The following is a 144179-nucleotide window of genomic DNA, read 5'->3' as shown; positions in this document are numbered from 1 at the left end:
CTTAACCAGTATCCTACTGATGAAATTTCAAGTTGCTTCCAATCTTCCCCTACTCCACACAATACGCACACTGCAAATTTCTTTGTACACCTATACAAGGAGGCGTGTATCTATCTGATAAGTTGCTTGAGATGAGATTGTTGTGTCAAAGATTACGTACATTTTGCTTTTTGATGGATGTTGCCAAAGCATAACTTCAAAGAGGATGTACCACTTGACACTTCCACCAAAAATGCGTGTGATTGCCAGTTGTCTTTCATCTAACCTAATGCTGTTTATTTATTTATTTATTTTTGCGGTACGCGGGCCTCTCACTGCTGTGGCCTCTCCCGCTGCGGAGCACAGGCTCCGGACGCACAGGCTCTGCGGCCATGGCTCAAGGGCCCAGCCGCTCCATGGCATGTGGGATCTTCCCAGACCGGGGCACGAACCCGCGTCCCCTGCATCGGCAGGCGGACTCCCAACCACTGCGCCACCAGGAAAGCCCCCTAATGCTGTTTATTATCAAATCATTTGATCTTTGATAACGCATATGTGTAAAGTGTGCTTTAATTTTATTATTTTTCTTATTGTGAGGAAGAAAATATTTCATATATTTAAAATGCAATTGCATTTCCTTTTCTATGAATTGTCCTTTGTTATTATTTTTGGCTCTGTCTCAAACTCACACATAATCCCAAGTTAGGACTCCCAGGAAGCAGTGCTTTTCTAGAAAGCAGGGTTTTTTTTGTTTGTTTGTTTTTCCACATTAAGTCTCAGGTATCTCCACAGCTTGAGACCCCAAATGTTTGGGGATCCTATTGTCCATTCTTAGCAAGCACTTGGCCTATCAATTGTTCTTTAATAAGCATTGCTTTCACTGATGAACTGGGTATATTCTAGGCCTTTCATCATCGGTTCTCTGCTTTACTAGAGTCCGGATGGTACCAGTGGATGTATTGGGAAGCCATAGATGTCATCCAAGACAGGTCTAGGTCTAAGTTGTCCATGAGGTGAGACAGCACCATCTGTGCTCTTCTGCAGACCCACACCCATGATATGAGGTTTCTCAGAGGACCAACTGGTCTGATTTTGTTCTCTGCCTCCAGGCCTGTCCCTAACGTTTGTGGAACCTAGGGCAAGAATACAAATGATGGACCGCATACAATGCATCTAATAATGAAAAATAATAAATCAAGCCAACATGCTGTACACAGCATATTTTAACCCGCTTCCTTTACAAATATACCTTCATAATGACCTGGAAGGCTGGCTTCAAGTTTGGCATTATCAGAGTTCTTCAGAGTTCCAACTGGAATGTGGAACACCAGCTTCTGGTCTATTCCCCATTCCCTTTGCACCCTTTGCTCAACCCAGGCCCCACTCCTGGGATTCTTGCACACACATGTGTGGACACCCCAGTCACCCATACCTCCACTGATCAACACCCGTTGGTCACCTTTTGGGCTTGGAAAGTGCACACTACCAGCTCAGTGACCCTCTGGAGGTCACATTTCGGGAAGAAGGCTGTGCAAGAAGCAGGTGCAAGGGCCTGTTCTAGTTCCCGGATGCTTGGAGCATGATCTACAAGAGGATGAGCTTGGCTCCTTGGATTTCTGGGCCTGTGGAGGAGATGGAGGCCAGAGGAGGACCACAGCTGGGCCCCCTAGATCCTGTAGCCCAGGAAAGGCCCCTTGACCAGGCCTAAGCCAGTGCCATCTACCTCCTTGTCTACCTAGTACATCATCACAGAGTGTATTACTGAAGAACTCTCTGTGACTTGGCTTTTTGTATACTTTTGGAAAAAATTTTGACAGTTTGTTGAGTTTTCCTGGTGGCAAGCTTCTACAAGGACTTTGTCATCTTCAGGTTATCGCAGCAAGATATGTAAAAGTACAAAGTACTTTATGCTTACTTTCATGTGTATGTGTTTCAATAGCACATGTATTCATAGAGATATTTATTGCTGTTGTTGTTGTTCTAACTAAATATACATATTTCCTTTTTCTTACATAAAAGTAATATATGCTTAGAATAAACAATCCAGACATTGCTTGAAGGTAATAAGAAAAATGCAAAAAAACCCACCTATAATCTCACCATTTAGGAAGAACCACAACTTACATTTTGGTATAAAGACTTCTAAACATTTTTCTGTGGATACACACATACATGCTTTTTTATGCAAAGATGAGATTATTTTATTCATGCAGTTTTGTGCTGTGCTTTTCCTTTTAATAATAGTTGACAGATAGCTTTCCATTTCAGTGAATTTAAATTTGCATCATCATTTGTAATGACTATAGAATATCTACTATAGTTATTTGTTTATTTATTCAATAAATAGTCATATATGTACCAGTCACTGAGCTAGGGTCTTGAGATACAATCAAGTTTTTAAAAACACAAATTTCCCATAATTCATTAAATTAACCCCCTATAGCTAGACAGTAAAGTTTTTCAATTTTGCTATTATAAAAAGAGTTATGATGAATATCCTGTACATAGATTTTTATGCCCTTGCCTGAATAATTCCTTAGAATAAATTCCTAGAAGTGTTAATTGCTTGATCAAAAGTAAATATATTTTAAATATTGATAGAAATGCAGATCGACTTTCAGAGAAGTTGTTCCAATTGAAATCTCATCAGTCGCATTTACTGCTCCATATTCTTGCCAACACCACGTGTTAGCAATTTTTTAAATCTTTGCCAATCTAGTGGGCAATAATTAAAATAAGCATTATCTCTTTTTCTCTTTCTCTTTTGTAAACTGACAGTTCATATCTTTTACCTTGGGATGTTTATCTTTTTCTTAGTGAAGGTAAAAGTAATTATGTACATTAAGGGAATTGTCACATATCTTACAAATACTTGCTAATTTTTTGTTTTGTCTTTGGACATGGTTGTGGTGTTTTAGACACATTGAAGTTATTTTTCCCCAAATAGAACTGCCCATAAATGTTTTTTAACATCTTTATTGGAATATAATTGTTTTTCAATGCTGTGTTAGTTTCTGCTGAATAACAAAGTGAATCAGCTATACGTACACATACATCCCCATATTTCCTCCCTCTTGCGTCTTCCTCCCACCCCCCATATCCCACCCCTCTAGGTGGACACAAAGCACCGAGCTGATTTCCTTGTGCAATGCAGCTGCTTCCCACTAGCTATCTATTTTACATTTGGTAGTGTATATATGTCCATGCCACTCTCTCACTTCATCCCAGCGTACCCTTCCCCCTCCCTGTGTCCTCAAGTCCATTCTCTATGTCTGCGTCTTTATTCCTGTCCTGCCCCTAGGTTCTTCAGCACTTTGGGTTTTTTTAGATTCCATATATATGTGTTAGCATACAGTATTTGTTTTTCTCTTTCTGACTTACTTACTTCACTCTGTATGACAGACTCTAGGTCCATCCACCTCACTACAAATAACTCAATTTCATTTCTTTTTATAGCTGAGTAATATTCCATTGTATATATGTGCCACATCTTCTTTATCCATTCACCTGTCGATGGACACTTAGGTTGCTTCCATATCCTGGCTATTGTAAATAGAGCTGCAATGAACACTGTGGTACATGACTCTTTTTGAATTATGGTTTTCTCAGGGTATATGCCCAGTAGTGGGATTGCTGGATCATATGGCAGTTCTATTTTTAGTTTTTAAGGAACCTCCATACTGTTCTCCATAGTGGCTGTATCAATTTACATTCCCACCAACAGTGCAAGAGGGTTCCCGTTTCTCCACACCCTCTCCCGCATTCATTGTTTGTAGATTTTTTGATGCTGGCCATTCATTTTTTGATGATGGATATCTCGTAGTTTTGATTTGCATTTCTCTAATGATTAGTGATGTTGAGCATCCTTTCATGTGGTTGTTGGCAATCTGTATATCTTCTTTGGAGACATGTCTATTTAGGTCTTCCGCCCATTTGGGTTGTTTGTTTATTTGATATTGAGCTACATGAGCTGCTTATATATTTTGGAGATTAATCCTTTATCAGTTGCTTCATTTGCAAATATTTTCTCCCATTCTGAGGATTGTCTTCGTCTTGTTTATGGTTTCCTTTGCTGTGCAAAAGCTTTTAAGTTTCATTAGGTCCCATTTGTTTATTTTTATTTCCGTTTCTCTAGGAAGTGGGTCAAAAAGGATCTTGTTGTGATTTATTTCATAGAGTGTTCTGCTTATGTTTTCCTCTAAGAGTTTGATAGTGTCTGGCCTTACATTTAGGTCTTTAATCCATTTTGAGTTTATTTTTGTGTATGGTGTTAGGAAGTGTTTTTCTTTCATTCTTTTACATGTAGTTGTCCAGTTTTCCCAGCATCACTTATTGAAGAGGCTGTCTTTTCTCCATTGTATATTCTTGCCTCCTTTATCAAAGATAAGGTGACCATATGTGAGTGGGTTTATCTCTGGAGAACTGCCCATAAATTTTAATAGTGATTGATGATTAATAAGCTTATTGAGTTGAAAGAGTTTGAAGTGATCAGGATCTTTGTATGTAGAGACACCAGTATGAGTGTTCAGATCTCCTGTTGAATTCTTGGCAGAGTGAATTGAAGCCCTTGGAAACATGCAAGAGGAACAGTAGAATTACCTGAAATTCTGTTCCTTTGCATGGGGCAACAGTAGTTTGTGTTGAGAGGAAAATGCAAGCTAAGTGATTTAAAGAAAGGGAGTGGGGAAGGAGGAAACAACCAGTTTGGCTGTAAGCCGTCTCAGGAGGAATATGGGGCAGAGAGAGAGAGAAAGAGATGTAGTACCTGTGGTGGAGAGTGGAAATCTGAGGAAAGAGCAAGAGGTTTACAGATAATTTTTAGGAAGTTTGTAGGTATGATAGACAGTTCTCACAAAACCTGTGGAACAGAAACCATATTACTCATCCTACTTTGAAGTTGGGCTTGGATATATTTTTGGATACAAGAGTGGGAGATGAACCCCAAGGCAGCTGCTGGTGAATGCATTGTCAGCCCAAGGCACCCAACTGTGTTTAAGGTCCCCAATGTGGCCACACTGAGGTTGACTCCCCATTCCTCCATCCATCGCCACATAATTAATCCAAGCTGCTCATGGTAACTGCTCCCTCACCAGGACTCTGTTCAGGAACTTGTGCCAATGAGATATCAGGGAATCCTTGCTGGGGCTTTCAGAAAACAGAAGTGAGTGTCTCTCCTGTTGAAAAATAACAGGGAAACATGTTGTCCCAGGTTGTGTGGCCTCAAGGGGAACTTGCCTTAGAGAGAAGCTGAACAGGTAATTAGCAGAGAGACAGACAGAAAGAACTTGGGTCCCTAGTGACATTGTTTTTGTTGTTGTTGTTTATTTTACTTTATTTTTGGCTGAGTCAGGTCTTAGCTGCAGGATCTTCATTGCAGCGCGCAGGCTCTTCCGTTGTGGTATGTGGCCTTCTCTGTAGTTGTGGTGCATGGGCTCCAGAGCACCTGGGCTCTGTAGTTTGCAGCACATGGGTTCTCTAGTTGAGGCGTGCGGGCTCAGTAGTTGTGGCATGCAGGCTCAGTTGCCCCTCAGCATGTGGGATCCTAGCTCCCTGACCAGGGATCAAACCCCCGCACTGGAAGGCAGACTCTTAACCACTGGACCCCCAGGGAAGTCCCCTAATGACATTGTTAAGCCACTGAATCCACCAACCCTGAAGTCTGCCCACCCTGTCATATGAGATAATAAATGTCCTTAATCTTTAAACCTGTGGGAGTCAGACTTTGTTACTTGCAGCTGAAAACATTCTAACGGACTGACACACAGAGTAAAGTGTGAACAAGCTGGAACCCTGGCAAAGTGCTGAATTCCTAAATGTAATAGTCTGGACTCAGTGCAGACCAAATGTTTAGATTGGACCTGAACTGCTTTCAGTTCCCAGAACATGCTGTGTTCTCTCCCACCTCAGGGTCCTTGCATACGCCATTTCCTCTTTCTCCTCAGTCTGCTCTTTGTGTCCCTGACTCTGGCTCAACTTCAGGCCTCTAGTAGGAAGCAAGGGGTCCAGAAAGATTTCCCTGGCCCGTCATGTCTGAGTGGGTGTTCCTTCCACATGCTCCCACAGAGCCGTGTGCTGTACTGAATTGCCTGTATCTCCCTGTGAAGGCAGGAATATATCTGTGTTGGTCACAGTTTGGATGAACCTTGAAGACATTAGCTAAGTAGAAGAAGGCAGACACAAAAGGCCACCTATATGATTTTATTTATATAAAATCTCCAGAACAAGCAAATCCATAGAGGCAGAAAGGAGATTTGTAGTTGCCAGGGGCTGGAGGGTAGGGAAATGGAGAGGGCCTGTTAATTGGTATGAGGTTTCTTTATGGGGTGATGAGAATGTTCTGGAATCAGATAGTGGTTATGGTTGCAGGTATCTGTGAATATACTAAAAACCATTGAATTGTATACTCTAAAAGGGTGGGGGGGGAGGCTATGCTATGTGAATTGCATCTCAATTTAAAAAAACAAAAAACCTCCACCGTTTTCCTGTTTTAGCTGATGAAACCAGCTAAAAGAAAATGAAAAATGTCAATATATACTCATTTATTTAGTGAAATACATAGAATTTCACAATAAAAAATGTCATCCTAATTGTAGCATATGTCAGGGCTTCATTCCTTTATGTGTCTGGCTAATATTCCATTGCCTGCATATATCACATTTTATTTGTCCATTCGTCAGTTGATGGATATTCGTGTTGTTTCCACTTCGGGGCTATGATGGATAATGATGCTATGAACTAGTATACAAGTTGTTACGTGAACATATGTTTTCAATTCTCACAGGTATATACCTAGGAGTGGAATTGTTGGGTCATATGGTAACTCCATGTTCAACTTCTTTGAGAAACTGCAGGACTGATTTCCAAAGCGGCTGCATTGTTTTACATTCCCACCAGCAATGTGTGAGGGTTCCAACTGCTCCACATCCTAGTAAAGGTCCATTTGAGTACATTTATTTTTGGCAAACAGAATGCTGACCTGGAGAAATAGGAATGATACACTTCATACTTACATAATTAATGTGCATGAATCAAACGATCAGTAATGACCTTGCCAATCTGCCTTTTGACATCCAAGAGCTCATAAGGAAAAGGCAAAAGAAAAGAAAACAACTAACTTGGGAATGAATGACTGATATTATCTGTTTAAAAAAAAAAAAGGCATACATATTGGCTAAAGAGCCTACAGTAAATTTAAACTTGAAAGTTATATAGCAATGGTCTCCTTAGCTTAAGCCTAAGCCATCCCCTGCTGGGGTTCAGATGTGTCTGGGCCTGTTTGGTGAAGTCAGATGTCAGAAACCAGTTTTTAAGAGGAAGAATAAACTTGGGAGAGAGAACTAATTTAAGGGAAGACAGACTTAAACAGAAAAGTTTATTAAGGCTTTTGGTGTGAGGCATAGTTCCGAAAACACAGGATTCCCCAAACCTTGGTCTTGCCTCCATGTATCCAGGACTGAGTCCTAGAAGAGAAAGGCCTGTGTGTAAAATTTGAAAGCATGATTTCTATGGTTTGAATGTTTTTGTCCTCCTAAAATTCAGATGTTGGAATCCTAACCCCACAATGTGATGGTACTAGAAGGTGGGGCTTTTGAGAGGTGATTATTAGGTCATGAGCTTGGAGCCCTCATGCATGGGATTAGCACCCTTATAAAGAGACCCCGCAGATTTCCCTAGCTCCCTGTGCCATGTGAGGATACAGCAAGAAGTCAGCAGTCTGCAGCACAGAAGAGGGTCCTCCCCAGAACCCAACCACGATGGCACTCTGATCTTGGACTTCCAGCCTCCAGAAGTGTGACAAATAAATTTCTGATATTTATAAGCCCCTTAGTCTGTGGTATTTCTGGTATAGCATCCCGAATGGGCTAAGATAATTATTCTCATTAAAAACTCTAAGAGGGGGCTTCCCTGGTGGCAAAGTGGTTGAGAGTCCACCTGCCAATGCAGGGGACACGGGTTCGTGCCCCAGTCCAGGAAGATCCCACATTCTGCGGAGTGCCTAGGCCCGTGAGCCATGGCCACTGAGCTTGCGCGTCCGGAGCCTGTGCACCGCAACGGGAGAGGCCACAACAGTGAGAGGCCCGCGTGCCACAAAAAAAAAACCTCTAAGAGGGACTTCTCTGGTGGTGCAGTGGTTAAGAATCCGCCTGCCAATGGAGGGGACACGGGTTCGAGCCCTGGCCTGGGAAGATCCCACATGCCTCGGAGCAACTAAGCCCGTGTACCACAGCTACTGAGCCTGCGCTCTAGAGCCCACGAGTCACAACTACTGAGCCCACATGCCACAACTACTGAAGTCCTCGTGCCACAACTACTGAAGCCTGCACACCTAGAGCCCGTGCTCCGCAACGAGAAGCCATTGTAATGAGAAAACAGCGCGCCGCAACGAAGAGTATCCCCCACTCGCTGCAACTATAAAAAGCCCGCACGCAGCAACGAAGACCCAACGCAGCCAAAAATAAATAAATAAATAAACAAACAAATTTATAAAAAAACAAACCAAAAAACACTTCTAAGACACTGGATAAAAGATAGTAGTGCCTCAGTATTCCATTCATATAGATATATTACCCAAAAGGGAGAGGACTTTCTCCCATTTTGTCCCCAAACTTCATGACCTCCAGAATATTCCTCTCCACATTGGTACACTGAAGGCCCCTGTGTATTGGGGGTGGTGGCAGTGGCAATGTGCCTGGATGAGTTGTTGGCTGGGGACATTGGAGGCAGCCTTGAGGCACCATCGTACAGCTGCCTGGGGAGTGCAGGCTGGGCAGTTGACATCACTGGAGAGGGACAGGGCAGAGGAAGACAGTGGTGGCAGCCCACGATGGTCCTGTGCTTTTTGGTGAGTCCAGGTGAGACGCTCTCTGGGGACTCCCAGAAGGGGCATTGGTGGGGACTAGAGGTGAGGATAAAAACAGGAGAGACTCAGATCATCACTATTTGTATATTCAGAGTGCAAAGCATTCTGGCTGGTGTGGCCTAGAGAAATACAGTCTAACCACTATTGAAAAAAAAAGGAAAACTAAGTAGGTAGCTGAGGAATGAGCCAACTTTGAAATGAAGGGCTAAAAACACATTGTTCTTCTGGGATGACTGGTAATCTTATAAAATAATCATTTTTCCACCCCAAGAATCTTTGCTATTTGTGATAGCTGATGTAATAAAGCTGTTTAGTGGCCTTTCCCACCATAGGTTGCTGTGTTGTTCTCACATCTGGGAACTTTCCACTGCTTCAGAGATGAACTTTCTCACAGTTTTCTATCCCATGGCATCTGAGGTTATAGATGAAAATGTAACTAGTGGTCAATGGCAGGAAAATTAAGTGGCTGATAGAGTGTGTAATAATCAAAAAATGAAGCAAGTTCAATTCGATCCAAGATGTTGCGTTAACACAAAGCCAATGCAACAGAGCCAGTGAGGACAGCCGCAGCCTGGGTTCTCCCATCTCACGGGGGAGGTGAGGGAACCATCTGTAAATGCTGCCTTCTTGACCTCAAGGAAATGAAACCACGTGATCACACTTCTATTTTTCTAGGAGAATAAAATACATGAAGTTCAGGCCAATGCTCTTTTTTGAAAATATCACAAGTTATCATTAGACTCATTTTCCATCAAAGGACACTTTCCAACTTTTAAGAAAGAAATACAACAAACCTCACCCGATAAAGTTCTTGGCATGTGTTGAAGCATAAAAGCAGTTTGGGGGAGGAGTGGGGGAATGTTGTTTGGGGAGCAGCTGAGGAGTCAGGATCAGAGAAGATCCATATTCCCTCTGTGTGTGGGGAAGACAGACCAGAGCAATGGCTTTCAAACCCTGGGTTCCATGGGGCCGAACAATACCCCGAAATTACCCTGGGGTGACTGGGGGAGGGGCCACGTGGGTCCACAGCCTCCACAAAAAATCAGACAGACTGAATCTTGATCTCTTTTGTGTACTGGTTTTCATTTAAAATGTATATTTGAACATAGGGATTTGCTGCCAAAGAAAGGGAAAAGAGAGAGAGGGCCTGCGAGAGAAGGAGACTGAGATTGAAAACCACTGGGGTTTGCTTGAATCCACTTCTGCAAATGTTATGGTTTCTCAGGAGGGGCCTTCTACCGGAGGAATCCTGAATGTTAATCACAGTCACAGCAAACTCGGGTGCTGTTTTCCTTACTCACACCGGGAATTCATCTACTCCTGGCTCCCAGCACATGGTCTTGGCAATACTCGTCGTGGCTGCTTTGTTTCTGAGCCACATGGTGGAAACTGAGCAGAGCCCTTGGCTGGATCCGTCACACCAACCCCTGGCTGACCTTCTGAACTGTACATCTCCGCATACAGAGGAAGAAAACTCAGGAGCCCCAGAGAGGAGAGGGCTGACCAGCTGGTCCTGTCCAGAATTGGGGAAGCTCTGCTCAGGACAGCTGAGATTAAAAGACAGTCAGGAAAGAGAAATCAGCGATTCCTTTAGGGGCCAGAAAACTTATGGAAATGCCAAAAGATGGCAAATCCAGAGGGCTTGGAAACTTGGTCACTTAGCACTCAGCTCTCTGACCTTTGGAAATGACACATCACAGTATTGAGTCCAAAACCAGCTTTGATAGATTTTTTGTTCATCTTTGTACTCAGGCATTTTAAGACACTGTAGAGAGGTCTTCTGATGTTTTCCACACATCATAATGGCATAAAACCAGGAGAGGAGCAGCGACAGCCAGAAAGAATTACAAATAGAGAATAGAAGACAAAAAAATGTGTGTCGGGGGGGTGGCTAGGGGTACATCTGTGGGCTTAATCAGTAACTTAATCTGGCAATGCAAACTTAACCAGTTAAGAGTAAACAGAATCCAGTTAGGCCCCTGCCTCCTAATGAGCACTTACCCCTACCTTGGGCTTTTGGGGTCCTCAGCCAACAACATGCAGACATGTCAGTTCCTGCTGGCGTCAATCCTGTCTGGCCTCTGGAACAACGGCCAAGCACTTGATCATTCTGCATTTCTCAGTCCTGAGCCTCCGAAGGCTACACGTGGCATTATTGGGAGTTCTTTGCTTATTAGTGGGCTTGGAATTTGCCTGCTGCACCCACATCTGGCCCCCAGATGGTGGGATTGACCCAGGTGTGCACTAAGCTGTAGGTTCCCCGTGTTTATGGTCAGTGTGCCCGCCTGGTCCCTGCTTTTTCCCTGGGACTGGAACGTGGTCCAGAGCTGGCTGGGGCTGCCGTGCCTCCCCTGGCTTCTGCCAGTCTGCTCAGGCCATCTTTTCCCTCTCACTGCCACTCTTCCACCCTACAGCAAAGTTGAGAAAACAGTACAATGAATAGCCATATATCCCTCACTTAGATTTACTAATCATTAACACTTTACCACATTTGTTTTTCTTTCTTTCTCTTCCTTTGCACACAGACACACACACAATTGTCTTGATAATGTCTTTTTTTAATATAAATTTATTTTATTTATTTTATTTTTGCTGCACGCGGGCTTTCTCTAGTTACGGTGAGCAGGGGCTACTCTTCGTTTTGCTGCGAGGGCTTCTCATTGTGGTGGCTTCTCTTGTTGCAGAGCATGGGCTCTAGGCGTGCAGGCTTCAGTAGTTGTGGCCCGCGGGCTCTAGAGCGCAGGCTCAGTAGTTGTGGCGCACGGGCTTAATTGCTCCATGGCACGTGGGATCTTCCTGGACCAGGGCACGAACCTGTGTCCCCTGCATTGGCAGGCAGATTCTTAACCACTGCGCCACCAGGGAAGCCCTTGATAATGTCTTTTATGGCTGTATTGTTTTTCAGTTCAGGATCCAATCAAGGATCATGCACTGCATTTAGCTGTCACGTCTCTAGTTTTCTTTAGTCTAGAATAGCTCCCTTTTTTTTTTAAATCTTTTTAAAAAAATTTTTTATTGGAGGATAGTTGATTTACAATGTTGCGTTAGTTTCTGCTGCACAGCAAGGCAAATCAGCTATACATACACGTATATCCACTCTGTTTTAGATTCCTTTCCCATATAGGTCATTACAGGGTATTGAGAAGGTTTCCTGTGCTATACAGTAGGTCCTTATTAGTTGTCTATTTTTATATAGTGGGGTGTCTTGACTTGGATATTTCTGAAGAGTTCAGGACAATTGTTTTGTAGAACGTCCACGGTTTGGATGTCTGCTTATTTCCTCTCAGTTGGACTCCGTGGGACCACGAGGATTTTTTTTCCATTCCCTGCGCTGCTGCACATGCAGCGTTTTTGGCGGGAATACCTTGCAGGTACGACTGCCTCTTAGGCATAGGCTGTGCCCAACGCCCACTGGCTTTCCTCTGTACCTCACTGTAACCACCTCCTCGCTGTCCCGGCCAGAAGGCGACACAGCAAGGGTGGCCGAGGAGCTTGCGCTAGGCAGACCTGGGCTCCCAGGGGCCCGGCAGGGTTGCTGCCACCAGACACCACTCTGACGATTCAGCCCAACTGGATTGGTTCAGAAGGGAAATAGCTTAAATGTTCTCCTTTGGCTCCCACTTTCATTTGTCACAGCTGAGCTCTCAGATATCCTGGGCCCTTAGAACCCTGTCATAGTCCAGTGGTGGTTAGGCTGAGGAAACAAACAGGGCAGAGATCCCACAGAGGCAACATCTTAGAGGCTCCATAGGATATAACCTTCGGTATGTGGACAAAACTGCTGAACTCAAGTGGAAACTCCAGGCAAAGGGCTGCTGTGCTGGGCTTCAGAAACAAGAAAAACCAGGAGAAGTTGGGACCAGATGTCTGGTCGAGTTCAGGGATTTGGCAAGTATCCATGTTCTGCATTAACAAGAAAACCAAGTTCCTCCTTGGAAAGGAAGCTATAAGTTCAAAAAGTCAATGTCAAAACCCAAATCCAGAGCCCTCATGGGTTGGAGGAGACCTGGAACCAGGAGCTCCTCCAGGGCAGGAAGCCTTTCCTATTATCCTGTGCATCCCCATGACTGAGCACCATGCTTGGTGGGTGAGAGACACCCAACCCTTGCTGTTGAATGAATGAATGGGTGAATAAATAAATAAATATGATTTCTAAAGAAGAAGAGTCAAGTTTAGTATCCAAGAGTCCAATTTAATTAGGAGGATTTAAGAGTCAGTATCTGAGGGTATAGATGGGGAGAGACGGCAGAACGTAGAATTTCGAGATACATACATCAAGGGTAACTGAGTTGAAAAATGGGGTTGAGCCACAGTAAGCTGTTGAAATGTGTTATAATTCATCCTCAATCGACCTAACTCCAGATTTTTCTTTTATGATGAGCTCATTGGTGTCCCGGTTTTCTTCAGGCAGAGAGAGAGCTTTTGTTCAGCCACTGTGCAGCCAGGAACGTGCCTGTCCCATCAGGCACACAATCTGCCTCTGAGAAGCTGGGAATGGGGCCACAAGGATGATTTTCCCCCCTTTCCTGCCCTGCTACAGGTGGCAGAAACAGAAGGTGAGATGTGGGCACCCTCATATAATATCCAGGCTTTTCAAACCTCATACAGCGACACGCAAGCTCACTCTCTAATATCATAAAAGCTGGGAGGAAAGTCCAGGAGTGGGAATGGAGAAATTCCATGGAAAGAAAGCTCAGGAAGCTCCTAATAAAACCTAGCTTAAACATAAAAATTTGGCACTTTATCAAGACAAGGAAAATAGTGAGGGTTCGGTGACTGAGCTACGGGCTGCATTTAGCATCTGGAGTGTTGGAAGCTTCCAGCAAGGCCTGCTAGACTGATAAAGGGGCTCTGGAAGATCTCTTAATGGATATAAGTGCTGTGCAGGGGGGAGAAGACTTGTCAGGTGATTCAGAATAAAAGTATTTTTAAGTTGAGAAGAGTGCAATTGTATTACCATCCCCACATTTAGAGATGAATAAAAAAGGCACAGAGAAAGGAAGTGGGCTGTTACTGGGCCTCCCATAACTACAGTCCAGCTCAGCTTCCTTATATAGGTTTCTTTTCACACACATGCTGTTAGGTTAGGTTTCTAAAACTCATGGTTTTTATTTATAGGTTAAGCACACCCCAATTTTTCTAAATACTGAAGACGATGCTGGCCAGAACTTAATTTGGGTTATCACCATGCCTAGCACTCCCTCCCTCCTGCCTTCCTGTCTGAGTCCCTTGAGGAACCTGGGTGGCCTCTTCATTTCTATAAACTTTCCCAACTTTCTTCTCCTTTTCCTCCCTCCCTCCCTTCCTCCCTTCCTTCCCTCCTTCCTTCCTTCCTTCTTTCCTTCCTTCCTTCCTTCCTTCCTTCCTTCCTCACTCCCTTCTTCCCTATTTTTTTGCCAACGTGTCAGTACAGCTGAGCCCCCTGATCCCTGTTGGCTGCACAGACCCAGCTCCAGTTCTGTCCTTTTACTGGGGAACTGATGTCAGCATGGCTGGATTACAGCCCAGCAACCGTTCTGTTACTAATGAATTGGCAGGGAGAACAAAACACTCTCCTGGAACAGTTTTGTCATCTATAGTTGGAGCACAGAAAACCTTGGGATTTGGAAAAGAACAAATGTCATTCGAGTTTGTTTATTTGCCTTCAGATGTCAGGACCCCCGGTTCACCACGCCCTGAATGTTTGTCTGATTACAGAACTCCTGCAAATAACAAAAGGTTAAAGGAAAACTCCACCCTTGCAGCATTTCCCTACTCATTTTCCGCCCTCCAGGACTGGCTGGCAGGCTTGGGTCGGGAAAATTTTTATATTTATAGTCCCATAAATAGGGGGACCAGACTTGGCAGCTTCAAAAGGGCTGAGACAATCTTGGAAAGCTGGGATTGAAAGAGCCCTTAAGGAGCATTAAGGCCAACATTCTTCTCTAAATATGAGAAGCTGAATCCAGAGAGGTTGCCGGTGTTATGGGTTGAATTGAGTTTCCCCAAAATTCATTTATTAAAGTTCTAACACCCAAGACCTCAGAAAGTAATCTTATTTGCGGATAGGGTCTTTACAGACATATAAGTTAAAGTGAGATAAGCGGGGTTGGGTATAAACCAATGTGCATAGTGTACTTATAAGAAGGAGAAATTTGGACAGAGGCACGTATACAGAGAGAATACTATGTGAACATGAAGCCAACCATCTGCAAGCCAAGGAGAGGGGCAGGGAACAGATCTTTCCCTCCCAGCCTTCAGAAGGAAACAGCCTTGCCAACACTTTGATTTTGGATTTCTAGCCTCCAGAACTGTGAGACAATAAATTTTTGTTGTTTAAGCTCAGTTTGTGCTACTCTGTTACAGCAGCCTTAGCAAACTCTTACATGTGGAATCTCAGTTCAAGAGTGGCCTCGCCAGTTAAATCTTCTGAATGCCTTGCCCAATGCTTCTTTTGTCACATTGCCACCTACACTGGATACATACTATGAGATTACTATTTACAGAAAACAAGAGTACTTTTCCAAAGGGACAATTTGTCTAAGAATTTGAAGAGCAATGCCTCTGATCTTCCATGCTGGAATCTCTATGTGTAAATAGAGGCAGGAAGCTGCTCCCCACCTACCCCCATCTTATTCAGTTTAAAAAGCTGCTCCCATTTAATTCACTTCCTCAGAACCCAGGAAATAGGCATTCTCTTTTTATACGATTGACCTCATTTTTAGTACTTGTCTCAATCTCTTTAAAAAATTACCTGGCCTTAAAAGAGCACAACTAGAAATATGAAAATTATGAAAGAAAAAAATCTCATTGGTAAAGGTAAATATACAGTAAATGTTGTAGATCAACAACATATAAAGCTTGTAGGAAGGTTAAAAGACAAAAGTAGTGTAATCATCCACATTCACAATAGGTGGCTATGGAATACACAGAATAAAAACATGCAAAATATGATGTCAAAACATTAAACGGTGGGGGGGGAGTAAAAATTCAGAGTTCTTAAAAATTTCAGGGTTGTTAAAATGGGTGGTGCAGTGGTTGAGAATCTGCCTGCCAATGCAGGGGACACGGTCTGGAAAGCCTGGTCTGGGAAGATCCCACATGCCGCGGAGCAACTAGGCCCGTGAGCCACAACTACTGAGCCTGCGCGTCTGGAGCCTGTGTTCTGCAACAAGAGAGGCCGCGATAGTGAGAGGCCCGCGCACAGTGATGAAGAGTGGACCCCGCTTGCCACAACTAGAGAAAGCCCTCGCACAGAAATGAAGACCCAACACAGCCATAAATAAATAAATAAGTAAATAAACAAACAAATAAATAAATAAAAAGCCAAGCATTTGAAGCCCTTAAAAAAAAAAATGTACGGCCTTTTTCTATGTCTTATGGAATTCAGTTTGCCGATATTTTTTTGGGAGGATTTTGCCATCTATGTTCACAAGTGAGAGGGCCTATGAATTGCATTTCTCACACCAAAAAAAAATTACCTAGCCTTTCTCTTTTTGTGAGAATATTCTCAGTTTAGCTACTATCATCTATTTTGCCCAAAGTTGTGTTCGTTATTTGTTATTAACGGTACCTTTGGTTTCTATCAATTTATAATTTTGAATGGGCTTGAATTTTATTTGTGTGCAGATAAACCATGGCACTTTATTACTGGAGGAACATATTTGAGGAATGGAGTGATAAGAATAATTGCAATAAATTTTCACAATAGATTGAAATTCTGTCCTCAAAACAGTTAAAAACAACATCATCAAGAACAAAAATAGCCTTTGCTATGATGGCAGGCTCTTTTCCAAAGTGAAGACCCCCAACAGGGGTATTAGAGGATCGGGGAATTGACTGAAAGCAAGAGAAGTCTCTCTTCTCTGCACGTCTCAGTGCTGAGAGAGGCGCAGGGACAGTGAAGCATTTGGACTAAGCTTAGGAACATCTCAGAGAAATCCAGCCACTACACTGACTTTACTACGTGGCTAGTTTGTGTAAACCCCTGTGTTAGAAAGGGTGTACCCATGTGGGCTTGTGATCAGTGGCTCCCAGAGTTTAGGATTTCATGACACTGTCCCCGCACCCCCTGCCCAATAAAAGAGGGACACTGGCAAATGGTTGGCAGCTTTTACTTCTGGAAGATAAGAGTATTATTTAAAACATAGTATCTCCTACCAATATAATTTCATAAAAACGTGAACATTTAAACAATTATTTAAATTAAAAAAACAAAACCTAAGAACAGTTACAATCTCTCCATTGTAGCCAAAGAATGTCGCCCACCATATCAGTAAACAAAGGATGTTTTGGCCGTCAAGCCATCAGCCATTGCAGCTGGTATGATAACTTGGTATGATATTTTCATAAGTTATAAAATAAAGGTAATTGAGATAAGAGTTTTCAGGTGAACTCTTTAGGAATAATTATGGTTTGGTATATCTATCTAAAATAGTTTCTCCAGGTTTTTGGTAACTTGAAACTTAATTGCTAAATTAACCTAAATGAAGAGAATTCATTTAATAGCCAGGTCATTATGAATAAGATAAAATACTGGAACATTAATTGCTTAACAGGTCTGCTTTTGTCTTCTTATGAGAGGAAAACTAAAGATGTTTGGGGTTTATTAGACACATTTCTTGCACAACACTGAGAAAAGAAATTATGCTATCAGAAGAAGTATGTTTCTAGAGGTTATGAAATATTCCTAAATTTGCCAACCAGGAAATGCTGGTATGACCAACAGTTCACAATTACGTGCAGCTTGTCAGTTTTCACTAGAGATTAAAGATTTTAAGGGTTAAAATTGTAATATGTACATAAAGCTACTAGAAATAATAAGGGAAACATGTCAGTACGCAAGGAAAGTAGGATGTGTGTTTTCAACAAGAGAAGGTATGAAAAATGGAAATACATTTTCTTAAGGGGCAAGGGTGATTTTGTCCTACAGCTTGTTATCTCTAAATGGAACAGGAGAATAAGAGATAAACTAATACAGACACAGAAAGTTGTGGAAGGTCTGTAGAAAGGGAACCCTGAGAGAAGAGTTTTGTACATGGTAGGCTGGGATTGGGTTAAATATAATAGGTAAATAAATTTTGTTATTGAGGGTGGGCCTGTGCAGGATTGGAATTTGGTTCTCTCTCTCTGTTAAGAGAACGAAGTTTTCTTGGAATGTTGAGTTACTTTTAATAACAAACTGTGAATTTATTTGCCTTCTAAATGATCTGTATTTGCCTTAAAAATCTTTTATTGTCACTTTGGTTGAATAAATAAGTATTGTTTCACAGCAACCTATGATCCTATTTAACCAAGTGTTTTAAAACCTTTTGATATCTTTCACAAACTTCCCCTAGTCAGATTCTAAATAAAGTTCATTTGACCTCCAGCTAACTTTGGGATGCTTCAAAGGGCCCCTGAAACATCCCAAAGGGAGATATTAAATTAAGGTTTATTTATGTTCAGTTACATGAGAAACATTGTCAAATAAGTGGTGATAAAACCTTCTTAGGCTGGGATGAATGAGACAGTAGCACTGACAGATATACACTACCATGTGTAAAATAGCTAGCTAGTGGGAAGCTGCTGTATAGGACAGGGAAATCAGCTCAGTGCTTTGTGACCACCTAGAGGGGTGGGATATAGAGAGGGTAGGAGGGAGGCTCAAGAGGGAGGGGATATATATATACATATAGCTGATTCACTTTGTTGTACAGCAGAAACTAACGCAACATTGTAAAGCAATTATAATCCAACAAAGATGTAAAAAAAAAAAAAACCTTCTTAGGTTAGATGACTTTAACATGTATATATTCCAAAATTTATATGGCATTCCTAAAAGTCTGATATGTCCTGGTATAAGGTTACCAGGCATAATTCTAATTATTATCTTAAAATGTTGTATGTCACAGAAATATCCAAGTTCCTTGTCAATTGCATTATAATCAAATATTTAACCATGCCATTTTAAGTCTTTTGCTGTTTATAAACAATCATTGTTTTACTCTGATGCTTTCATAAAATGAAGATCTTCAAGAAGGTTCATAAAAAGGACTTTTTAACAATTATAAGTTTCTGATAACTTTTAGATCATACCACTGAACTGGGTAAGAAATTAAAAACTCTAATGGAAAACCTGATGATTTCATCCAGATCAACAGGAATTAATTACACAGGACTGAATGAACTGATAAATATGGTTTATAATTTTATGACTTTTTAAAAATATACTGGCTTTTAATCTTTGTTTTCTAGAAAACCTTTCCTCTTACACTAATTATGACCTACAACAAACTGATAAAGTATACTTTTGTAAAGAAGATGAAATATTTATCTTTTTCTCTCAACCTGATCCTTCCAGAATTTGGCTTCTCCACCTGGCTCCCCTGTGGACCTGATGGCTTATTGTGACCAGATTACAAATAGTTTACTAATCATTGTTTTAATGTGCTCTCTCTTGTTGTTTTCAAATTATTTATGCCTTGTGGCTCTCTCTGTTGCACTATGACTTTATTAATGTTGCTAGTTGTATTACTTATATCCTGTCTGTTTTATAAGATTGTTGTCTCCTGCATTACGAATGTGTAACCTGGCCTTCAACAAAATTAATGACATCTCAGGATAGTTGATCATATATGTAGCTCTATATAGAATAACTGTCATAGTGCAATTCTAGGTATGAGAAAAAGCAACAAGGGAAAACATTTCCTGGATTATGCTAAACTCGTAAGTCAGGCGATCCAGAGAATTTTAGATTATCAGCACAGTGAGAGGCCCAGAATTTTTGCCTGGTCTAGGAAGGCTTCCTAGTGCCTTGGGACAAAATTGCTCATGAAATGCCTCCCAAATGTTGGCTGAATTTATGACCAAGACGAGGCCCTGTGGACAAAGAATGTTGCCTTGTCAGTAAACAAAGGATGTTGTAGCCATCAAGCCATCAGTCACTGCAACTGCTTCCAGCAGCGCACCCAAAAAAAGATACTGGCCCTAGATATTAAGATGCATATCAAAGGAATAATTTCATTAAGCCCAGACTCTTGCATCTTCTCATAAGTAGGAAAGCACTGAATTCATTAACTTGAGATGTCTGTTTTTTCTTTAAATGACAGTAATCTTTTGGTGTTTGACTACCTGGTTTTCTGTTTGTTTTTCAAAAACTCCTATATATCCTGGCTTCTCCCTTACTTCTTTAGAACAGTCCCTCAGAGCTATCTGAGAGCCCATCTCCTGGGCTTACATCCTCAGTATGCCTGCTGAATAAAACATAATTCTCAACTTTTAGGTTGTGCCTTTTTTCAGATAACACCATCAAACGACGTTTGGCAATGCTGAAGTGACATATTATTTTGAAATAAGGATATATTTATAATTTTTTCAAATGGAAAAATCACAACGTAATATTTTATTTATCACTGCCACCTCTGGTACAGTTACTGGTGCTTGAGCCTGGACCTCTCTGTGGTCACAGGCTCTTGTGGAGATTTTCTTAGCAAGCCCAGCACCCCCAATGTTTCAGCTAGATGGTGTCAGGTACGATAGGGGTTCCCTACCCTATCTTTTATAGTTCCCTTGGTTCTACAAAAACAGAAGAATCTTTGCATCTCTCTACCGAGTGAAGAATTACAATTCATTATTACTTATAGGTAGCTCCTTAAAATGCTTTGTTAGCTAGTATCAGTGCTCAAAAAGATATGTCATCCCCCACTATAAAGGTGATGTCCCCTCCTGTCTTAGTTTGGGTTCTCTCAGAGGCAGATTCTGAAAAAAGGATTGGAGTGCAAGTAGGTTATTTGGAAGGGGATCTCGGTAGAGGAATGGGGATGTGAGACAGGGAGGGAAAGGCAGTTCATAGAGAGGAAGCATTCACAAGCCCATTGCCACTGGGGCAGCTGGGAGACTCCTTGGAAACTGCAGAGTACCCCTTGGAGTGTTGTACCATAATTCCCACCTGTTACTGGTTGAATGCTGCTCCTGAGGGCATGGATTGCCCAGCACTTGCCACTTGCCCTGTGCGCAAGCCACGTGAGCTTCTGCAATCAGAGCAAAAGTCTTCAGGAAGAGTCACAGAAGCCAAGTGCTTTAATCGTAGCAGGGAGTGCTACAGAACGTGGGTAGGGCACCAAAGGAATCTGCTATCCCCACTTCGGCAACCTCTGAACTCCTGATATGAAATCATATCACAGACCCTGCCCTTTGATAGATAAAGCAGGAAGAATTATGACTCACCTCAGCCCTTAAAGGAAAAAGGAAGGGCCTTCTTCCCCGAAGAGCCACATCCTATTTTCCCACGGGTGGCCAGACAACCTCCAATAACCCTTGTCTCGAATCTGTGGGTGAGACCACGGCTGCACATCATGGTGATAAAATGCGTACACTCAAGACAAAAATCTTCCACGAATACCACGGGACTTTTACTAACAATGACCTAGACTAGAGATGGCAAACTGATTCCACCTGTGGGTCAACACTGATCAATTGGTGGTGGCTGCCAGAGCACTGTGTTGAAAAGAATTCTGAAGCATGGAGAGAAAGAGTGTGTTATGGATTAGGGCAGCTGGGTACATATACATAAGGGGTACCCAAAAAATCACTGAAAAACTTCAAACTCCTTTCAGGAATGTACTATGTGTGTACATATGCTACTGGAAGGAACATTTTCATAAGATCCTTGGAGGTTGTGTGTGGATGAGGCATGCAATGGAACCCTCAGAAGGCAGCATGCTCTAGCTACATCTCGAGTGGGGGCTGGGTGGAGGATAGACGGACAGTTCAGGTTTTACTGTTGACATGGTAGACAAAATTACATTTAAAAGTCTCTTAATGGCTTACCTGGTGGCACAGTGGTTGGGAGTCCGCCTGCCAATGCGGGGGATGCGGGTTCGTGCCCCGGTCCGGGAGGATCCCACGTGCCTCAGAGCAGCTGGGCCCGTGAACCCTGGCCGCTGAGCCTGCGCATCCGGAGCCTGTGCTCCACAACGGGAGAGGCCACAACAGTGAGAGGCCTGAGTACCGCAAAAAAAAAAAAAAAAAAAAAAAAAGTCTCTTAAAATGTCCTAAAGCTGCTAGTATCTGGGCCCTCAGAAGCTTAAAAGCCTGTACAGTTAAACCCCCAAATGCAAACATGATGCAACCGTTCTACATGGTCCCTAACTGGCCTTCTAAGGTATCCACAGGGGTCAGGTCTGGTAAGCTGAGGGCTTTTATTTTGTTGAGTGGATTGTGTAACCTGGTGGCTGCCTTTAGCTGCCTTCCTTTCTCTTCCCACACCTAGTGCTCTGCTCCTCCTCTCATACTCAATATTGACAAAATGAGGAAGTTAGGCCCCCATCTCACATAACACAGGAAATCACATTTCAGATAGATCAATGAGCTAATTGTAAAAGATCAAAATTATTTTAAAAACCTAAATTCGGGGAGTTCCCTGGTCGTCCGGTGGTTAGGATTCAGCGCTTTCACTGCCATGGCCCGGGTTCAATCCCTGGTCAGGGAACTGAGATCCTGCAAGCCTCGGGGCGTGACCAAAATAAGAAAAAAAAAAAAGAAAACAACTTAAAAGTTTGATGATATCCAGTGTTGGCAAGGATGTGCAGCCATGGGTACAATTAACTAAGAGGACTATTCCTATTAAAATTTTTACTTCGTTTCTGGTTATCTATCCTGTAAAAATACTAAGTAAATACTAAGACACCTGTACAAGGTTATTCACTGCAGCATTGTTTATAATAGTGGAAAATAATTGGAAATAACCAAAATATTCCTCAAAGAAATACGGCTAAATAAATTAAGATGCATCCTTATAGAATGTTACACAGCTTTTTAAAAAAAAAATAAGGTAAATATATACACAATGACAGGGAAATAGCTCTAAGACATGTCAAAACTTACTTGAATTCAATTTCTTCATCTGTAAGGTGGAGAGGTTGGACAAAAAAATCTCTTAGAGTCCTTCTAACTTCACTCTATGAAAACGGAAGTACATCATATGGCTCAAGAATTTTGTGCGCCTAAAAATAGAATTGTCCCCTTTTCAACTTTTTCCCCGGGAAAATCTAAAATTCACAAAACCCGTAACTCCCTCTCTACTTTTTCTCCTTTCTCAAGGTTAAATCTTTCTTTCTCAATTCAGATGATCAAAATATCTTGGAATCTAAAAGTAAATAATAAAACTCTGAGAGTAAATATGTTCAAACAGCTTTACTAAGCGAAAAACCCCTGAATACATGGGTTTCATAGACAATACACTCCAGGGCCAGCAATTAAACGGGTCACTCTACATCCTCTGGGTAATATTGGTGACATTGATCAGCAATGGCCTGCTTGGCCAGAAGAGGGCTGTATTTTTTTATTTTTATTATTTTTAAAAGGCTAGGTTTCTTTTCTTTTTAATATTTATTTACTTATTTATTTAGGCTGTGCCAGGTCTTAGTTGCAGCATGCATGTTGAGATCTAGTTCCCCAACCAGAGATCGAACCCAGGCCCCCTGCATTGGGAGCTTGGAGTCTTACCCACCGGACCACCAGGCAAGTCCTGAGGGCTATGTTTATATGAAGAAGAGAGGCCTCATAACCAATGACTGTGGTGTCCTGGAGAAAACTGGTTCCAATTAGAGGGGACTCCAAATTTACATGTGTCAACAACAATCTCCTAGGAACTGATAAAATAGAAAGGATCTAATTTTAAACAAACAGGAAAGATAACCTAAGGAAGCAGAAGTTTCATTCCATTTTGACTAGATTTCCATAACCACTTGAGAACCTAGAGTTCCTCTGATGCCCTGGTAGGGAATTTGCTTAACCTTTCTGGGCCCCAGCTTCCCCCTATGGAAAGCAGTTATGGGACTTCTGACTCATCTTTCAGGATCATTTTGAAGAAAGGTGAATATTAGAAAATCCATCTGAAAAAATAAGAGAACACATCAATCACTGAGGGAAAATCAGGACATAGGGCATAACAAACAATAAATTATCTACTGCCTAAGAAGGTCCTGGAACCAATATAGACAATTATTTTGGTTCTTATTTACAGCCAGAGAGGCCTCTGAAGCTCATTAGAGTCTGGAATTACTTCATACTCTGGGCTGGAAATTTCAAAGGAAAATTTCAAGAAATTCTGAAGGAAACTTCCAAATCCACTAGCTGGTTTGCTCTTCACTAGATGTTAACTGGATTATTTACTTTTATAAATCAGGCTGAATTTTGCACTGACTGAGCCAAATTTTGCATCTATCTCTGAGCAGCTCTTGCTGTTGTCAGTGTAGCTTCCACGTGTGGACAGGAGAAGAAAATACGGGCCATTGTCCTACCAGATGCAAATTATGGTCCCGATTCAACAAAAAACATCTGTTCTCCACACAGGAAAAATAAGAACAGACTCTGAAGCCAGACTGATCTTTTGTGACATGGCACCCTGCTCTTGTAGAAATTCACATTGTGGTTTGTGATTAGCAAGCAAAAAAAAAAAAAAAAAAGATTCTGAAATTCACATGATTTGTAATTTTTCTCAGTTTTGAGGCCTGTGTTAATGATAAAAACTATTAAATTTTAATTAGAATAAACTGATAGTTTTTTGAAAGAGAGAAAGAATTTTGAAAGAAGAAATTATTTGTCTGACATAGCTATACATAACAAAGTTGATGCTATATTCCATCATTCTCTCTGGACCTTTGAGAAACCAATACCCAATAAAAAGTAGTATCAATAATATAACTGGGGGCTTCCCTGGTGGTGCAGTGGTTGGGAGTCCGCCTGCCGATGTAGAGAGAGGCACAGGGAACAAAAAAAAAAAAAAAAAAAAAAAATTTATATATATCTATAACTGATTTTATAATTTTCTGTAGTCACTGATGATTCTTTCATTGAAGGTATGAATGACTGAGATTAAGTGTTGGTGGACTACATATAGATCACACCCCTCAAATATATTTGATCCCTACCTACTTGTAATAGAATAATACTATAATATTAATCTTACAGTTCTCAATTCTTTGTACTCCTACACCTCCCCCATCATTTCAGCAGCAGTGAGACCTTTTTTTTTTTTTAAGCCTAGAGCTTTAGACAGCTCTGGGATATTTATTTATTTAAAAAATGGTTTTTCTTGGCTGCATTGGGTCTTAGTTGAGGCACATGGGATCTTCGTTGAGGCATGCGGGATCTTCGGTTGCGGCGGGCGGACTCTTTGTTGTGGTGCGTGGGCTTCTCTCTAGTCGTGGCTCGCGGGTTTTCTCTTTTCTAGTTGTGGCGCGTGGGCTCCAGGGTGCATGGGCCCTGTAGTTTGCGGCTCACAGGCTCTCTCATTGAGGCGTGAGAGCTCAGTAGTTGTGGCGCGCGGGCTTAGTTGCTCTGAGGCATGTGGGATCTTAGTTCCCCGACCAGGGATTGAACCCTAGTCCCCTTCATTGGAAGGCGGATTCTTGACCACTGGACCACCAGGGAAGTCCCAGGGCTTTTGTTTTGTACTGCTCCTAAGGTAGTGTCTAAACAGCTAAAATGCAGAGAAAGAAACTGATTCAATGCCTGGCTCTGAGTTTTAAAATCTTGGCTTTGATGATCAAGAGCAAATATGAAGGAGTGTGCCCAACTAGAGTACCCTAGTCAGTAATGAGCACTGATTTTTTTTGTCTTTTTCTTAATAATATTTATTAGAAAATGGTTTTTATTATTTTATGACTGTTAGTCATTTGTACTTCCTCTTTTGTGAATTGTCTGTTTTTATGTTCTTCCCATTTTTGAACTGGAATCTTAGATTTCTCCCCCTTATTCACTTTCACATTGATATGCCATATATGTAGCTAATATTTTCTCAGTTTGATATTTCTTTTTAAATGTAGCTTATAATTTTTTTGATCTGTAGAGTTTAACAGGTTTTTTTTGGGTTTTTTTTGCGGTACGTGGGCCTCTCACTGCCATGGCCTCCCCCGTTGCAGAGCACAGGCTCTGGACGCACAGGCTCAGTGGCCATGGCTCACGGCCTAGCCACTCCACGGCATGTGGGATCCTCCCGGACCGGGGCACGAACCCGTGTCCCCTGCATCGGCAGGCGGACTCTCAACCACTGCGCCACCAGGGAAGCCCCGAGTTTAACAGTTTTATGTAATCAAATCTACACCTTTTTTTCCAGATGATTTCCTCCATGGCTTGTAAACTTAAGATAGTTTTTATCCATACACAGCCAAGAGAAGCATTCACTCATACTTTCTTCTATTTTGTTTGTAGTTTGATTTGTTACAACAAATTATTCTACCAGGTATCCTGTTCATTCCATCAACAAGTATTTCCTGAGCATCCATCTGCCGTGTGACAAAGTAACAGGTGTTAAGGATAAAGCAGTAACCAAAACACTTAGAGAGTAACAACTGGCAATTTCCAAACTGTTGTGTAGTGCTGGGGAAATAGGTTTGGCTGCTTTTGGTACAGTTTTGAGCCCAGTGAAGTCGGTCAGGGTTGAGAACTACTGGAACCTCTGCAAACCTTAGCTTCCCCCCCCACCCCCGCAGAGAATCCCCTTGAGCTAACTTGATAAACTAACACAATTCCTGCAGCAGTCTAAATCTGATTAACCATAGAGCATTAATATGCTCCAGGTACTAGACAAAAGGTCATCAGAAACAAAGGAACCAAGAGAACTACTTGAGAAGGACTTAGAGAAACAACAAAATACACCTTCACCAAGATTTCGAATCAGGATTCAGAGCAGCAGGGCTGTCGGAGATGATTTAGACTTGGCCTTTGCATAATACACAATTAAAGAAAACCTTAGGACAACCTGTAAATGTGAAAAAAAGGGAACAAAGTCAACTGTAATTAAAGACAGCCTCTGAGTGTTTCACCAGCATCAGGCTAAGTTTGTCATTCAAACTTAACCTGACGCTGCCTTTTGGGCTCAGTCTGTGACCTGGGAGGTGCTGGGCCCAATGGATAGGATTAGGACTGCTTTGTGAGGGCACTGCTTGCTGCTGGGCCTTGAGCAATGGCCTGACCAGAAGATCCCTTTCTGCCTCTCACTCCTGGCCCCAGGACTGGCTTGTCCCTGCCAGCTGTCCCAGTTGGGCCTCATCTCTCAGTGTTTCAGAGCTGCTGTCTGCTGGACCTGCTATCACATGACATGCTATTTCCTAACACGGCACACCCAGCATCGCCATTGGACATTCAGCCTTAAGAAATTCCTGGAAAACTGATAAGGAAGGGAGGGGGAAACTCTTTGCAACCTGCTGCTGTGATTTAAAAGTTGGTATGATGGTTAATTTTGTGTCATATTGGCTAGGCTGTGGTATCAGATTATTTGGTCAAACATGGCTGGATGTTGCTCTGAAGTTCCTTTTAAGATGAGATAAACACTGAAATCAATAGACTCTGAGTAAAGCAGATCACTCTCCATAATGTGGGTGGGCCTCATCCAATCAGTTGAAGGCCTTAAGAGAAAGACTGACATCCGCTGAGGAAGAGGGAATTCTGCCTGCAGACTGCCTGTAACGTCAGCTCTTTCCTGGGTCTCTAGCCTGCCAGCCTGCCCTGCAGATTTTGGACTTAGCAGCCTCTACAATCACGTAAATCAATTCTTTAAGATACCTTCCTAACCATCCATCTATCTATCTATCTATCAATCTATCTATCTATCTATCTATCATCTATCTACCTGTCTCCTATTGGTTCTATTTTTCTGAGAACCCTGACTACTACAGTGAGTAAAGGGCTCAAGTAACCCTACTTTGGGCTTAGACTGAGGAAAGAGCTGAGGAGTAGGATATCTCCTTTACTTTTTATTTGTATACATATAACCTAATCATGGTTTTGCCAGAAAAGTCAGGACTAACTAGGACTAAATAGTCCTGATTTGCATGATGTAATTAAATGCACCAATATTTTGTGTTTCCATGATTTCCAGATGTTTTATCACCCACACTCACTTGAAAACCATTCACCTGACTACAAGATTTCTTTTCCCAACCCACTGCCATGCTTCTCTTGTTAAGCTGTACAGCCCCTCAGTAGGAGTCTGGCCAATTCCATGAAGTGTTTTCAGGAATGTAATGATATAATCCCCAGACTGAGCATTTGTACAGTGTATCACAGCTTAATAAGGTGTTTTTACATAGTGTTATATATTCTTCTAAATAATTACATAAATTAGGTAAAAGAGGTATAATTATTCTAACTACCTCCATTGTGCCAAAGAAGAAACTGAAGGCCAAGAAGTGTGAACGTGTCATAAAGCTAGTCTATTCAGTGATTCTATGGCAAAGCCAGGATTAGAAATCAGTTCTCCCATGCCCTTACATAGCACTTTTTCTTACCACCCAAACCTGTATCTGACCAGGTAAGCAAACTCTTTGCCAGATTAGACTGCCAACTCAGCATCCTAAAAAGGAAATTTACTGTCAGTGATTTTTGACGAGATGAGAGGAAAGGGAAGCTGGGGCAGTGGGAATCAGGCTTAGCTAGGGCTGAGGGTAGCTGGAGAGCTGGAAGTTCAGGGAGTAGCTGGTGAGTCATTTCCATTTTTCTACAAAATGAATTTCTAAAGTGTAATAAGGGACTCAAGGCTTTTATTCCTCCTTTCTGCAACTTGTCAAAATAAGTTTAATTCAAATGGACCCTATTCTGGAAAGCAATTCCTGATTACCAAGTCAAAATTAATCACTAAGTCTTCTGTACGCTCATTCACATCTTTTATTATAGGACTAATCATATATTAGACAGGCATGTCTCCCTAACTAGACTACGAGTGCCTTAAGGGCAAGGACTGGGTCTTTCTCTGTGCACTCATTCAACTAAGATTGCAGGCACCTCTTCTATTGTAGACAATGTGCTAGAGGCAGTGGGTACAAAGGTGAACTTCCTCCTCTGGATGGTGAAATATACACAGCCGGTAATTACAATACAATGTGATAAATGCTACATTAAAAGCATGTGTGAAGTGGACAGCACAGAAAAGGGGGCACCTAAACTATTTGGGAGGTAGTTAAGGCTGATTTCCAAGCAACCTCCTGAAAGATAAACATTTGTCAAGTGTACAAAAGGAAAAGGGCACGTCAGGCTCAGGGCACAGCATGTACAAAAAGCAGATGGAATAAGAGAGAATTAGTAGTTTTGTATGAACTGGTGTGAGGTTCGAAAGGTATAAAGATTGTAATAAAAAGCCTTGTTTACCATGCTAAAGCACTTCTATTTTATTCTCTAGGTTGGTCCTTTCCAACCTGCAGACCACAGAATTGTTTCAAAGTTTATAATGTAGACTAAATAAATAGGTCTAAAAGGTGTGTGTGTGAGTGTGTGTGCAGGGGGTGGGGGGCGCTTGTTTAAATGTTTGTAGATACTTTAAGAATATATTCAAAGCTATGTATAAGTGGTATAGGAGTTATAGTAGCTTTTGGTCATTATTTTTATAAATCAATAAATACTAAAAACAGAAGTACTATTGTGTGAGGGTGCAAAGGATTTTGTTATATCATCAAAAGCGATCCTTATAGTTAAAGTCATGAGAAGTCAGTGAAAGATATTTTCTTTTTTAAGAAAAAAAAATTTTATTGCTTTTTTTCATAAAACATGACACATTTAAAAACTTTAGAAAATACAGATAAACAAATGAGAAAAGAAACACCCAATAGTCCTAATACCCAGAGATGCCCAATATTCATATTTGTTATATAAACTTCCAACATATACATATATATACACAAATATTTTAAATTCTATACATAATTGTACTCTCTTTACTTATATTTATGAACATCTTTTTCACACTTATTACATATAGGCACCTGCATCGTCATTTTAAATAGCTAAACAGTATTCTATTGATGGGTATTCTGTAATTTATCTCCTATTGTTGGACATTTAGGTTGTTTCTAATTTTTCCATTACAAATAGTTAAGAGATAAATATCTCTTTGTGTTTATATATCCACACCTTCCAATTAGGACATACATCTGGAAGTGAGTCAAAGTATATGAGCATTTTGAGGCTTTGATGCATATTGTCAAATTATCTTCAGAAAGTTTACACCCACTTTTACACCAACCACTTGTGTATGAGTGTTCATTCCCATACGTTTGTCAGTGTATAATAATAATAATAGTTACTATTCTTTTAGTATTCGACAAGTAGAAAGCATTTTACTTTTCTACTGAGGTTGAACTTTTTAAAAAACTGCTTCAAGGGATAATTTACACTTCATAAAATTCAATGTAAGTGTACAATTCAATGATTTTAGTAATTATATAGTTGTGCAACTATTACCACAATCCACTTTTAGAACATTTCTATCACCCTAGAAAATCTCCTCCACATGGCCATATACAGTGAGTCCCTGCTCCCACCCCCAGACACAGGCAACTACTATTTCGCTTTCTGTTCCTATAAATTTGCCCTTTCTAGACATTTCATATAAATGGAACTGTTAGTCTTTTGCATGTAGCTTCCTTCACTTTCATGTTTTTGAGGTTTATTCGTTAGCACAGATCAGTATTTCGACTCTGAACTTTTTAAATCTTCATGTTAACTTGCAGTTGCTCCTCTGAGAGCTGTTACAAAGGCCCTTGCCCATTTTTCTATTGGGGCACTGAAGGATTTTACAGAGGAGGGATATAATCAGGTTCATGTTACATTAAGAGAATTCTAGCAGCACTGGGAAGGATAACTCTATTTTTGCATTTCCAATTCTAGGACAATCATCAATACGTTTACCGCATTGAATTATGCTTTATCTACCTACAATAAAGAACTATAATATAAGCTACAAAGAACTATAAAATTATAAAAGGTATAATTATTTGAATAGTTTCCTCTCCTTAAGGAGTGTCATAAAGTTCTAATTTAGTCTCTAAAAAAGGAGACAATTATGCAGTTGATTTTATTTTACTGTAGTGAAAATAGGGCCCTTCTGGGACAAAGTGAAGTATGAATAAATAAATGTTACCTTATTCCAATGTTGCTCTTGGTGGCTTGTTTTCTGCAGCAAGAGCCCTTAAAATGTTCCTCATCTCTAAGGTTCATTGAATAGGTATTTGACAAACAGTATCTTTGAACTCTATTATTTCTGTAAAGTTAAAAGGAAACCCCCCTGCTGCAAAACCCATTCCCAAGTAAAACCTCTCTAAAAAAGAAAAATGTCCTATTGTGATCCCATATTAACCATTACTGAATTTGTATCCCATGCTATTTTGCTAAATCCAATTAGACTCTTTGAGAAGTAAAGGCTCAGATCTAGTAAAAGTTGCAGTTCTTAAAGGTAGCAGAGGCACTCAAAGCTTGACATATTCGAGTGCTGAAACTTTTCTTCATTACACCTCCTTCAGTCTTCTAAGTCCCGTCCCCAGAGCTGTGTGGATGATTTACCTTAAAGCTAAAAATCGTTAAAGCAAGGGATCCTCACTTGTATGGGGTTCTTCCTAATTTTGTATGTTTTTCCTTAAGAGGGAAGAACAAATTATATAACTTCAGGCCCCACTAAACTTGGACCTGCCCTGTAACCAATGACCTCTATCCCCCATCCCAAAGGTTCTTTGTAAGTTGGTCCTTTACTTCATGGCTTGAGCCTAGATAAATTTCTACAAGCCTTCTTTTAATACAGACATCCTTTTAGAAAGCTTGTCACGCAGATAATAAAGTAACAACATAAATGATTCACCTAGAGTCTCATCACTTCAACAGGTAACCCACATTTATTCTTCTGTGGCCCCTTCCAGTTTTTGTCCACATAACTTTGTGTGATTATAATTAAAGTTGTTTTATCTTGGAAAATGACCAGCTGCCCGAGTTCAGAGGGTGGGCAAGGATGCTGTCAGGGCCACATCCACCTTGTTCACCACTGGATGCTCTGTGCTTAGCACAGAGTCTGGCATCCGGTTAGTACTTAAATATTGGCCTAATTGGCCGAGAGACTAATTCTGAATCTGAATGGCCCAATTTTTTTTTTTTTGGGGGGTACTGAACTCCAAGTAGAAACGAAAAACTCTTAAAAAGTAGCAATTATTGTTTTCCATTAAAGTGGAATCCTGCCTCATTAATTGATTAAACAAGTGTATATTAAGTGTCTGTTAAAACCAAACACAGTTGGATTACTTGAGATATCAAGAGAGACCCAAAGGAGGAAAAATCTGCAGAGTGTGCTCTTTCTAATCCCTATCCCAGCCCTGTACTTTATGGCCTGAGATGAATAAGGAGAATGGAGGAATTTTTAATCTTTTAAAAAGACACAGCCTTATTTTATCTTTGCAGAAGAGTTGAGAAATATATTTTAAAAAATGGCATTGGGGAAAAAAAGGAATTTTACTTAAGGCAGGCAGAAGATTAGAGCTCTCTATTGCCTTAAATGGCTCTGTAAGATTATGATACTAAGCTCTTTGCCAGAAACTGGGCTACACTTATCTGAAGTGCCACATTCATTCTGAAATGCTCTTAGAGGGAGAAGTCACACAGTATTATTGTCCAAAAGGGATGATCATTTTAGGTTTTGGTTAACATACAAAGCATATACCTTTTTTTTTTTTTAGGATCTAGAACATGAGGGAGGGCATGTGAGACATGCATCGGTCACTTGAGTGACCTCATGTGACACATGCAGAGTCACTTGAGAAGTCTGACCCTGCAAAAGATTGTCTCCTTCTACCCTGGGGTCAGTGCTACTAGGCAATGGCATTTCCTGGCAAAGTTCAATTAAACAAAATCCCAGAGTCGTTTTTCTTCAAAATAATTTTGATTTAATTTCTTCTTTTATATAAAAAGACAACAAATTACATTTCAGAGAACAGTGTTTGGGTTATGAGGTTCCCGTCAGAGCTGTTTTGCAATACATGTTTACATAATCTGAAGTGAAGTCGGCAGTCGACTGTGAAACTGGGGCCAGCCAGGCTGCCTTGTGTGCGTTCCATTTTGGACGACAAACTAATATAACATTCTATTGTTTAGGTGTCAGCTAGATTTGGATTTTCTTTTGGACGTTCGAATTGGGATGAGAAAACAAACCACCACCACATCACCATGACCAGACTTTAAAAAGCAACAGGTCAGTGCTTTGTAAAGAAAACAAGCAGCATCAATATTTTCTGCTCTAATCAATGAGCCCAAACATTTGACGTTTTGAATACAGATAAATAAGTCAAATTTTTGGAGAGAAAAATCTTATAGAGTCTTTCTGTTTGTACTGCCCAATGTGTTACTGATTATTTCCCCTATTGACCAATTGTACTTTGCGGTCCAAGATTCACAGAAGTGAATCTTGCAGTGTTAAAATGCAAAGAGAACAATAAACAGTATACAGAAGCAGTTAAATACTTCTTATAAAACTTATCTTAAGAGAAAATTTGCCAAAGTAAAAGCAATTACACTTTAGAAGATCCTACTTGATGGCGAATGTATCAAACACCTAAAATTTTGGACAGTTATTAGGAGAAGGCTGAAAATGTGTCCTTGCAGCTTTACCACTCAGCTTCATTTACCTGCCCTCCCTGAGGAGCCCGACTGGAAGGGATCTGTTTCTCTTTGTCTGAAAGTGCCTTGCATTATAGTTACCTGTAGGCGTAGTTTACTAGACCACAAGTTCCTTTAGGATATGAGTGATGTCTTATACATATTCGTCTTCTCCAAAGTACCGAACATGGCAGTGCTGGGGCTCAGGACAGGCTGCCCCAAGATATGTCACAGTGGCATAGTGATTATTTCCAATTAAAGTTACTTGAGAAACAGCTGGTGGAAACAAAAGATATAAAAAACACTCTGACTTCCCCCTTCCCCATGAAAGCAAGAAATAAATCTCCCAGGTGAAGGTATCCTCCCTATACCAGGAGGCTACAAAGCGTCCTTATCACCCGAGTTAGGGAACTCAAGGCTTAAAAAGCTATACTATAAACAAATGTTGTTACTTCTTCATCAGTTTGCTCCCTAGCATAACTTAAATCTTCATAAATCTTTCTTTGTCTAAAAATGATATATGGACAACTTGCTTTGGTCACTTCGGGGGTCCCATTTCTCTGAGAATTCTACACGTGCAAATTAAATTGTTTTGTTTTACTTCTTTCTCCCGTTAATATGTCTTGGGTCAATTTAATTATTAGACCAGCCAAAAGAACTCAAGAGGGATGGGGGGAAATTTCCCCCTCCCTGATAGTAGTTATTCAATTATTTATGGAAATGAGTAAGTCAAAATACAGATAAAAAAATTCTCCTAATGAACTCCAAGTAGAAACCAAAAACTCTTCTGCTTCTACATTTAGTGGCTGTATTGTATTTGCAAAATATATTTAGCGTAAATGAAGTGAATATTTCCCTCTAATACAGTCCCTTTTTGTGGGTAAATTTATTCTTTATTCCAATACATTTTTTGGGTGTGATGATGAAACTGATTTTGGATGATCATCCATAGGTGTCAAATGTCAAAGCATATTTCTTTGTCCTTTCTGGCACGGTATTAGCATACCACATATTCATCCAGAGCCTTTCCAAGGAAGAGCTCTCTAAACAAGCTATTTTAAATTTTATAACGTCCTCAGTTATGTGTTAAATAAGCTAAATTCAAAGAAACTAAGATTAACCACATCAGAGCAAAAAGTGAAAGAAATTTAATTAGAAAATTCCAAGAGATGACAGCAGAGAAAGTCTAAAATTAATTGTAATATGATCAGAATGAGATCTCATCTCATCATTCTAATATGGGGGCGAGGACACACGTACACAAAGAGTTTTCCGATCAAGCTAATTAATAGGCCAAAGGAGCTGGTTTTGTGAAGAAAAACCTAAAGAGGCAAAGTCATTCAGCATAAGTCTAACATAGGATTTTGGAAATTCTAAATCAGCAAGTCTCTTAAAGAAAACAAAAAGCAAATATCGGGCTTCCCCGGTGGTGCAGTGGTTGGGAGTCCACCTGCCAATGCAGGGGGCACGGGTTCGTGCCCCGGTCCGGGAGGATCCCACATGCCGCAGAGCGGCTAGGCCCGTGAGCCATGGCCGCTGAGCCTGCGCTCCGCAACGGGAGAGGCCCCAACAGTGAGAGGCCCGCGTAACGCAAAAAAAAAAAAAAAAAAAAAAAAAAGCAAATATCACGTTGCTTTTCAGTTTAATCAATAATGCATTCATTTTCATATTCAGTTTGATTATTAAATGCACAAAAATATATCAAATCACTTTTCTATGTGTTAAAACATTCAAGTATATCATTGAAAAAAGGCAATGCAACTTTGTCTCTGAAGTTTTTAAAGACAAGGGAGGCAACTAGAGATAAACAAGGATTAAGCTTGGAAGATCTCTCAAGGTCTGGCTTTTGATTCCTATGTCTCTAACTGAACAAAACCCTCAAGTCATAAAGGCACAGAGACACATTTTCTCCACGCCTTATATTCCTGTTCTAAGAGAGGTTAACACCGGGATCCAGACACATAACACAGAATTTTCTAATTACCTAATTTCTACCAGCAGTTTCTGCTAACAACGACAACAAACAACTTCAGAGAGACTGTCTCCCTCAATAAACGTAACTAAGTTCAAGTGCATATTAAGGTTTGTAGAGATGAAATGACATAACTTGAAGATTGACTTTAAAATGTTTCAGTGGAAAAGAAAAAAAGGGGGATAGGTGAGCAATGTGGCAAAGTCTTATAATTACTAAATGTAGGGGATGGGTATGGGGGGATTTATCATATTATTTTTTTCTACTTTTGTGTATGCTTGAGAATTTTCATAATGAGACTTTTTGAAAAAGAGCTTTAGGCAATATAGTTCATCAGTATAGGTATGGGTCTATGGACTAGATAGAAAGCTCTGCTAAAAAGAAGAGTGGCTGGTCTTGAATCTGGGGCTCTTTACCAGGTTTAAAAAACCATTTCACCTGTCTTTCTCAAAGGAAGGAAAACCACACAAATCTATACATTATCTTGGGATGTGTATTAACACAATACACTGTTTAATGTTACCATAAAATTAGAAAAATCTAACTTTTCCAGCTGAACATGGAGGCTATATTACATGAAAGACATGGATTTAGATTTTGGTTTAGCTTTTAGTTTGAAAGAAAAAGAGGAGAGTGTTAATCAAAGAATTCAGATTCCCTAATCCTTTTCTCAGATCCAAGTAGTTTTTCTTTTGGGGATTTAACCTCTACCCTGACAGTTACAGAAGTATGTTGAGGGGGTCTCCTTCTGGAGGTCATACTTTGAACAGAAGTAATCCTTTCCTGTGTTGAAGAAATCACTTTCACCCTCAGCAGAGAATACACTTTTGAGGAGGCCTCACTCTTTCTGGCCCCTCTCTATTCCCTTAACGCCTCATATATCCCTCTCTTCCATGCTTCCTATATTCTTCCCCACTGGTCCTGTCATCACATCCTATGCAATCCTCAGAGGTCCAAAAAGCCAAAGAGCCCCCTGGGTCTATGAGGACAATACTTGTTTCTATGCAAAATGTGGCTTGGGGAACTGGAACTGGATTAGAAACAAAAGAGGAGTCAGATAGCAACAAATTCTCTCCTAGTTCCTTTATTTTACATAAGTTTCATGACCATGGGGCCTGTTCGGACATTGCTTTTTTTTTTTTTTCCTTCTTTCTTTTTTAAAACAGAGATTAAGGGCTCACGTAAGAATTCACTCTACTAACACTGATGTCATGGACACTTCTTTTTTAAAATGAGGTATTTGGTTTACTGTCTAAAACAGTAAAGGTTTGGGCAAACTGCAGAAATGATATAGCAAGTAATAAAATAAAAGTGAATAACTGAAACATAAAACAGAAACGGGATCTGGCAACATAGTTGCTCTGACACTCTGAGAATCATTATTGTAGCCAGAATAAACCCACCTACCCTACATCTCTAAAAGCAAAACCCAGCATGATTTTTCCTAGGGGCATACATTTCTACTCAGAAAAGACAGTGAGAATGAAGAGATGAGTGAACATGAAAATGGTAAAGAGATTAAGACCACTCTTACTGCCCTTTTCCCCATTCTAACACGAATTACTTATTAATGGACCACTATTTCCCTTGGTTTCAAATTACCTTAGGAAAACATTAATAATTACAGCAACAACAGCATTTACAAGTGAGTTTATGTGGAACTGTTGTCAGTTCAAAACACCATGAAAGATCTGGAGAAGACAGTTGACTATTTCACATAAAAAACTGAACAATCAGGTTAGCCAGGCCCAAAATAATGATGACAACGTGAGAGATTAACTTAGGCCATGTTAGACGCTCTTCTTGGTAGAGGGAAATTATATAGATGAGAGATGGATATATGAATACAAAGGCCAGGCCACATGCTGCTCCTGAATACCTGCAAAATAAAAGCTTTTGGGTTAATATTCATCCTGTGTTTTTCTGATTTACAATTATGGTAAATATAGTACAATTTAAATCCTCCTCAGTCTGATATTACAATAAAATTGTTTTTGATTCATTTGTTGACATAAAGCATTTGAGTTTAAAACTTATTTTACTTGCTAAGTTGATATAAAATATTATTTCCTGTTCATCTTTATAGCATCTGCTTGACAAAGAGTTTTTTATTCATCTCTCAAATCTCCCTAGTTCCTCTGTATCTCAGTGATTATGGCTACTTCCTCAGAAACATCTGGAGATAGGCTTCATACCTTTGATCTTTTATAAACTAATTATAAATTCTGAGTTGTTGAAGGACTGCTAGCATCTGCTTAAGACTGAGAGTGCCTCCTTGGCATTCAGCGTAATTATCAAAGATAGTAACAAAAACACCTAAACACATGACAGAGGAACCTATACTTTCTTCTCTCCTTCCCTATACTTAGTTTTCTTGAAAACAGGTTAATGGGAACTTGTAAATCCATTATATTCAATAAGCATCAGGCTAAAAGTCTCCCCTTTTGTTTCTTGCTACTTTCTTAGGTAAGGGTCTTCCAAAAAGTGACTCAGTCCTGCTTTCTACAGGTCAAGGAAATCAGATCATTCGAAATTTCAGTTTTCCGTGAGAATCTGAGGCCACAAATATATTCCCAATCTACTCAACCTATCACAATGTATTTGGAGAAAGGATATCAAGGAAAGAGCCATCTGGGATCTAAACTCTTACTTTATGACTACAATCGACAGTGAAATGTGATCTTGAGTAGAAATGGATTAAGAAAGTTAGGACATAGCCTTGACATATTAGGGACATTTGAGGTACCCCAAGAAGTTATATATTAAAAACAATTTTATTTTGGATAAAGAAAAAGGAATACAGTATAAAATTATGAGAAAAAGAAAAAAGAGAAGGGGAAAGGTACATAAGGCTAAGGGATAATGGGGCTTCTAGAGTCAGGAATAAGCAGAAATGGAAGATAATGAGCACCTTAACTGATACCAGGGAACTACATTTGAATGTTACCAGCTTTAAATACTCACAGGAATTTTATACAATTATATCAAAACAACAACTACAACAACAACAATAACAGGAAAAGCATAAAAATAAAGACCAATATATGAAGGGGCAAAGTTCCCTTACAGGCAGTACCTTATGATTCCTCCTATGTTTGGGTAGAAACAGGCCATGAGCACGCCAGCTCCCACAATAACTAGATTAAGAATCAACACGTGGAAAATGCTAAAAGTTGAGAAGAGAGTTTGGAGGAAGAAAAAATATAAAAACAGGCAAATTATAACAATTAATATGAGAATAAAATTCATTATTATCATCCTTAAAATGAGAATGTCTTAAACTTGACAATAAAATTACAGCATAAATAGAAGGCAACAACAGTACTCAATACCGGTGATGGGACAGTGATACTGGCCCTTTTTTTGCGATTATATAAATAGGTTAAATTTTGTAGGAGCAAACTGGTAGTGTGTATCAAGGTTCACATTCTTTGACACATAATTCCATTTGGGTGGAAAATCATAAGAAAATAATTGAAAAAGCTATTAACATAAAGATATTTGTGAAAAGACAGAAGCATCCTAGATATATGGCAGGGTAACAATTTACTTGATGGAATATATTAAAAAACATTAAAAGTAAGTAATCACTGTTACCTAGATGGTAAAAATCCATCTAGGCAACTTGAGGGAAAGTTAGTTAGATTTTTTTTTTTTTTTTTTTTTTTAGTTAGATTTTTACTACACAAGAAAATCTGAAAACACTTAAAAAAATATCAGAAGGAAATACACTGAAAAGGGTGTAGTGACTGTGTTATAATTTGGGATTTGGGGTAATCTTTGTTTCTATATTTAACAAATTTTGTATGTTTTACAATATTTCTTTGTAAAGTGTTTACTTTTATAATTAGAAAAATAAATTTTATTAAGGGGTAAGGCAAAATGGGCAGGTTTTTATTTTTCAGATTTAGTCATTTAAAGCTATTCAGTATTTACCATGAATAGAATATCTGCTAAATAACTTGAACTAGATGTTAACAATTCAAGGTTTGGGAATCAATTCTGGACACAAATAAACATAATGTAGATGGAATACGATGCTCAAGAAATAACACCATTTCCCCCAAAAATGATCCTTAAAAGCCAAATTTACACATCAAAGCAACATTTTGAGCCCAAGTTATCAGAGGTTAATTAATCCTAGGTAAAGATTACAGAAAGAATTAAAAATAAGGAAAAGTATTTACACAAATAAGTGGTTAGTCATCCATCTTGATGAATTACAAAGATATTCAGGCTTCCAGATCTTACTATTTATCCAGAAACTCCAACCTTAAAATTGCTTCAGAGCTTTGAGAGAGACATTGGTTGGGCCTTTGTTATTTCTATATTGTAAAAGGAATCAACTTTGTGTATTTTCCAAAGTAGTGGTTCTCAAAGTATAACCACGAACCCCAGGGAAGTTCCCAATTCCCTTTCAGGAAGCCCTGAGGTAAAAATTATTTTCCAATCAGACAAAACATTACTTGCTTTGCAAAAGCATTGGTAGGTAAACTGCTGCCCCCTTAGCATGGATAGAGGCAGCTTCACTTGTCTGTATTCTATACTGTATTCTTCACTGCCAAACACTCTCAAAAAAACTAAAAAAGTTTTATTAAAAATTGTCCTTGATAAAGGAGTAAAAATTATGTTTTATTAAATCTCATACTTTGAACATACATCTTTTTAATATTCTGTATGATCAAATAGCAAGTATATAATAAAGCACATCTGCTGCATACTGAAGTAAAAAGGTTGTCTTGAGGAAAAGTACTTGTGCAACTGAGCTGGGGGACAACCCTGCCGTTTTATCCAAAGACTGCTATTTTTATTTGAAAGGCAGATAAACTATGGTTCTTCAGACTTGGGTATTTGACAGACATGATCTTATCATTTCAAGGAAAGCAACTGGTAGTTTGTGTTGCCAATGATAGCATTTGAGCTTTCGAGCAAAAACTAGAATTTTGGAGAGCTTGTATTTGCCACCATGAGAGCTCGACAGTTTTCCAATAAATATCTAAAGACTTTTGATATTAATGAATGTGGGTTTTGAAATGTGCATAATGAAGTGTGTCAACAGTTGGAAGATCTACAGAACTCACTGAACCAGTATTTTCCAAAGGATTAACCCTGATGTTATAAAATCATGCATGGGTAAAAGATCCAAAGTGTAAGATAGACCAATGGATTTTAATGTAACTGAGTTTCAGATTCAACTAACTTTTAAAAAACTACCACTTGTCAAGGTTTGGCATAGTATCAAAAAAGAATATCCACAATGATCTGAAAAGGCTATTAAAAGTACTCCTTGTTCCAACTGGGAGGGTGTATTTTCTTCATATATTTAAACAAAAATTACACATTACAACAGAATGAATGCAGAAGAAGCTAGGAGAATCCAATGATCTACTAGCAAATCAGACATTAAATCAGTTTTTCTTTTTTGCGGTACGAGGGCCTCTCACCGTTGTGGCCTCTCCCGTTGTGGAGCACAGGCTCCAGATGCGCAGGCTCAGCGGCCATGGCTCACGGGCCCAGCCGCTCCGCGGCATGTGGGATCTTCCCGGACCAGGGCACGAACCTGTGTCCCCTGCATCGGCAGGAGGACTCTCAACCACTGCGCCACCAGGGAAGCCCCCATTAAATCAGTTTTAATGTCATTAATCAGTTTTGAAAAGTAAAAGGAAAGTTTTTTTTGGAAATCGTTATTTTTCAAAAATGTTATTTATGTTAACAAGTAATGATTTTATTATTGCTTTTTAAGTAAATTAATAAACATTTAAAAAATTCTGTTCTAATTTTTCATATGTTAAATATTGATGGATATAACCCACATAAGCTAAAGTTCCTGGGGGTCCTCAAATAAACCTTAAAAGTGTAAAGGGGTCCTGAAATCAAAAAGTATGCTCCAAAGTATGCAGTCTGTAGAGTACTTGTAACTGTAGGATAAATGATAATGTCTTCTTGGTGGCAGGGGAAGAAATGTAATGTGAACACAAGAGGGAATTCCAGACTTTTTACAAGAAGAAAAAACATTCTAACAGCCAACATTATGCAAAATAATGGCAGAAAACAGGAATAAGGCATTTACCTAGAATTTTTTTCATCTATTACTTCTCTGTATTTATTTTATTTTGGCGAATGTAAATCTAGCAGGGTGTATAAACACAATAGGAATAATATTTACTGAAATCCAATAGGAGAACTGTAGCTGCTGCTATTGTCAATGCTAGAAGCCTGGTAACTCTCGATTTCTGCTTTTAAAAGCTTTTTTGTTTTTAAACCTACACATTTATAACTAATTATTTATTAAATGAGGGGAAAGACTGCATTAGTTCACTTCAAATAAACTGGTTAAGACCACTTGTTTAGCTGGTTACCGTAAATGTAATTTTTTTCTAATTTTATCCAAAAGTTTTCTTCATTTAAGATCATTTATTCCCAATAAAATAGGTCAGGACTAGGTACTTTTTACTAGAATGAATCTATAATAAAACTTAATTAAGAGTAGGAGTTAACCAGGGGTCCACAAGGAAGTTTCAGGGAAACCTGAAGCAGTATATGGAAACTTCTCTTGGATGAGGGTGACTAGCTTTGAATGGATTTTCAAAAGGACTCACAACTCCTCCATTACCAATAAGAGATTAAAAATTACAGCAATAGTTACAGAAGCAAATAAGAATTTAAACTTGTTATGTATCTCACCTTCAATCCTAAACAATGATCATTTATGTAAAAATGCATGAATGTTAAATATACAAGTAAATATCAATAACCAATAATTAAAAGAGTTGCTTCTTATTAGCCATACAGGTCCCTACATACTATTAACTTCTTGGCAAAGAGTAGATTAATAGTGACTAAATCATAAGATAAATGTAACTGGTATCAGAGCTAACATAAATTCACTGGAAGGAATTAACTTTAAATCATTCTGGACAAGGGAGAGGCTTCTATTTTTAAAGCTCTTCTGGGACAAGAACACGAATGATCTATCCTTGGTGTTAGGCAAGTTTTTCACTGTTCATTAGGCAAATTTTTCTAGCAAAAGGATCAGTCACATTTTAAACTGACCTGTTTGCACAGTCATTTGTTGCTTGGCACATCTTGCTGGTCAAGAGAAGAGCCCTTACCTAGGATAAACGTCACCGAAGATATGGCCCAACAGCTGGACACGAGCCAAGTAGCCTAGGAGTGGATATACAGTCATCATCTGGAACAGCAGGAATATCCTTGCAATGAAGGACAGGATGTCACTGCTAGGGAAGTTGTCTAAAAAATTCTAATCCAAGAAAGATAATAATGTTACAAATCAAATTCAGTATATACAAATTTATAAAATGGAATTTTTTCGCTTCGTTTGAACATGGGTGTCACTCAAATTGTGGTTTGTGGATGGGCGTCCACCCACAAACTCTTTGTTAACTATGATTCTTCAATGACCTAAGTACAGAAATTGAAAGTAAGTGTTTGGAAACTTAAAGACATTTGACATTAGAATAAAAATGTGGCATTTTACGAAAGTATCAGTCTGCAAATGATTTGATATTAAAACAACAACAACAAAGAAGACCTTGTCCACCACTGACAGTCTGAGAAGTACTGCTCTATAAGGTTCAAGCATAAATTTGTTTGAATAAATTTAAACAGCTAATTCAATGCTACTTCATCCTTAATAGTTCTCTTGCTTTTCCTCCTCTGAAACACTGTTACACTTTCAAAGTAAGATTATAGATAAGGTGAGAGTGTATCTATCACCTACTATCATTATTATGTACAGTCTATCAATAAATAGAAACGAATTTATTTCTCCTTCCTTTCATGATTCTTTTCTCCATTTTCGTTAGGCATCTAAGAAAAAAAAAAGCTAATCACTCAGATTTTTTTTTCCTTGCAGATACAAATACCACAGATATTCTTATTCCCAAGGGAGTGGGCTTTATATGGGATTGTTCACATCAGGGGAATTTTCAGCAAACATTTGGCTGCCAAAGAACTTGTGGAATCAAGGAAATCAAGAGAACATTTCAAGCTATCATAACAGCAATAACCCAAACCTATTTATCTTATAAAGATGAGAACATTATTACCACTATTATGCTGAAATAACCTTTATAATTCATCTGTAATAAATCATACTATATACTCCACTACACTCTATTAGAGGAATTTCTTCTGCCTAGAAAGAAAATCACCTGTGCATGCTATTTCTTGTGAGAAATTCTTCAGTTACATAAAACTAGAGATTATACTATTCCCAGGTTTATGACAGGCCAAAGCAAAGAAAATATTATTTATGGCAACCTTTTAGTAAAAGAATGTTTCTTTTATTCTTTCTGTCTCTCCCTCTGTCTTTTTAACAGTCAAATAGTCTTTCTTTGCTTTGATACTTGACACATAGTACCAAAATGGGTGTCAGACCTATTATTACGGACTGATGAACTAAGACACCAGTTTATTCAAGACATTTCCAGATCTGGACTTTGGAAAATAAGGGAATTGAATATAGTCTCTGTGGAGGGTTTATAAATTCAAGACTACTACTAGTACAGTTCTCCACACACCCAAAGATACTATGCATATAATAGGAATCATTTATTTGAGTACTACAAGGTGCCAGCATGCAGCAGGACTTCTCAGAGAGTCCATCTAAAAATCTATGGAGTATCTATTATAATATTTAATGGAAGAGGAAACCGAAGCTCACAAGGGAGGGGTAAGGTGCTTAAATTCCCACATGCACGGTAAATAGTAGAGATTGTATTCAAACTCAGGCCTGTCTGGTATTATATTTTGCTACTGTATCACACTGCTTGCTCTGCAGATATGAAGGTGTAAACAATCACATAGAGAGGGTACACAGTGCCTTACCTGCTCTATACAATCTTTGGATAATGGTGGTGAAGGAAATGAAACAAAAACCAGGACTCCAATATAGAAATAAGTTAATGTCACCAGCATATAAGCAATGGACAAGTCCCTCACCTGTAAAGAAAGAATAAAATTTCCACAATGTTGAATAAATTTTTAGTAAGTAAGTATGCCTGAATAGGCTAAATAATAAGACTGACAAATAAATATAAGATTTATCTTTTTGCTCTGTGTGTCTGTGTACACCTCCTGGGTATCCAGTTTGCTCAGAGAAAGTAGTTAAAACAAGATTCACATACTTTACAATTAGTCTGACAACTTTTTAAAAACTATTCTGGAGTATGTAGACTAAGCTACCTGTTGGCAGACTTAGAAAGTTAACATAAATGGTGATTTAACATGATTGAAATTCTGACTTAATTTCAAAATGTAGTTCATTTACCAAAATATAAAATATTTAACCAGAATAATAAAGCTAAGGGACAACAAGAAATCAAGAATAGGCTACTTTCTGTATGACTTATGGAATTAAAAAAATTTTTTTCTTCTAGTGAATTAACTTGTTAATTCATCAAAGCATGCCTAGACCCAAAGAGACTGGTATATATTAAAATATATTTAATAAAGGAAAGCTAACGCAGACAATAAGCAGGTATTAAAGACAAGCTTGATAAACTTAAACAGTAAACAAAAGGAAATCAAAAGGCAGCTGTTCAAACAGCTGCACAATCTTATGACTGGAGCCAGTAAACAAATGGAGAACGTTAAATAAATTGGACTGCTTTCTTCCACTGCTGCTCCCACCCTCCCAACCATCCCCATGCAAAGTAAAAAGCTCCAAGATATTTAATGAAGCCAGCTGCCAGATCCAAACAGAACAGATCCCACAGCTTATAAATCTGGTCTCCATCACCACTAAAGTTATGGCCAAATAATTCAGCACAACTAAATTATGGCTATAAGCCTATTCAGTTTTCATTTTAAACACACATTACTTTGAAAGCTAAGAAAACAGGTAAGAAAAGAAATTATATATAATTTTGCTTTAGTTTGATTCCACAGTAAGAAAACTGGACATTTGGTATTAGAGAACATTTCTGATTTTTGGGAAAACGTTCCTCCTTAAATGGGCTAAAGCAATAGTACAGAGTTATAAACTTAAATGTTGATAAATTCACTTAAAAAGCAAGTAACAAAATATGAGAAATCCAAAGTTAGGTCTAAGTTGACAATCAGCTTGAAAACAAAACAGGGATTTCAAACCCTAAATTAGACAGTGGATAGGCTATGGAACTACAGGAACCTGGATTATGGAGATTGCTTCCAGCCTTTTCAGAGTTTCTAATTGTGTAGGGTTGAAGAAGGAGAGGCTGACCAAACCTCCAGGGAAGTTCCAAAGTCTTTCCTCTAGTTCTTGAAGCTCTAGGGCCCATCTCAGGCTAGACTTCAGTCACCCCTTGGGTTGCCTGATGGTCTTGTGTAGTTATTAACAGAAATGAACCAGGCAACTCTTATTTCATATCAATCTCCCATTATGACATTTGAAAGTCATTCTACCCTCAACCTACTCAATGTCACTCAAGAACAAAGAAGTTTTGCAAAATGCAAAACCTTGGAAGGCCAAGAAGGCTGCGTCAGAGACAGCTATATATAAAAAAGGACAGCTACCATTTCATGGAGTCTTTAGCCAGTATGATCAACACATTATTTTGGGCAGGTTTCCTGCAAAGATGTGTATCTTAGCGAACTTTGGGGAAAATCTGATGAAGATAAAAAGGCAAAGGTGCAAGGCCTTCCTGATAAGATAGTTTCCCCCTTCTGCTTCCCTGTTCTTATAGCACTGTACACATATCTGAAATATAGCATCTACTACCCTATATTGTAACTGTCATGAATTTTTATTATAAAAGAATCTATATATATGATATGAGGATATCAACTGGAAAGAAAATGTCCTTTGACACCTAAAAAGTGGTCAAGGTTAATAGTTCTTCTATCATGTTGGTATTTTAATTTTTCCATATCTAAGTTGGTCCATACTACTAGACTATGAGACCCCTGAGGACAAGGACTGTGTCTTCTTCATCTTTGTATCCCCAATCCCCAGGACAATACCTGGCACATAGTAGGAACTCAGTAAATGTAGGTAAAAATAATCATGCTGTCTACAATTATTAAGTGCTTCTAGGTACTAGGCTCTGTGCAAAGCACAGTACATATATTATCTCACTTAATGTAGGTACAATCCTTTTCTTCATTTTATAGATAAGTAAACTAGTGCAGCTAGGTTATTTTCTCTTTTTTTTTTTTTTTTTTGGTGGTGTTGGGTCTTCACTGCTGCACGCGGGCTTTCTCTAGTTGAGGTGAGCAGGGGCTACTCTTCACTGCGGTGCGTGGGCTTCTCACTGCGGTGGCTTCTCTTGTTGTGGAGCACGGGCTCCAGTAGTTGTGGCGCACACGTGGGATCCTCCCGGACCAGGGCTCGAACCCGTGTCCCCTGCACTGGCAGGCGGATTCTTAACCAGTGCACCACCAGGGAAGTCCCTACAACATTTTTCATGGTTACACAGTGAACAGTTGGTGAAGTCAATTTTCAAACCAAAGACTTTCTGGCTCCAAATTGCATGCCCTTAGCTACTACAATGGAGAGCTAACCAGTTTCTAATACATTTGTGTCATAGTTAATAAACAATAGTAAAGAAAACAGTGAAAGAGAGGTAACAAGTTTTGAGTAACAAACGATACAATAAAGCACACATATAGATGCAAGAGAAATAACTATAATCAGAAAAGTTCTATTTCACAGTAGCATAAATGTACATTCAGTAGAACTAGGTCAAGAGTTACATATCTGGGGACTTCCCTGGTGGCGCAGTGGTTAAGAATCCGCCTGCCAATGCAGGGGACACGGGTTCGAGCCCTGGTCTGGGAAGGTCCCACATGCCACAGAGCAACTAAGCCCGTGCGCCACAACTATTGAGCCTGCGCTCTAGAGCCAGTGCTCCGCAACGAGAGAAGCCACCACAATGAGAAGCCTGTGCACTGCAACGAAGAGTATCTCCTGCTCACCACAACTAGAGAAAGCCCACGCATAGCAACGAAGACCAACGCAGCCAAAAATAAACAAATAAATAAATTTATATATTAAAGAAGAGTTACATATCTGTTTTCATCTGAAAATACTCTAATGAACAGAAATGATATTTTAATATAAAAAGCAGCTGAGGTTTAGCACAATTCTGGGAAACATGCCACCTATGAAGAGCATGCACACATGTGGGCTTTGCTATTCTCTGGCTTGAACACAAGCCATCACTATTCTAGGCCTGGGGATACGGCCTCTTAAAAGCCTGTTTAATGGAAAATGGTAGAAAAAACCCATCTTTTAGAAAATGAGGCTCAAAGTAAAAAAATATTTAAAAAACAGGCACAAGTGACCATATGAACTGGTAATGTGTCAAGAATCCTACACATTAATAAGGTAACTTATTCTGCCTCGCAAATAAGCAGTGGCTAGCAGGGCTGGCACTAGAGAACTAATGACAGGAAGAATGACAACTGGGACACAAGTGGGTCTGGGAGCACATTCTGTTTCTCAAATATGTTTTATAATCTATCTGTTCCACGTACTGTTCATAGTGAAAATACTATCCAGTGGAGCATTTACTAAGCAAATGACAGACCTACCCCAAACATTTACATAAAAACTTCTGCTGATGTATATAGTTGAGTAAACTACACAGATTCATAAGAAGCAAGAAGTGAATAATAAATTAAGATATAAGGCATCTCAAATAGTTTTTAAAGAAGTAAGTAGGGCATAAAACTAAACAAAGATAGGCAAAACAAAACAAAAAAAGCACAACATAGGTTCTGATTCAAACATGATGAGGAAATTCAAACAAGATGAGGAAATACCATATCCAGGATGGTTATAAAGAATACATATTCTGATGATAAGAAATGAGTTGGATGATCTTCAACTCTACAACGTTTTTTTGGTAAGGTATGCCTTACTAAAAATAGAAATTATACCTAATTTAGTTATACATATAAAAAATTATGTTTGGTGAAAGAAAACCCATGAAATTAAGTCAAATTTGGAAAACCTGGAAGATCTGAGCACTACACCTGTGTAAGAGCCTCACTGTTCTCCTTCACAAATGTCTTTAGATCCATGTCCAACTATAGTTTATATAGAAGAGAATGAGGCCTTTTTTATTCTTATATCTTTTCTATTTTCAAGCTTTTTTTTTTTTTTTACTGATCTGTGAATGACTAACTCAACATCAACATTAAGAATTCAGAGTTCCTGACAAGCTTCATATTTTCTGACTTAAATCTCAAGAAAATATTGTATCATGATATTAACAAAACATCTGTGAGTCAAATTACTTACTGACACCTGATTAAAAGTACAATCATTAAATAAATCAAATGACAAAGTTTTTCTCAGAATATAGTAGCATTTAGCTTAATTTATGCAATATATAAGTACAGTCAAAAGGAGAGTATTCTATATTTACAAGTATTTAAACTGCTTAGAATTTTGCTGGCACACAGTGCTTCATAAATATTAGCTTTATCATTAGTAATTATTAATATTTTAAGAAGTTAACATGAAGCATAACTGATTTTTTGAACGCTGGGCCGCATTTCACATACTAGTTTCAATCAATTAAGACAGTAAGAAGACATCATCCATTTCAACTTTTATTTTTAAGCCTTTAAAAAAATATTTTCCACAAGGGACAAAAGTTGAGTTACACTTCATTAGCTGAACCTCACATACTAGTTCTACAAAATGCTAGTCCCAAAACTCAGTAGAAACAAGAACTCATTTTATGGTATTTACATATGGAATACGGATTTCAAGGCCCATTTGAGTGTTTTTGTATGAAAGGCAGGCAGGACTCTTCCTATGTCTTTCGGGGACTATGAACAGGAACATTCATCTCTCTACCCAGTCCGGAGCTTCTCACACTGAGGAATGCACACCTTCAGGTAAACTGGTGTAAATTTCCAGCAAAGCTCTTCCTCTTAAGAATTTTCAGGAGCAAAAAAGCTAAGTACAGACAGTCCTCTCTTTTCATGGTAGTATGAGACTGTGAAAGCGCCTGGACACCTTTCCGAGGAAGATACCTTTGCAGCTGCAGCACAGTTGGGGTCGGTCTGCTCCTGCCTCACCGCTGTTTGCTCTCACCCAGGAACAGGTCAGTCAGGAAGCTGCACTGCAGCAAAGGCTTGCAGATACTGGGAAGACCCCTTTAACACCTCACCAAGGGAGAATTACTCCATCCAGCCACAACATAACATCTCTGGAGAAGGGATGTGCTGACTCGATCAGAGGCACAAAGGAAAAATATCTAAAAATGAAAGGACCAGTTCAGATGCCAACCAAGACTCTGGGAGTCACTACAAGAAAAACTCTTTGAGATGAAGGTTCTAAGACTCTAAGATTTTTCAAAGTTGGTTCCAGATGAAGATCTGTAAGTGATTCATTGACTTGTACAGTCTTTCAGAGACTGTTAAGCAGATTACTTCCACCAGTATTGAGCAGTTGAAGTCACCAGTGCAGCTGCTTATATCAACTATTTTAATAGATTAATGGTTGTTAAAAAAAATGACCATGCAGTGCGATCATAATAATCAAAGGGAAAAATTATGATTGTTCCATGATGCTTCCTCTTTCTCACGGTATAATTGTAAGAGCAAACTTCCTTTCTATGCTTTGGTGAACTGTCATATTCCTTTCTTCTAAGTTTTTATCAGCTTCCAACATTTCATTTTTTGTGCTTTCAATGTTGTAAAGTATCACTAAGAATTCTTTCAATGTGAAGTTTTTTGACAGTGTCATTTCCTCTGCGACATCTTCATCCTTTTCATCACAACCACTTTCTTCATTCATGTTGGTAAGTTCACCTTGCCTAAGTTCCTCTGGCTGCATACCTAGAGTCTCTCGAATGGCAGCAATGTCAACATTTCCACAGTCAAATATGTTTGATTCAAATTTCATTTCCACCATTATGACTTTTTGTTTCATTTTTGCACTTTGATGTTTGTTTGCCAATTTCCTTTTGATTCTCCATTTTGTAAAATATAATGTGGGTTTACCACCTGGTGACAAGGAGGCAACTGAACTATCTGCTTTGTCATCTGGATGTAACGTGAATAATAGATGGGCAGTGACCAACCTCTGACAGATTTTGAAAGAAGTGGTGTGACTGGTAACTAATCATGTTGTGCATCTGTAATTTATGGAGTGAATTATGAACTGAAGGGGTAGTAGTTACTACTTTATGCAAGTACTCATAATTCAAATCCTGTGGCAACCTAAATTTGAACCATGTGGTTAGGGGGTACTGAAATAATTTAACTAAGCCATAGTAACTGAAATTCATGCATATGGGAGCTGTGCAAAGTGAAGTCTGCCTGTAATTTAACTCATTATTTTCAGACTGTTTTCTAGTAAGACAAACTAATTATGAGCACAATAAAAATATGCATGAGTGTTTAAGATAAAACATGAGAGTTCACTGAAATTGTGTTCTTCACCCCCAGATACCCAGCGTATACAAGGTGTTGTTCTCTGTCATTAAGGGGACTTTGGTGGTAAAGTTTGAGAAACACAGCCTTATGGATAGAATGACCCAATATACATGAGAATCCAACTTCACAAAATGTGTCTCTGTGGTACTTGGTCTAAGCTGGCATAGTTGATAAGGATAGATAGGTGACTTGGCTGACACCAAGGTATACACTGTTAATGAAATACACTATTTCCTGTAAAGATAAAATAGATTTTTCCCACATATCTCTAAACTTCCTAAACGTGTGGTAGGCAGCTTAGTTCAAGTCAGGAAATTTGTGAAGGAGAGGAATTTAAGAGTAAAGGCCATAAAGTATATCCTCAATTTTCCCTCTACACCCCAAAGTTCCAAATGATTATTTAGGATAAGTAACATTTTCTTCCTATTCCCTCAAAAGGTTTAAAACTGTTTATGATAAAAATACAATAAGACTAAACATTTCCAAAATAAAAACCCTATCTAAAGTGTGAGGGATACAGGGAAAGATAAGAACTCTAAAAATACATTTGCCTAAGAAAAGTTATAGAAACAGATAAAAGAACTTAATACTTTAAGTTTTCCAAAAGTCAAAGCAAAAATTGAAACAAGAATAGTTATATGACCCTTACTGTCAAACAATGAGTTTATTAAGAGAAACTTTTTCCTAGCCTTGAACACAGGAAATTTTCTCTCCACAGTCTTTGTACAAAGGATGTTGAGCAATTTAACAAAGACTATCCCAATGACAGTTCTTAATAAACAGTGAAGCAACATTCTGCATATGGCTTTCTTGTATTACCCTGAACCTTTGGTAAAAAGTCAGTTTTAACATTAAAATTTAGTGCAGTGATGAGAGAAGAGAGAAAGAAATAACTGATGTGGTTGAGTTATATATTTTTCTGAGACTCTAACTATATCATAGGAAGAAATCTTGGAGAAGACTTAATATGTTCTCATTGCAAAACAAATTTAAAGGCACTAGAAAAAATCTGCGGGATACTCTCCTGTTAACAGAAAGATCCACAGTTTGTAAACGTCAGGAAAGCAAGGGTAAGAGAGGTAGAAAAGCTAAAAACATCTAGCCCTTACTATACACCAGGTCATGTTAAACACTTTTCCTATTTTATAATATTTGATTATGATTAAAAACTTGAGAGGTAGGTATCAAATTAGGCTATTTTTATATACAAAGAAAATGAAATTTGAAGATCACCAAGCTAGGAAGTTGGGAAAAATCAAGGTTTACTCAATTCCAACACCACTCACAGGTAATATGCCAGTCGTATGTAACCAGGTAACAATAAAGATGAAAATGGAAGAGCTTGACTTATATTCTTGCCCTAATTTGAGACCTAACTTCCTTCTACTTAGAAAGGCCCTCATAATGACTCTGCCAAACATTACTTGAAGCCTTCTCAGAATCCCCAGGCACAGTGAACTCTTCTTTCCTTTGTATTTCAGTAACAATTGTATAGACTCCTATTAGAACTTCATCATCTTTGTTTACATGGTTAGAAGCTATCAAATCGAATTCAAATTGTACAAATAAGGCCACAGGTAACTGGTTAAATTTTGCTTCCTTTGGGTTTAGTTTGCTCTTCTTTTTTCCAGTGTCTTAACATAGAAGGTTAGGTTACTGATTTGAGATGTTCTTTTCTAACGTAGGTGCTTACAGCTATAAATTTCTCTCTAAACATTGTTTTAGCTGCATCCCATATATTTCATTATGTTGTGTCTTCATTTTCAGTAATCTCAAAATACTTTTCTAATTTTCCTTGTGATTTCTTTCTTGACTCATTAGTTATTTAGGAGTATGCTGTTTAATTTCCACATATTTGTCAATTTCCCAAATTTCTTTCTGTTATTGATTTCTAACTTCACTGTGGTCAAATAACATACTTGGTATGATTTCAGTCCTTTCAAGTTTATTGACTTGTTCAGTGACTCAGCATGTGGTCTATCTTGGTAAATGTTTCATGTGCATTTGAAAAGAATGTGCATTCTGTTCTTGTTTGAGAGAAGACTTTTATAAATGTCAATTAGATCAAGTAGGTTGATAGTGTTTTTCATGTTTTCTACATCCTTACTTATTTGCTCTATCAATTATTAAGGGAGGGGTGATGAAATCTCTAATTATAACTGTGGATTTGTTTACTTCTTTCAGTTTTTACAGTTGCTGTTTCATTTACTTGGAAACTCTGTCACTTGGTGCATATGTGTTTAGGATTATTATGTCTTCTTGATGAATTGATCCTTAAAGACCATAATATAATGTTCCTCGTTATCTTCGGCAGTACTCCTTGTTCTGAAGTCTACTTTGATATTAAGACAGCCTCTCTTGGGGCTTCCCTCATGGCGCAGTGGTTAAGAATCCGCCTGCCAATGAAGGGGACATGGGTTCGATCCCTGGTCAGGGAAGACCCCACATGCTGTGGAGCAATTCAGCTGGTGTGCCACAACTACTGAGCCTTTGCTCTAAAGCCCACGAGCCACAACTACTGAAGCCCGTGCGCCTAGAGCCTGTGCTCGGCAACAAGAGAAGCCGCTGCAATGAGAAGCCCAAGCACCGCAACAAAGAGTAGCCCCCGCTCGCCGCAACTAGAGAAAGCCAGGGCGCAGCAATGAAGACCCAACACAGCCAAAAATAAACAAATACAAAACAAACAAACAACCCCCCCCCAGCCTCTCCACCTTTCCTATGTTTAGTGTCTGCATGGTATATCTTTAAAGTAAATTTCTTGTAGACAGCACATAGTTACGTTTTGTTTTTTATCAGACTGACAATCTCTGTCTTTTAGTTGTAGTCTTTAGACCATTTTTAATGTAATTATCTATACTACTCGGTTTGAATCTATTATCTTTCTGTTTGTTATCTATTTGTCCCATACAGTCTCGTTTCCCTTTTCCTGTCTTCTTTTAGATTACTTGGGCATTTTTAAAGATCCTATCACCACTATTTGCTATTATCCGTACATCTTTTTTTTTTTTTAGTGACTGCTCTACAGTAAACTATGGCCCATGGGGGAAATCTAGACCACTGTCTGTTTTTGTAAATAAAAAGTGAAAACATGAAAACACTCCCATTTACCACTGCAACAAAAAGAATAAAATATCTAGGAATAAACCTACCTAAGGAGACAAAAGACCTGTAGGCAGAAAATTATAAGACATTGATGAAAGAAATTAAAGATGATAAAAATAGATGGAGAGATATACCATGTTCTTGGATTGGAAGAATCAACATTGTGAAAATGACTCTACTACCCAAAGCAATCTACAGATTCAATAATATCCCTATTAGCTCGGTGCTTTGTGACAGCCTGGAGGGGTGGGATGGGGAGAGTGGGAGCGAGGGAGACCCAAGAGGGAAGACATATGGGAACATATGTATATGTATAGCTGATTCACTTTGTTATAAAGCAGAAACGAACACACCATTGTAAAGCAATTATACCCCAATAAAGATGTTTAAAAAAAAAAAAAAAAGAGATATGGGAACATATGTATTTGTATAAATGATTCACTTTGTTATAAAGCAGAAACTAACACACCATTGTAAAGCAATTATACTCCAATAAAGATGTAAAAAAAAATAATAAAAAATTTAAAAAATAAAAATAAAGTATACAGGAGGATAAAAAAAACAAAAAAAACCCAAAAGTATATTCTTGACTAGGGCAAAACTACTGTCTACTATTATTCAGAAATTTTTTAAAAATCTGAGAGGTGTGTTCATTAATATTAAAACCAGATAACATGGTATCAACAATAAAGGAAAATCTCAATCAAAATTGTAAAAAAAAAAAAAAGAAAATTTTCTTGCAACACAGTCACCGCCCACTTGTTTACATATTATCGTTACTTTCATGCCACAATAGCAGAGCTGGGTCATTGTAACTACATGGCCCACAAGGCCTAAAATATTTACCACCTGAACCTTTACGGAAAAGTTTGCAGACCACTGTTTTGTGGTTTAAATTTAAAAATTAATATCTGGTAACAAAAGTCAAATCCTCAGGTAATTACTCACATTGTTTTCTTGGTTCTTGTTGTTCTTCAAGAGGGTGATAATACAATTATGAATAAAGAAAGCAAGGGTAAGCACCCCAGTCAGCTGTGGAAACTGAAATCTTATCTCTAGGAGAAAAAGGGGGGGAAAAACACATTAAAACTGACAGTTGGAAAATGAATATTAGTAGCTGAAAGTTGATTACTAAAAATCAGTTGTCTCTGTTTTGTCCAGGGAATAAGAATATTAAAATGTCTTTACAAAGTTCCTCAAGGCTAACATTATACTAACAAATACTTGAAAAGGGAAAGAAAAGGAATCAAGAAATGACTACTCTGTAAAGGTACTTTATATCAGTTATTTCTGTTTGAGGTCATACAACTAGTATGTGGCAGGGCAAGATCAAATACAGGGTCTGTCTGATTAGAAAATGGGCAGAACACCTATTGCAGCTCTATTTACAATAGCCAGGACATGGAAGCAACCTAAGTGTCCATCGACAGATGAATGAATAAAGAAGGAGTGGCACATATATACAATGGAATATTAGCCATAAAAAGAAACGAAATTGAGTTATTTGCAGGGAGGTGGATGGACCTAGAGTCTGTCATACAGAGTGAAGTAAGTAAGTCAGAAAGAGAAAAACAAATACCGTATGCTAACACATATATATGGAATCTAAAAAAAAGAAAAAAAAATGTGGCTCTGAAGAACCTAGAGGCAGGACCAGAATAAAGACGCAGATGTAGAGAATGGACCTGAGGACACGGGAGTGGGAAGGGTAAGCTGGGATGAAGTGAGAGAGTGGCATGGACATATATACACTACCAAATGTAAAACAGACAGCTAGTGGGAAGCAGCCAGATAGCACCGGGAGATCAGCTTGGTGCTTTGTGACCACCTAGAGGGGTGGGATTTGGAGGGTGGAAGGGAGACGCAAAAGGGAGGAGATATGGGGATATATGTATATGTATAGCTGACTCACTTTGTTATAAAGCAGAAACTAACAAACCATTGTAAAGCAATTATACTCTAATAAAGATGTTAAAAAAACTAAAAAAAAATGGGCAGAAGACCTGAATATACATTTTCCCAAAGATACACAGATGGCCAACAGGCACATGAAAAGATGATCCACATTGCTAATCATCAGAAAAGTTCAAATCAAAACCACAATGAGATACCACCTCACATCTCACACAAAATAGCTATCATCAAAAAATCTATAAATAACAAATGTTGGTGAGGATGTGGAGAAAAGAGAACCCTAGTACACTGTTGGTGGGAATGTAAATTTGTGCAGTCAATGGAAAACTAAAAATTAGAACTACCATATGATCCAGCAATTCCACTGCTGGGTATTTATCTGCAGAAAATGAAAACACTAATTTGAAAAGATAATGCACCCCAATGTTCATAGCAGCATTATTTACAATAGCTAAGATACAGAAACAATCTAAGTGTCCCTCAACAGATGAATGGATAAAGACGGTATGGTATATATACACGTATAATGGAACATTACTCAGCCATAAAAAACAATGAAATTCTGCCATTTGAAGCAACGTGGATGAACCTAGAGAGTATTATGCTTAGTGAAATAAGTCAGAGAAAGACAAATAGTATATGTTATCACTTATACATGGACTCTAAAAGATAAAACGAATGAATAGAACAAAACAGAAACAGACTCACAGATATAAAAAACAAACTAGTGGTGAATCAGTGGGTAGAAGAAAGGCAGGAAGGGCTATATTGGGGTATGGGATTGAGAGATACAAAGTGCTATGTATAAAATAAATAAGCAATGAGGATACATTGTACAGCACAGGGAAATATAATCATTATTTTGTAATGGAGTACAAATATATTGAATCACTACACTGTACACCTGAAACTAATATTGTAAATCAACTCTACCTCAATAAAAAAAAAATTCAGGTGTCTGACTGAATTTGTCTGACTCTGAAGTCCTTCCTCTTCTATTACTTGAATTTGCCAGAAAAATACTTAGAAAAGTCATCAGGGAAGGGAGAATTTGTCATTTAACATTCTTCAATGGCTAATCTAAAATGCATTGCTTAAAAATACTGGAAATAATTTAAATGTCTACATAGAGGGGAATGGCTAAACTATGATGCAGTTGCTCAGTGGTACATATTATGCAAGAATTATGTTCCAGAGAAAGATTTTATGCTACAGCAAATGTTCATAAGTCAAATAGCATGTATAATACAATTTTACTTTTATTTTTAAAAGTGTGTGTATGTGAAAAAAAAAAAAAAGACTGCAGAGATAGCCACAAAGTCTAAATAGTGGTTATCTCTGGTTAATGGAATTTATTGTAAATTAATCACTTACCTATATTCTCTAAATTTTCTACAATAAACACAGTAAACATAGTTACTTTCAAATAAGAATAATAAAATAACATTTTAAAAGCACTGCCAATTTTTGTCTTTAAGGTTTGCTAATATAAAAATGAAAAAATTTCTTTTCTGTAGAAAAAGATCATGATTTACTCAAAAACAGTGCTGCATCTAGGCAAAGGAGGTGGCAAAGTGGAGGACAACTCATCACAAGTGATTCCTAGTGTAAAAAGTAGAAATGAAAAAAAAAGCCCCCTGGCTTTTTACCATAATATTTTAGGAAAGGAAGTGAGAACAACTAAGAATCAAGCAGTAGCTCTAAAAGAAATCAGGAAGTAAGATAAAAAAAAATTACATACTTTTGTTTTATATCAAGTTTTTTGTCTGCTAGCTTTCATCTGAATTTTCATCTGTGGAAGCAATTCAAATGTATTTTTCTTAGGAAAAGTCTCTCCTTCTTCTGTCTATAATCTTTTAAAATTTTACATGTCAGCAACAAAGTAAAATGTGGGGGCAATTTCCACTTGTTTTTTAAAAAACTCTTAAATTGGGAATAGAAGCATACTTTTTTTTTTTTTGACATTCTACACAAAGTGTAAAGGGTCTTTTTTTTTATCATGTGTTACACAGGCAAAATTATTTAAATCAATAAATTTTTAAGAAATTTCACATGTTCTGATTCTTTCCACGGCCAATCACATTAGTTCCTCCAAAGTCATAATCTTCAAGATAAGATAGCCCTTTCACTTCCCTGGTGGTGCAGTGGTTGAGAGTCTGCCTGCTGATGCAGGGGACGCGGGTTCGTGCCCCAGTCCGGGAGGATCCCACATGCCGTGGAGCGGCTGGGCCCGTGAGCCATGGCCGCTGAGCCTGCGTGTCCGGAGCCTGTGCTCCGCAACGGGAGAGGCCACAACAGTGAGAGGCCTGCGTACCGAAGAGTTTGACTGTTAGGTTTTTCAATTTATTTAGCAGCTCTGTCTTGTATTTCTTTCCCACTGATCTAATACATAGTTCTATGAGTAAAGGAAACCACATAGTTACTCTATGAAGTGCTTCCAATGATATAGGTTTATAGAAAAAACCCCATCGGGATAGACCTCAACAGAAGGATACTTTCTCAACAAGAAAAAGAATGATCACTTTAGATCAACAGTTAGCATTATATTTATATAATTATATAGAGCCCCAAATTTGGGGGAAGATGATAAAATTATTATTTATACATGACAGGCCTAACTCAAGAAATAAGAAAAATCTCAAATAAATGGTCTAATTTTACACTTAAAGAAACAAGAAAAAGAAGAACAAATGAATCCCAAAGTTAATAGAAGGAAGAGAAATAAAGATCAGAGTGGAAATAAATGAAATAGAGACTAAAAAGACAATAGAAAAGATCAATGAAACTAAGAGCTGGCTTTTTTTGAAAGATAAAACAGACAAACCTTTAGTTAGATTAACCAAGAAAAAAAGAGAGGACTAAAATAAATAAAACTATAAATGAAAGAGGAGATACCACAACTGATACAATAGAAATATTACAAAGGATCGTGAGGCTACTGTGAACAATTATATGCCAACAAATTGGACAATCTAGAAGAGCTGGATAAATTCCTAGACACATACAACCTACCAAGACTGAATCATGAAAAAACAGAAAATCTAACAGACCAGAGATTGAATCAGTAATCAAAAACCTCCCAACAAACAAAAGTCCAGGACCAGATGGCTTCACTGTGAATTCCACCAAACATTCAAGAATTAATACCAATCCTTCTCAAACTCTTCCAAAAAGTGAAAGAGGAATGAACACTTCCAAACTCATTTTACAAAGCCAGAATTACTCTGATACCAAACCCAGACAAAGACACACAAGAAAAGAAAATTATAGGCCAATGTCCCTGATGACCACAGATACAAAAATTCTCAACAAAGTATCAGCAACCCAAATTAAACAATACATTAGGACTCTCCTGGTGGCACAGTGGTTAGGAATCCACCTGCCAAAGCAGGGGACACAGGTCCAAGCTCTGGCCTGGGAAGACCCCACATGCCGCAGAGCAACTAAGCCCATGCGCCACCACTACTGAGCCTGCGCTCTAGAGCCCGCCAGCCACAACTACTGAAGCCTGCGTGCCTAGAGCCCGTGCTCTGCAACGAGAAGCCACCTCAGTGAGAAGTCCGCACACCACAACGAAGAGTAGCTCCTGCTCACCACAACTAGAGAAAGCCTGTGCGCAGCAACAAAGACCCAACGCAACCAAAAATAAATAAATAAAATAAATAAAATTTAAAAATACATTAAAAGGATTACACACCATTATCAAGTGAGATTTATTCCAGGGATGCAAGTATGGTTCAACGTGTACAAATCAATCAATGTGATACACCACATTAACAAAATGAAGAATAAAAATCATATGATCATCTCAATGATGCAGAAGCATTTTACAGTATTCAACATCAATTTATAATAAAAACTCTCAACAAACTGGGTATGGAGGGAATGTATCTCAACATAATAAAGGCCATATATGACAAACCCAGAGCTAACATCATATTCAATGGTGAAAAGCTGAAAACTTTTCCTCCAAGATCAGGAACAAGACAAGGATGTCCACTCTTGCCATTTTTATTCAACATAGTATTGTCCTAGCCAGAGCAATTAGGCAAGAAAAGAAATAAAAGCCATCCAAATTTGAAAGGAAGAAATAAAACTGCCTCTATCCATGGAGGATATAATACTATATATGGAAAACCAAAAAACTGTTAAAACTAATAGTCAAATTCAGAAAACTTGTGGGGTAAAATTTCAACATACAAAAACCTGTTGGTGTTTCTATACACTAATAACAAACTATGAGAAAGAGAAATTAAGGAAACAATCCCAAATGCCTTGGAATCAAAATTCCAAGGCATTTTTCACAGAAATAGAACAAACATTCCTAAAATGTGTATTGAAACATAAAAGACCCCAAACAGCCAAAGCAATCTTGGGAAAGAAGTACAAAGCTGGAGGCATCATACTTCCTGATTTTAAATTCTAATACAAGATATAGTAATCAAAGCAGTATGGTACTGGCAAAGAACAGACATATAGATCAATGGAACAGAGTGCCCAGAAATAAACCCACACATATACAGTCAATTAATTTATGACAAAGGAGTCAAGAATACACAATGGGGAAGGGACAGTTTCTTCAATAAATGGTGTTGGAAAAACTGGGAGACACATGCAAAAGAATGAAACTGGGCCCCTATCTTAAACCATATACAAAAATCAACTCTAAATGGATTAAAGGCTTGAATGTAAGACCTGAAACCATAAAACTCCTAGAAGGAAAAGGGGGGCGGGGGGAGGGTAAGCTCCTTGACATTGGTCTTGGCAGCGATTTTTTGATTTGACACCAAAGCAAAGGCAACAAAAGCAAAAATAAACAAATGGGACTACATCAAACTAAAAGACTTCTGCACAGTAAAGGAAACCATTAATGAAATGAACAGGCAACCTATAAAATGGGAGAAAATGTTTGCAAATCATATATTGGATAAGGAGTTAATAACCAAAATATATAAACAACTCATATAACTCAACAGCAAGAAAACAAACAATTCAATTAAAAAATGGGGGCTTCCCTGGTGGCGCAGTGGTTGAGTCTGCCTGCTGATGCATCAAAAAAAAAAAAAAAAAAAAAAAAAGGGCAGAGGACTAAATACGGGCATACCTTGGAGATATTTTGGGTTTGGTTACAGACCACTGCAATAAAGTGAATATTACAATAAAGGAAGTCACATGAATTTTTTGGTTTCCCAGTGCATATAAGTTACATTTACAATATATTTAGTATATTAAGTGTGCAATAGCATTATGTCTAAAAAAATACATACCTTAATTAAAAATACTTTATTGCTAAAAAATGTCAAAAATCATAGATCACCATAAAAATATAATAATAATGAAAAAGTTTGAAAATTGTGAGAACTTCTCAAATGTGACACAGAGATATGAAGTGAGCAAATGCTATTGGAAAAATGGTGCTGAAAGACTTGCTAAATGCAGGGTTGCCACAAACCTTCAATTTGCAAGAAAACGCAATATCTGCGAAGTGCAGTAAAATGAGGTATGCCTATAGGCTGTTATCCAAAGAAGACATACAAATGGCCAACAGGTACGTGTAAAAGTGATCAATATCACTAATTATCAGGGGAGCACAAATCAAAAACAATGATAGTGCTTGCTTTGGCAGCACATATACTAAAATTGGAACAATACAGGGGCTTCTCCAGTGGCGCAGTGGTTAAGAATTCGCCTGCCAGTGCAGGGGACGGGTTCAATCCCTGGTCCGGGAAGATACCACATGCCGCAGAGCAACTAAGCCCGTGTGCCACAACTACTGAGCCTGCGTTCTAGAGCCCATGAGCCACAACTACTGAGCCTGCATGCTGCAACTACTAAAGCCTGCGTGCCTAGAGCCCGTGCTCCACAACGAGAAGCCACTGCAATGAGAAGCCTGCGCACTGCAACGAAGAGTAGCCCCCGCTCGCTGCAACTAGAGAAAGCCCGAGTGCAGCAACAAAGACCCAACACAGCCAAAAAAAAAGAAAAAGAAAAAGAAAACTGGAACAATACAGAAAATATTAGCATGGCCCCTGCACAGGATGACACACAATTCGTGAAGCATTCCATATTTTTTCAGTATTCTGTAATAAGCCATAATGGAAAAGAATATGAAACAGAATAAATATGTGTGTGTGTGTGTGTAACTGAATCACTTTACTATATACCAGAAATTAACACAGCACTGTAAATCAACTATACTACAATAAAAAATTAAATACAAAAACAAAACACAATGATATATCACACCTGTTAGAATGGCTATCATCAAAAAGATAAGAGATAACAAGTGTTCTTAAGGATGTGGAGAAAAGGGAACCGTGGTATATTGTTGGTGGGAACGGAAATTGGTGCAGCCACTATGGAGAATGGGATGGTGGTTGCTCAAAAATTTTTAAATAGAACTACCGTATGACCCAGAAATCGCACTTCTGGGTATATATCCAAAGGACTATCTTGAAGAGACATCTGCATCATGTTCACAGCAGCATTATTTACAATAGCCAGGATATAGAAACAACCTATAAGTCCATCAACAGATAAACGGATTAAGATGTGGTAAATATATACAATGAAATATTATTCAGTCATGAGAAAGAAGGAAATCTTGCCATTTGTGACATGGATGGACCTTGAGGGCATTATGCTAAGTGAAATAAGTCAGACAGAAAAAGACAAATAGTGTATGATATCATTTATATGTGGAATTTAAAAAAGCTAAATTCATAGAAACAGAAACCAGAATCCTGGTTATCAGAGGCTGGGGAGGTAGGGGAAATGGGGATATATTGGTCAAAGAGTACAAACTTCCAGTTATAAAATGAATAAGTTCTGGGGATCCAATGTATAGCATCATGATTATAGTTAATAATACTGCATTACTTGAAAGTTGCTAAGAAAGTAAATCTTAAATGTTCTCACCACAAAAAAGAAATGGAAATTATGTGATGGAGACGTTATCTAGTGCTATGGTGGTAATCGTTCTGCAATATATAAGTGCATCAAATAAACATGTTGTACACCTTAAACTTACACAGTGTTATATGTTAATTATATCTCAGTAAAGCTGGGGAAAAAAAGAGTTCAAAGTAAGGGAGCTGGAAAGAAAATTTTATATAAATAAATAAATATATATATGAAATCAACATCTTTCTTATATACCTATAATTGGTTAGAAGATATAAAGAGAAATTAAAGTCCATTCACAATAATAAAACAAGCATACATATAATACCTTTAACATATTTAACATACTGTTAAAGGTATTCCCAGGCCACAACTAGGAATAACATTAATAACATGACAAATTTATATTAAAATATTATAAAACTTCACTGTGGCAGCCATGTAAATGTACTACTCCGATATCCAAGTGAGAACCTGATGCAAGGCATGCAGTGAGCTGATAAACTCCAGCTGCAGCCTCTTTGGGCTGCGCTGTGCTGACCTTATCAAGAAGTCACATTTTCCCTGGGCAGCTGCTAGTCAATGACTGAGCAAAGCAGAGTACTTGGGCCTGACCACTTTTGCCCAACCCTAGACTCCTCTGCAGGCAATCTTTGACAGAGCTTCACATTGGGTTGGCTAAGACTTTCTTAATCTATTCCTACCCAATCCTCCTTCTTTCCTTTTCTCCTTTTGTAGATTTGAGCTACAATATGGTCTGATGTAGCTACCTACTCCTGCTTGCCCTCCTCTTTCACAAATGCTCCCCTGCAAAATTTCTTATACTTCTAACCCCATTTTGATGGCTGCTTACTGATATTGGAAGTTGTTTAAGAAAGCAGACAGTGAGATGGGATTTGGGCATGGGATCAGTCATCACCCATCTCTGAATTACCATGTCAGCAATGCTTTAGCGATATCCCAAGGTTCTAACAGTGTTTTCACTGTCATTGCTTTTCTACAGATTCTATTGATTCAAAAAGGCTACAGCACCTCTGACCTCAACTTACCTTTTATGAGGGTGGTATCTGACTGCAGCAGCTCCATTATGAATCCTAGTTTTAGGCAGGGAGGTATAGGACTACTCTTCCTCTACTCTATTAACCTAGGGACACAGAAGCCTAACTCTTAGTTCAGCCAATCCCAAATAAGGGAGAAGGAGGGTCTCATAGCCAACCAGAGAGAGTTATTTCTAGCTTAAAATAGAAGACTCTTCATGATCTAGCCTTTGCCTCTTTATCCGTGTCTCCTATTACTTCACCAATAAGTATTCTTTCACTTCAGCCATCCAAATTCTTGTAATTTCCTAAATGGGTCATGGTATCTCAGGCCTTAACTGTTTCTTAAACATACTGATCCCTTGTCCTGGCATTAACCCATTCCTCCAATTCTTCATTTAAAGAACTCCTTTTGGCCTTAAAATACTCTTATTTAGAACACTTCTCTGATTCCTAATTCTCATTTACATGCAATTCCTCTATACTACTATGTCTCTTGTGTATCTTCATACTGTGATCATTAATTCACAAAGCAGTCTTACAGCTCAACTGCAAGCTCCCGAACGGCAGTGGGCCACGTCTTTTTGGACAATGCATGACATAATCACAGGCATTCATTTATTTTCATAATAAAGGACTCTTGGCCACGAAAGTGGTCAACATTCTACTTTAAATGGCTCTTCAGAATGATTTTGCTTTTTGCTAAGATTTACACGTTTTCGATAAGCTCTTTTCAATTTAACTGATCTTTCCTGTCTTCTGGAGCACTCAACGTCTATTACTTCTAAGATGCCTCGTGAAGCAACTTGTTAGTTGATTCTTCTGTAATTAAGGCAGGTGATACCACTGTTGTTTCTAACTTGTCAAATTAGAGTGAGTGAATATCCAGCTTTTTCCAATTAACCAACAAAAACTCTGAGTAAATTTCTTGAAAAACCTAAGATTATCTTTAACAGCTCTACTGAGATATAATTTACATATCTTTCACCCATTTAAAGTGTACAGTTAAAAGTTTTTAGAATATTCCCAGAGTTGTACAACCATCACCACAATACCTTACTCCTTTCTATTGCCAAATAATATTCCATTGTACGGATATACCACATTTATTTATCCATTCATCAGTGATAGATATTTGGATTGTTTCCACCCTTTGACAACTATGAATATTGCTGCTATGAACATTCGTGTACAAGTTTTTGTATGAAAAATATGTCTTTTAAAGAACCCAGACATTTATACCATGATCAATGTGTAGTAAATTAAAGAAGACAGATTCCTTCACAAAGTGGTTTTAAAGAAGCCCCAAACCTCCAATCATTCTCAAACTGCCTACTTTATTCCTCTGAGAAGTCATATTAAGAAAGGAAGTAAGCAGAGGGGGAGAAGATAATTGAATACATAAGACAGGTACTTAGAAAGTAAAAAGAACTCCTATAAATCAATATGAAAAAAACAGAAAATGGGCAAAAGACTTGAAAAGGCACTTGACAAAAGAGGAAATCCAAATTGGCAATGAACATATAAAAAGGTGTTAACTTCATTAGCCACCAGGGAAATGCAAATTAAAAGCACAATACCACTACACACCCACCAGCAAGGCTAGATGAAAAAGAAAACAGAAGTGTTGATTGATGAAGACATGGAACGACTAGAACACTCAAACACTGCTGGTATGGACGTAAATTGGTACAACCATTTTGGAAAGCTGACTGGCAATATCTGCAAAAGTAGAATATATGCATACCCTTTGACCTACCAATTCCACTCCTAGGTTTATACTCAAGAGAAAGCAGGCATATATGTTCACCAAAAGATATGTAAGAGAATGAAGAGTGCTACAATAAACATAATGGTCGCAAATTGGAGACTACTCAAACGTCCCTTAATAGGAAAAAGATAAACTGTGGTATAGTTATAAAATGAAATACTAATGAGAATGAATAAAATACACACAACAATATGGCTCAATATCACAGTATAATGCTGATTGGAAGAAGCCAGACACAAAAGAATACATACTGTATATTCCAATTACAGTCAGTCAAAAAACAGACAAAATTAATCTTTGGGATTAGAAGTTAGAACAGGTGGTTATCTCTGCAGGGAGACAGCAATTGGTAGGGAGAATGAGAGGGACTTCTGGGGTGCTAGTAATTTCTGGTTTTGATCTGGGTGCTGGTTATCTGGTTTGTTCAGTTTGTGAAAATTTTGTGAGACTTTACTTTCTGAAAATACCTTTATTGTACTCTAACAGTTGAATGAGAGTATGGTGGGATTTAGAATTTTAAGTTAAAATAATTTATTCTGAGACCTCTGATGATACTACTATTGTCTTCTAACTTTCAGAGTTGTTGTTAAAACGGCTGATACTACTCTGATTCCAGACCTTTTGTACAGACTTGTTCTTTGTCCCTGAAAGTCCTTCTCTTTATCCCTGGTGTAAAATTTCATAATGAGCTTTGGTGTGGGTCTTATTCACAATGCTGGGTATTTTGGGCCCTTACATCTAGAAACACATGCTCTTTAGTTCTGGGGAAATTTCTTAAATTATTTCTTTGATAATTTCCTCACCTTCATTTCCTTTCTTCTCTATGAAACTATTTTTAGCTGGATATTGGGCCACCTGAATTAATTATCTATTTTCTCATCTTTTCTGTCCTATTTTTTTCCTTCCTCTCTCCCTCCCTCCCTCCCTCCCTCTTTCTCTCCCTCCCTTCCTTCCTTCTTTCTAACCATCCATCCATCTGTCCATCCATCCACCCATCCGTAATCTCTAGTCTTTTGGGGAAGTTAGCTTTATCTTCCAAATTTTCTTTGAATTCTTAATTTCTATTACATATTTTATTTCCAAGATCAACTTCCCATTTTTCCTTCCTTGCTTGGCATCCAAATATTGTTTCATGGATATCACTGTCTTTTGTTACTTTGAGGATGTAATTTTTTAGAATTTTGCTTTTGTTCCTTCTTATTATTTTTCCCTTTAAATTCCCTTTTAATCTTTCTTTCTTTTTTTTTTTAATATTTATTTATTTGGTTGTGCCGGGTCTTCGTTGCAGCAGGCAGGCTCATTAGTTGTGGCATGCGAACTCTTGGTTGCGGCATGCATGTGGGATCTAGTTTCCTGACCAGGGATAGAACCCGGAACCCCTGCATTGGGAGCATGGAGTCTTAACCACTGCACCACCAGGGAGGTCCCCTTTTTTATCTTTCTTGTTTTATTTTTATGTAAGAGGTTTTCCACAAATATCTAGTGCTCTTTGTATGTTTGTTTATATTTAAAAGTGAAGCACTAAAAAAATGCATACTTAGTGGACATCTAAATGGTCTGATACAAGCAAGGTACCTGCCATTTCTTTGGTAGAACCCAAATATCTGAGACTCTAGGTCTTTCCTCTTAGGCTTACTTTCTCCTGAGAAGAATCCTCTATTACCCTATTCTATCAGCATTTTGGGAACCAAGGAATAAAGAAAAGAGAATTGGAGGGGTAGACGGTGGGGTATGGCCTCACCATTCAGCATATATACTTTCACTTAACCTGTTTTCAGACTAGAGGCTTATTCCTACCCTTTTGCTGTATCTGGCAAACCCGAGTCCAGAGAGTATCTGATTTAGTTTCTTCCATCTCTTGCTAGGTTGAAGAGGGAAAGGGGATGGATTATAGCTAATTATTCCTGATATAAACCTTCAAAGAATTCTCCCATTTTAAGCCCTGCTCCTTACCCTTGCTTTCAGAGTTAACCAGTTTTCTCCAAACACTCAGGCTTTCAAGAACTGTGTAGTTCAAACTGGCCTCCTCTCTACAGGTACTTACATTTCAGCTTTCTCTGCTTTGCTGTCAGTTACCAACCATGTATCAGTTTTTGAGCTTCTAAAAATCTGTTGCTCTCTCTCATTTGCTATTGTCTCTTCTATAGAGCCTCTTTGTGTTTGTTTTTTACATTTATTTTTTTAACGTAAATGTTTTAATGGGATTTAGAAAGGAGTGGATATAAACACATTTACTCTTAATAATTATTTATTGAGCACTCATTATATGCCAGAAGTATTATAGGCCTTGGGGACACAATAGTAATAGAGAAGTATAAAAAACAAAAAAAAATTTCTTTTCTCAGAGAGCTAACATTCTAGTTAAGGGAGACAGATACACAGGTAAAAAAAATAATACAGATATTTCTTACCATCCGAACTTTCACTACTCGAATTCAAGAACCAAAAAGATTCAGAAACAGTTCTAGGTAAGTCTCTTGTTATCTTAACATCTGCTACTTTTTATCTTAAACTCAGGAGCTAAGTTGATTAGAATAACAGATATGCCTCAATATTCCAACTAGTCAGAATCAAGAACTTAATAGATTTAGATGACCAGGGATACCTGCATATAAGATTTGGTAGTGATGAGGGCTCTAAAGAAAATAAGGAACAAGAAGGAGGTGTGAGAATGGGCAGGAAGTCAGGGAAGACCTCTCTAACGATACCAGCCATGTAGATACCTGAGAAAAAGACAACAACGTTTCACGTACAGGGAATCCTAAGTGCAAAAATTCTGAGCTAGGAGTGTGCTTGGCATTTTTGTGGAACAGCAAGGAAGACAGTGTGGTTGGAGTGGACTGAATGAGTGGGAAAGTAATAGGGGATGAAATAAAAGAGGAAGCCAGGAGTCAGATCATATAGGGCCTGTGGACTATGATAAAGACTTGCCTTTATTCTGAATGAGTTGGGAAACCATTAGAGGCTTTTGAAGGTTGTTCCAAAAACACCACTCCAGGGCTTCCCTGGTGGCGCAGTGGTTGAGAGTCTGCCTGCCAATGCAGGGTACACGGGTTCGTGCCCTGGTCCGGGAGGATCCCGCATGCCGTGGAACGGCTGGGCCCGTGAGCCATGGCAGCTGAGCCTGCGCGTCCAGAGCCTGTGCTCCGCAACGGGAGAGGCCACAACAGTGAGAGGCCCGCGTACCGCAAAAAAAAAACAAAAAAACAAAAAAACAAGAAACACCATCCTAATTAGCCTGAAAAACAGCAATATTAAAAGAAAAAAACCCATAAGGGGAATAATGATGTTAATTACCAGTACTGTCCACATATATTTATATAACACTGACTATGTTCTAAATAAGTCTCTGAAATTCTAGGGGTATGTTTCCTAGAGAATGAGTTCTTGATTTTTCAATTGCATTGTGACTTTAACTCCCAAGTAGAAATGACAAAGGGTACTGGTTATCCCTAACTGCAAGAAAACCACAGTAATTTCAACTGTACTCCTGTTTTTAGCTTAACAGCATTAATAAAAGTGTTCATCATAAAATCTACCAATACTTCTTTTATAGTAACAATAGTTAACTGAAGATCACATTATTGTAATTTATTAATTCTTTACTTGGGACAAATAGCTCACCTGGGACAAAAAATTCTGTTGGCATAAACCAATGAAACTCCAAATGAAATCCCAAGTGAATAGCCTTCAAGGTGACAAGAAAAATCAAGTAGAGAACGGACACTGTGCCTGTAAGGACAAATTCAGAAACCATTTATCAACTTTGTTTTACAGACTATTTCAAAATCAAGTTTTGTTTCTATATTCTCAGCATAGTTTGGAAAATTATTACCTTTGTTGTTTATGCCCACTAAAACCCAGGTAAGATCTAAAGAACAGAAAGAAGCTATGTGAGATATCAAAAGATAAAGCAAAAAACTATGTAGTAGGCCTAAGAAGAACTTATGACCTGAGTTTAGTGGAAGATACATACAGAGAGTCCATTATAAAATTGTAAGGTTACATAGGAGAGAAAAAACAACCTGAAACTGACTCTTATTCTTTGTATTGAAAGTATTAGAGGGGAATTCCCTGGCGGTCCAGTGGTTAGGACTTCTCGCTTTCACTGCTGAGAGCGCAGGTTCAATTGCTGGTCGGGGAACTTCAAGATCCCGCAAGCTGTATGGCGTGGCCAAAAAATAAAGAAATAAATAAAAAATTTTAAAATAAAAAGGAACGGGTGAAATTAACTTAAAAAAAAGTATTAGAGACAGTCAATAAGTTGGAAAAGTCTGTCAAAATATTTAGTATAAGAAAGAAAAAAGAAAGAAAAGTAGTAAATGTGGATTATAAACTTATTTGAGAAAGGCAATAAGCCACATAATCCATGAACAATCTGATCTACTATCTAGATGAAGTTTTGATTGAGCAGTACTACTTGCTAGATGGAAAGATGCCAGATTCCATTCACTTGTGTAAATGCCCACTTTATGCAGGGTAAAGTGGGCATTCAGAATTTCAGGATTTTTTAGTAGTCTAGATGTTAGAGGATTTAAGGAATTAAGTCCAGTCATTATGGAGTAGAGTCAAGAAATCCAGAAAGGTTTCTAGAGGAATTAGATTCTAATTTCTCTAAAGCAGCTTTATATAGTTTTAAAAGTGAAAGTACCAAGAAAAAGGGCAAAAGAAAAATATCCTTAAGGAGGTAGAGAATAATTAACCTGGTTAGAAGCCTAGTGATTGTTTTGCCCAACTGAGCAAATTCTTCTATAAGTTTACATGCTAACTTTTAAAGATCTGTTCCATGGGAAAGTCGGCAAGCAAATCAGGAAACCACAAATGAGCTATATAAGCTCTACTGTGGGTTTGGAGATTAGCTGATTCAGAAAGGATGAATATAAGAGGCTAAAGCTTATATAACCACAACTCTTCATTTTCTGTGTGTGTCTGTGGTAGTCAGTCTTACAGTGAATCCTGTTGTGAGGCAGAGGTATAGAGAAATATCCTTACCTCCTCCTTTGGTCTTCTGAAAACCCAAAGCCACCTCCTTGATGTGATGAGTAATCTAATTATTTCATACTCTAGGTCGCCTACCAAGAGGTCAGAACTATAGGGAGGAGGTGAAATCCTATTATCTATTTAGGTTATCAATTCTTTATGAATGATATCCTTGTCTTTAGTTAACCAGATCTGAGCTTTCATAGGGGTTCTTTTTCTAAAACAGGTCTCACAAAAAGAAGTCTGTTCCTTTAAAGAGGCAATAGTGTTTTAAAAAAGAAAAAGCACAGAGGAAGAGAGCAGAAGCAGAATAAACCTAAGGAGCTTCAGCTAGAGAACAATATCCCAGGTTGAAAGTCAAGTGATAATTTTGTGCTATACTCTTAAATAGATACTATAGGAAAAAAATATTCCATAACCTCCCTTAGTAAGTTCTAATATTTCCAACCCTTAGAATTGAGAATTCCTAAATTATCCACTTTGGATCTCTCCTGCTGAAATCTTAGTTTACTTCCTGTAGCTGTTCTCTTAGAGGAAATGAGGAATAGTTGTTCAGTAAGGATAGAATGGAAACCACAGCAACTCATCCTTTTTTCTCTTTGTTTTAATTTGGTTGAACCGGGTCTTAGCTGTGGGAGTTGGGCTCCTTAGCTGCAGCTTGAGGGCTACTTAGTTTTGGCATGCAAACTCTCAGTTGCAGCATGCATGTGGGACCTAGTTCCCTGATCAGGGATCAAACCCAGGCCCCCTGCACTGGGAGCGTGGAGTTTTATCCACACTGTGCCACCAGGTAAGTCCTTTTTTTTTTTTTTTTAATGCACCCAGCAACTCATCTTAAAAAGGGACTTGGACTTGAAATGGTCATCTATATTTTTCTTTTTTTTTAAAGATGTTTTTTGATATGGACCATTTTTAAAGTCTTTATTGAATTTGTTACAATACTGCTTCTGTTTTATGTTTTGGTTTTTTTGGCTGCGAGGCATGTGGGATCTTAGCTCCCCCACTAGGGATTGAACCTGCTCCCCCTGTACTGGAAGGTGAAGTCTTAACCACTGGACTGCCAGGGAAGAGCCCATCTATATTTTTCTCTCTTCCAAACTCCATAAAGAAAACCAAAAAGCAGGGTAACATATGCATGAACAAATTAAACATAGATGAACAGGCCTGGAAGGTAAGTATTGATATTTCCCCAGTCAGACCATATTTCCACAGAATCCAGCATGTATTCTACTACACAGAGGCTCTATAACACAGTGCCTTGGCTTACCTAGGATATTAAATTTTGAAAAAAATGAAGGAGATTTGAAATTAAGCAGTGGCAGGAGGAGCCCCATGAGGTAAAAGGGCACTGTCTTGGACTTATTCCACCACTTTTCAAACTGCTGGAGTCCCGAGTCATTGGTGTAGAAAATCATAGAGCCATTGTCAGGATGGTCACCACTCCTGGCACTTGGACAAATCACTGCAATAGGGAAGCAACAGATTAGAGAAGGCAACAAAGAACAGAAAATTACTACCCCCAAGACTGACACTTGTTCTGCCAACCGCAATTTTTACCATGAATGCTAAGTTTCTTCTTTCTGGAAAAAAACAGAGGGTTATATTTAGATATATTAGGAACCCTTTTTATTTATTTTTATTATTTATTTTTATTGAAATATAGTTGATTTACAGTGTTGTGTTAGTTTCAGGTATACAACAATGCGATTCAGTTATTTATATATTCTTTTTCAGATTCTTTTCCATAATAGGTTATTAGAAGATATTGAGGGCTTCCCTGGTGGCGCAGTGGTTGGGAGTCCGCCTGCCGATGCGGGGGACACGGGTTCGTGCCCCGGTCCGGGAAGATCCCACATGCCGTGGAGCGGCTGGGCCCGTGAGCCATGGCCGCCGAGCCTGCGCTCCGCAACGGGAGAGGCCACAGCAGTGAGAGGCCCGTGTACCAAAAAAAAAAAAAAAAAGAAGATATTGAATACAGTTCCCTGAGCTATACAGTAGGTCCTTGTTATCTATTTTATATATACTTATATTAGAAACCTTTTACCTATAAATAATTGAAGGTAGGAGAATGTTAGAAAATTTTGAGGTATAGCCTTAATTTCTACTTGAAATTATAAAATTATCCTACCAAATATCCTTTGGTCCCATTGCTAGAGAGAAAATACTGGGTTGGATGATATTTGATCCTATTTATATAATAATATAAGAAATATCATACAGGTAATTGTTCACTGTGCTAATAACCCACACAAAGGCCAAAGAACAGGTTTCTTCTAACAATAAGCAAAATCTCTGGGTTTGGAATAAAAAGTGGACACCATCAAAACATCTGCCATGGTATTGCCAAAATCTAATTATTGCTTATAGCTTAAGAATCTTGAATTCCAGCAATCCACAGTAACTGTCCTGGACGTTTATCACAACTTGTAGCAGCTTAAGAGCCCAGATGATATCCAGAGAACTGGGAAGCGAGTAAAACGTATTTTTCCTAACACTGATCTTCTGTTAGCAGAGAGAATACAAATCATTCTCACTGTTTCTAGTTTCGTAATAGTACTTTTTCTAATAATCAGCTCTTTGTAAAGAATGTTTAATGCTAGTGAAAAATGCTGACAATTTAATTCTCTATCCATTATTTTGCATACCACAAAACCAAACAATTTTCTTTCACCTTTTTTCTTAGCACTTTAACATGCACATTTTTCTTCTATGCTCTGGAGAGAAGTAAATTAACTTTAATTTTTGTGCTAATAACTGTGCTAATAATTACAGTGGTAAAGAGCACAGGCTATGGAAGTATATTGACTGAATAAAGAATCTCGACTCTGTCACTTAATAGTTATGTAACCTTGGGCAAGTCACTAACTTCTCTGTACCTTGGTTTCTGCATAGAAAATGAGAGAAAAGATCTACCTTATGGAGTTGCTGTAAAATATTTAGAACAATGCCTGCACACAGTAAGTATCCAATAAATGTGAGCTGTAATTTTAAATATTAACTGAGATGGACTGTTTCATACTCTATTTAATACACTTCAAAATAAACCAAAGAATCAAGAAGTGCTACCATCAACATATCACTATGCAAACTAAACTGACTTTGTTGATGGTGCTCTCCAAATTATCACTGTAATTGTGATATTTATGAACTCAACAATGAACTCTAGTGAAGAAATCCTATTAGATATTAATAAACTAGTTTTATCAATAGATATCAGAATAGCTATAGTAAAATGAATTTCTCTTTTAAGACAAGTTACTTGGTCTTTTGAAAATTCTGAGGTAAGGAACAGTGTGCAAGAGATACATGTTTAAATTATACTAAAATACTTTAGTATAATTATTGAAAAGTGTGTATGTGTGTGTTCACAGAAATAAAACCTGATACTTCACTCATTTTCTAGTGTTAATAAATGACAGGTTAATCAGTTTAATCAAGGGGTAAAATAAGACACTGAATAGAAAACATGGGAATGTACGCTTTATGAGAGGAGAAACTCTTGTCTGTCTATTATATCCCAGAGCCTAGAACAGTTCCTCACAGGTAACAGGCTTAATAAATATGCATTGAATGAATTGTCCTCTTAGTGATCAATGTGTACCTCCATGAAAATGCTATGAATTCAGTATCTCTGAAACTTAAACACATAAAAGCTTTAGGTGATGTTAGTTACACTGTTAACCAGGTTATTTTATCTTTTCTATTCACTCTTCCTATGACTGCCATATTGGATAAACCCATAGGCTACAAACGTTTATTTTTAATAAACTAATTAAAAGAAACTTTCCTAAGAAATTAAGGGTTTTTTTGGACAAATCTTTATTTTTCTGTATTTACTAACCTTGGTTCATTATTAGGAAATTTAGGCCACAGATTTGTATATCTTAAATATTACTAACTAAAACAATAAATATCTAAAACTAAGTTAACAAACTGAGAACTATGGTTCTAGGCTTCCAAAACAATTAGCAGTGATACAGGTTCTTCAAAATGTGTATTGATCATAGGCAAATATGGATACTATAGATGTGAGCTATAACTGTGGATTGAATAATATGAACTAAATATTGTTTAGCTCACATTAACACAAAATTTTGTGGAGTATTTTTTTTTTAAACATAGTGACTGCCAACAACTTAATAGTGGCTTACTTAACATAATGATTTTATGCTGGTCATTTACCTAAAATAAAGTTATAGGTTCTACCTTAGAGCATTTTTGAAGCGAGGTGATGAATAAAGAAACAAGCCAAACTTTCAATTCCAAACTACTTACCAGGGTTGCTATCGTTGGTGCTCAGTATTGCATCTGTGTCATTAATGTGATGAATAAAGTCTAAAAATTAAGGGGAAAATATAGTTTAATACTGAATGAAAGATGCTAAATCAGTCACCCTCTAAAGTCTTTTACTTATAAAAATCTTTTAAGATCTACTGTGTGGTAATATTACCTAGTACACTGAACAAAGGCTGCTTCACTGTTAACATAGCTTTACCTTCTTCAGCTTTCTCTACTTACAGGAACAATGTCATTGGTGTCACAGTCCCACTGTGTTTTACATGATTGAAGATTTTTTAAAAAAACTACTCACAAGGCTGAATTTAGTTAAAAGCCCTGGAATAAAGACAGTGTGCACAATTTTTTTACCTATACGGACACTAATTTATATAAGTGTAGTTACATCTTCCATAATAAAGTTCTAAAGTCTGCAAAAGGGGTAAAGCCAGTACTCATAACAGCTGAGTTTATCTGGAAAAACACTCAAAGTTTTTACAAAGTATAGGATGTGCTATTATAAACTGAAAGCTATATAGTAATTATTGCTCACAAGCACCATTAAGTAATACTAAAAGAAGTAGCAAAACAAAAAGCTAATGCAGATACCTGAGCATTCATGTCATTCTACAGTGAATGAGAGAATGGGTAAAGAATACGTTTTTACTTGCCTGAGGGAATTTACTTTATTCTGTTTGATGTTAACCTTTTATAACCTTAGTAAGCATTAATAAAAGTAATGTAAAACTTAAAAATAGGATGATAAAAAATGCTGAAGTTAAATATGTGAATTATTCATTCCATTGTACATTAAATATGTGAATTATATTGTAAGTTATATAAAAGTAAGTTAAATATGTGAATTATTCATCTCATTGTAAAGTAAGTTAAATATGTGAATTATTCATCTCCATTGTACGCCTCTCAAGATAGAATGAAAGAAGTAGTCTCGTGCTCTAGGTTTTTACAGTTATCTCCAGGGCTTATTAGTGATTTAAGATAGGAAGTTATGAATCTTTAAGGAATCCCTGGTGCCAAAGACTTACATAACGCTAGTAAAACCTTGATACCAGTATACTGGGTTGAACTGTATTCTCCCCAAATCCATGTCCATCAGGAAACTCAGAATATGACCATATTTGGAAACAGACTCTATGTAGAGATAATCAAGTTAACATTAGGTTATACTGGATTAGGATAGGCCCTAAATTTAGTGACTAGTGTCTTTAATAAGAACAGGAAATTCTGGACACAGAGACACTGAGGGGAGATGGCCATGTGAAGGCAGAAGCCGAAACTGGAGTGATACACCTACAACTCAAGGAATACCAAAGACTGCCAGCAGTCGATCACCAGAAACTAGAAAGAGGCAAGAAAGGCTTCTTCCCTAAAGGCTTCAGAGGGAGCAGAGAGCCCTACAGATACTTTGATTTTGGACTTCTAGTTTCCAGGACTGTGGGAGAGAACAAATTTCTCTTGTTTTAAGCCAAACAGTTCATGGTAATTTGTTACAGCAGCCCTAATACATCAAGGCTCAATGAGGACAGTATGAGAAAGAAAAACTCTAGGCCACTATCTCTTATGAAGAGACACAAAAGTTCTAAATAAAATATTACTCCCACTCCTCCCAAAAGTAAACTGAATCCAGTAAGAAAATTTAAAATAAACATCATGACTTAAAAACTAATTTAAGTTTGTCCCAGAATATAAGTATGATTTAAATATTATAAAATGTATTCACTTAATTATCCATATTAACAATTTAAAGGAGAAAAGCTTTACAATCATTTCAAGAGATGTAGATTAAGTATTTAATAAAATCCAGCACACATTAATAAAAATGCTTAAGAAAACAATAGGCTAGAACATCTCTGAATTACTAAAGGGTACAACCCTTTGATCCTACAACTAATGCAATATGTAATGGTGAAACATTAGAAAGATTTCCTCAGGAACAATATAAGGATGTCTATCAGCACTGCATCCATACAACTTTACAGTTAAAAAAAGCTAAATATATCTAGATGTATATATATGTAAACATATATACGTGTGTGCATGTGCCTGTGTGTATGCATGTACATATTAAATATAAATGTATGCATACAGATATGAATCATTCAAAAAATAATAACTAGAGAGGAAGAACTTTTCACTATTCATGGATGACATAACTACCTAAATAGAAAATCGAAAGTGAATCTACAAAATTATAAGCAATAAGAGTTCAATACATTTACTAGATTCAAGATAAATATTAAAAATTTAATTAGGTTCTTTTACTATAACAGCAACAAATAACCTGAATTTTTTATACTTAAAAACTATATCATGAAAAGCAAGAAAAACTACAATTCTGCAGCCTGTGGAAGGAAAACCATTCACAGAAAGATAGACAAACGAAAAGGCAGAGGACTATGTAACAGATGAAGGAACAAGAAAAACCCTCAGAAAAACAACTAAATGAAGTGGAGATAAGCAACCTTCCAGAAAAAGAACTCAGAATAATGATAGTGAAGATGATCCAGGAGCTTGGAAAAAGAATGGAGGCAAAGATCGAGAAGATGCAAGAAATGTTTAACAAAGACCTAGAAAAAGTGAAGAACAAACACCTAGAAGAATTAAAGAACAAACAGAGATGAACAATACAATAACTGAAATGAAAAATATACTAGAAGGAATCAATAGCAGAATAACTGAGGCAGAAGAATGGTAAGTGACCTGGAAGAGAGAATGGTGGAATTCACTGCCACGGAAGAGAATAAAGAAAAAAGAATGCAAAGAAATGAAGACAGCCTAAGAAACCTCTGGGACAACATTAAACGCAACAACATTCACATTATAGGGGTCTCAGAAGAAGAAAGAGAGAAAAGACGCGAGTAAATATTTGAAGAGCTTACAGTCAAAAACTTCCCTAACATAGAAAGAAAACAGCCCCCAAGTCCAGGAAGTGCAGAGAGTCCCAGACAGGATAACCACAAGGAGAAACATGCCAAGACACATAGTAATCAAATTGACAAAAATTAAAGACAAAGAAAAATTATTAAAAGCAACTAAGGAAAAATGACAAATAACATACAAGGGAACTCCCATAACGTTAACAGCTGATTTCTCAGTAGAAACTCTACCAGCTAGAATGGAGTGGCACGTTGTATTTAAAGTGATGAAAGGGAAGAACCTACAACCAAGATTACTCTACCCAGCAAGGATCTCATTCAGATTGACAGAGAAATCAAAAGCTTTATAGACAAGCAGAAGCTGAGATAATTCGGCACCACAAAATCAACTCTCCAACAAATGCTAAAGGAACTTCTCTAACTGGGAAACACAAGACAAGACAGGGACTTACAAAAACAAACCCAAAACAATTGAGAAAATGGTAATAGGAACATACATATTTGATATTTACTTTAAATGAGAATGGATATAATGCTCCAACCGAAAACACAGGCTTGCTGAATGGATACAAAAACAAGACCCATATATATGGTATCTACAAGAGACCCACTTCAGACCTAGGGACACATACAGACTGAAAGTGAGGGGATGCAAAAAGATATTCCATGCAAATGGAAATCAAAACAAAGCTGGAGTAGCAATACTCATACTAGATAAAACAGACTTTAAAATAAAGAATGTTGGGCTTCCCTGGTGGCGCAGTGGTTGAGAGTCCACCTGCCAATGCAGGGGACACAGGTTCGTGCCCCGGTCCGGGAATATTCCACATGCCGTGAAGCAGCTAGGCCCGTGAGCTATGGCCGCTGAGCCTGCGCGTCTGGAGCATGTGCTCCGCAATGGGAGAGGCCACAACAGTGAGAGGCCCACGTACCGCAAAAAAATAAAAATAACAAGAATGTTACAAGAGACAAGGAAGGACACTACATAATGATCAAGGGATCAATCCAAGAAGAAGATATAACAATTATAAATATATATGCAACCAACAGAGGAGGACCTCAATACATAAGGCAAATGCTAACAGCTATAAAAGATGAAATTGACAGCAACACAATCATAGTGGGGGACTTTAACACCTCACTTACACCAATGGGCAGATCATCCAGACAGAAAATTAATAAGGAAACACAAGCTTTAAATGACAAAGTAGGCCACATAGATTTAATTGACATTTATAGTACATTCCATCAGAAAACAGCAGATTACACTTTGTTCTCAAGTGCACACGGAACACTCTCCAGGATAGATCACATCTTGGGTCACAGATCAAGCCACAGTAAATTTAAGAAAATTGAAATCACATCAAGCATCTTTTCCGACCACAACGTTGTGAGATTAGAAATAAATTACAGGGAAAAAAAACGTAAAAAACACAAACAGGATGTCCCTGGTGGTGCAGTGGTTAACAATCTGTCTGGCAATGCAGGAGACACAGGTTCGAGCCATGGTCTGGGAAGATCCCACATGCCACGGAGCAACTAATCCATGAGCCACAACTACTGAGCCTACGCTCTAGAGCCATGAGCCACAACTACTGAGCCTCTGTGCCACAACTACTGAGTCTGCGCTCTAGAGCATGTGCTATGTGACAAGAGAAGCCACCGCAATAGGAAGCCTGTGCACCGCAATGAAGAGTAGTCCCTGCTCTCCGCAACTAGAGAAAGCCTGCGCACAGCTATGAAAACCCAATGCTGCCAAAAATAAATAAATAAAATAAATAAATTAAAAAGAAAAAACACAAACACATGGAGGCTAAACAATACGTTACTAAAAAACCAAGAGATCACTAAAGAAACCAAAGAGAAAATCAAAAAATACCTAGAGACAAATGACAATGAAAACACGATGGCCCCAAAACCTATGGGATACAGCAAGAGCAGTTCTAAGAGGGAAGTTTATAGCACTACAATCCCACCTCAAGAAAAAACAAAAACCTCAAACAATCTAACCTTACACCTAAAAGAACCAGAGAAAGAAGAACAAACAAAATCCAAAATCAGTAGAAGAAATCATAAAGATCAGAGCAGAAATAAATGAAATAGAAACAAAGAAAACAATAGCAAAGATAAATGAAACTAAAAGCTGTTTTTTTGAGAAGATAAACAAAATTGATAAACCTTTAGCCAGACTCATCAAGAAAAAGAGGGAGAGGACTCAAATCAATAAAATTAGAAATGAAAATTTACTACAAGCAACTCTATGCTAATAAAATGGACAACCTGGAAGAAATGGACAAATTCTTAGAAAGGTCTAACCTTCCAAGACTGAACCAGGAAGAAATATGAACAGACCAAGCACAAGTAATGAAATTGGAACTGTGATTAAAAATCTTGCAACAAACAAAACTGCAGGACCATATGGCTTCACAGATGAATTCTATCAAACATTTAGAGAAGAGCTAACACCCATCCTTCTCAAACTCTTCCAAAAAATTGCAGAGGAAGGATAGCCTCTTCAATAAGTGGTGCTGGGAAAACTGGACAGCTACATGTAAAAGAATGAAATTAGAACACTCCCTAACACTATACATAAAAATAAACTCAAAATGAATTAAAGACCTAAATGTAAGACCAGACACTATAACACTCTTAGAAGAAAACATAGGCACAACACTCTTTGACATATATCACAGCAAGATCCTTTTGACTCACCTCCTAGAGAAATGGAAATAAAAACAAAAATAAACAAATTGGACCTAATGAAACTTAAAAGCTTTTGCACAGCAAAGGAAACCATAAACAAGATGAAGAGACAACCCTCAGAATGGGAGAAAATATTTGCAAATGAAGCAAGTGACAAAGGATTAATCTCCAAAATTTACAAGCAGCTCATGCAGCTCAATATCAAAAAAACAAACAACCCAATCCAAAAATGGGCAGAAGACCTAAATAGACATTTCTCCAAAGAAGATATGCAGATTGTCAACAAACACATGAAAGCATGCTCAACATCACTAATCATTAGAGAACTACAAATCAAAACTATAGTGAGATATTACCTCACACCAGTCAGAATGGCCATCATCAAAAAATCTACAAACAATAAATGCTGGAGAGGGGGTGGAGAAAGGGAAACCTTCTTGCACTGTTGGTGGGAATGTAAATTGATACAGCCACTATGGAGAACAGTATGGAGGTTCCTTAAAAAACTAAAAATAGAACTACCATACAACCCAGAATCCCACTACTGGGTATATACCCTGAGAAAACCATAATTCAAAAAGAGTCATGTACCACAATGTTCACTGAAGGTCTATTTACAATGGCCAAGATATGGAAGCAACCTAAGTGTCCATCGACAGATGAATGGATAAAGAAGATGTGAAAAAAAAAAAAAGATGTGGCACATATATACAATGGAGTATTACTCAGCCATAAAAAGAAATGAAACTGAGTATTTTGTAGTGAGGTGGATGGATCCAGAGTCTGTTATATGAGTGAAGTAATTCAGGAAGAGAAAAACAAATACCGTATGCTAACACATATACATGGAATCTAAAAAGAAAAAGAAAGTTATGTAGAACCTAGGGGCAGGACAGGAATAAAGACGCAGGTGTAGAGAATGGACTTGAGGACATAGGGAGGGGGAAGGGTAAGCTGGGACGAAGTGAGAGACTGGCATGGACTTACATATACTACGAAATGTAAAACAGACAGTTAGTGGGAAGCAGACACATAGCTCAGGGAGATCAGCTTGGTGCTTTGTGACCACCTAGAGGGGTGGGATAGAGAGGGTGGGAGGGAGATGCAAGAGGGAGGAGATATGGGGATATATGTATATGTATAGCTGATTCACTTTGTTATACAGCAGGAACTAACACACCACTATAAAGCAATCATACTCCAATAAAAGTGTTAAAAAAAAAAAAAAAACCCAATGCAGCCATAAATAAATAAACAAACAAACAAATAATTTTTTTTTAAGAAGGAAAGAAAACAGGTGAGGGGAACATGAAGGTTCTTTATGTTGTTCCATTTAATTTGTACATGTTTGAAATTTTCTATAATACAAAGTATGTGTATTTGAATATTAAACTAAAACTGCTTTACTAAAGAAAAAATATTTTAGGGTCCTGAGAATAAAATAAGTCTAAAAATAAGATATGTAAGACCTTTATGAATAAAAATTTAAAAGATATTTAAAAAGACCTAAATAAATGGAGAACTATTCCATGCCATGATCATGGACAGTAAGACTCAGTATCCTAATGATATTATTCTCTCCACATTTATACATCCAATGCAATGCTAATCAAATTCTAAAGTCAGTACCCTAATGACATCAATTATGGTAGTGGTTGATACATTAAGGTACACTGATAAATTCAATACAATTTCAATCAAATTCTGATTGGAATTTTTTGTGGAATTTGACAAGTTGATTCTAAAATGTATGTGGAAGAGTTGTGGACCATAATGAAAAAGACTGAGTAATTTGAAAGTAAAAGAAAAACTTCTGAACCAGAGAGCCACCATAGACCAAGTGAAGATAAGTCACTAACTGGAAGATATTTGCATACATTAATCAATAAATATTAGTATCAAAACTTTACAAAGAGTTCCTATAAATAAATAAGAAAAAGACCAACAATCCAAAAGAAAAATGGGCAAAGGATATAACAAGCTATATAATGTCCAATTAAGAGAAGATGTCTAGGATCATTCCTTATGAGGAGAAATGCAAATTAAACCATATCCCGACTGGCAAAATTTAAGTCTGATAATATCAAGTGTGTATGAGGATGTGGAACAAGGGGAAGTTTCATAAACTGTTGGCAGGAACATAACTGGTATAAGAATGATAAAGAACAATCCCATAATTTCTAGTGAAGTTGAAAATGTGAATATTCTAAGTTCCAGCAATTTGTCTTATAGGTACATAGCTTGAAGAAACTCTCCCACATATACACAAGGAGACAAACAATGATGTTTAACAAAATCTTGTTTGTAACAGGAAAGTACATAACTGAAAACAAATTAAATAGCAAGAGAATGGATAAAGAAGTCACGGTACATTCATATTATGGAATAAAGCAGTTAAATTGAACTAGAACAATGTATTATTGAAGATGATTACAGAAAAAAGCAAGTTGCAATAGCATTTATACAGATTAAAAACATGCAAAATAATATGGTATGTTGCTTATATATTTATATAGTAAGATAACAAAAACATGTAGGTACCATTATTTTGTACCAAAATTAGGGAAGAAGGAAAATGAAATTGAGAAGGAGTACACCTGGGGTTACATTTATAGGTCTGTAAGAATAGAGAACTAATGTAAATATGGCAAAATGTTAAGACATGAAAACTCATTTAGTGGGTACAATGGTATTTCTATTACCCTCTGCATTTCCTTGGTAGTTTGAAACATTTCATAATTTCTCATACAATAAAAATGATTATTAATAAAAAACTTAATTAAAATGCTAATTTTATGGTTTAAAATAAAAATAGAATTTATCTCCCTCACTCACCTGCCTCTCAAAAGTTCTTAGGAAAACTGGCTGTTGTAGTTATGTTAGAACTTATTTTGAAATTTGGTTTTCATGTAAATCTAGATTTTAAATATATAGGGCTTATTTAATAATATATTTCCCATATAAATTCCACTATTCTATTGTTTCCTAATTTTAGATCCTAATATTTTGAAAATACATGACTGAAATTTGTTTCTTCAAGACTCTACACATTGAATTCTTTAGCAACAAACACCAAGGAACTTCATAAGTTTTTCTGTTACACTAAAATTTTGTGGTAAAAATTGAGCAATGCTTAAAACATCTGTTAGAACTTAGAAATATTTTATGTTAATTAGAGAATTTGAAGGAATATTATTTATTCAAAAATTAATTTTTGGAAATTAACATACACATTGTATTTGAGATCATAACCATAGAAAACAAACTGAATCAAGTATATCTTCTAGAATTACAAATATTACTTTTTACTTTATTAATCCCAAGGCCAGAATTTAAGGTTGAAACGAAAATATTATAGTAGTTATTGTATCTGAAAGTAACTCTGTTAAATATGGATACTTACTAAAAATAAACTTTCCAGTATTAAAAAGAAAATTAGACATAAGCACCCAATACACTATCATTGCTCCAATAAGAGACACCAAGGAGCAAAGGAGACTTGACCACTGCCCAAAGGAGCCAAAATAATATCTGCAGACATCTGGATATTCCCAGGTAGTGGTATCCACTGATGCTAGATAAAATATAAAAGGGAAAGAATAAAATAAGATGTTAATTATATATTCCATATTCATAATTTGTGTTCTCCAAATTAAAACATTTAGCAAAAGATTATGGGTATTCCACCACCAGGTATTAGACCATATTATGAAATAATAGTAATTAAAACATTATATACAGCAGAAATTAACACAACATTGTAAATCAACTATACTTCAATTAAAACAAAACAAAAAATTATAGAACAAATACATAAAAAGAAATGTAGGTGAATGAAATAGTACAGGTAATCTGAGAAGTAGATTATAGTATCATAAAATTTTATAATTAATAAAACCAAGTGATAAACCAAGGCTAGAAAAAATCATCAATAAGGGACAGAAGACATTATCCAGTATTTGGCATACTTAATAATAACATTTCTTGAGTCATACTTCACACCACATGCCAATTTAAATTTCAGATAATGAGGGAAGTGGGGAAGGGCAATAGAGTAGTAGAGGAATAAGAGGTACAAACTATATATTATATATAAAGTAAGCTATAAGGATGTATTGTGTAATATGACGAATATGGCCAATATTTTATAATAACTAAATGGAATATAAATTTTAAAAATTGTGAATCACTATACTGTACACCTGTAACATATAATATTGTACATCAACTGTATTTCAATTAAAAAAAATTTGAGACAACTGAGTTAATTTAAAAATTAAATAACAGAAAATTTAGATGACAATGTAAAAATAGCACCTGAAAGGTTATCCTTTTCTATCAACTGAAGAAATAGAAATTACAGTGGAAAAGATAGGCAGATATAAACAAACTAATACGATACAAAAGCCATTCAAATATTGAATAGGAAAGAAATTGACAAAAAATAACAGGTAAAGGGCTAACTGCTACCTCATATAAAGAATTTAGCATTATCTATAAGAGCACCAAGGGACTTGTGGATAAATGGGAAAGGGATATGACTAAATAATACAATTAAGAGAAAATATACCACTGCTTAGTAGAGACAGAATAAAACTGGAGCCAAAGCCTGGTCTGTTGATTCGCACTTGCTAAGATTCAATGAAATAATGCATGTCTATTTAGGTCCTAAACTAAAACAACCTAAAAAGGTATTTCCCTGATCTAAATTATAGAAATGACTGGAGGTAACGCATTGGTACAACTTTGAGAATTCATTACAAAGGACACATTGCTCACATTTTCATACTTACAATTTCTACTCTTAGGAGATTCCAACATTTAGATCTTTTGGTAGGGATAGGTCAAAACAAGTCACCATAAACGGATAAGAATCATAGAATTCTCAATTTAGTTCTAGCAAAGACCTTATTTTTAAAATACAACTTTTAAAATGATTCTTATGAGGAAATTAGCACCAAAGTAAATGCACTCTGCAAAGAACCAGTCTCTCAGAATATCAAAGGCAGCCACTAAATTCATTAACATATCAGTTCAGTCAAATGCTATGAATTAGAGAAGTAAATCTTTAGGCAGAAAATAGTTAACACATTTGTGAAATGTACACATTAGTGATCTACCTCAGCATAAATTCTTAATACCCATATCACTCATCTGTTTTTACAGTGGCAAGTTCTTACATATGATAGTTCGTGATTTCACCACTCTGTAGCAGCAATAAAGTGTTAAAAGGCCCATTAGCATGATGACACACATTCCAGTAGTAAACCCAGCCTGTTTAAAAAAATAAAAATACAGAACAACATATATCATCATTTTAGGATAAATTCATATATAACCATATTGTTACCCTAAACAATTATGATTAAAAACCAGACAACTAATGTAAAATTAAATATAATCATCTAGGGACCTCCCTGGTGGTGCAGTGGTTAAAAATCTGCCTGCCAATGCAGGGGACACAGGTTCCATCCCTGGTCCAGGAAGATCCCACATGCTGCAGAGCAACTAAACCCATGCGCCACAGCTACTGAGCCTGTGCTGTAGAGCCCATAAGCCACAACTACTGAGCTCACGTGCCACAACTACTGAAGCCCGCGTGCTGCCACTACTGAAGTCTGCACACCTAGAGCCCGTGCTCCACAAGAGAAGCCACCGCAAATGAGAAGGCCGCGCACCGCAGCGAAGAGTAGCCTCCACTCGCTGCAAGTAAAGAAAGCCTGTGTGCAGCAACGAAGACCCAACTCAGCCAAAAAATAAATAAATAAAATTAAAATAAATAAATATAATCATCTATTTTCTTTAACAAATTTTATGTAGATTTATTAAAACCTCTATTGTAAAACTTAAAATACAAAGAGAAAAAAATTCTGGTAAAAAGTGTGCTGAAAATTATATTACCTGTCTTATGCCCCAAGGAATACTTAGTATAGATGTTCCCATCATGGTATTCCAAATCATAAAACTGAAAGCAGAGTAAAAGCAGTAAAAATATGACGTTTGACTCTTCAAACATTTTAATTAAGACAAAAAATTAAAATAATCAATAACTTTTGTTTACGAAAAGTTTGTTATGCTCCAAAAAGTAGTTTTACTCACATGGTTACTAAACTGGTGTTTTTACCATATCCTTCAGTGTAACTTTGAAGTTTATAAGCAGAACCTAATGGACTATACACATAGCACTCTTCTGGAGCTGGAACTACATGATCTGGGGCAACCTGGTTAAAAAAAAAAAAGTACAGAAATGTTAGAACCAGTAAATGTGCAACAGAGGATATTTTCTATACAACAGAGTACCTGACTCTAGACACATTTCCAAATATCATGAACAATTAAATAGTGTGTATATCTGGTTAATATAAAAATTATTTTTCAAATATAGTAGAAGATCTAAAGGAGCAAGAGTTTAAATACTATAAACAATAAGCTGTTCATCTCAAATGAGAATGAATTCCTAGAGTATGCAATGTCAAAATATTCTTCTCTTCATTTTCATGAGACAGGAGGAAGAAGAGCCAGCAAAGACCTAGATTAAGTAATTCTAGATGGACGAGACTTGGGTCTGAAGTGAGGGAAATTTTAAGAATGAAGTGGTCACCAAACTCCTATGTGAAGGTGGTCTTAGCAAAGAGGCAGGTAGGGACCTCAAACTATAAAGAATTGAGGAGTCAATAGAAGGGAAAGAAAGGAATAATAAATATGGACTATTCTTCTAAATGCTTTGGTACCAGAAGAAAAAGGTGAGCTAAAGTGGCTTAAGGAAAAGGCAAAGCAAGGGTTCTTAAAGACAGAAGATGTAAGCAAAAGGGAAGGAGCCAATAGAGAGGTTGAAGACATACACAGAAAGAACAATTGAATAGATATACATTTTTATACACATAGCTCCCACCTTACCCTGACATATTTCTTTCTAATTCTACCTCCCTATTTTGGAGGGGAAAAAAATATGGTTTCCTGATGGAATTCTGACCATCTGCCTGAGAATTGTCCTTTGAGAATATGTAGTCCTTACACATAATATTAAAGACGTAGGAGCTGACTGGTATAAATCAACAATCTTTTATATCAGTACTTACTATGTAAATCTACAACTCTGTGCTAGGTTTAGCATTCAAGTAAAAATAATATACAACCCCTAACTTCAAGAAGTTTAAATACCAGTTGGAACACATGTGAAACAATTAGAAAACGCTATAAGAATAAAAATTAAGTGTTCAACTCAAGCACAGGAATGACAATAATAATGATAACAACAATGGGGACAAGAATAGTTGGGAAACACCTCAAGAAAGTGGAGCATTAGGACTCAGCAGGTAGACAGGTTACGAACTGGTGCAAAAAGAAAAAAATATCAAATCCTTCTCTCTTTATGCATATGATTGGTGGTGTCTTGCGGGCAAAGAATGTCTTGAATGCCATGCCTGGTGTGGCTTTGGAAACAACTATTTCCTATAGATACAAAAGCATATATGGAAATAGGTCTGCTGCCTTCTCTTTACCCTCAGTCCTCTTGGGTCTGAGTTCTGCTGTCTTCTACTATGGAGTAAAAAGAAAAAAGGGGCAGGACCATGTCTGTATCAGGCAGCAGATAAACCATGATATCTAGCAGAGCAAGGTCAGAAAAAGTGAAAATCAAAAGTTATCAGGGATAGGATTAGAAGCTACAGGATAAGAAATTATTAGGAGAGACAGAGAAATTGGAAGATTGGATCCCACACTCTTATCAGTGGTCTAGGACAGTGCTTTTCAAACTTGAATGTTCTTGTGATTCACACAGAGAATTTGTTAAAATACAGATTTTGATTCAGTAGATCTGGAGCAAGGACTGAGATTCTGCCCTTTTAACAAGCTCTCAGTGATGCTGATATTGCTGGCCTGTGCAGGCCACACTTTTATTAGCAAGCATCTAGGAGATGTCAGCAGCCAAATAATTTACTACCCTTCCCCAATTTAGAGTAAAAATATTAACGTAAGTGGGGAAATTTTCAGAAATAAAAAGGTGTAACTGTGTAAAGACCTGACACCTGTGGTTTCATATTACTCCTCCCTAAAAGGTCTTTTAGGAAAAATAAATTTGGGATTCTCAGAAAATGAGCATGGATGTATACACACAGTCATTAAAAATGGTCATATTATTAATTTTAGATCACTGCTTATATACTTTGATTAACTAGACTCATCTCACTGTCAGTTAACAAAAGGGATTCAACTTGGTGTACAATGCTGACTTAATTTCCAGGCAAACAACATACACTCAGACCTAGACTGGCCCAGTTGGTATCTCTGAAGTTTGCTTCCATAAGTACAGTCTCTAGGAGGTCTGAACTAGACCCAGAGATATTGGATTACTTCTACTCCCCAGAAGGCTTAGATAATTCTGACATGGAACTAAGACTTTATCACAACTATTGATGTAAAGACCTAGGGGAAGAAAAAGTGAAAAAATTGGGGAAAAATATTATCCCACCCAGAATATTTTGGAAGTCCCTACTATGATTACACAGAAGGAGATCTTAATAATTCACAAGGCTTAAAATGAGATATCTGTGTTCAAGTGACTAGCCCAGTCCCTGCCCCTCAGTAAACATTTAGAGTGTTGAATTCCCTTCTCCCTTTTTATTATTACCTATAAAAAAATCATTATTTTTTTCTCAGAATGCTTCATTTTTCTTTCAACTTCCAAATTTCTGAATATCGTTAATTCTTATAAGAAATGAAATTACTTACATATTTTTGATTCTAAGATAATAACACAGATTTTGTAAGATCAAGAGTCAACAAACCATAGCCCATGGGCCAAATCTAGCCTTCAACCTTATTTTAATAGCCCCTTTGGTAAGGGGCTGTTTAAATGATTATAAAAGAAAAGTAGAGAAGAATATGCAACAGCAGGTGGCCCACAAAGCTTAAAATGTTTAGTATCTGCTCTTTGACCCTGCTTTTTGATCTATAAAAGGACATTACCAAATAGGAAAAAAATATATGTATGTATATATTTCAGTTTCTCACTCCTGTAGAAAATTTCTAAAAACAGTTTTCCCTTGTAGCTTCAAACTTAAAAATTGAATAGACTAACCAGAACTTGTTATTATTTATGTTATTAATCAATGACCTAAACTACTTCAACAGTTTATCCTCCTCAAAGCTTTTAGGATTATGGATTAGCAGAATTTTAATCCAACAAATCTCTAGGCTGTTGTCAACATAGAGAGATTGTTTCAAATCTCTCTATGCCAGGCTAATAAGAATGAACTAGCCTGAGATGTAAGACGTATTAATTAATATCTTTGACTTTCCATGATGCTGTCCTTGGAATATGGCCAGCAAAAAGTTCAACTACTGGGAGCTGCCGTGGCTTATGTTGTTCATTTCAACTTAAGCTTAGACAATTAGCAATGCTTTGCCCCTTACCAGTGCCTTGTCTGCAGGAGCAGTGAGCCGGCTGTAGTAATGAATCCTCTTGTTCATTGCAGAGGCATGGTCACTAACCCTCTGAATGACATCATTCACACTGACGATGTTTGTGGGCTCTATATAGAAAGGCCTAGAGAAGGGAATATACACTTGACAAAGAACGTTCAGGCAGAAATTCTGGAAGTCAGCCATTGAAGAAAATAACTTCTTGTCCTCCATTAGAAATGGGATGTACCAAGGCAAGGCATTCACTTCTCACTTTTGGTGGGAAAAGAAAATGTCACAAGAGAAGTATTATCCAATCCACAGAATAAAGCTTTTGTTTCATAATGCTATTACTTTAAACACACTTTTTTAAACTTAAGGAACTTTGCAATAGAAGAGACATAACAGAAAAGACTTTCAATCAGTTATTAAAAAGAAATATAGCAGCTGGCAGTTTTCAACAATGAAACTCAGACAGACACGGCTTTGAATGTTCTCTCAAAAAGCATCTGGCACTGAATCAGAGAAATTACAGACAAAAATGTCCCTCTAGTTAAGACTCTCTACTCCTTCTTTACGGGCCAAAGTTACTTCTTATGATAAATACAATTCCTATTTGTTGGTTCATGTACTAAGGATTAGTGATCTCAACCATCTCCCTTATGAAACTTATCCAAAATACTATCAAATAGAACATCAAGATACTAGAGATATTTTGTCTCATTCTACTTTTCTTAGATTTCAGTAACATACCATTATGTTACTATTTATACGTATGCTTTCTCCTCATAACTATGTCCCAATCAACTGCAGATTATGGTTTTCAATCATCATTTTCAGTCATTAACCCATTCAGTTCCTTATTGAAACTCTCTCCATTTGCTTTCCTTCCATTAATAAACTACCCAAAATGGAAAGATCTGGCACAAGCTCATGAAATGACTGCATTCCTCAGATGCCCTGAAGTCACAAATGACACTGTCTCCCAAACTGTATATAATTTGCTATTTCAGATTATACACAGATCCAAATAAGAAAGGGGAAAAAAGCCAGGAGGTTTATCACTGGTTCCACATAAGTCTTCTACATTTACAGTTCTGAAATAAGCTTAAAAGTTATCAAAGTATGGTAACCATTTTTGGAGACACTGCTAATCTAATCTTGTGGGAAGCACTTGAAAAACCAAGTGACTAGAATTTTAGTTTATGCTATTTTTCCAAATAACTCTGTGATATTAGAGAAATTAAATTTAGCCTAGTCTCTCTAGTTAGCATACAGAATCTTTGAATCTTTCTTTTATTATTTACTCTCCATCACAGCATCTAAATTTGGTGGGTACTTTCTAGTTCAATCCAACAAATATCTAAGAGCACTTACTAGAGCAAGTATGTGGATATAGAGATCAACATGACATACTACCTACAGTAAGCATATAACTGCTAAGCGAATTCATCGGTATCAATAAATCTCAAGGGGATACAATGAAAACGAAAGGGTTGGAGGCCAAATAAACTATCCCTACTTATAAATTTGGTAGGCTGAGATAACTACCTCGCCTTCCAAAGCATTAATGTGTTCTAAATAATTTACATCTCTACTGTGACACTCAGTAGTACTAAAAAGCAAGGTAAAAATATTTATGTCTGGGAGATAATGTGGGGTCACACTCTACAGGGCATTCTCTTCTTGTTTTATAAGTATGATATCTGACAAAATTAAAGCTACAGCTTTAATGCCAACATAAAGCAGAGATTTAAGCTAATCAAGGATTACTAGTAGAGACTAATAAGTATGATATTGATAGAAAGAGTTGTAGATGTTCTACTTGTAGCTTATTATCTGAAAATTCAATGGTATTAATATCAAGCACTAAGTTGGCTTGAAGGCCTGTTGAAAAGCAGTCCAGGAAGAGCTACATTTCTTGGCTCCTGGCCTCTTACAGAAGTGTTAACTGTACCAGTTTAGTTGGCTTGGGTACTCAGAGAGCAGAATGACTCTGAAAGTTTTTCTTTTCCAACAGTTTTCATCAAGATGCTGAGTGCCTGTTCAAACAAATATTTTGGAATCTTTTCAATGCAGATTCTTTTAAAAAATATACAACCCAGCATATTTTAACTGAATTATTAGAAACATATGCTTAAAGCTTCATCTGAGAAAGCAAAAAATATAAATTATATTTCTCAATTGAACTTTAGTTGGATCTGAAAACACTTTTAAAATTAAAACTATATGGAGGACAATATTCAGAATAAAACATTTTTTGAAACTTGGGCTTTTTCTTTTGAACACAGTTTCACATGAGTGCTCCCTATCAATGTTACTTCCCATTAGAAATGTAGCTCAACTGTGCCACACTGAAAATAAATCATAATATTTTATGTAGAGGTTATATTTGTCTCACCTTAAAAATATTTATGGTCATGATACAGAAAAAAAATGCTTTTAACATTCAGCAAAATTAAAAAAAATATTTTAAAATGTGACTCAAAACCCTTTATTTTCATTTAATACACTTATAAACAAAGAAACCTTATTTCTACCTAACACCTTTTCTAGGTTCCACTCCTTAAATTCCTTAAAAATTTTTGGCTTTTAAATCTGTCTCCACCCTTCTACTGAGTTATGCTTCTCTGAAGTTCAATAACAATTCCATGACTCTTAAGAAGGTTCATACTCAATATGAAGACCCTTCATTTAAAACTATTCCTTTAGGGCTTCCCTGGTGGGGCAGTGGTTAAGAATCCGCCTGCCAATGCAGGGGACACGGGTTTGAGCCCTGGTCCAGGAAGATCCCACATGCGGCGGAGCAACTAAGCCCATGTGCCACAACTACTGAGCTGGTGCTCTAGAGCCCTCGAGCCACGACTGCTGAGCCCATGTGCCACAACTACTGAAGTCCACACACCTAGAGCCCGTGCTCCACAACAAGAGAAGCCATGTTAACGAGAGGCCTGCCCACTGCAACAAAGAGTAGCCCCCGCTTGCCACAACTAAAAGGAAAGCCTGCACACGGCAACGAAGACCCAACGTAGCCAAAAATTAATTAATTAATTAAAAAAGAAACAAACTATTGCTTTATTCACATCTCTATGGAAGCTGCAACTCTCAAACACCTGCCAGATTGGAGTAGTTTGCTAGAAAATGAAAAAGGAATCAAGTATTCAAAACATCTTATACAAATAAACATTCAAAATAATGAACCCACTGTACTTGTATCTACCTGCTTGGTAAAACACTATGTCTGCCAGGCAGCTTTTCAATAAAGAAGACCGAAAAGAAGTTAATCAAGCCATTGTACCTAGATATTTATTGCTACAAAAAAAATATTGGTAACTTCTGGCTTGCCGACATGTTTCTTGCTTCCTCTGATGCCTAAATAACACCCTTTTTCACAAAAACCCTGCTCTACACTCCAACTTCACTCACTGTCTCCAAAGGCTAAGCCTGTATAAGCTCTTCTCTTTCTATTATGGCTAATTAATTTATTGGTTCTCTAGTTTATTAAATATTGTTTAAGTGCCAACCAAGTATTCAGCACTGTGCTAAATGTTAAATGATGAATAGAACATAGAACCTCAAGGATCATAATCTACTGGAGGAGATACATAAGTAAGCAATTCCAATCCAGAAAGAAAAATAGAAAAAGAGAGAAAGTGCTTATGAGCAATAATGGGAGTAAGGAGATTGTGTGATGCTGGGTATGTGTACAGTACATAGAAGGGGAAACTAAACCACGTCTGGCAGACCACTGAGGAAGCTGTTGTTGAGGTGAATTCTAAGATATAAAGGAGTTAATCAGGGATGGGGAACAGGAGGAAAGAAATAGTGCTTCAAAGAATGGAAAAGCATGTAGAAAGAACCCAGAAAATGAGCACAATATATTTTTTAAAACTATAAGTAGTGAGAAGAGAAGTAGTAAGAGATGAGGTAAACCTGGGTTAGTACATGGAGGACTTCACATGCCAACAAAGACATAATCCTAAAGGGAAGAACTCTGTCTCCTTTGCTGATTCCTTCTCAAACCCCCAACCCTTAAATCTCAGAGTAACCCAGAGTTTAATCCAGACATTGTCTCTTCTCTGTCTACACTCAATCTCTTGGTGGATTTATCTAGTTACGTAATTTTAAATATCATGTGTACGCTGATGGCACTCAAACTATTATCTTCAGCCTGAACTCCTGATTCATGTATCAAACTGCTCTCTGCTACCTCTCCCCCACCTCACCTCTAGGACTTCATTGTTTACCACACTAACCACAGTAGTTTCCTCACCATTCCCGACACACCACAAGCATGTACCTACTTTAGGACCTTAGTTAATAATTTCAGGTATAAACAAAGGCTCTGAAGGCCTCTTCCCTAAATATTTTCATGGCTTGCTTTTTTACTTCTTTCAAGTCCTTCCTCAAGGTCCCCTTTCTCAATGAGGCATTTGGCTATCCTTGTCACCATACCTAAAATTTCAACCCCTCTTCTCTATCCTTGTCATTTCCTATGCACCATCTCTGCTTTTCTACCTTACATTTTCTCTTTAGCATTTATACTACCTAGCATAATACATACTTTTTATTTATTACTGATTACCTCCAGTAAATATAAGTTTCATGAGGGCAGGGATTTTTGTCAATTTGGCCACTACTATATTCCCAGGGGCTAGAATAGTACCTGACATATCGTAGGAGCTCAATAAAATGTGGTGAATAAATGTATTTTGAAATAATTTTAGACTCATACAGAAGTTGAAAAAATAGTACAAAGAGCTCCCATATATACTTCACACAGGTTCCCCCCAATGATGACATCTTATATAACCATAGTATGATCATCAAAACTTGTATTGCTTTTATAATCAGAAAAAAAGTTAATAAAAAATTATAAGGATAATGCTTTTAACTTTTCTTTAGTTTAAAAAATTTTTAAATAAATATCTGGGGGAGAAATGATAGCGGCAATAATCAAAAGTATCAAATGCTATAAAAAATGAAAAGCAGCAACCTATAAGAAAATCAATTTATTGTGGTATCCTCAAGCAAATTAAAGACTTTTTCAGGGTTAGAAAATGACTGTCAAGCGCTACCGCTAAGTCAAATGAGATGCGGACTAGTCGATGAAATGACCACTGGTAACCTGCATGTGAGCAGTTTCAGTGGAGTGGTTAGAACAAAAGCTCGTCTGGGGCTTCCCTGGTGGTGCAGTGGTTGAGAGTCCGCCTGCCAATGCAGGGGACACGGGTTCGTGCCCCGGTCCGGGAAGATCCCACATGCCACTGAGCCTGCGCTCTGCAACAGGAGAGGCCACAACAGTGAGAGGCCCGCGTACCACAAAAAAAAAAAAAAAAAAAAAAAAGTTTGTCTGAACCGGGTTCAAGAGAAAAATGTGGTATGGTGAGCACAAATAATCCTTGCAAGGAATTTTCCGTAAAAAGGAAAGAGAGCAATGAAATGGTAGCTGAAGAAGTAAGTGTAAATACTATAGGAAATATTTTAAAAGAATAAAAAATATAAAAATCACCTATAATCCCACAACCAGTAATCATTAATAACATTTTACCAACCTCAATCTCTTGGAAAAAAATAGAATGAGATACCGCTATATGTTCATCAGAATGGTGAAAATTTAACAATCTCAGTATGAAGCACTAGTAGGAGGTAGAGCAATGGAAACTCTAGTGGGAATATAAGTTGGTATAATCCCTATGGAAAACAGTCTGGCACTATCCAGTGAAGTTGAATATACACATACACTACCGCCAAGCAAATCCACTCCCAGGTATATATCATAGAAAAGTTCTTGCATATGTATACCAGGAGACACATATATTAATGTTTATAGAAGCATTCTTTGTAAGAGCCCCACACTGGAAACATCCCATATGTTCTAAAGTAGAATGGATAAATAAACTGCAGATACTTACAGAATAAAATGCTAGAAACCACTGGCAATGAAAGTAGAGTTATATACAACTTGGATGAAAATTATAATGCTAAACAAAAGTCACAAAAGAATACATACAGTGTGATCTCATTTACATGAGATGCAAAAAAGGTAAAGCTGAATTCAGTATTTAGGGATACACAGACAATAAATTATAAAGAAAAGTAGGAAAATGATCACACAAATGTCATGAGAGTGATCACCTGTAGGGAGGAAGAGGGATGTGCTTGGTGAAGGACACATGGGGAACTTCTGAGGTGCAGCTAATTTCTAGACCTTGTTGTTGAACATATGTATCATGCACTCTTCTGTATATATGATGTATCATGTGGTAAAAAGAACTTTAAAAACAAATCTTAAAGTAACATATGCTTTCAAAATATAGTAATGAGACCAAGAGGGACTGAAAAAATCTTGTGTACCATACAGAAATTTGCTGGTTATCTTGTGGCAAAATATCTTAAAAATTTGTCAAACTTAAGTACGAATTATCTACTTTTCTTCTATAAAAAGACAACTGTTCCAAATTCGTTGACCTCTTCTATGATGACTGTGGCTATCAACAGTATGCTACATAAGTACACAGCAGGTATCAAAAGCCAAAATAGCCGCCCACGTATCTAATCCATCTCCCTTCAAGGTAAAGATATTTTAACAATGACTGAGAAAGCAGCTGCTCTTAAAAGAACTCACAATATACAGAGAATATTCTGATAATGGACGTTTAAAAATGTTTCCATTGTTACATGATTTTATTGTTGACAATAATGTCTGTCACCAATAAAAACTCAAAACTGCAGTTTTATAGACATGGAATAATTGGTCGAGAAAAACAAGGACATTCCTTAAGTATTGTATTTAGCTCCCCTCCAATGGAGCTTTCAGACCAGCTAGGCAGCTCCTGCATTCTGGCCAGAAGCCACTGGGTTGTAACCGTTTTGAGTTTAATCCCAGTTAACCTGGGAAGGATGATTCTATTAATTTCTCCCCTTCCCCGAGCAAAGAGATCAGCTGCTTTCTGAAGGCTCTCTCTAAATCAATGCTTTTTTTTTTTTTTTGAAGCAGAGGAGAGGTCGGAGGATAGACTGGAGAGAGAACCAAGAAAGGTGAACAAAGCTACTGGCTGTTTCCAAATTAACAGTTTTAAGCCAGTAAAAACAGGAGTATTTTGGACTTTAAAAATAACATGGGATACCAGAATACACAAACTAGCACAGCAATCACTAAATGTAAGAACTGAGTTATATCAGGGAGGATAAATTTAACCAGGCAAATTTCAACAAAAACTTCCACATAATTGTAGGATGAGCAGAAATGAATTTCAAATCAGCTTGAATTACTATTGTGGCAAGGTGTTATAAGAGTCTCAAAAATAATAAAGCATATTCTATTGTTACTGTTAATATTATAAAGTGAAAGCAAAAGTTTTAATGTACTGTTAATAGATAAAATTTTAAAGTTAATTTTATCAAGATCATTACATCTTATAATTTAAAATTTTCTATTTTTATGTTTTATAATATACATATTTTATAAGTACAGAAGTACATGTATATAATTTGCAAACGAACACACATACACACACATAAATATATACAGTCCCAAAGTTTTAGGTTGTTATTATTTGTTTAACTGATGAGGATGATATGAAAAAAGTAAATGTTAATAAACACCTGGTTGAAGGTTATGGGTTCTTTATTTTAGAATTCTAAGCTGTTACTAAGCCATGAGTAGACATCTTCATTAATGACATACGGACAAAGAACTTGACCTGAATATTAATTCTCAGGCCTAATTAAACTATATGTTTAATTAAATGCAGATTCTGCTAAGAATGAATTTAAAAATTCTTTCAATGCAATTCATGCTTTCAAATTTTGGTTTTTAAAAACACATAAATTGTTTTAATTCTACTGTCCTGAAAACAAACAATCTCTTCTTTCATGGTTACAAAATGATCAGTAACAGAAATACAAGGGTTTTTTTGTTTGTTTTGTTTTTAGTATCAGCACTGGAATGAGGCTAAAAGAATTATATAAACATCAGGAACTTTCAACAAAGTTAAGATGCTAGAAGCACCTGCAAGTAAATACAAACATAACAGTTCTTTAGCTTTTCACTAGGTTGATATAAAACAATAACAACACCAGCATCACCACATCCTACCTTCTATCTAGAAAAAGCAGTTCCAATGGAACATACTGACTGACATTCCACAAAGGAAGATTAACAATACTTAATTATAAATTATAATTAAGATATACTTAATTATATACTTAGTTATAAATAATTATATTAATTATAAACAAATAAATTACAGAGACACTGTAAGCTTCAACCTGTAACGTCATACCAACTATTATTCTCCTTGTTACACAAATCTACCAAAAGAATTTCTGGAAAAGAAATGAAATTTCTAGTTTCAAAACCTAGTTTTTCCCCATTAAAAAGAAAAGAAAAAAAAAAGCAGGGAAGAAAATTGCCAGGCCAGCAGTTTAACTAAAATTTCCTCAAAAACTTGAAACGTGGGCTTCCCTGGTGGCGCAGTGGTTGAGAGTCTGCCTGCTGATGCAGGGGACACGGGTTCGTGCCCCGGTCCGGGAAGATCCCACATGCCGTGGAGCGGCTGGGCCCGTGAGCCATGGCCACTAAGCCTGCGCGTCCAGAGCCTGTGCTCCGCAACGGGAGACGCCACAACAGTGAGAGGTCCGTGTACCACACAAAAAAAAAACCCCCAAAAAACTTGAAACATAATGAAAGAAGGTAAATATTTCATTAAGTATATATATTAAGATAAATCTTATTTTTAATATATACATGTGATTCTTCGGATGAACACTAAAATTGCTTTCTTCATTCTGTTATCTAGAAATTGAAAACACAAAAACAAAAATTCATCTACTCTTTAAACAGACTACCAAAGAAAAGGAGCCTCTTTCTTATTCTTCTTCCATAACTTAAGAAAGGGATACTACTTATCACGCCTTAGAAGTCTTTATCATGGCTCCCAAGAAAGGTAAATGGGCTAAGAGAACTTCTGCTTTGCCACTGGAAAGACAGCAACAAATCGTCTACACAAACTGGCCTTTCAGGTGACCATGGCTGTATTTTCAACCCAGACAGCAAACACTGTAGTAGTCTGACCAGAATCCATTGTTGGTTGTATGACATGTTACTCCGCAAACCAATCCCAAAATAACAGAATAGACTGATAAAGGCAAGTGTCCAAAGTGAAACCTGCTGCCAACTGGCTCTTACCAACTTTTACATATAGGAAAGTTTTATAAACAAAATATAAGATGTTTTAGTAAAAAAGAAAATAAACAGTGCTAGAAAGGGGATTTTGAAACAGGAACTTTCACATATTGTTGGTAGGAGTATAACGTGGTACAACCTTTCTAGAAAACAATTTGGCTATATATATCAAGAACCTTAATTGTGCTTTACATCCTTTTATTCTAATAATTATACTTTTGACAGTCTATCAGAAGGAATCAAAATATGGTTTAAATACAATATGTAGAAAGCTGCTAATCAAAGCACCATTTAAAATAATTAAAATTGTAAACAGCTTAATAAAACATTAAGTGGTTAAACATTGTTAAATTATGATATACTTAAATAATACATATTTATCTAAAATGATATTCAGAAAGAATATGGAAAATTGCTTACAGCTTTGTGGGACATTTCAGTGATTCTTAAGAATAATTTTTATTGTAAAACTTTTTACTTTTCCTTGAAACCTGGTACTTACCCCTTATTTATCACTCCTAGCTTCAGTCACTATCTCTACAGTTTATGGCAGTTAAAATCCTTGGATGACCTTGCCAAAGAACTCTAGGCTTGCTGCAAGGGCATGAGGTTCAGGGGGAGGCTGGAGGTTGTTTTGTTGTCCAAAACACTACTTTGATTAGAACAACTTCATTAAAAGCAACTGTGAGGGTGGAGTGAAATTAAGGTGAGTGGGCCTCACTTTTTTAACCTCTCTAAAAGGAAGGCAAGAGGTATCCTAGGGGTCACAGCAGTAGAAGTACCAGTCCCTATGGCTGCTTACACCTGAGTCCAGAGTCTCTCCTTGCAGACTAGAGGTTGGTAGTCAAGGACAGATAGGACAAATCTGGTCCATGGCCTGTTTTCATAAATAAAGTTTTATTGGAACACAGCAAGGCCTGTGTGATTATGCGTTATCTATGGCTGCTTTCACTCCACAATGGCAAATTTGAGTCCATATGCCCACAAAGCCTAAAATATTTACTATCTGGCTCTTTACAGAAAAAAAAGTTTGCTGACTCCTGCCCTAGACCACTGAATGTTCTTACACAGAGCGATGCCTGCACTGAAACCCCCAAAGCACCTAGCCATCAGTACCACAGATGACCTCATTCTACTCCTGGCTGGGCTTAGCCATACTCTACAGCACAGTTACTCACTGGGATATGATCCCATGGGTTCTTTGTAATGCTGGATCAGGATGGGTTAAATCAGTATATTTTCCTAATAAAAATTGAGTACTGAGTTAAAAAGAAAAATATATATATGTGTGTGCGTTTGTACATATACATAACAAGTCAAATATTTATAACCCCTCATCATAGTGATCCCTGTCCTTTTTTTTTGCTGTGTCTATCTCCTTCCCCAAAGTGTCTGGCACCAAAAAAGAGCTTAGTGAATGTTTACTGACAAAAGGAAGGAATACAAGAACAAAAGGAAGGGAGGAAGGAAGTAGAGAGGGAAGGAGAGAAGCAGAGAACAAGAGAAACAGGTAGGCAGGCAGGCTGGCAACTTGGGAATAGCTTACAGAAGTACCAACAGCACTCAACAGAAATTTAAACTGAAAAAGTAGCACATTAAATTGTATATAGTATATAAGCTCATAAAATACCATAGAAAAGGATAGAAAAAATATACTAAAATGTTTTAACAACACTTGCCTCTATGTGATGGGAATATATTTCTTTATGCTTTTTTTTCCAGAATATTCTCTATACAAGAACAAAACAAAATAACAAAACAAAACATCCCCTAAGTAGAGAAAAAAGATAATTTGTATCATCCTATAGAAGTACAGGTGATTTAAACAGTTTCTAATAAAATGGGTTTTTCATTTTGTATATACTATTTTTATCCTAAATTATAGGAATGCTTTATTTTCTGAATAACTATTTTCTCATTATAAAAGTAGTACATTGTTTTTGTATGAGGATAATATAGAAGTTATAGAAGAAAATAAAAACCACCCATTAGAAATAATCAGTTAACATTCTAGTATATTTTCAAATGAGTGTAGACCCACATACGTGCACACAGGTGCACACACACACAAAATTAGTTTTACTTGTTTTTGAACTTTACATAAAGTGGAATCACACAATATGTATTTTTCTGTCTAGCTTCTTTTGCCATCATTATCTTTCTGAGATTCATCCATATTCTTGCATGCAGCTGTAGACTGTTATAGCTGTGTAATATTCCATTACATGAAAATACAATTTATTTAACCATTCCTGGTTGGTGGGTATCTGGGTTGTTTCCAGTTTGGCACTCCTATGAATAACTCATAATCTATATTTTTGTACATGGCTTTTGGTGAAATGTGCACACATTTCTACTGATTATAAACAGAGTATCTCAATGTTAACAGATAATTACAAACTCTTTTCCAAAGTGATTATGCTAATTTACACTTACGCTAGTACTGCATAATCATTCCCATTGTTCTACATCCTTGCCTTGATTTGTTTTCATCATTGATTGATTTCTTACCTTAGGTTACTGTTTTTTGTTTTTTAGTTTTTAGTTTCAGATTTTCCATTATTTTTTTATTCAATAAATATTTTCCACGAATTTGGTTCTTTTTTACATTTCTAGCCAGTGGCAAAATTCTCAACCTTATTTCAATTTCCCTGAACATATTAAACATAGTCTTTAAAAAGTCTGTTTCTGATAACTCCATTGTCTGGATCATCTGTCTATTGTGTATCAAGTCTCTTAATTTCTAATCATGTTGTCTCATCTTCTCTTATGCCTAGCTATTTTTGATTAAGTACCTGGCATAATACTTAATAAAATTCTAGTATACAGAAAACAGTATAAGTAAGTTGAAGCCTAGAATAATATTATTTTCTTTAGAAAGGGTTTACATTTGCTTTTGGGAGCCAATTTGAGACACTTAGCAGTCCTAGATTACCTTAATCCAGTTTTAGGGATTGAGATGAGTTAAAGTTGAGCTACAGTCCCTGAAAGAAGGCCATTCTATTTCCAGTTCACTCATATTTCTAGGCTTATAGACCTTAGGGCTTCCAACCTAAAGCTTGCATGGGGCCTACCTACTATTAGTGAACCCTGGATTCCAGTTTTTCTCCCTCTAGCCTTGTAAAGGTATTGAAAGCTCTGTCAATTTAATAGTCATTCAGCTAATAAACTGGAATTGGCAGATACCCTTGAGGAAATGCTGGACTCCCCTCTCTTCGTTTTCTCCTTCTTCTTCATCTAGACCCCATTATTCTTCATTGTTTTATCAGTTCTCCCATGTCTTTAGGCAGATTAAAAAAAATTTTTTCCGTCAGTTTTTCCAGTTATTCTCAGCAAGATGGTTGGTCCAAATTCCTTAATCTGCCCTTGTTGTAAGCAGAAATCCCCCATGCCCTCTTTAATTAAAAAAAAAATTAAGATATTAATTCACATACCATAAGATTTACCCACTTAAAATGTACGATTCAATAGTTTTTAGAACATTTATGGAGTTGTGCCTCCATCACCATAATCAATTTTTGTTTTTCTCTTTTTTTTTTGGCTTTGCCATGAGGCATACAGGATCTTAGTTCTCTGACCAGGGATCGAACCCATGCCCCATGCAGTGGAAGCAGGGAGTCTTAACCATTGGACCGCCAGGGAAGTCCCACCATAAGCAACTTGAGAACACTTTCATCACCCCCAAAAAAATCCTGGACTCCATTAACCCCTCTCTCCAGCCCCTGGCAGCCATTAATCTGCTTTTGCTGTCTATGACTTTACCTAATTTAAATAGTTTGTATAAACTGAATCATACAATATGTGTCTTTTGTTGTGTGGCCTCTTTCACATAGCATGGTTTCAAGGTTCATACATGTTGTAGCATATATTGATATTTTAATTCTTTTTTACAGTCAAATAATATTCTGTTGTATGGATATATCACATTTGGTTTATACATATATCAACTAAAGGACATTTGGATTGTTTCCACTTTTGGCTATTATAAATGTTATGGACATTTCTTTATATTTGTGTGGACATATGTTTTCAATTCTCTTGGGTATATACCTAGGGGTGGAATTGTTAGGTCAAATGATAATTCTATATTTACATTTTTAAGAATTATCAAACTGTTTTTCAAAAGTGGCTATACCAAAAAAAAAAAAAAAAGTGGCTATACCAGTTGCAAAAGGAGTCACGGGTATGAAATGAATAGTATGGGGAATACAGTCAGTGTAATATCTTTGTATGGTGACAGATCGTAACCAAACTTATCGTGGTGGTCATTTTAAAATGTACAGAAATATCAAATCACTATGTTGTGTAATGGGAACTAACATAGTGTTGTATGTCAATTATACTTCAAAACCAAACAAATTGATAGAAAAAGAGACTGGATTTGTGGTTACCAGAGGCAGGGTGAGGGTGGGGAATGCATGAAGGCAGTGAAAAGCTACAAACTTTCAGTTACAAGATAAATAACTACTAGCGATGTAATGTACAACATGATAAATATAGTTAACATTTCTGTGTTACAGATGAAAGTTGTTAAGAGAGTAAATCCTAAGAGTTCTCATTATAAGGAAAAAATATTTTTCTATTTTTTTAAAGTTTGTATCTATATGAGATGATGGATGTACACTAAACTTATTGTGATAATCATTTCATAATGTATGTCACTCAAATCATTATGGTGTATACCTTACACTTATACAATGCTGGATGTCAGTTATATCTCAAAAAACTGGAAGGAAAAGAGAGTGGCCATACCACGTTTCAATCCCACTAGCAACATTTAAGGACCATGCCCTCTTTTTAAGCAATTATTTTTAACACCCAAATTTACTAGCCTTAATAAAATAGACCAATTATTCCTCAATAAAGCTGAAATAAATAAAATAGAAAATATTCATAAAAATAGGGACTTCGCTGGTGGCTCAGCGCTTAAGAATCTGCCTGCCAATGCAGGGGACACAGGTTTGAGCCTGGTCCGGGAAGATCCCACATGCCATAAAGCATAAAGCCATAAGCCCGTGCACCACAACTACTGAGCCTGCGCTCTAGAGCCCGTGAGCCACAACTACTGAGCCTGTGTGCCGCATCTACTAAAGCCCACACGCCTATAGCCCATGCTCTGCAACAAGAGAAGCCACCACAATGAGAAGCCTGCACCCCCGCTCCCCACAACTAGAGAAAGCCCGTGTGCTGCAACGAAGATCCAATGCAGCCAAAAATAAATAAATAAATAAATAAATTTATAAGAAAAATAATAAAAAATAAAAATAATTCTCTAACTATAATAAAGGAGAAACAAAATAAAATATAATAAATTAACATAAATTTTAATATGTAAGTTGTAGGGCATAACAACAAAGAATGAACACCAATGCCTACATCAATTTATAATGAATAAGACAGGATTTAAGAGAAGACTCAGCTATTCTACAGAAGAGGTATAAGAAAATAAAAAATCAGAGGTATTGGTAGATATAAAAACTCGTGTTAGAATAAACAAGTCATATATGAATTTGAGGAAATGCAAATTTCAATTTGATGAAATTCAAATTCAAATGCGAGATATGAATTGTTGGAATTCAAATTCAAATTTGAGAGAAATAACCTTAATTGAAGTAGTGAGAACATGCCAAGATAAATTATAAACTAACTGAAATAGAAAAAATGAGGAAGTGTGATGCTGTTGCAATGAATCAGGATTTTAAATTAAGTATAGCACCAAAGTAATTTTCTATGTTACTGTATAGAAAACATATTTCCTCACTTAAAATGTTGAGGCATTCACTTCTCTCTTAATATTTAAAAGATCTTGGAAACCATACCTTGTGACAAAGGAATACAGAACAGATTGCAAGAAGAAATCTTAAAAAAAGAAGCCAGAGAAAAAAATGTAATAGCCTTTTGGAGACAATTTCAGACTAAGACTAAAAAATAATAGGCAAGCCAAAGATACATAATCTCAGTATGTTATTTTTACATCAGTTCCTTATCTTTGGGTTACAGTCATCCATTAGGCTTTTAACAAGATCCATAAATTTCATGTGCTTCCATAATTTTAAAACACTTGATTTTAAGTCTTTGTTAAAAGGAACTTCCATTTTCTTATTGTACATTTGCAATTGGTTTCATTGCTTTTGCAGTAATAGTATAATTACTTGTGAAAGGAAAATCCAAATGGAGTTGGTATTGCTGAGAGCTCTCTAAAATGGAGCCGGGAAGCCATTAAGGAATTGTGACTTACGCATGTCTCAGCCTGGATGGAGTGTGACCTTTTGACCTTACAAGCAAGTCATCCAGAACATATGCCAGAAACTCAAGATACTTATTGGATCCTTACCTTAAAATAACTAGTGACAGTCTATCTACCTGTAGGACCCCTATCCTAAAACAACTTGTGATTCCTTAAGGATAAATCACAATCCTTCCCAGGCAATTTTTAACAACCTCGTGGCTTTTTGTCTTTATAAGCCCCTGACTCTTTCTCTTCCTCAGAACACTCTTTCAGGATTACCCAAATCTGTGTCTCCCGAATTGTAATTTTAAGACCCCCCCCAATAAACTCTTTTCTTATTTGCAGCCCCCTGCATTATTTTTTTTTTGGTTTACACACTAAAAGCCTTTTCAACTATATACTTGGAGATGTTATAATACTGAGTAGACAGAGAAAGATGCTAGCCCAACTCTTCATACCCTTTCCTCCCAACAAAACACACTTGATTGGTGCTAATGAGCACTGGTCAAACTCATTAGGCTCCCTCTTTCTTCAGGCTTGTCCAAATAATGTCAATGAGGGAGGAAGAAAGGGAAGAAAATAAAGCATTAGTTTAGAGGCAACGAAGGAAACAGCAAAATCAGACAGACCAGAGAGAATAAGGAAAGAAATGGAAGCAACTCAGGCAAGCAGATATGGATACAAAAGGATAGTTAAGCAAACAAAAACATCTGGAAAGAGAGACAGAAGTAAAAGAACCTATGAACTTGAGAAAATAAAAAGGTTCTGATGGGACTAGAAATAAGATCCCATTCTAACAAAGTCCATAGTTAGATTTATTTATTTATTTATTTAAATTAATTAATTTATTCTTGGCTGCATAGGGTCTTTGTTGCTGTGCGCAGGCTTTCTCTAGTTGTGGCGAGAAGGGGCTACTCTTCGTTGCAGTGCGCTGGCTTTTCTCACTGCAGTGGCCTCTCCCGCTGCAGAGCATCGGCTCTAGGCACATGGGCTTCAGTAGTTGTGGCACGCAGGCTCTAGAGCGCAGGCTCAGTAGTTGTGGCACACGGGCTCAGTTGCTCCACGGCATGTGGGATCTTCCCGGACCAGGGCTCGAACCTGTGTCCCCTGCATTGGCAGGAGGATTCTTAACCAGTGCACCACCAGCGAAGTCCCTTTAGTTAGATTTAAAGCATCTCTGAATCCATGGCCAGGGTTGCTCTCTTCAAGCATTTAGCAAAAAGAGTTCCACTGGAGAAAAATAATGGTGGAGAGTGGGGAGAAGAGACGTTAGAGAAGTGGACTAAAAAGGGAGAGAAAAGAGGAGAGGGAAGAGAGTAGGGAGAAAAGGAGGAAGGAGAGGGAAGGGTACAAAAGTTGTAATACAATCAGCAAGTTGGTATCAGCTCCATGGCACTGATAAATGGTTAAGGGCCCTGGTCCTGTCTATTTAACATAGATGGCAAGTTCCTCAAAATGCAATTTATGCAGCTCTGGAAACCAGTCCTCCTGGGAAAACTACTTTTCTAGATCTGTATAAATCCCCAACTATGAAACTTTTCTAGATCTGTATAAATCCCCAACTATGAAACTACCAAGCCTAAATAATCACTGTTATTGGTCCAGGTCACAATAGATAAACTCTTCACTTTGTTATGCACCCCCCGACCCAGGACCACAAATACCAAAAAGAATCTATTCAGCCTGCTATTCAGCGATAATATTACTGACAGATGAAAGTGAGAGAGGCCAGTTTACAGATGTGTAGACAAGTAGACACTCTAAAAAAAAAAAAAATAGGGGCCATAAGCATGCTTAGTATGTTTGAAGGGCACCCGGAACGGCCTATTTTCAATGTCTACCTCTACCCCACTGGCTTACCAGAGTACTTGAAATGTTATCAATTAGAAAAATCTAACCTTTAGGTTAGGCTTTTATTTATTTGTTTAATTTATTTATTTTTGTCTGTGTTGGGTCTTCGTTGCTGCGCGTGGGCTTTCTCTAGTTGTAGTGAGAGGGGGCTACTCTTCATTGTGGTGCACGGGCTTCTCATTGCAGTGGCTTCTCTTGTTGCAGAGAACAGGCTCTAGGCACGTGGGCTTCAGTACTTGTGGTGTGTGGGCTCAGTAGTTGTGGCTCACGGTCTCTAGAGCACAGGCTTAGTAGTTGTGATGCACGGGCTTAGCTGCTCTGCGGCATGTGGGATCTTCCCGGACCAGGGCTCGAACCCGTGTCCTCTTCATTGGCAGGCGGATTCTTAACCACTGTGCCACCAGGGAAGCCCTAGGTTAGGCTTTTATATTCTAGGATTCTCCTTATTAAAATGCAAACAGCCATGGAAAAGTAATAGAGTAGGTCTTTGACACATCAGATTGCCATCATAACACCTAAACAGACAAGAAAGCCCTGCACGAATAGGACAGATAAGCACTAGTGAATAAGGGGAGGAAGAAAAAGTATAACTTACAAAGCACTGTCTAGAGGAAATTTTTGAGTGAATTCCCTGAGAAAAACTGGGCACATAGAGAGGAGCAAGAAAGCCCTAGGTCCTGGGAAAAGAGGAAGAGGAAACAGAGTTTGAGAAAATGGAAAAAGGGAAGTGCAAAGCCAAATTAACCACTTCACAATTTGGTTTCAGGCTGGCTGGAGTGGTCAACTCCCAAAGGTCATAATCCCAGAGTAGCAGCAAAGCATGAAGCAATCCCGAATACCAGGTCTAATATTTGGTTACCAGAAAGTCTGGGAAAAGCAGGAAAACAATCTCTAAGACCAGTGATTGCCAATGGAATATTATCAAATACAGTATAGCAGATTTCTAAACCTTCCTGTCCTGCCACCCACATTCCTCACTCCACCCCAAACCAGGTAAAAAAAACTAATAGGGGAGGGGAGGGGAGGAGAGGGGAGGGGAGCGGAGGCATGCAGAGGGAAAAGTGGATTTGTACAGTTTGCAAAAGGCCCCCAAATAATCCAAATAATTATGACATGTATCATTCCTCTACAGTGACAAGCTCCTTCTTCCACCTAAGTCTAATTAAACCCCAGGTCCAACAAAATGATAAGCAGGTCCAGCACATTATCTTTTAGGCCAAAGCAGTTCTTAAAATTCTTATATTTGAACCAAAACATGATTTTGACTGCCACCTAGTGGAAGAGATAAAGTCAACCACAAACTAAACTGAGGATAAGCAATCTAAAATTATCAAATGTTGTTCTTTATATTCTAACAGCCTAAGACAGTTTCCAAAAGTGTGGTTATATGTAAGATGATTTTAGGTAGCACAAGGATAAACGCTATTTTAACTACTTGGCATTTACTGCAATGCATATTAGAAAAAAGTATAAACAATACTTCATTTCACGAATACATGAAGATGAGGCTAAATTAACCCTAATTTTTCAACGTTAATAAATTTAAAAAATATTAAATTATAATATTACACAGGTGGTACTGGGATATCACCAAAGTCATAAGGTGACTCTAAAATGACTGAAGTTTTGGAAATAGTTGTCTAAGTTGGTTCTTCTAATTGAAGACACTTTTCCCTCACTGTGTCTGAGATTTATGTACATAAAGTGAAATAACAATGTTTTAAGGTACTCCTGTTTTTTTCTCATCAAATAAGTTTCTGAAATTATTTCACAAGCAAATTAGCATTCAATACTGCTAAACCCCTATAAATATTTGCCTTCCTTAAAACATGCTTACCTAGATAGTTATCCTGATTGAAAATAGTTGATTCCCTCTTATTTTGACAAGTTTCATTATAGAAAATATATTTCCATTTAACCTACACGGTTAAACAAATTCTCAGAGAACTGTTTGAACTCCTGCCAACCTACTGCAGTGGAATACACTTTAATGACCTATGTTCTATTGTCACAGTGGTCAATTATTTATCATAGAATTTAGAGGTTTCAAGAAACTCCTGAGCATTTAACCAGCATTCATTAGTCCTTGTATTCACGGGTATTGGAACATATAAGTGAAAATTACAAGATTCACTTCATTATCTTCTCTGATGGCCACCTTAAATGACAAAGATAAATTTCTCATGTGATAAATTTCACACTGCTCTAGCTGCAAAAAAGACTAAAAAATTAAGTATCTGGAAAATGGAAATGGGATTATCAAGACTAGCTTAAACCAATCCTCCTTCATCTCCTGGATTGGAAACTACTTCGACCCTTAACACAGTTAGGCTTCAGCTGGCGAAGAGGTGGGGTTGATGAATAGTTGGGCATTTCCTAAATAGTAATCTGCCACACGTCCCACCTCAAGCACTCAGTTTCCTTCTGAGGAGGCAACCACTCTTACAGTTTCCCATTTATTCCCCCAGAGTCATTTATACATAATTGCATAATATATAACTTGTTAATGTTGTTTTTACCCAAATGGTAGTATACTATATACACTGCTCTGCACTTCACTTTTTTCATTTAATAAAATAAGTTGAAGATTTGTTCCATTTTGATATGTAATAAAGCCACTTCCTTCTTTTCAATGGGTGAAAAATATTCCATTGTATCAATGTGCCATAATTTATTTATCCAGTCCTATAAGAAAAGACATTTTAGTTGTTTTCAAACTTTTGCTATTATAAAAAATAGTGCATTAAACAACCTTGTGCATATATTATTTGACATTGCAAATTAATGCTTAGAAATGAAATTGTTGGGCCATGTAAACTTTGGAATTGGTTGCTGGCATGTTTTTTGGTGAAGGGCAGATCACATTAATTTTATGGATTAAAATTTAAAGAGCATGACATTTTATTTTAGAGTCTTCCCTACTGAGACCAGTATATGCCTTTTTGTTACATGTCTTATTAATTCTAATATGCACATTTAATCATTTCTAAAATATGGATGCATCTCATAATTCAGGACATCTTTTAATCACTGTCAGCCAGGTGGCAGTCATGAAAGTAATTATTTCTGGTGGCACGACAGGTAACTGTCACCTGTGATCGTTTCAGTCATCAAACCATTTAGGAACCATTTAAGGAAGAAATGTGAGCCACAGTGTTTAGAAAGCTTTCTGTGACACCTTCTGGTAAGATCAGGAAAGTGCAAGCATCAAAACTAAAAAGTGTCAGTGACTACGAAGAAAATTCTTTCAAGAAATGTTACACTATCAATGTTCTCAGTGATACTAAGGACAATTTTGTGTGGGCAGGAAAAAAAACACTGATTTTGATGACTGCAAGTCAAAAAGTGATTCAGAAGAATTAGACTCTATATGCGAAGAATCAGATTTGTAATATCTTAACCGATATATGTTGTTTATATTTTTATTTTTATAATTACAAGAGTTCTTCTAGTAAACATCAAAATAAAATTCTAAGTCCAAAGAAATTGTTGCATCAGAGGTATGGGTAGCAGTTTATGTATTATGTTAAAAACAACAACAAAAACAATAGGGACTTCCCTGGCGGCGCAGTGGTTAAGACTCTGCACTCCCAATGCAGGGGGCCCGGGTTCGATCCCTGGTCAGGGAACTAGATCCCACATGCATGCCGCAACTAAGAGTCTGAATGCCACAACTAAGGAGCCCAGCTGCCACAACAAACACATGGCGAAACCAAATAAATAATAAATAAATAAATAGTTTTTAAAAAAGCAGCACAACTTATAATCAGCATCTCAGATTTGAAGAAATACTCTACATGTTATTTTAGGTCTCTCAGTAGTATTTTAAAGTTTCTCTCATATAGATTTTGCACATCCTTAAGGCTATTCCTATGTATTTTATCTTTTTCTTCATTATATTTTCTCATCAGAATGCTATTTATTTTTGCCTGTTTTGTAAACAACCACGTTACTGAATTGTCTTATTATTTATAATAATTTTTCAGTGGATTCTTTTGGGTTTTCCAGGTATGCAATGAAATAAATTTTAAACTCTACTTATCTTCAACTATCTGCTGGAATTTAATGAAGGTAAGGATTACGTATTACTTTTACTGTTCTATGCCCAGCACCTCTCATATTACCTTGCACAAATCAGATAATCAATATATATTTGTTAAATGAGTTATATGCATCTTACTTCATAAACCTTCCCAACCACCCCTGACAGACAAGTGGAGTTTAGTATAAAAAGTCAGATATAAGTGAGAAAAGAGTATTTATATTTATTCTCTACCACATACAAACATACAGATCCTGTAAGAAACTGGATATTTTATAATCAAAGTTATATATATTTGGTTATAATTAGTTCTTATTAATAATTAAAAACCTTAATTATAAAATAAATATTTTATTTTAAACACTTACCTTTTGGATCTTATATCTGATGAATCAAACTGGATATTCATAGGTCCAGGATTTATTTCATTATCTACCTCAGGGATGAGAAGATGGCTAGAATCACTATCCATATTTGCCATTTTTTCTTAGACTCTAAGCACTGAAGAAGTCAGTCCTATAATAAATCAGAAAAGAGAAACAATTTAAAGTTTAATTTAAAAAATATTTTATTATTAATAGGTAATATATTTGCATGCATAAGAAATTGAAAAAACACAGGAATTTGCTGAAGATATCTTAATGAGCTACATGCCTAAAATATTTATATTATCAGAAACCTGTTAAGTTGAAATGGAGTTACTGCTTATTTTTCAGCTTAGTAAAAAAGAAGCAGGGCAATCCATTTCCAGTAATAAAATAGATTAGGCTACTTGGACTCATTTTCCTGCAGAAAACAACTAAAAATACTGGATAAAATATTATTATTATTATTTTAAATCAGAGATCTCATACGTTCATTTTATTTTATTTATTTTTTTGTCTGTGAAATATATTAAAACTTTGCTGATGACAGCTGGAAATCAAAACATTAAAACTTTTAACATAATAAAATAGCTGTGTTTGTGAAGATCTTTTAAAAGTTTCCTAAACCAATAAGAGAGAAAAATTAAAAAGTGGTGAATATAATACAAATTAAACATCAATTGAAAATAGGAGTCAGTGTGTTAAAAAAAAAAATTAAGAGGTTGGTCAGGTATAAAGGAAGTCATCTTAAATTTTTAATACTGTTACAGTATGTACAGCACAGCTGAGGTAGGGTGATAGACAATATGACCTCTTGAAGCCCTTTACAATCTTTTTGTTGTTGTTATTTTTTTTTAATTTATTTTTTTATACAGCAGGTTGGATACAATATATTTTTTTTAATTTTTGAAAAGCACCTTTTAGTAAGGAAAAGCAGGCCATTTGCAGGTGAATTTAAGGAACCTAGAAAGTAAGTAGCTCAAAGACGTTGCTTCTGCTCTGAGGGTATTTGCTGTGCCAGGAGAAACTGGGCTGAGGTTTTCAAGACCTTGTGAAGTATTAAGAAAATAGAAGACAAAACCCAAGATTCACCCAAAGTAAGGAACGACTGTAGTAAGAAATCATCTCCTCTCCCCACTTCCCATACAGCTGGGACTACAAAGAACTTTACCATCAGATTAGGAGTTAACAAGAAGTAAAAGTGCCTCACTCCCTCACAAAGGAATAACAAACAAGTTTTCTTGACAATGACTACAGCCTGTATATATGTATGTATGTATGTATGTATGTGTGTGTGTGTGTGTGTGCGTGCTTGAGGGAAATATTATATACCACAAACTGCACCTCATGTGGATTTGCAAGGTGATCAAAGAACACTTAAACCTGTGAATATAATTTCAGGTTACTTGCTTGGTAGAGCTTATAGGCAATTGGCCAAAGCAAATGTAAATCTTTTCTATGAGGATACAGAAAAGATTGATCCTAGGCCTCAAAAGACTTGCGAACAATCTTTCAAGAACAATGAACAGTACATAGTCAAAAATAACCTAGCATATAAAGAAACAAAGTACTATTAGTGAGAACCAGAAGAAATAGCAGAAGCAGATCCACAAAGGCTTCAACTATAGGGATATCAGAATAAGATTATAAAATAATTATGCTTCCTATGTTTAAACAAATAAAGGAAAAAGTGGACATTTTCAAAAAGTAACAGCATATTTGAAAAGGACCAGAATGAATGTTTAGGCCTAAATAAATAAAAAAAAAGAAAAAATATAGTAACACAAAATGTAATAGCCAAAATTTAAAACTCAATGGATGCATTTTAAAGTTGAAGAGAGGGCGTTGGCAACATGGTAGAATAAGAAGCTACCTTTATCTTTCCCCTTCAACCAGTAAACCAGTAAAACATCCACAACACAACAAAGGTGACTCTGCCCAACATACTAGGATGCTGGAGAATCCCACACATCTGTACAAGTGAGTGGACTGGAACACACAGAGGAGGGGAACTGAGGGAGGGAGAAACCAAGGGAAGAGCAAAGGCAGTGCCTGTAATCCTACCCCTCTGGCTACAGCAGCTGAGACCGCAGCCCCAGAGTACTGGGTAGCAGCAGGGGAGGCAGGGCACATGACTCCTGCCTCAACAGCCCCCATGGCCACAGAGGCAGAGACGTAGAACCTTACAACACTGAAAACAGCAAAGGTGCCCATGCAATCCTGGCTCTTCTTCCCTTTCGTCTCCCTCCCCCGCTGCAGTGTCAGAGTCTGTGACTCAGGAGATCCTGGATGCGAAGGACGAGTCCACCGTCCTGGCTGATGATGCCAGTGACAGTAGCAGAAGCAATGCGCCAACAACCCTGGAGGCACAAGAAGCAATAATGAGGACCCAGGGTAATGCCACTAACAGAGGTGATGGACGATGGAGAGTAAGGGCTCAAATATAACCAGAGTTGGCTCAGGTAAGAAAAACCAAAAGATTGTGCTATAGCACCACCTACTGGAAAGAAAAAGAAAGGCCTCAATTTCTAATCTGTTTAACTCATTATAATCAAGCAAAAATGTAAAAAAAAAAAAAAAAAGTGCCTGTGGAGAAACAGCTCAAATGTGCCTGCGGAGAAACAGCTCAAGTGTGCCTGCAGAGAAACAGCTCATCAGGCACCATGAACCACAGTAACAGTGCACTACAAAAAGAAAATGACAATTCTCCAGAAACCAAACATAAAGTCATGCAATATTGTGAACTAATTGATAGAGAATTCAAAATAGCTGTTATGAAGACACTCGACAAGCTACAAGTTTTCTTGTAGAAAGGCAGTTTCAATGAGCTCAGGAATAAAATTAATGAACAGAAGTAACAAAGAGATTGAAACTAAAAAAGACCTAAACGGAAATTCTAGAGCTGAAGAATTCAATAAATGAGATGAAGAATGAATTAGAAAGCAATGGAAATAGAGCAGACCAAATGGAAGAGAGAATTGGCAAGCTTGAAGACAGAAATCTAGAAATGATACAAGAGCAAAGAGAAATAAGATTTTTTTTTTTTAATGAGGAAATTCTACAAGAGCTATCCGATTCTTTTAGGAAGGGCAACATTAGGGTAGTGGGTATCCCAGAAGAGAGAAGGGAACAGAGTTTACTTAAAGAAATAATAGCTGAGAACTTCCCAAACCTGGGGAAGGAATTGGATATACAAATCTATGAAGCTAAGAGAACACCTAATTACCTCAATGCAAAGAGACACATTATATTAAAATCATCAAAAGTCAATACAGGGCTTCCCTGGTGATGCAGTGGTTGAGAGTCCGCCGGCCGATGCAGGGGACACGGGTTCATGCCCTGGTCCGGGAAGATCCCACATGCCGTGGAGCGGCTGGGCCCGTGAGCCATGGCCGCTGAGCCTGCGCGTCCGGAGCCTGTGCTCCGCAACGAGAGAGGCCACAACAGTGAGAGGCCCGCGTACCGCAAACAAACAAACAAAACAAAACAAAACAAAAGTCAATACAAGGAAAAAATTTTAAGGGCAGCCAGGGGAAAAAGGATGATAACCTACAAAGGAACCCCCATTTTACTGTCAGCAGATTTCTCACCAGAAACTCTACAGGCCAGGAGGGAGTGGGATTATATTCTCAAAATACCATGAAAGATAAAAACTTTCACCCAAGAATACCCTATCCAGCAAAGTTATCATTCAGATATGAAGGAGAAATAAAGACTTCCCCAGATAAACAAAAGCTGAGGGAGTTCATCAACACTAGACCTGTCTTACAAGAAATGTTGAAAGGAGCTGTTTTACCGGAAACTAAAAGGCAAAAGTACACAGCATTTTGAGTAAGGTGATAAATAGATGAAATCAGAAAATTGCAACTCTTTATTAGAATAGGTTTGTAAACACTTTATTATAGTGTAAAGGTAAAGGGGGGGAATAGAAAAAAATTTCAATTTGGTAACAAACTCACAATATAAAAAGGGATAGTTTGAGACAACAAAAACACAAAAGGGGAAGAGGAAAAGGACAGAATCCATATAGGTAAATGTAGCTAAGATGCTATCAGCAGGGACCTCCCTGGTGGCAGAGTGGTTAAGAATCCACCTGCCAATGCATGGGACATGGGTTCAATCCCTGGTCTGGGAAGATCCCACTTGCCTCAGAACAACTAAGCCCATGCGCCACAACTACTGAGCCTGAGCTCTAGAGCCTGTGAGCCACAACTACTGAAACCCATGTGCCTAGAGCCCATGCTCCACAACAAGAGAAGCAACCACAAGGAGAAGCCGGTGCACCACAACAAGAGTAGCCCCCGCTCACTGCAACTAGAGGAAGCCCGTGCCCAGCAACGAAGACCCAGTGCAGCCAAAAATAAATAAGTAAATAAATAAATAAATGAATTTTAAAAAAAGATGCTACCAGCAGAAAATGTACTATTTTATGCATGACAATTTTATACAAACCCAATGGAAACCACAGAACATAAATCCAGAGCAAAGACATGACACATAAAAAAAGAGGAAACTGAGAAAAACATCACAGAAAAACACCAAACCAAAATGGTAGATGGAAACACAAGAAAAAAGAAATAATGGAGATGTAGAGTAACCAGAAAACAAAAGATAAAATGGCGATACTGTCTTCATCTATCAATAATCACCTAATTGTAAATGGACTGAATTCACCAATTCAAAGACACAAAGTGGCTGGATGGGATAATTCATCAAGAAGACATTACAGCAAAGTGATTCAGTTATACATACGTGTGTGTGTGTACACACACACACATACACACAAACATATATTCTTTTTCAGATTCTGTTCCCTTATAGGTATTACAAAATACTGAGTATAGTTCCCTGTGCTATACTTCAATAAAAAATTAAATTAAATTAAAAAAAAAGACATCACAGTTACTAATATACATGCACCTAACATAGGAACACCAAAACATATAAAACAATTATTAACAGACCTAAAGGGAGAAATTGAGAGCAACACAATAACAGTAGGGGACTTCTAACACCTCACTTACATCAAAGGATAGATCATTCAGACAGGAAGTCAACTGAGAAACAGTGGTCTTAAATGAAACGTTAAACCAGGTTGATTTGATAGATTTGTACAGAACATTCCATCCAAATGCAGAATACACATTCTTCTCAAGTGCACATGAAACTTTCTCAAATGATAGACCATATGTTGGGAAACAAAATAAGTCTCAATAAATTTAACAAGACTGAAATTATATCAAGCATATTTTCCAGTCACCATGGTATGAAACTAGAAATCAACTACAAACAAAAGCTGGAAAATATATGGAGACTAAACAACATGCTACAGAACAACTATTGGGTCAAAGAAGAAGTCAAAAGAGAAATCAAAAATTACCTGAAAATAAATGAAAATGAAAATACATCAAACCAAAATCTTCAGGATGCAACAAAAGTGGTACTAAGAGGGAAGTTTATAGCAATACAGAACTACCTTAAGAAACAAGAAAAATCTGAAATACTTTATCTTTCACCTAAAAAAACTAGAAAAAAAGAGAACAAATAAAACCCAAAGTCAGTAGAAGGAGGGAAATAATATTGATCAGAGTGGAAATAAGTGAAATAGACTAAAAAGGCAATAAAAAAGATCAATGAAACCAAAAACAGGTTCTTTGAAAAGATAAACAAACCTTTAGCTAGACATAGTAAGGAAAAAATGCTGATAAATAAAACTACAAATGAAAGAGGAGAAATAACAACAGATACCATAGAAACAAAAAGGATTATAAGAGATTATGAACAGTCATACACCAACAAATTGGACAACCTAGAAGGGACCAATTCTCAGAATCATACAATCTTCCAAGACTGAATCACAAAGAAACAGAAAATCTGAATAAACCAATCACTAGTACAGAGATTGAAATAGTACTCAAAAAAAGCTTCCAAAAACAATAGTCTGGGACCAGACAGCTTCACAGGTGAATTCCATCAAACATTCAAAGAAGATTTAATAACTATCCTTCTCAAACTCTTCCAAAATACCGAAGAGGAGGAAATGCTTCCCAACTCATTTTACGAGGCTAACATCACCCTGACACCAAAATCAGAGAGAGAAAACATAAAAAAAGAAAAATTATAGCCCAATATCTCCGATGATCATAGATACAAAAATCCTCAACAAAATATTAGCAAACCAAATACATCAATACAGTAAAAAGATTATATGCCATGATCAGGTGGGATTTATTCCAGGCATGCAAGGATGGTTCATTATCTGCAAATCAATCAATGCGATACACCACATTAACAAAATAAAGGATAAAAACCATATGACCTTATCAACGGATGCAGAAAAAGTATCTGACAAGATTCAACACCCATTTATGATAAAAACTCTCAATAAAGTGGGTATAGAAAGAATGTACCTCAACATAATAAAGGTCATATGTGACAAATCCAGCAGCTACACATACTCAATGGTGAAAAACTGAAAGCTATCCTCCTAAATCAGGAACAAGACAAGAATGGCCCCTCTCACCACGCTTATTCAACATAGTATTAAAAGATGGTATCCATCCATCTCCTTCTTCCTACCTCCCTGGATGCTCCCCTGATCCCTGCAGGCAGCATCCTCAGTCCATCCTCACTGCCCCTGGCCACATGATGGGAACAGTGGTGGGCCTTGCATGCATGTCCCCAAACTGGCCTGCATCGGTCGGTCGGGGGAGGCGCCTGTTCCACCTAGGCCAGGGGTCTCAGGTCGAAAGGCAACATTCTGCCAGAGGAAGCGGCGAAAGGGAAGGGGGGGGGGGCGCCCTTGTAGCACTTCCCGCCTTGGTGCACTGCGTCTCTTCCACACCCTGCCATGGGCCCAGCACACAGGTTGGGATGGGGAAAGGGGAGAGGCAAGTGCAGATGGCGGGGGCATTGGAGGGTAGTCCCACGGATCCCTTTCCTGGGGGAAACTTGGGGCTGGAGGGCAGCAGCAGCATGTGTGTGCTGCTGAACACATCTGTATCCGGGTCCTCTGCCACCCCTGGTGTGAGGAGTGGGCCAGGGGGCCTGGTTGGTGGCGGCCCTTGTGCTTTCTCAAAGTCCTAGACAGAGCAAGTAGGCAAGAAAAAGAAATAAAAGGAATAAAATAAATACAAGGAATCCAAATTGGAAAGGAAGAAGTAAAATTTAATAGTCTGCAGATGATATGATACTATTAATAGAAAAACCTAAGGACACCACCAAAAAACTACTAGAACTCATCAATAAATTTGGTAAAGATGCAGATACAAAATTAATACTCAGAAGTCTGTTGTGTTCCCATACACTAACAATGAACTATCAGAAAGAGAAATTAAGAAAATAATTGGGGGCTTCCCTGGTGGCACAGTGGTTAAGGATCCGCCTGCCAATTCAGCGGACACAGGTTTGAGCCCTGGTCTAGGAAGATCCTACATGCCGCAGAGCAACTAAGCCCGCGAGCCACAACTACTGAAGCCCAAGCACCTAGAGCCAGTGCTCCGCGACAAGAGAAGCCACCACAATGAGAAGTCCGCGCACCACAACAAACAGTAGCCCCCGCTTGCCACAACTAGAGAAAGCCCGCATGGAGCCACAAAGATCCAACTCAGCCATAAATAAATAAATAAATTTATTTAAAAAAAGAAAATAATTGCCTTTACAATCGCAACAGAAAGAATAAAATACCTAGAAATAAATTTAAAGACACAAATAACTGGAAAGATATTCTGTGCTCATAAATTCAAAGAATTAACATTATTAAAATGTTCATAGGGCTTCCCTGGTGGCGCAGTGGTTGAGAGTCCACCTGCCAATGCAGGGGACACGGGTTTGTGCCCCGGTCCAGGAAGATCCCACATGCCGCGGAGCAGCTAGGCCCGTGAGCCATGGCCACTGAGCCTGCGTGTCTGGAGCCTGTGCTCCACAACGGGAGAGGCCACAACAGTGAGAGGCCTGCATACCACAAAAAAAAAAAAGGGCAGAGGAGATAAACAGACATTTTCCAAAGAAGACATATGGGTGGCCAACAGGCACATGAAAAGATGTTCAACATCATCAATTATTAGGGATTATTAGGGATCAAAACCACAATAAGATATCACCTCACACCCATTTGAATGGTTATTATCAAAAAGGCAAGAAATAACACATGTTGGTGAGGATGTAGATATAAGGGAACACTTACACACTGTAGGTGGGAATGTAAACTGGTGCAGCCACTATGGAAAACAGTATGGAGATTCCTCAAAAATTTAAGAATGGAAGTAGCATATGATCCAGCCATCCCACTTCTTGGTGTTTATCCAAAGAAACACTAATTCAAAAAGATATATGCACTCTTATGTTCATCACGGCACTATTTGCAATAGTATTGCAAGAAATATTTCCAAAGTACAGAAACAACCTAAGTGCCCAATAATGAATGAATGGATAAAAAGGTGTGGCATATATATACAATGAAACACTACTCAGCCATAAAAAAAAGATGAAACCTTGCCATTTATGACAACATGGATGAACCTTGAGGATATTATGTTAAGTGAAATAAGTCAGAGAAATAAATACTGTGTGATTTCACTTATATGTGGAATATAAAAAACAAAACAAATTAAATAAATAAATGAACAAACTAAACAAAAACAAATACATGGATACTGAGAATACTGAGTAGTGGTTATCAGAGGGAAAGGGGCAGAGAGAAGGGTAAAGGGGATCAACTGTATGGTGATGGATGGAAAGTAAATTTTTGGTGGTGAGCACACTGTAGGGTATACAGAAGTAGAAATATAATGAACAATTTTATAAGCCAATGGTACCTTAAAAAACAAATCTATAAATAATACTAAATAAATAAAATTAGCAACCTTTATTAAAGAAATTGAAGAGAAAATTAATGTGCTAGAAGATACATCAGAAGAAGTTATCTAGAAAGTGGCAAAGAGAGAAAAAAAAAGGCAGAAAATGTGGGAGAGAGGTTAAAAGACAAGAGATAGAATGAGAAGGTCTAACATGCATGTAATTGGTGAACCGGAAAGAGAGGAGATAGCAGAGGTAATATTGAAGAGATAATGGCTTAGGATTTTCGAGAATTCGTAAAAGATAATGATCTGCAGATTCAAGAAGTTTAATGAATTCAAGCAGAATCAATAAACAATATGCTACAGAGTTGGAAAAAAAAATTAAAATTCCAGACCAAAGGGGGAAAAGATCAAGTGAAGTTCTTGGAATTAAAGTGTTCTAAAGCCCTTGTATTGTCCAGATCAACATTACACTTTGATGTGATGTATGGTGTAATTTTAAAGGTAACTACTAACATAATAGAAAACAATATATAACTTATAATCTAGGAGAGGGAGAAAGGAGAATGTTAAAAAATAAATGACTTAAAGAAAGGTAAGAAAGGAGAAAAAAATGTAAAAGAAGTAGGACAAATAGAAAGCATAAAATAGATAAGATCCTCCCATTCTTTCTTAAACCCATGCTAATCAGGCTATCTTCCCCATCACTACACAAAACCTACTCTTATTAGACCAATGCCCTCCATACTGGTAAACTCAATTTCTCAGTCTTTAACTTGCTTGCCTTATCAGAAATATTTGCCACAAAGAATCACTCTCTTCCTTAATAAACTGATTCAACAGGGCTTCAGGTTTTTTCTATATCTGTCTGGTCCCTCCTCCTTTTCTGTCTCCTTTGCTCACTGTTAGCTCCTTGTCTCCCTTAAAATTGTAGAGTCTCGGGCTTCCCTGGGTGGCACAGTGGTTAAGGAATCTGCCTGCCAATGCAGGGGACATGGGTTCGATCCCTGGCCTGGGAGGATCCCACATTCCACAGAGCGGCTGAGCCCGTGCGCCACAACTGCTGGGACTGCACTCTGGAGCCTGCGAGCCACAACTGCTGAGCCCGCGTGCCACAATTGCTGAGGCCTGCACACCTAGAGCCCATGCTCTGCAGCAGGAGAGGCCACCGCAATGAGAAGCCTGTGCACCGCAATGAGGGGTGGCCCCTGCTTGCCACAACTAGAGAGGGCCCGCATGCAGCAGCAGAGGCCCAACACAGCCAAAAATAAATACATTTATTAAAAAAAAAAATTGTAGTCTCAAGGGTCAGTCTTTGTACTCTTCTCTATTTACCTCAATTTTTAGGTAATGTTCTCCAATCTCATGGTTTTAATATTGTCACTTGTGTTATACAATACAGTAGCCACTAGTCACAAGTGATTACTTAAATTTATACTAATTAAAATTAAATTTTAAAAAATTCAGTACCTGAGTCACTCTAGCCACATGTGGCTAGTGGCTACCATATTGCACAGTGTAGGTATAAAACATTTCCATCATTGTAGAAAGTTCTACTGATCTAGATAATGACAAATTTCACATTATATTTCTAGCCAAAACTTCTCTCCTAAATTTCAGACTTGCATATCCAACTACCAACTTAACATCTTTTTAAAAATTGAGATATAATTGACATATAACATTATACTAGTTTTATATGCACAACATAATGATTTGGTATATGTATATATCCAACTTAACATCTTTACTTGGATATAATAGACAAGTGAAACCTGTCAAAAACTGAACTTCTGACTTTTTCCTGAAAAGCTACCCCATGCATTGTTTTCCTGATTTCAGTTAATGGTATTTCCATCCTTCTAGTTGCTCAAGCTAAAATTCTTGGAATCACTCATAACTTCTTTTTCTCAGTCTACATTCAATCCGTTAGGAAATCTTGTTGGCTTTCTTTCAAATATATCCAGACTCTGACTACCATCATTTGTTACCAAGATTTCTACAGTGGAGCTCTCTGTTTGTATCCTTAAAGTTTACTTGCCACACAAGCAGGTAGAGAGTTGTAGAGTGGTATAATAAGGAATTTGGCCTCACCCAGTTGGTTGTTACAACTGAGGGAAGTGCTATTAGCACCCAGTAGGTAGAGACTAGGGATGCTGCTAAAGATCCTACAATGCACAGGTTAGCTTCCTACAACAAACAATTACCTAGCCAAAAATGTCCTGAGACTGAGAAATCTGCCCTAAGGGGGAAAATAGGAGGCTGTGTTAGGGAAAGATAGGAAGGGACCTTATATGGTAATGGCAGTATTCTATTTCTTTAACTTGATTGTGGTTACATGGCCATTTGCTTCATAATTATTCAATATACGTATGTTCGATGCACTTTTTTGTAGGATGTTGTATTTCACAATTATTAAAAAAAAAAAGGGAACTCCATAAGATGAAGTAAACAGATTTTAACACAAAACCAAGTGCTTTTACCTTTTATCCTCAACCTGTAAGTTACTATTATTACCTTCACTTTATAGAAAAGGATACAAAGCATGGAGAAGTAATTGACTACAAAGTTAGTAAGTGGCAGAGTTCAAATTCAAGCCTACACAGTTTAAGTCCAGAGCCTGTATTCTTTGCCACTATGCTGTGCTGTTTTTCCTGCTCTTTGGCCTTTCCTCCTTTCTTTTATCTTTCACTTTTACTTCTCTTTCTTGTTACAGCCCAGACTACTCAACAAGTATAGTTTTATTATTGCTGTATTTGTTTAATGGAGTTTAATGTCCACTGATCTTATTTTTCTAATTGTAGCATTTACGGCAAAGTAGAAAGAAAATGGGGTTTCTGAGGGAGAGTCCTATATTTGCCACTCACTACCTGTGTAATTTAAGACTAACCATTTAACCTCCACGAGACTATTTTCCCATTTGCAAAATGGAAATAATAACATCCTCTTCACTGGGGTGTTTGAGAATTAAATGACATGATGCATATTATACTTAGTACTTTGTAACGGGAAAATAAATGTTCAAATGTATTATTATTCCTTTCAAAAATCAAATAGGGCTTCCCTGGTGGAGCAATGGTTGAGAGTCCACCTGTCGATGCAGGGTACACGGGTTCGTGCCCCGGTCCGGGAAGATCCCACATGCCGCGGAGAGGCTAGGCCCGTGATCCATGGCTGCTGAGCCTGGGTGTCCAGAGCCTGTGCTCCGCAACGGGAGAGGCCACAACACTGAGAGGCCCGCGTATCGCAAAAAAAAAAAAAAAAAAAAAAAAAAAAAAACTTTTTTTAAAAACATATGCAGCCTCTTGAGTTTTTTCCTATTTCTTTAAATGAAAATTTTTTCTTAGTAACAAAGAGCTAAGCAAATATTGCCAACATGCCACTATTATGTGATAGAGATGTTGGTAACATGTTCTATTCCCCAGCATGTGTTTTCTTTTCTGTTTCTTTCCTTTCCATTTCCCTATTCTGCTCTTCTGTGTTTCTGTTCAACAATTAAGCCAAAGCTCTCATTAACTTAGTTCTACTGAAGATAAATAATGTTAAATAAAAATGTTAAAGTATTACCTTATAAGGTAATAATAGTAATTTTAACAGTAACTTTTCAAAAAAGGCAAAACCATATACAGTTGACCCTTCAACAATGAGGGAGTTAACTGTGCCTCTGCACAGTTGAAAATTGGTGTATAACTTGACAGTCAAGTATCTGCAATTCTGCATCTGTAGATTCAACCAATCATGGATGGTGTAGTACTGTAGTACATAATATTGAAAAAAATCCACATATAAGTGGATCTGAACAGTTCAAACCTGTGTTGTTCAAGGTCTACTGTATTACCATTTCCAATCAAGAAGGGCCTTATTTCTGTATCTTATAAAGAGTATGAACATAAAAATGATGATCTATTCTAAGATGAGACAACTAAAATACTGAGTAATGGTAAACTCTGAACAATATATTCATCCAACAAGTTCTCAATGAGCCTCTACAAGGTACTGGGGTACTGAGAAAAACAGAAAAAAAAAAAAAGTCATGGTCCCTATCCTCAACAAACTTAAAAAATATAATTTATGAAGTCAAGAAGTCAGGTAATTTGTCCTAAATCACTTAAATAATAAAACCAAGCAGGATGCTAATAAACGATTATGATTTTCTGTTCTTCATTTCACTTTTAGCTCATATCTACACCACTTGCTAGTCGTGGCTCCCAAATTAGCTCTGTAATAGATCAGTGCAAGATTTATTCTTTTAAGGTAAAAAGTTTAGTTGACTATTTGAAACATAGAGCCATATAACATATATATTCAAATGTGGAGCATCAGAAATGATCTTGAATATAAAGTATACACTGCTCAATAGTAATTGTTACTAAAATCTCACTAAGATAAAAGGAACTGTGAGTAAGCTAAGTAGTTTTATCAGAACAGTTAGTTGATATGCAAAAACAGAAGCCTGATTTTTCAGTTCCTTTTTTAATGTAATAAAACTGATTAATAATTCAGTTGACTTCTTTGGTCTTAAGTTTTAAAACTAAAGGCAGAATTAAGAGTACTTTGACCCACTAATTTACAAGACTAGGATTGACAGTCCTATTAAATATCCTTAGTCTAAAACTGTCAATTTCACTAAATAACTTGAAAAAAGTATCTCCTGGATGTAATGAGTAAAAACATTCTATATAAAATATCAATGAAAAATACATTTTAAATTAAGGTGGGTATCTAAGATCAGCAACAACTCAAGGATGCCCACTCTTGCCAATTTTATTCAACATAATATTGGAAGTCCTAGCCACAGCAATCAGGCAAGAAATAGAAATAAAAGGATTCCAAATTGGAAAGGAAGTAAAAAGGTAACACTACACATAGAAAATCCTACGATGCCACTAAAAAAGTAGTAGAGCTCAACAATGAATTCAGTAAAGTTGCAGGATACAAAATTAATATACAGAAATCTGTTGCACTTCTATACACTAAAAATGAATTACCAGAAGGGAAATTAAGAAAACAATCCCATTTACCATTGCATCAAAAAGAATAAAATACGTAGGAATAAACCTATCTCAGAAGGCAAAACACCTATACTTGGAAAATTATAAGACACTGATGAAAGAAATTGAAGACAACATAAACAGATGGAAAGGTATACTGTGTTCATGGATTGGAATTAATATTGTTAAAATGACCATACTACCCAAGGAAATCTACAGATTATTGCAATCCCTATAAAAATACCAAGGGCATTTTTCACAGAACCAGAACAAGTAATTTTAAAATTTGTATGGAAACACAAAAGACCCTGAATAGCCAAAATAATCTTGAGAAAGAAGAACAGAGCTGGAGGAACAATGTTTCTTGACTTCAGACTGTACTACAAAGCTACAATACTCGAAACACTATGGTACTGGCCAAAAAACAGACAAATAGATCGACGGAACAGGATGAGAAAGCCCAGAAATAAACCCATGCACTTACGGTCAATTAATCTGTGTCAAAGGAGGCAAGAATATACAATGGAGAAAAGACAGTCTCTTCAATAAGTGGTGCTGGGAAAACTGGACAGCCACATGTAAAATAATGAGATTAGAACATTTTCTCACACCATATATAGAAATAAACTAAAAATGGATTAAAGAACTAAATGTAAGACTGGAAACCATAAAACTCCTAGAGGAAAACATAGGCAGAACACCCTTTGCCATAAATCACAGCAACATATATTTTTGACCTGTATTCTAAAGCAGAGGAAATAAAAGCAAAATAGGACCTAATCAGACTTAAAAGCTTTTGCGCAGCACAAAGGAAACCACTGACAAAACAAAGAGACAACCTACTGAATGGGAGAAAATATTTGCTAATGATATGACTGATAAGGGGTCAATACCCAGAATATATAAACAGCTCATACAACTCAACAAAAAAACAAGCAACCCAATTTAAAAATGGGCAGATCTGAATAGACATTTTATAAAGAAGACATACAGATGGCCAACAAGCACAAGAAAAGATCCTCAACGTCAGTAATCATCTGGGAACTTCAAAACCACAATAAGATATCACCTCACACTCATTAGAATGGTTATCATCAAAAAAGTAAGAAATAACAAGTCTTGGTGAGGATGTACATATAAGGGAACCCTTATACACTGTTGGGGGAATGTAAATTGGTGCAACCACTGTGGAAAACAGTATGGCAATCTCTCAAAAAACTAAAAATAGAACTACCATATGACCCAGCAATTCCACTCCTGGGTATATATCTGAAAAAAAATGAAAACACTAATTCAAAAAGATACAGGTACCCCAATGTTCATTGTAGCATTATTTACAACTGCCAAGATACGGAAGTAACCTAAGTGTCCATCAACAGATGAATGGATAAAGAAGATGTGGTATATGTATAATGCAACACTACTCAGCAATAAAAAAGAATGAAATTTTGCCATTTGCAATAACATGGATGGACGTGGAAGGTATTATGCTAAGTGAAATAAGTCAGACAAAGACAAATACTGCATGATATCACTTATATGTGGAATCTAAAAACTAATACAAACTAGTGAATATAACAAAAAGGAAACAGACTTACAGATACAGAGAACAAACTAGTGGTTACCAGTGGAGAGAGGGAAGCAGGGAGGGGCAAGATATGGGTAGGGAATTAAGAGTTATAAACTATTATGTATAAAATAAATAAGCGGGCTTCCCTGGTGGCGCAGTGGTTGAGAGTCCGCCTGCCTATGCAGGGGACATGGGTTCGTGCCCCAGTCTGGGAGGATCCCACATGCCGCGGAGCAGCTGGGCCCGTGAGCCGCGCGTCCGGAGCCTGTGCTCCGCAACGGGAGAGGCCACGACGGTGAGAGGTCCGCGTACCGCAAAAACATATAAATAAATAAATAAGCAAGCTAGAAAGATATATTGTACAACACAGGGAATACAGCCAATATTTTAAAATAACTATAAATGCAGTATAACCTTTAAAAATTGTGAATCGCTATTTTGTACACCTGTAACTTATGTAATATTGTACATCAACTGCATCTCAATTAGAAAAAAAAAGGAAAAGGAAAATAAATAAAGATGGACATGGCATAGGAATTAAAAGCTTGGAAAATAAACATATAGTAGAGAAGTTATTAACTTTAGAGAGTTTAAAAAATATCATCTCAATTTAAAAAATTAAATATTTTAGAAATTGAAAAGTTGACTGTCAGGAAGCCAGTACCCTTTCATCAAAAAGAATAACTTAAAGAACTTGGGGGAAATTTATAAAAGAAAATCTAAAGCACATAAAATAACCTATAAATTAATGTGTAAACATTTGGAACTATTCCAAGCACTACTGAACTTTATATAGGAGTTTGCTACTATTATTTGTGAACTTAAACTAAGTTTAATGAAATGAGCTTAATGAAACTGTTATACTGTGGGAGGAAAAAGGCATAAACAGAATTGCTAAGAAATGCTAGAGAAAATTTTTAATATTGGTAAGCAGGCAGAACCTTATTGCTCTTTTTTTTTTTTTTTTTTTGCGGTACGCGGGCCTCTCACTGTTGCAGCCTCTCCCGTTGCGGAGCACAGGCTCCGGACGCGCAGGCCCAGCGGCCATGGTTCACGGGCTCAACCGCTCCGCAGCACGTGGGATCTTCCCAGACCCGGGGCACAAACCCGTGTCCCCTGCATCGGCAGGCGGACTCTCAACCACTGCGCCACCAGGGAAGCCCTTATTGCTCTTAAATCTACAAAAACTGATGAAACCACCTTCAGAAGGTATTCATTTGTTTGAATTATACACAATGGTTAAATTGGGATACGGCCTATTCTGATTCTATTAAGTAGAATGTGGTGGTTGATGGCTCACATAAGACTGCTTGGATTTAAATCCTGGATTTACTGTGTGACTTGGGGCAACTTACTTAAATTCCCTAAGGGAATTTGGTTTGAGACTTAAATGAGATAATGCACATAATAATGTGACCGGTCCACAGTGAGTGCTCAATAAACATAGCTATCATTTTTATTATGAATTTAGTTCTTTAAAAGTAACTAGCAAAATTATATTTTGGCTTAATTTAGTGGCCTGAATAAAATCAGCTGACATATGTACGTCTTTAGCATAAAGTGAGTAAACCCAGTGAGGTAAGAAAGATAAAGAAATTGAACTTCATAGAATTACTGAACTGTCACAAACAGAATAGACCTAAAGGGAAAGAATTCATTTCTGAAGAACAAAACAGTGTCACTTTGGAGAAAAACTCAGAGAAAAAGACAAGTCAATAGAAAGGTAGTGGAAGATGGAACTAACATTAATTTATTGAATGCCTACTACTGGCCTAATGTTTACATGTTGTTTAATTGCATCTAATACTTTAGGATTTGGGAAATAGGTATTACCTTCAAATTACTGATACAAAAAACATAAATAAATAAAAAACCATGAAGCTCAGAGGTAACTTGTCCTAAATCATGTAACTAATAAAGCCACAATTGGGAATGAAACCAGGCCACTCTGATCCCAAATGCTATTTCCCACTATAGTGGGATGTCTGCTTTAAAGGAGGCAGGCTATTTGGAAGACAAAAGAAGCCTCTGAAAATCAGGTCCTGTTCAGATTCGGAAACAAAAAAGCAGTAATACCTAGAATGACAAATGGCCTTAAACTCTTTAAAACAAAGTTTAGGACTAGAAGAGTGAAGATATATGCCCAAGTATCTGGATTACAAATTTAAAACAACACAGTTTTCTTGAAGCAAACTACCTTAGATGAATTTGTTTCTCTTGATGCAAACTTCTTTGTCTCAAGGCTAGATATTTTCCTGGACAGCAATAATCCTTCCAGCAGCAGTGAAACACAGGAAACGTCAATAGCCAAGTCAGAGTAGGAAAAAAGATACCTGCTTAAACAATGGCAGAAAAAAACGGCTACACTTCTGACTTACTTTGTTAACCAATACTCTCCACTGTATTGGTTCCTAAACTAAACTGAGAATGTGGTTGAGTTTAGAAACAGGATTTTTTATGCCCTGGAGATGATACTTTCAATGAATACTGAATGTTAGGAAACCAGAAAAGAGGAAAATCTAGAAAGGTTCTTAGATTTCAGTCAGCCTTAACAAAAAGTGATAATCAAGGTTGGGGAAAATACGAAGGACATTCAGGAATTGACATAAAGTTTCCAGTTTAATCACATACATGTATTTGTCCTGAGCAAATCTGAAATTTTGTGGCATTGTCAAATTAGCTTTTTATTCCAAACAAGCAGAAAACTGATGATATTTCAATGATTCAAAATAAATCATGAATGAGTCCAAAGTTCCTAGTGCCTTTCAAAGATTTATTAACATTCAAGTAAATATGAAGAACTGTAAGGAAACTGATCATTTTCAGTTGCCTCAATTAGTCAAGTAACCTGAACTTCAAATTCCCCCAGAATGCTGTTTCAAAGGAATTTTAATACCTTTTTGAAAGTCTTGAGAACTATAAACTGAAGTTTGATGAATTAGGTTGAGAGGTGAATTGGAGTTTCATAGCTAATATTACTTAGATGGTAACACAGAATAGTGCTATCAATGATTAAGTAAAATTTTAAATGTTCCTAAGCACTAATTTGCCACAGACTAACACTAATATAGGGAGTTAAATACAAAAAAATGACTTAAACAGATATATTCACTTCGATTTCATTCAATCCTCTGATCTTTAAGACATTGAAGTCCCAGATGCAAGATTATTAATGTCAAAGATAAGTCATTTAATAATAAGACCCTTGGGCTTCCCTGATGGCGCAGTGGTTGAGAGTCCGCCTGCCGATGCAGGGGATACAGTTCGTGCCCCGGGTCTGGGAAGATCCCACATGCCGCGGAGCGGCTGGGCCCGTGAGCCATGGCCGCTGAGCCTGCGTGTCCGGAGCCTGTGCTCCGCAATGGGAGAGGCCACAACAGTGAGAGGCCCGCGTACGGCAAAAAAAAAAAAAGACCCTTATCATTTATTTTAAGATTGGTTTTAGTAGGGGGTCTCAATATGAAAACAGCTTATTAACTTGTTTGCTGGTGCTTATGCTGAAGCATTTATCTCCATGAAAAGAACATAGAGAACAACCAAAGGAAGCTCCTATATGTTATTTTTAAAAGTTATTAACTGTGAGCATCAGTATATCTCAAAGAATGTCAGCCCTTTCCACACTAGGTTCAGAAACTTTCTTTGACAATTCTTTGCAAAAGCAAACCTATAGTACATATGCCAAGATGCTAGCAACAATCTGCAATAAGGAGGTACTAGCTTTTGCCCAAAGAAATGGATCATGAACCCACCATACAAGTATTTATGAGTGAAAATTACTATTAACTAATGCTTCTGCAAATGGTAGAGTTTTAGATACTATACTTACATTCAGTTCACCAGGCCAGGGGTTGATAATTTTTTTTCTGTAAAGGGCCAGATAGTAAATATTTTAGGCTTTGCCAGCCATATGGTCTCTGCAACTACTCAAACTCTGCCTGTAGCACAAAAGACAATATATAAATGAGTAAGCATGGTTGTGTTCCAGTAAAACCATATAAAAAGTAAATACATTTGGCAGTGGCCAAATTTGGTCATAGTTTACCCACCTCTGTAGTATGCCAATATAAAAGCAATTGGAACCATATCATTAAAAAGGCAGCCTGGTGAAAGCAGTTATGTATATGTATGTTCTTCTAGGTAAGTCTGTAACTTCTATAAAGTCCAGTAACAAACTTTATCTAAACCTCTTCCTTATGAATTGCTTAATGGTGAGCCAATAGGAGCCATAATATTCAAATTCTGATGTGACAGTTGGAACATGCTTCCAATCTGATCAATAAATCCTTCAAAAGGTGTTAAATTTGACAGTGCTGGAAGACAATGTGTTTTTTTTGGCGGTTCGCGGGCCTCTCACTGTTGTGGCCTCTCCCGTTGCGGAGCACAGGCTCTGGACGCGCAGGCTCAGCGGCCATGGCTCACGGGCCGAGCCGCTCCGCGGCATGTGGGATCTTCCCAGACCGGGGTACGAACCCATGTCCCCTGCATCGGCAGGCGGACTCTCAACCACTGCGCCACCAGGGAAGCCCGACAATGTGTTTTAATAAAGAAATTAGCAGTCAGAACAATGCAATGGCACCAAAGAACCTCTCCTCTCACACTGGGAACACTAAATGCTCTAGTTATGTTTAGGCAGTAGGAAAAAAAAAGAATACTGGCAAGTTCTGAAATTTTAGTGTATTATAAAATGCTGGCTTGCTAGAAATTTTTATCTTAATTTTTTTTCTTTACTTTTATGCTCGTATCTCTTAAAAAATACTATAAATCATTATTTTAATTTGTAATTCAGGTATTCCCATCCTCCTATGCTGTTTACCCTTTATTGTAACTATTTAGGGTATTATAAAAATCACAATAAACAGCATTATTTTTATGTATGTAACAGATATGCAGCATTTAAGACAAAAGAAATCTAAGGCTAAATGTTTTCAGAGCTCTAGTGGGCATACAGTGGGAAAGGAAAGGTGAACTTTATTTTCTTCGAGGCAAAGAAGCTATAGGTGACATCTTAGCTTGCCACCAACCTTTATTCTTAATATGAAGTTTGTAGTTGTTTGTGAAGCAAGGAGATTTTTGTTCAAGTTAAAACAAGGGTTTCTTTGACCTACTGCAAAGTGTAAAGCCTTTCCCTTCAGGGGCTGCCTGTTACCCTGCATATGACAAGCAGTAAAAAGATAAAAGGAGGGGAAACAGGTTCTAAAGTTTGCTAATCTATTGCTAATCAGCAATAGATTACGGCATGGCTTGAGAGTCATGAAAATTAGGTTTTAGTCAAGCTGGCCATTAACCGGTTGCCTAGTGGTGAGCGAGCCAGTTTCTTCAACTCGGTGGACTCAAGTTTCCTCATCTGGAAAATGAGAGAATGCGCTTGACTGGCTGCTCTCAAAGGCCCGTTCCAGCTCTATTATTCTAAGACAGGAAGATGTCAAGCCACCTACTGTGGTCACTGTCTCTCACAGTCGAGCCGGGGAAAAAGCGTGACGAGGACTTCCCTGTCCAGCCCTCACCCCATCTGCGGTCCTAGCTCAAGGCACCAATGAAGCTTCCTCCCCACCTCCCCTCTCTAGCTCTCTCCTACTCGGGATAGAAAAGGGCGCTCCCATTCCCGCAATTCCCCCAATTCTCCTCCTCTCTCCTCCTCTCACTCGGGTGTTCACCCACGGTAACCCTGCCTTTTCCCAAAGGTCCGGCAGACACCGACTCCCACAGCCCCTCGAGTTCTTTCGCAGCCCCCGACGGAGGCCCTGACTTGCTCTCACCCGAGACCTGTAGGAACGCGCGCCGCCTCTCCAGACCGGTCTCCGCGGGCCCCGGCTTTGGCCTCACCGCTTCCGCAAGAAGCCACAGTTCCGAGGCGTTTCTCTGAAGAACTTCCCCGGGTAACAGCCGACTCCGTCGGAAGCTCAGCCTTAGCAGCCTTGTCCCCACTTTCCCTCCGCTCCCTCCCGGGAGATGAGTTTGCAACACCCGGAACGTCCTCTACCTGAGCAGGCCAAGCCCTTAATCTCAGAGAGCTCGGCAGGGAGGAGGACACCCCTCCCCCAAACTTCTCAACTTGCTGCAGCAAGGGTTCTTGTCCCCTGAACAGGAAAAGGCAACGGCCTAGGCCGCGGGGGCCAGCGGGGGATGCAGTTCTGAGAGCGCTAAGCCGGCCGCCGCAGTCAAACCTCCCGCCGCGGCGGACTACAACTCCCAGAGGGCTCTGCGACAGTCAACACGCCTTCCGCCGCAGAGCCCAGCCCTCCGGCTTCGGAAGAAAGGGCGGCGCAGGTGGGCTAATCGCGTTTTATCTGCAGCCAGGCCTTTGCGCTAGAGTCTGTTGCCTGCCTGCCTTTAAGGCATCTAAGAGGAGGGATGCGATCTCCTGCAGTCTACCACCCCGGAGGCCACCTGGGAAAGGGCTGATGTGACATTTCCATCTAGGGCTGACCTCCCATTATCTGTCTGTCATCTCAGGCAGTTCTCGCTGGTGCTCTGTACTCTCATCACGTGCTTGCACCCTGTGGACACCAAGGGAAGCTGGTTTGAAAAAAAAATTGTTAGATCTGGCACTTTCTCTTCCTTGTCTAGACGTTTAGGTTTGTTTTTTGTTTTTTACGTGTTGGCAGTTTAGTCACTAGGCTAAAAGAGGGGTTTTGGTAGGATTTTAAGCACCCTCTCCCCATCCCTAACAATTTCGCCGACAGTCACCCCAAATAAACATACAGTCTAAGGAAAATTGGTGTGCTTGTTATAAAAAGTCAGCTTAAGGTAAGTCTCTGAAAAGCATATGGCAATACCTCAGCTCTTCTTACGTAGGAAGCCCGTGGCTTTTTTTTTTTTAAGAAAAACAACCAGGAAAAATCCGACAATGTTAGTGTAATGTGTTAATCCCAAATGAAAGAAACCAAATTTAACAAATAGTTAAAACTGAGTGCCAAGCATTTTACATAAAATATCTCATTAAATCTTAACCATGATTCTAGAAGTGTATATTATCCCTATTTTACAAATAAGGAAACAGCCCTAGAGAATTTTAAGAGTTACCCAAGGCCAAACAACTATCAAGTGGCAGAAGATCTGGAATTCAAACTGAGGTCTTCTTCCAAAGCCTGTGCTCTCAAACTCTGCCTCTATTATCGAGGGTTTGACAAATGCAAGGCAGGTAACGTGATGAATATTGCCTTTAAGGCAGATAAAAGTTATTTTGCTAATGGTGTCCTTATTAAAAAACTTTTGCAACTGCTTTTTAGCCTGCCTTCAACAGTACATTCTTTTGATAGCTGCAATGGTGGCAAAATTTTCTTCTTTCTCTGCTTTCCAGGCTGAGAAAATATTTTTAGGTAAGGCTGAGAAGCACAAAAGTAGATGGTATGGAATGACGTCAGCGAAAATGGCTGAATAGGGAACTTGAAAACTCTCCCTCCACAAAAGCAACGAATAACCTGGTGAAACTGTCAGAATCAGCTTTTTTTGGAACTCTGGAATCTAATAAAAACCAGGGGAACACTTAAGAAAAGACTGCTGAATTTTGGCAAGAAATCTCTGTGATTATCTCTAGCTTGCCAGTGGCCTTGAGGACAGCAGCCCACATTCCTGGTGTAGGTTGCTGGTACCAGAGAGAGTAATATGGACCTTATTCTAAAGGAGTTGTAATTTTGTGTTTTGACCTATCTGGTGGTGTCCTGAAGGTTTGGCTCAAGGGCTTACCTTTGTTTCTCCAGCCTTGGAGCCTCCGAGGGCTGAGGCAGGATTGTCAAAAGAGTTTAAAGCAAATGTATTAGCCACTGCCACCAGGGTATGGTGTAACAGTTGGGACAAACAATAAACAGGCCAAAAAGCCTAGGAAGGAAGAGGCTGGGGAAGCAGATACTTGGGGAATAAGGGGTTTTTGTTTTCTATTTTTTAAATATTTACTTATTTATTTGGTCGTGCTGTATCTTAGTTGCAGCAGGTGGGCTCCTTAGTTGAGGCATGCGTGCAGGATCTAGTTCCCTGACCAGGGATGGACCTGGGTCCCCTGCATTGGGAGCATGGAGTCTCATCCACTGTGCCACCAGGGAAGCCCTGGTATAAGGGTTTTCTTGAAAAGCTTCCTCCTCTTCTGGGGAATCCAGAAGGCCACATGCATGCCTTGGTCTGGACCCATGCTCGGAAAAGACCTGAGAAGACCCTAAGCTCTCACTTCTGGCTGACTTTCAGACTCTGTACAAGCAGGAAGTGAAGGCTAATGCAGAAATGTAAAGTATCCTGCTAAGCATTGAAGGAGTGCCCCAACACACAGCTAGCTGACAAAGACTGGGAGAGATTTTTTGCATTTTGGCTGGTTTTTTCTTTTTCTTTTTTGCTTATAAACATTTAATAAAGATATCTCTGCTAAATCACTAGCTGACCACTAAGCTAATGGAACAGAGTGGTCACACAGCAAAGAATACAGACTTTATAGAATTAGCTGACTGGTAGTTAAGTCTAGAAGCTTGATCACATTTAAACTTGATTTTTAAAATCAAGCATTTATAGTTGGTGTTATAGACTTCCCATCACATCAGGAAGCACATTTCTGGAATTCTTTCATTTGTGATATTAAGACTATTCAGTGGGCTCAAATATTGTCTCTTACAAAGTTCGCCTTTAGCTTTTCACCAGTCATTGATGATCAGTAGCCATTGATGATCATCTTCTAGATCAGAGGTTTGTGTCATCCTTAGTGTCTGAGTAAATTTTTCTCAGTGTCCTTAGTTTCTGTTTACTAAGTGGTTAGGTCCAAACAAATTAATATGTGTTTATTTAAATATATATGGAAATTGAAAGGAAAAGATTTTATTTCATTCTTTAATAACCACAATTGCTTACTAATTGGGTGTATACACCTATTGGGCACTGCATAACTTCTCAAACCTTGAAATCAGATGGGACATCACTGTCTCCATTTCCTCTTCCACATTGGATTTTGCACAGCACTTGCTTGAGATCATAGGAATTGCTGAAAACTCAATTTTGAAAAGATACGTTAGCCAAAAGAATTAACTTGATCTAATGTTGAAACTGTGAAGTACCTCAAGCGTTCACATGGTGTCTGACAGATGTTGCTGTTTTCCTCAAAAATTTAAAATACTCTGTGAAGTCCTTGTGAGTTCCCTGTGGTAACCTCATAGCTTAGGAACTGCAGGTCACTAGCAATTATGTTCCTGGCCTAAAGCAAGAATTGACAAACATTTTACGTAAAGAGCCTAGTAGTAAGTATTTTAGGTTTTATAGCCATATGGTCTCTGTTAACAACTACCCAATTCTGCCTTTATGGCGTGAATGCAGCCAACATAGGCAATATATAAACCAATGAGGTGGCTATATTTTAATTTATTTATAGAAATAGGTATTAGACTGGATTTGTTCCCAGAACTGTAGCTTTCTGACCCTCTGACCTAGAGAACACAGAGTGGAGATTTTCCTTTATTAGCTGGATTCTTCAAAGGAGAGGACTTTCCCCTTTCCTCCAGGATCTGAGCTCACTCCCTTTTTGCATTTGAAGCTCTCCAGCTTTGTTTGGGATTTATTTAAAGGTTTCATCTTTCTTGGTAAGGCCTTGTTTTGAGTACTCATTTGGCACTTTAGTCTGATCTTGAGATCAGAATGTTTCAACTGAAGTTAGCTGAAAATGACTTTGGCCCAATTTCTTTGGGAAGGGGCTGCTTCAAATGAAACTGCTGGTTTAGCCTTCAGCCCATTCCTCTGGAAGGGCTGTTTTCTGGAGAATGGCAAAAGAAGGGAGGAAGAGAGGGAGGAAGGAAGGAGGGAGGGAGGGAAGGAAGGGAGGGAAGAAAGGCCTTTGTCCTGGCTCCTCTGGGACCAAGCTGTCTTCTTAAGACTGGCTAGGATGAGCTTGCAAGCTGTTTGAATTGAACCTATTGTGCTGTAAGCTGTTTAAACTGTTTGAAAATTGTTCTTTACTCTAGAGGAAAAACACCCAGAAAATGAGATCCCAGTTATCTAAGTATTTTGAGGGTACACCCTCTACAGGGACTTTAGCCAATTTTATGTTTAAAACCAAGGTCCTATGGGGAGGGGGAAGAAGGGTAAGCTGGGACAAAGTGAGAGAGTGGCATGGACATACATACACTACCAAATGTAAAATAGATAGCTAGTGGGAAGCAGCTGCATAGCACAGGGAGATCAGCTTTGTGTCCACCTAGAGGAGTGGGAAGGGGAGGGTGAGGGAGGAGTGGGGATACATGTATATGTATAGCTGATTCACTTTGCTCTAAGGCAGAAACTAACACACCATTATAAAGCAATTATACTCCAATAAAGATGTTAAAAAATACCCAAGGTCCTTCCCCTTGTGCACTTCTAATTAAATAGACTGACCTGACCAAAGGCAATTGAGAATATCAATCGTCATTATGGGGAACTTTTGAAATCCCCAAACTTAATATTCTTAAAACAGAATTGGACTACAATAGCTCAAAAATTTACAATTGAGTGGAATGCTTATTTCTATGGGTATTTTGAGGCTTTCTGAAATTATCAGGAGTCTAAAATTGCTTCTGCAAAATAAGACTTTAAGATTAACTGAGGCAGACAAATGATTAAAGAAAGGTAAAATGGCTCCTGAAGCCTCAGGCTCTTCTTCCTTGGCTTCTTTGTCTCAGGCTCTGCCTCTGGCCCCTTCTTGTTTCCCACAGCTCCGTCTTCCTCTTTTTTACCACCATCCCCATACTAATTCTCTCACCAAACTTCCCCCTTTCTCTGAAACTCTCCCTACTCCCTTTTTCTCTGCACTTGTCAGTACCTGTTGCTTTAAAATTTAGCATTCTGAGGATCGAGGCTAAAAGCTTAGTTTCTTGATATTCTCTGGACTAAAGCTGAACTGCGAGCCATAGCCAAAGATTTTTCCAAAGTAACTGAAGGTTTTACACAGATTCGCTGAGGAATTTAATATAGCCATTCAAGTGTATCAACCTGGTTTCTCTGATTAATATCAGCTAGTTGGTATATGCTTGTTGGTAAAGGCCAGGTCCAGCATTGGATGAAAACTGCTAATTGGGAAAGTCCTGAAAGAGCTCTAGAATTACAACTGAGAAACCAGCGCGCTAACTTATTTTATGATTAGGCTCAGGCAATTGCTAGATGACTTCATCGAGCAATTCCTAGGGCTTTTCCAAACGGGAAATTCGATTTGAACAAAATTCAGACTTGCACACAAAAATCTAATGAACCTGCTCATGAATATTACAATTGACTTCAGAATGTTTTTAAATAAAATTCTGGTCTTCCTTCAAACGTTGATTCCACCTGAGTAGTTTTTAAATTATTTTACTCCTAATTTATCCCTCATGCACCCCCTTTCTGCTTTGATAGCCATAAGTTTGTTTTCAATGTCTGTGAGTCTATTTCTGTTTCATAAGTTCATTTGTATCATTTTTTTAGGTTCCACATATAAGTGATATCATATGATATTTGTCTTTCTTTTTCTGACTTGCTTCACTTAGTATGATAACCTCTAGGTCTATTCATGTTGCTGCAAATGGCATTATTTTATTCTTTTTTATGGCCAAGTAGTATTCCTTTGTATATATATATACCACATCTGTTTTATCCATTCACCTGTTGATGGACATTTCAGTCGCTTCCACATCTTGGCTATTATAAATAGTGCTGCTATGAACATTGGGGTGCATGTATCTTTTCAAATTAGAATTTTTGTCTTTTCCAGATATATGCCCAAGAGTGGGATTGCTGGATAATATGGTAACTCTATTTTTAGTTTTTTAAGGAACTTTCATGCTGTTTTCCATAGTGGCTGTACCAATTTACATTCCCACCAACAGTGTAGGATGATCCCCTTTATTCCACACCCTCTCCAGCATTTATTATTTGTAGACTTTTTAAAGATAGCCATTCTGACCCATGTGAGGTGATGCCTCATGGTAGTTTTGATTTGCATTTCTCTGATAATTAGCAATGTTGAGCATCTTTTCATGTGCCTATTGGCCATCTCCTTTGGAGAAATGTCTATTTAGGTCTTCTGCCCATTTTTTGATTGGGTTTTTTTTTTGTTTTGTTATTGATTTGCATGAGCTGTTTATATATTTTGGAAGTCAAGCTCTTATTGGTTGTATCGTTTGCAAATATTTTCTCCCACTCCATGGGTTGTCTTTTCGTTTTGTTTATACTTTCCTTTGCTATGCCAAAAGTTACAAGTTTGATTAGGTCCCATTTGTTTATTTTCCCTTTATTTCTATTGCCTTGGGAGACTGACCTAAGAAAACACTGGTACAATTTACTTCAGAGAAATGTTTTTTGGTTTTTTAAAAAGATTTATTTATTATTTATTTATCTATTTTATTTTTATTTTGGGCTGCATCGGGTCTTAGTTGCAGCACATGGGGGATCTTCGTTGAGGCATGCAGGCTCTTCGTTGTGGTGTGCAGACTTCTCTCTAGTTGCAACATGTGGGTTTTCTCTCTCTAGTTGTGGTGCACAGGCTCCAGGGTACATGGCCTCTGTAGTTGTGGTGCGCAGGTTCCAGAGCATGTAGTTTGCGGCATGCAGGCTCTAGTTGAGGTGTGCAAACTCAGCAGTTGTGGCACACAGGCTTAGTTGCCCCACGGCATCTGGGATCTTAGTTCCCTGACCAGGGATCAAACCCGCGTCCCCTGCATTGTAAGGTGGATTCTTTACCACTGGACCACCAGGGAAGTCCCCATTTCAGAGAATGTTTTGCCTGTGTTCTCCTCCAGTAGTCTTATGATGTCACGTCTTATATTTAAGTCTTCAAGTCATTTTGAGTTTATTTTTGCGTATGGTGTGAGGGAGTGTTCTAACTTCAGTGATTTACATGCGGCTGTCCAGTTTTCCCAACACCACTTGCTGCAGAGACTGTCTTTTCTCAGTTGCCTCCTTTGTCAAAGATTGACTGTAGGTGTGTAGGTTTATTTCTGGGCTCTTTATTCTGATCCATTGATCTATATGTCTGGTTTTGTGCCAATAACATGCTGTTTTGATTATTGTAGCTTTGTAGTATTCTCTGAAGTCTGGGAGGGTTATGCCTTCAGCTTTGTTCTTTTTCCTCAGGATTGCTTTAGCAATTCTGAGTCTTTTATGGTTCCATCCATCCGTATGGTTTTTAACTCTTATGGGGTTTTTTCTTTTTTTTTTTGGTGTTCTCGCAAGAGGGAGTGAGAGCACGTCCTTCTACTCCGCCATCTTGGTTCCTCTCCCCCAACTCTTATGTTTATTAATGGGTGGAACTGGGACCTTTTCCTTCTAGTAAAAATGACCAGGTTGGAATGGAAAACTTTGTTCACTCCAGATTTAGTGAATCTGGCAAAACATCCCTCTCATTCTCTAGATGTTACCTTAACGGAATACAGTCAAAATTCTTAATCTCTAACTCCAGCAAATGAATGGTCCTAAATATAATCAAAACCTGCCTAGTTTCTAGATTGTTACAAAATTAAGCACTTGTCTTCCAACATCCTCCCAATTCTCAGTGACAGGGCTCCAAGGAACTATAGGTGGTTTTCCCAACCCTCCTTCTTAACTGGCTTGAAGGAACATTTCTCCAGATTGGGGTAAAATCTCTTCTAGTCCTAACTGACAAGGGAGCTACACTCATTGCTCAGTTCTGCTACTATAAAACAGCCCTGCCTCAAAGTACTAAAACAGTTCAAATAGTGCAGATCTTTAATGAGCCTCAAGAGGTTCTTGTCTCTGAACCTATTCCCTTTTGTTTAGGGCTTTTGAGAGATACTCATCCTTTTCTCCTTGGCCCCTCTGCCCCTATCCACTTATTAGGCTAAGACTTCTTAGAGAATTATCATGCCAGTATTCTTTCTCCCCGAAGGGGAAAATATAGAAATTGACAGTAGTCATCTAAGCAATCCACCAAGTGAATTAAATGACCCTTTGATATCTTTTATTCCATCTCTGACCATACTAGAGCAGATTCTGGAAACGCTGATCATTTGTCCCTATTGAATCAGCTAACACTTTCCTTATGAGCAAAATCTCCAAATGATGTTGGTAAAATTCATAGCACATTTCCCATTACAATTCAGAGAGACTCCTCAAAATCTCTTCCCAGAATTAATTGATACCCTAAGAGTAAGGAAGCCATTCAAGGTGTAAAACCTATAATAGAAGATTACAAGGCTCAAGGCCTCATTATCCCTTGTACTAGGCAGACACTCCCATTTTACCAGTGAGAAAACCTAAGGACCAAGGGTGGAGGTTTGTCCAGGACCTCCCAGCAACAAACAACATTGTTATCTCTGTTGTTCCTAGCCCTCATCGTTATTAGGTAGTAAATTCTTTACTGTAACTGATTTATATAACGCAGTCTTTAGTATTTCAGTTGGTGAAGCTAGCCAATACCTTTTTGCCTTCACTTTGCAAGAAAGCCAATTCACCTGGACTGTAATGCCTCAGGGTTATACGGAGCCCCTATTTCTTGGGCAAATCCTGAAGGTTGATCCCTAGAGATACTGCTTTGTTGCAACAAGTGGATGATTCACTTCTTTGCTCTCGTTCTCAAGCCTCCTTACAGGAAGACAGCATCCACTTGCTAAACTTTTAGCCTTAAAGGGACATAATATCACCAAAGAAAAATGGCAGTTTGCCCCAAACCAGGTTTGATATGTAGGGCGTCAGATATCAGAACAAGGGATACACTTAGATCCAGATAGACTTCGTGGTGTCTTAGTTTCCCAAAACCCAAAACTAAGTGCCAACTGTGAGATTTTCTTGGTCTAGTTTGTAATTGCTGAAATTGTGACAGGTTTCCTTGGGCTAGACCTTAATGGCTAAAATTGGATTCCAATTTTTCCCTCTTATGGCCAAACTTCTGTACGTTTTACTCAACAATAACAACACAACTTAATTTTATGGGAAGAATTGGATGACATAGCCTCAAGGTCTTAGAGAAGAGCTTGCTGAACCCACCCGCCCTTGATCTTCCCAATTATCAAATTCCATTTTTCCTTGTTGTATATGAAAAGGAAGGGAATGCCCTTGGGGTACTCACCCCAAAACATGGATTCACCATTGACTCATAGGGTATTATAGCCAACAGCTGGACCCTGTGGCATGAGGATAACCCCCTTGCCTTGCTGTGATCCTTCTAAACCTCACATCCACCCCTTTTGGAATTCATAAACTCTCATCCTTTGAGCTAGTCACAGTATACCCAATGAACTTGTCTCCTGCTTCTTTAAGCTACAACTGATAAAAGGAGAGATACTCCAATATTGCAAAGGCCTAATTGCTTCTATTAAAAATAACCATATTTTGGTGGATCAGTCTTTTCACAGTGCACCCTTGGGGGCCAAAGACCTTAAACATCACAACTTGCAACCTGGAGATTTCATCTGTCGGAATCCAGAAGAACTCTCTTCAACCTTGCTGGAAAGTACTCTATCAAGTACTCCAAACAACCCTTGTGCTTCCAGACTCCAAGGAATAGACTCTTGGATTCATGAGACACACCTAAAGAAAGCATCGAACCTTAACTGAAACTGCACATCATCTGGTGACCTGAACGTAAAGATTTTCCAGAATTGAAGCAGATGACATCTGATAAGACAGCTTTCCCAAGATATCTGGACCAGGCCTGTTGGAAGTTTGTCACCAAGCCTTTGATGATGGCATAATGCCTCAGGAGATCTCTGATGTCTATGATTTTGATAACAGGACTTTAGATAAAAAGTGCCTGAGAGTCCTCCTTCCTCCTCCTTGTTACTCAAATGTGACCTTAATAGGCTTCCAATCTGTGCACTTTCCCTCTGATGTGAGACACTATACCCAGGAATCGTCCTTCTTGACATTGAGGGACAAAAAGCCATTGAAACTAAAAACCCTGACTCTTTTTTTTTATAAATTTATTTATTTATTTTTGGCAGTGTTGGGTCGTCATTTCTGTGCGAGGGCTTTCTCTAGTTGCGGCGAGCGGGGTCCACTCTTCATCGCGGTGCGCGGTGCGCGGGCCTTTCACTGTCTCGGCCTCTCTTGTTGCGGAGCACAGGCTCCAGACGCGCAGGCTCAGTAGTTGTGGCTCACGGGCCCAGTTGCTCCGCGGCATGTGGGATCTTCCCAGACCAGGGCTCGAACCCGTGTTCCCTGCATTGGCAGGCAGGTTCTCAACCACGAGCGCCACCAGGGAAGCCCAAAACCCTGACTCTTGATAGCAGTGCTTTCAGAGAAAAATCCTGATCAAAAGGGGAAAATGTAAAAAATTAATAAACAGAAACCTCAATTAAATAGAGTTGGGAGACCAGAAGGGGGAGCTCTCACACGCTCTGGTGATAGAACCTAACAGGAAGAAGAAAGACTCCTTTCCTGGCAGGGACTCAGCCAATGAAAAGCCATGAGCTCTTTGTTTTATTTATGGTCTGTATGTTTTCACACTGGACTGAAGCCTTTCCTTGAAGACAGACGGCCTCTTCTGTGGCTAAAGTCTCTTTAGAAAAGGTTATCCCTACCTGGGGAACTCCTCTAGAACTGTGAGGAACCCATCTTACTGGCCAGGTGCTTTGAAAAGTCCTCTTCCTCTCTATAAAAGTGTTCTCCTTCCTTTGCCATGCCGGGACTTGCATGTGGTTTGGCATGGTTGCAGACCCCAAATTGCAATTCTCTGCTAATACTGAATAAACCCATCTTTGCTAGAGAAATATTTGGCAGTGTTTTTGTTTCAGGTCAACATCAGTCTGTGTGCTAGCATGTGCACTGCTAATGGGTTTGTCATTGTTTCTATGCTTTTTCAGTGGGCAGAGTAAGGAAATCCTTTTTATTTTATGGAGATAATATATCATGAGTTCATAATGATATTTCCAATTCAAGTTTAAGCGTATAGGGCTATTTCTTAACCTCTGATTTCTATTTCAATCTCTTTTCTCTCACACTAAAAATCTTAATTCTTAAACAATATTAACTTAATTATGTACCAGTTTATTACCAACAATATGATTACAGAATTGGTTTATTTTTTGCAGTTCTTTTTGCCTTATGATATATCCCACTAGGGACATATGGTCAAATTACTATATTTTAAATCACTTGAAATAACTCTTTTCTGTGTGGTTAAGCCACTAACTCTAAATACCCACTAAAAAGCCACTAAATAAATATACATTTATTTAAGTGTATTTGGTTTTTGCTTTAAATTCTAAAATAGCTCTTTAAATTTCAATTTAATTTAGTTTTATAGTTTTGCATAACAATCACATGGTTTCACAATCAAATCCACTCACTCAGAGACGTCTGGCACACATTCTTATCCTTTTCAACCTGTTCTCTCATCTCATAGGTAGTCTAATATTTGGCTTATCCTTCCATTTTTTAAAAATATAAACAGATACATCTCTTTATATATAAGCTAGCATACTTGACACCCTACTCTGTACCTGGCTTTTTTCCAATAATATATCCTAGTGATTACTCCATAGCAATATACAGAGATAACCCTTTTTCCTTTGTACAGCTGCAGAATACTCTGAAGGGGAGCACCCCAAAATATGCCACTTTGGCATATTGATTGGTTTGAATTAAAGGTACTTGAGAAACAAGTACCTTTATTATATGGGATTTAGATAATTTGGAGAAACTGTA

At 37.7% G+C, this 144179-nt stretch overlaps 1 protein-coding gene, 1 non-coding gene and 1 pseudogene across 12 annotated transcripts; 1 reads left to right on the top strand and 2 right to left on the bottom strand.

Moving 5' to 3' along the window:
- Positions 1 to 34849: 34849 nt before the first annotated feature.
- On the bottom strand, positions 34850 to 132749 carry SLC38A9 (solute carrier family 38 member 9). 11 transcript variants are annotated; one of them, XM_024765348.1, is made up of 16 exons: positions 132356 to 132749; positions 130426 to 130534; positions 111244 to 111391; positions 89576 to 89708; positions 86261 to 86382; positions 86063 to 86126; positions 85342 to 85435; positions 83565 to 83735; positions 74562 to 74621; positions 71554 to 71748; positions 68931 to 69038; positions 54630 to 54736; positions 44031 to 44144; positions 42293 to 42441; positions 38257 to 38346; positions 34850 to 37059 (listed from the first exon to the last, which is right to left on the bottom strand). In XM_024765348.1, the coding sequence occupies exons 3-16, from the start codon at positions 111354 to 111356 to the stop codon at positions 36894 to 36896; spliced, it is 1686 nt and encodes a 561-aa protein (XP_024621116.1). In that variant the 5' UTR covers positions 111357 to 111391; positions 130426 to 130534; positions 132356 to 132749; the 3' UTR covers positions 34850 to 36893. The 11 variants fall into 11 exon arrangements, 5 of the variants coding, with proteins under 5 accessions (XP_024621116.1, XP_024621120.1, XP_024621121.1 ...); XM_024765352.1 differs by having other exon boundaries at positions 42293 to 42372; XR_003005966.1 differs by having other exon boundaries at positions 36923 to 37059; positions 42293 to 42347.
- Positions 57950 to 58080, bottom strand: LOC112413451 (small nucleolar RNA SNORA18). Its single transcript, XR_003005977.1, has one exon. It is a non-coding gene; the product is annotated as a small nucleolar RNA SNORA18 (small nucleolar RNA).
- On the top strand, positions 61583 to 61667 carry LOC112413449 (uncharacterized; annotated as a pseudogene).
- Positions 132750 to 144179: the final 11430 nt, after the last annotated feature.

This window comes from Neophocaena asiaeorientalis, unplaced genomic scaffold, assembly GCF_003031525.2.
Source record: "Neophocaena asiaeorientalis asiaeorientalis breed wild unplaced genomic scaffold, Neophocaena_asiaeorientalis_V1.1 scaffold198, whole genome shotgun sequence".
In the NCBI taxonomy this organism is placed as follows: domain Eukaryota; kingdom Metazoa; phylum Chordata; class Mammalia; order Artiodactyla; family Phocoenidae; genus Neophocaena; species Neophocaena asiaeorientalis.
Note: the sequence above shows the minus strand (reverse complement) of the source record. Positions and strands in the feature narration are given on the sequence as shown.

What these genes read in the sequence shown, in the direction of transcription:
- SLC38A9 (XM_024765348.1), bottom strand. Translation starts at nt 111,356, where the DNA reads ATGGCAAATATGGATAGTGATTCTAGCCATCTTCTCATCCCTGAGGTA. An exon ending in AACACCAGTTTAGTAACCAT is followed by an intron (nt 86,127 to 86,260) that starts GTGAGTAAAACT and finishes CTCTGCTTTCAG; the next exon opens with TTTTATGATTTGGAATACCA. An exon ending in TTCGGTGACGTTTATCCTAG is followed by an intron (nt 38,347 to 42,292) that starts GTAAGGGCTCTT and finishes CTCAACTTTTAG; the next exon opens with CATTTTCCACGTGTTGATTC.